The sequence below is a fragment of the Hakea prostrata genome, unplaced genomic scaffold (assembly GCF_041222555.1).
Source record: "Hakea prostrata isolate BN-2017 unplaced genomic scaffold, UWA_Hpros_2 contig_4, whole genome shotgun sequence".
NCBI classification, from domain to species: Eukaryota; Viridiplantae; Streptophyta; class Magnoliopsida; order Proteales; family Proteaceae; genus Hakea; species Hakea prostrata.
In genome coordinates, this window is record NW_028291123.1 from 857,078 (window position 1) to 1,001,256 (window position 144,179).

The 144,179-nt window shown below is 39.0% G+C and overlaps 5 protein-coding genes across 5 annotated transcripts; 3 read left to right on the plus strand and 2 right to left on the minus strand.

Moving 5' to 3' along the window:
* Positions 1–12,430: 12,430 nt before the first annotated feature.
* On the plus strand, positions 12,431–17,535 carry LOC148999464 (disease resistance protein ADR1-like). The gene is made up of 5 exons (XM_089141136.1): positions 12,431–13,714; positions 14,656–15,065; positions 15,170–15,519; positions 15,685–15,872; positions 15,959–17,535. The coding sequence occupies exons 1-5, from the start codon at positions 13,087–13,089 to the stop codon at positions 16,807–16,809; spliced, it is 2,427 nt and encodes an 808-aa protein (XP_088997262.1). The 5' UTR covers positions 12,431–13,086; the 3' UTR covers positions 16,810–17,535.
* A 28,789-nt stretch (positions 17,536–46,324) lies between these two features.
* LOC148999465 (uncharacterized) lies at positions 46,325–46,741 on the plus strand. Its single transcript, XM_089141133.1, has one exon. It carries the CDS (start codon positions 46,325–46,327, stop codon positions 46,739–46,741), a length of 417 nt encoding a protein of 138 aa, XP_088997259.1.
* A 1,429-nt stretch (positions 46,742–48,170) lies between these two features.
* On the plus strand, positions 48,171–104,895 carry LOC148999466 (alpha/beta-Hydrolases superfamily protein). Its single transcript, XM_089141125.1, has 13 exons — positions 48,171–48,639; positions 51,970–52,110; positions 59,816–59,842; positions 75,076–75,166; positions 89,225–89,268; positions 91,467–91,565; positions 91,870–91,927; positions 92,055–92,107; positions 92,282–92,383; positions 94,278–94,343; positions 102,607–102,725; positions 102,832–103,003; positions 104,168–104,895. Exons 1-13 carry the CDS (start codon positions 48,505–48,507, stop codon positions 104,234–104,236), a joined length of 1,176 nt encoding a protein of 391 aa, XP_088997251.1. The 5' UTR covers positions 48,171–48,504; the 3' UTR covers positions 104,237–104,895.
* A 4,348-nt stretch (positions 104,896–109,243) lies between these two features.
* Positions 109,244–116,436, minus strand: LOC148999467 (Rieske (2Fe-2S) domain-containing protein). The gene is made up of 3 exons (XM_089141120.1): positions 115,887–116,436; positions 110,286–110,543; positions 109,244–110,173 (listed from the first exon to the last, which is right to left on the minus strand). The coding sequence occupies exons 1-3, from the start codon at positions 116,304–116,306 to the stop codon at positions 109,985–109,987; spliced, it is 867 nt and encodes a 288-aa protein (XP_088997246.1). The 5' UTR covers positions 116,307–116,436; the 3' UTR covers positions 109,244–109,984.
* Positions 116,437–126,396: 9,960 nt separating this feature from the next.
* On the minus strand, positions 126,397–131,407 carry LOC148999468 (11-beta-hydroxysteroid dehydrogenase B-like). The gene is made up of 6 exons (XM_089141134.1): positions 131,225–131,407; positions 128,482–128,674; positions 128,243–128,328; positions 127,936–128,067; positions 127,456–127,620; positions 126,397–126,729 (listed from the first exon to the last, which is right to left on the minus strand). Exons 1-6 carry the CDS (start codon positions 131,405–131,407, stop codon positions 126,397–126,399), a joined length of 1,092 nt encoding a protein of 363 aa, XP_088997260.1.
* Between the last annotated feature and the right edge of the window lie 12,772 nt (positions 131,408–144,179).

A 144,179-nucleotide genomic window follows, 5' to 3' on the forward strand; every position in this document is an offset into this window, starting at 1 on the left:
TTTCTATGTTGAGAGAAGCCGTTTTGAATCATAGGAATGAGCTTTTTCAACTTAAAATGTTAAAGGATGATGCCCTTGACGGGGCCAAAATTGCCACGGGTGAAAGAGAAGATTTTAAAGGAAAGGCGACCCGAGCCTTGGTCCGGTCACAAAGCATTGAGAAGGAAAAGAATGAACTCCGGGAGAAGTTTGATGAGATTGAGAAGCTGAATACTTGCTTTAGAGTTGGCACAAGAATATCATGTGAAAGCCTTCGAGTTCAATTCTGTTGGAGAAGTCTACTTTGGAAGATAAGAATAATGGTTTGGAGTCAAGGCTCAATGAGATGACAGTGGAAAAGGATAATCTCAATGCTTCCTTTAATTTGGTTTCTAAGGAGAAAGAAAACCTTCATGCACTCCTGGATGAAACTTTAAAATTCAAAACTTTGCTTGCATGAAGACTTAGAGCGAGAGAGGAAACAGTTTTGAAGTTGAAAAGAAAAGAATACAAAATGAGAGCCGGATAGTTTTAAACTCGGTTACCTCCTCTATAAAGGAAGTTGGAGATAATCCGACTTTCCTAGGGTTTTGCAAAAATATGGTAAAGGACTGCTCGACCAAATTTTTTTGAGAGATCCTTAAGACTCACCCTGGTTTAGATTTCAAGTTGTTACCTCCAGAGTTTCTCCCTTCTAGAACCTTTTTTGATCTTAGGAATTTGAAGCATCCCAATTCTGATTGTTCATCAGAAGATGATTCTGATAATGATATGAGTGACTCCTCCGGCTCTGGCCCGATCATTACGCCGTGGTTGAGATGATAATGATGATGATAATTTACTGCTCAAGGAGATGAAGATATTGCTGCTAATGATCTTGTTGATGTTGATCCGTCGATAATGCTACGAGATGTTGATCCATCTACAAAATCACACATATGAAGAAAGCACTCTTTTTGCTTTATGGACTTACCTTTTTCTTTCTTGCCTACCTCTTTTGCATATGAGGGTTTTTCTTTTTTTTTTACTTGTCCAACTTTTATGTGAATGAAATTTTCTTCCCTCCTTCTATTGTGATTATTTTTATATTATATATATCTTTGCTGAAATACCTCACGATGAAAAAGTATTTAAAATGATTTTTAATACCTGATCGGATAGCTTGAGATGTTGATTTAATACGATCGACCTTTGAGCTTTAATTAACGAGACTTCGATTAACTTTGATCCTTGAGTTATTTCTTGATTAATTCCGTCGTACTCGATCCAAATGATGCCTTAGAAAGATGGCTACTGGAGTCGACTTTGGAAAGTCGGGATCACCCTCGGTGCGGAATGATCCATGATCGGCTTCGGAAAGCATAACCTGGCCTCGGAAGGCTGACCACTTGGGTCTGACTTCGGAAAGTCGGGATCATTCCTCGGAAGGAACAATCCGGGATCACCCTCGCGAAAGGAATGATCCGTGATTAGCTTAGCGTGACCTGGCTACACGAGCCTAACTCACGAAGAGTCGGGATCATCCTCGGTGCGGAATGATCCGTGATCGGCTCGGAAAGCATGACCAGGCCTCGGAAGGCTGGCTACTTGAGCCTAACTCACGAAGAGTCGGGATCATCCTCGGTGCGGAATGATCCGTGATCAGCTCGGAAAGCATGACCCGGGCCTCGGAAGGCTGGCTACTTGAGCCTAACTCACGAAGAGTCGGGATCATCCTCGGTGCGGAATGATCCGGATCAGCTAGCATAATCACGCCTCGGAAGGCTGGCTACTTGAGCCTAACTCACGAAGAGTCGGGATCATCCTCGGTGCGGAATGATCCGTGATCGGCTCGGAAAGCATGACCGGGCCTCGGAAGGCTGGCCACTTGGGCCTGACTTCGGAAAGTCGGGATCATCCTCGGAAGGAATGACCCTGGATCAGCGTTGATATGGCTTGATCAGAAGAAACTGGTTCGCATTGATGTTTCTTGGTTTAATAACGAGAAAGAAACTTTGGATGACCCCGTTTAATAAAATGCATTCTCCAAGAATACAAGAAAATTCTTTCTCTTGATAATATTTCTTAAGGTGAACTACATTCCACGGTCGTTTCAAACAACTTCCATGAGAGTCCTTCAGCCGGTATGTGTTTTTGCTCACGAGTTTTTGTTACCACATATGGTCCTTCCCGGTTTGCGAAAAGCTTTCCACAATTCCTTGGATCGACGCTGATTTTTTCCTCAAAACCAAATCTCCTACTCGAAAGATTTATGTTTGATTCGAGCATTATAATACGTTCTTTGTTCTCCTTTGATATTCCATATTACGGTATAAGGCCTTTTCTCGACTTCATCTAAAAATTCGAGGTTTGCCCGTAGTCCCTCTTCATTAGTTATTGGATCAAATCCTTCATATCTATTTGATCCCACCATAACTTCCACTGGAGCCAATGCTTCGATCCATACGCCCGATCTGAAAGGTGTTTCACTGTTGGGGTCTCGACCGTAGTCCTATATGCCCATAATACATGAGGTAGTTCATCAATCCACAAACTATGCGCTTCATCCGGTCTCTTTTTTATCCCCCAAAAGTGTTACATTTGTTACCTCAATTTGGCCATTGCATTGAGGATACGCTACGAGATGAGTGTTTGCACTCAATATGATAATCCTGCAGAATTCCTTGAATCTCTCATTGTCAAATTGTGGTCCGTGATCGATCAGTAGAATCTTTGGTAGGCCATATCTGAATATGACATGATTTACGAAGAACTTTTCAATTTGACTCGTGGTAGTTGTTGCCAAGGCTTACGCTTCTACCCATTTCGTAAAATAATCGATTGCGACCACTACAAACTTTTTCCCTCCAGCTGCAACGGGAAAAGGTCCCAACAAATCCATACCCCACATAGCAAATGGGAGAGGATTAAGAATTGATGTTAGCTGCTTCTCTGTGCTGGCTCTGAATTGGTGCATGAATCGGCATTGATGACACCTTTTTACATACTCAATTGCCTCAGATTGCATTAGTGGCCAATAAAATCCTTGTCTTAAAATTTTATATGCCAAAAGCTTTCCCACCTAAGTGGTTTCCACAAATTCCTTCATGAACTTCAGATAAGGCATAAAGAGCATCGAGAGGGTCCCAAACATTTCAACGGTGGCCGAAACTGTTCTTTTATATAATAACTCATTTTTTAGAATAAACTTGGCAGCTCTTCTTTTTACGGTTCGGCCTTTTCTCTATCTTCGGGAAGAATACCATCTTTTAGATATTGCATAATAGGATCCATCCAAGATATCTACTGCATCAATTTCCATTATCTACGGCTCTGAATATGCCGGAATATCTAGCTCCTCATAATATACGGTTTGTGGAATAGAAAGCAGACTTTGCGGATGCCAATTTTGCCGGAGAATGCGCTTCATTGTTTTGATTTCGAGATATCCTTGTGGTGAGAATTGTGCGAACCACTCCTTACATTGTGATACTTTTTTAAGATAGCTGACCATTCGATCATCTTTCGCACCATACGCTCCCGTGACTTGGTGACCACCGATTCTGAATCACTTTTTACTTCGATGCTTTGAACACGGAGAGATCTAGCTAGTCGTAATCCTGCAATAAGAGCTTCATATTCGCTTCATTGTTTGAAGCATGAAAATTAAACCGAAGTGCATTTTGAATTACAAATCCGAACGGACTTTGTAAAATCACTCCCGCTCCCGATCCTGCGAATGACTTGACCCATCTACATGCAAGGTCCATATAGAAGATACCTTACTAGAATCTTTTTCCTCCTCTGGTGATGAAATACTTTCAGCAATAAAATCGGCCAAAACTTGTGCCTTTATTGCGTTCTAGGTCTATAATCTATATCATGTTACTGTTAACTCTCTGCCCATGATACCATTCTTCTGCTGCGATCAGGTTTATGCGGTATTTTCTTTAAAGGCCGTTAGTAAGAACGATAATTGGATGAGCTTGAAAATAGGGCCGGAGCTTCTGTCTGCTATTATTAAGGCGAAAGCTTTGTTTCTCAAATTCCGGATATCTAGATTCTGCATCTAACAATGTATGGCTTACAAAGTAGATAGGATTTTGGACAGTACCTTCCTCCCGGATTAACACCGCGCTTACCGCCGCCTTTGAAGAAGATAGATATATCTGCAAGCTTTCTCCGGGCTTTGGTCGAGATAAAGCTGGTGGGTGGTCAACCTCCTCTTGACTCTTCAAATGAATTTTGGCAGTCCTCGACCATTTGAATTCGTTGAGTGCATTTAGATTCTTCAAAGCCTTGAAGAATGGTGCACACTTATCTCCTGATCTGGATATAAATCTACTTAATGCTTGCAACTCTTCTGTTAAGCTTTGAATTTCCTTCATCTTCTTCTTGGGAGCCGTCATATTTAAGATAGCCACGATTTTTTCTGGATTTGCTTCAATGCCCCTCTGTGTGACCATGAAACCTAGGAATTTACCGAGATGAAACTCCAAATGCACACTTCTCGGGATTGAGTCTCATTCCATTTCTCCTCAATACATCAAAGCATTCTCTCGGATCAGCGAGATGATCAGATTTAAATTGACTTTTTACAAGAAGATCATCTACATAAACCTCCATATTTCTTCCAATTTGATCAGTGAGCGACTTGTTCATTGCCCTTTGGTATGTTGCACCAGCATTTTTTAACCCAAAAGGCATAACTTTATAACAATAGCTTTCCCGATTGGTCATGAATGCCGTGTGAGGTTGATCCTCCTTTTTCATAAGAATTTGATTATAACTTTGAATAAGCATCCATAAAACTCAACATCTGCTTGACTTGATGTGGCATCGATTAGCTGATCAATTCGTGGCAAAGGATAGCAATCCTTGGGACATGCCTTGTTCAAATCAGTGTAATCTACACACATTCGCCATTTTCCATTATGCTTTTTCACCATTACCACATTTGCTAACCACCTTGGGCACTCGATTTGCTCAATGAACTCGGATTTCTTAAGTTTGTCCACTTCAACCTTAATTGCATCATGCTTTTACGATGAGAAATTCCTTCGTCTCTGTTTCTTGGTTTGATAGATTTATCTATCCATAAACAATGCTCTGCTACCTCCACAACTTAAACCTGGCATGTCTTGTCTTGACCAGGCAAAGACATCTGCGTTTTCTTGAAGAAATTCTTTCAATTGTTCCTTATCATTGACTGTTACGGTCAGCTCCTATCATGGTCCCTTTTTCGGATTCTCCAAACCAAAACAAATTTTTTCTAGCTTTTCTCTTGGTTCACCTCTTTGAATTTTTTCCTCATCTCTATTATCTGTAACTTCAACGATAAAGGCAAGTGCCTTACCTTGTGCTTTCGAATCCTTCAAAAAAGTTGTGTAGCTTTGCCTTGAAGTTTTCCGATCTGATTTGCATTCTCCAATGCCACCTTACATTGGAAATTTGACTTTCAAATGTCTTGTCGAAATTATTGCACCAATAGTATTCAACGTTGGTCTCCCCGAAATTATATTGTATGCTTGATAGACTTTTTATTAACAAAAATTTGGTAAGCTGTAGTTACCATTTGTGGATGTGTTCCAAGTGTTATCGTTAGTTCCACGAGTTCCCTCTACCGAAGTAGACTCTCCGGGGAAAATCCAAATAGTCTTGTCTTGCAAGGTTTTATCTTGACCGTATCCAACTTCAATCGTTGAAAAGCTTCGTAAGACATGATGTCTACGAGATGATCCTGTGTCTACGAACTCTATGAATATCTCTGTTTGCCACCTCGATGACTATCACAAGTGGCGTCATCGTGTGGTTCTTGAATTCCTTCCATTTCTTCCTCCGTGAAGACTATTTCCTTCATCATTTTGATTCTTCTAGGAATAACATGAGATTCAACGAATTCACATACACGGCATGAGCCTTAGATTTTGAAATTGAATTTAAGTCCAAACTTCCCAGGATGGTCATGACGGGGGGCTATGTCGTTGAATCTGCCGATTTTCCTGCTTGTTTAGTATTTTCCTCTGGAGAGTTATCTTGAAAATCTCCCTTGGCTTGTTCTTCTCTAGCTGGTGTTCGATTGTTCCACCTTCTCGGCTGATCAGCAACATTTCTTGTTTCCCCCATTTCTTTTTTGAACATCTTGATCTAATCTTCCTTGGTTGATCAGTCGTTCAATTTCATGTTTTAGAATTCTGCAGTCATCGGTATCATGACCATGATCTTTGTGATATCTACTGAGAATCTATTCGGATTCCTTTCATCCGCCTTTGCTATCATAGGTAATGGCCATTTCATAAATCCACTGTGCTGAATTTGCATCAGAATTTCCGATCTTCTTGCGTTGAGAGGAGTATAGTTTTCTTGGAATGGTTTGGGAATGTCCCTTACTATGTGACGATCGGGAATATTTCTTGAAAAGCTCCTGCTGTTCCTTCGTTCTCTCCGATCTCTCTGATCAGATTTCACAACTCCATCATCTTTTCTTTTAACTCCTTTGCTATCGGTTTCTTTTCTTGCTTGGAGAATGTCTTTCATATTTGCATCATGCGATTCTGATGAGTCGTCAATTCTGCTATGTTTGCTTTGGCTTATTCATGATCGGGAATTCCGAGAAGATGTTCATCTGTTAGGCCTCCCGAACATAGCGTCATATGCCACCGCCTCATTCAAATTTTTAATTTGAATTGACTCTCGATTGAATCTCTTCATATAATTTCGAACTGATTCTCCCGATTTTTGGCGGATTGCGGCCAAGTTATCAACGATTTCTTTGCTTTTCATGCTACTTTGGAATCTTGACAAGAATACTTTCGTCAAATCCTTAAAATCCTTAATGGAATCGGCAATAAGTGAAGAACCAGGTCGTTGCGGATCCTTTCGGGGAAGATGGAAATGAGCGACACTTTAAAATATCGAGTTACTGCTAGCATCATAACGAGTTGAAGCCCAGCCGGGTGTTCCATTGGATCTGTACTTCCATCGTACATCGTGAATGTCGGAAGTTTAAAATTGCGCGGCAATGGTGCTGACATAATATCTTTAGCAAATGGATTACGGTTCATTATTTCCTCGGCATTTTCTCCACCATCTTTATTCACCAATCGTTGGATCTGATCATCGAGGACGCGAAATCTTTTTCTTGATTTCCGATCCATAAACTTCAGATCTGCAATCTCCCGATCTTCTGTTTCTCTCTTATCTCTCCAATTCCCAATGCTCCTGCTTTTTTTGCTCCGAGATATGACTCAATTGATCATCTCCGGACGATTCTCGATCTTCGATCTCTAGTGGAATATAGTTTGGATCTGCACTTTCTCCTGATCCTTCCTTCAGAAATGATCTCCTTCGACTTCCTCCTGATTTTTGAACCTGAGAGTTTGGGACAGAAGTCGCTTTTGCTCGGGAAAGAGTTCGAGATCTTCCAACTGACAAAACCGGAACTCTCTCCTCGGGATGTACTCCGATCTGCTTGATGAAGGTTCTCATTAGATTTTGCGTCTCCAGGTATTTGATCTTTGCATGCTCTCAAACCGCTCGGCAATTAGATTTGGATCTAACTACGGACGAGATGTCGCCAATGTATCTCGCTAATTGTTTCTCTTGCCTTTCAAACTGATCAGTTGGACGAGATGGAGAATGATCTTCCAGCATTCTCTGCCTTTGTCGAGTTTGCATCACTGGAATTTGCGGCATCGGAACCACTTCTCTCGCTCTTCTTTTTGGATTTACTCTCCTTGGCTCCCTCTAGCTTGTTTCCGCCATTTCTATCGGTAATTCCTCCTCTCGCTCAGGTGATTGAGCCATAGCTTCTGTTCTGACTTGAGTTTCCCACAGACGGCGCCAAATGTTGGTGCTACTTTTGCCGATCGCCTTGAACCGAAGTTTCTCGCACCGAACTCCTCAGATCTGATTCGATCTGGTTTGCTCCTTGATCAATCAACCTCTCACTCCTGAAAGAAAACAGAATCACAGTAAGAAACGGAGCCGATCGTCTTGATCGGCGTCTCATCTCCGACGATCTAGTCAGTATGGTGTCGATGGTGTTCACAGAGCTCTCTCTGGAGCTTCTGGAATGCTAGTAATGGAGTTCAATCAGAGTGAGCTTAGAGTTTTGGTTGATTCCAGAGACTTACCTTCTCACGGATCTTCCCTCGCTTTTATACTAGCTTTCCCGCTTATAATACTCTTTAAATCATGGCCATCAGATCATTGCTCCTCTTTGGACGTCTTCGATCATCTTAGCTTTATCTCTCAATTGAACCCGATTGAGATTGGTTTGACCGGTACAAACCGGCAATGGATATATTAGTACCACCCCAAACACAACCCCAACCCACCCCCCCCCCCACCACCAAACCAAAACCCAACCCATTTGACCCCCCCCCCCTTCCCCCCCCCCCCCCCCACTCCCCCCACTCTTTATTTATACCCCCCCCCCCCCCCCCCCCCCTCCCCACCCCCCCCCCCCCCCCCCCCCCCCCTCCCACCTCCCCCCCCCCCCTTCCCCCCTCCCCCCCTTTCCCCACTTCCCCCCCCCCCTCCTCCCCTCCCCCCCCCCCCCCCCCCCCCCCCCCCCCCCCCCCCCCCCCCCCCCCCCCCCCCCCCCCCCCCCCCCCTCTCCCCCCCCCCCCCCCCCACATAAAAACCGTGTCCGGTGCTTCCTCCTCTCAGCATAATCCTTCAGACTGGAAACCTGTTCCGTATGCTCTCGATGAAGCCATTCTTATTTATACTCCAGTCAATATGTCCAGAGAAAAAATGGACCCAAAGTATGCTGGTCCCAAGTGGTATCCCACCAAAATAAAGAAGTCCCATCTAGATTCTTATTTGGAAAGTTACCATTTTCCTTCCAATGCTAGAATATGGGTTCCTGACTCCTCCGACCGTCCCTACTCAGTTGATCCAGGTGTTATCACCATCTACCTTGATCACCTTGATTCAGGTTTTAGAATCCCCTTGATTCCCGTAGTTCAATCTTTATTGGACTATTATCATGTCTGCCCTTCTCAACTTACTCCAAATAGTTGGAGACTAGTTTACTTTTTTTTGCGTTTATTCTCCAGATGAATTGTGTCCCATCTGTTGACCTTTTCAGAAATTATTACACCTTGAAAGTATCCAGCGAACGCGGATACCTTCATTTTGCCGAAGAACTCGCATTGTGAGTGAACCGGGAAGAGAATCCAAAATTTCATTGATTCTTCCATTCCCCATGACAACAAGCAATGGCGGGAAAAGTACTTCTTCTGTGCCATTCCAAATCCAAACTTCCGGTCTCGATGGTGCTTACATTCCTTGGAATCCTTATCTCCTCTGAAAGTACGTCCTGAACTTACTGAATATGACCGAATAACCTGGAGTATGATTCCCACTGGAACTCCCATAGATGCGGCCAAGTTGAAGACAGATGCAGGTCTCATTAGTCACGGCCTTTTTCCAGGTAAAGATAATAACAACTGTATACCTTTCTTTCTTTTTGTAATCCTTACTCATTGTCATATATTTTTATCATCAGAAGTAATTGCTCGTCCAATCCCTAATGTTGCTGATCTCCGAAGAATTGCTTCAGAGGAAAAGAAATCCGATTCTAGGGTTACCAAACCCTCCAAGAAAAGGAAACACACTGCCCGTCATCCTTCAAAAAGAAAAACTGTTGAAAAAGATTCCCCTGACCAGGAGAAAACCATCCCGGCTCCAGAAGGTGCCATCAGAGAAGATACCGATGTGCAAATTGTGAAAACAGTTGCAAGTAAGACCCCTGGTCCCAAGATGAGGACCTTTAGAACCTCCAATACACTGAGATGCAGACTTAGGTCTACAGGTCCAGTTTCCGACCAGGGCTCGTCTGGTTCAAAGAAGAAGAAGAGAAGAAAAGAAATTCATACTGCTCCCACAGAAGTTCCCACTGTTGAAGATAGTCCACATGAAGAAATTCCTGCTGCCATCGAGGCTGATGTTGAGAAAAATAGAGAAATTTTACTGTCACACACATTAGCCAGTTTACCTCACGATACTTCCATCTTCCCAGAAAAAATGGTTGAGGATGAAGATCAAGGTAAGGATTTATTTGACTATTCTTTTGACCATCTGAAGAGAATTGCTGAAGACATATTAATACATGCTGCAAGTGGTATTATTGAGGAAATAGCTGACCAATTATGTGATGAAAATGCTGATGTTCTTGTCTCTCCCTTGGATGTTGTTGCCGAGGACCATGTGAATGAAATTTCCGTTTCCATTTTACCTTTATCCATACCTGTGTTGGATGTTGCTGCCCCAGATACTGATGTTCCCCCTTTTGAGAAAAGTGATCAAGATGCTCCTCCTTTGGAGGAAAATAACCAGAATATTTTCCAGGAAATTCATGAAGTAGCTCCACCAGAGAATAATCCTGCCCCACCTGAAGCTCTCATGGTAATTGACCCTCAAAATGGTTATGAAATCAAGAAAATATCATCATGCAGACTGGTTCAAATGATGCTGCTGTAAATGTTAATCCTGAGAATATTCTTGAGATAGCTGACCTCCAACCAGCCCCTGACCAGGTTGATGATACCATGAGCAATGCTGATTCCTAGAATCCTTTCCACCCTGAGTGGTTTTTAAAAGAAAATCATACGGCCAGCCGTAATTGGGAGGTTGCTAGAGAGTGGGGCACAAAAGGCAGAATCCCCCGCGACAAGAGGAATACTGCACGAATGTCTGATTCTGACCTTTATTCTCATGGGTGGGGGTAAGAATTAGACCTTTTTCCCTTTCTTTTATTTAGAATTAATTTACTATTGATCTGATTACTTATATTGTTTTTAATGTATATATATATATTGATTGATCAACAGATGTTTTGGGGCTGCCTTCAATGCATTTTCTGAAGTATTGGAGAGAGAAAAAACTTTGTCTCAGGAAAATGATGAACTGATAAAAAAAAAACTTCGAATTGGTCAATGAGGTACAAGATCTTCGAAGAAAATTGGGATCTTTAGAGAGAAAATTAACAGCCGCTGAGTTCAGAGAGATTGATTTGATGAATGATCTTGATAGCTTGCATACTGATTATGAAATTTGCTCTGACCATTGTGCTGAATTGCGGAAGAAGTTTCTATGTTGAGAGAAGCCGTTTTGAATTATAGGAATGAGCTTTTTCAGCTTGAAATGTTAAAGAATGATGCCCTTGACAGGGCCAGGATTGCCACAGATGAAAGAGAAGATTTTAAAGGAAAGCTAACCGAGCCTTGGTTCTGGTCACAAAGTATTGAGAAAGAAAAGAATGAACTCCAGGAAAAGTTCAATGAGATTGAAAAGCTAAATACAACTTTAGAGTTGGCTCAAGAATATCATGTGAAAGCTTTCAGTTCAATTTTGCTGGAGAAGTCTGCTTTAGAGGATAAAAATAATGATTTGGGGTTAAGACTCAATGAAATAACAGCAGAAAAGGATAATCTCGATGCTTCCTTTAGTTTGATTTCTAAAGAGAAAGAAAGTCTTCATGCTCTCCTGGATGAAACTTTAAAATTCAAAACTTTACTGCATGAAGATTTAGAAGCAGAGAGGAAACAGTTTGAAGTTGAGAAGAAAAGAATACAAAGTGAAAACCAGATAGTCTTAAATTCAGTTACCTCCTCGATACTTCGGGAAACCGCTTCCGATGAGGAACGATGTCTCTTCTCTTCCTTTTTCTTTAGCGAATCACAACAATAAATTGTTGATTTCAACAAAACTTCATAGTAACCATTCAAATCGAGAAAACGAAACAAATTTTAGAAGAAAAACTTGATCGCAGAACCAAAAAAAAATCCGAACAAAAAGATCGCAGAAGAATGATCAGTGAATCATCATGCTCTTCCGGTAGTTGAGCCATAGCTTCTTGCTCAGATTCCCACAGACGGCACCAAATGTTGGTGCTAAAATTGCCGGAGGTTTTGAACCGTAATCTTCGCACCAATCCATTTAGATCTGGATCGATCTGGCTTGCTCAATCGTCAATCAACCTCTCGCTCCTGAAATATAGAACACCAGTGAGAAACGAAGCCGATTGTCTTGATCGGCCCGTCTCCGACGATCTAGTTAGTAGATGATCAGAAGTGAGCTCTCAGAGAGCTTTAATGGAAAATAAGCGAGAAGTGTGTGAATATTCGAATGAGCTTACCTTTCATGAGAATCTTGGCTCCTATTTATAGGCTTGAATATGTTGTCTCTTATCATTGATGACCGTCGGATAGAAAGTATAGATTGGATGGCTATGATTAAGCCTTTGTTTAACCTTTGGGTGGTCCCTTAAATTCATTCGTCTCATCAACTGAATCCGGTTGAACATGGTTAGACCGGTATAAACCGGAAGTGGATATTTTAGTCACAACAGGGTGGTTTTTCTTTTGTTAAAGAACACATTAATATGAAGGTCCCATACAAAATATAAAGCACCCATTAAGGAGAAAGTTTATCCAGTGAAGATCTACGGAAAAGGAGCTGCAAAGTTGTAGCAAAAGAGCTTTTGAGGGAGAGACTTTATTCTTAAGCCCAAGGGCCCGCCAGCCAAATCTTCCTAGTCTAGTGACCAGAAATACAATATGCTAAACTTTGAATGTCAAAATGATTCTGCGATCATCGCAAAACATCCGAAGTAGATTCGACTGGTTCTCCATTGTTTCAATGGTTTTCTTCATTACCAAAAAAAAAAGTTTCAATGGTTTTCTTCTAACTTGCTTTTATCGAGCTTTCTCTAGCATATCGAACATTCCAAGTTCTTTCCTTGAAGTTTCCTTCAACGTGTTCCACCGCGTAATCGTTTCAAGTACGCTACAGGACTGGTTAGTATTCCTTCTCCCATTATTTTATATAGTATTTGGTAAGTTTCTACTAGAAGGTGGTAACTGGGCAGGCAGAGAAAGAGGGGTAACTGGGAGGAGTTAAAAAAATAAATCTTCCGCAAGTCACAACGATGCAAGGAAGGAAGCTTCCCTCAAGAATTGAAGAAGCATAAGCTGAGATTAATCAATCCACTGGAGCTTCGTCTTTCCTTCTTGAAGATCTGCTACCACGAAGATGTTCAATGGAAAGAGGGAAGCAATTCTGATTGTGGGTGAAAGTTAGTTTGCTTGAAAAGAGGAAGAGAGAGGGAAAGCAAAGATGGAAGTTTTGGGAGGACTTTTTCTAGGGCAAGCAGCACAAGATTTAATGGCTGCGGTTGTAGAAACCAAAAATAGAGTTCATTATTTCAAAGATAATCTGGAGAAACTCGAGTCCACCCTCCAAACCATAATTCCCCTTATCCAAAAAGGTGATCTTTTAAACGCTCAGCTAGAAACAACAGATCTTCATCGTCAAAATCTACTTCCAAGAACCCATATCGAGAGAATAAAGGTAGAGTTGGAGAAAGGGATAGAGCTTATGACATTTTGTTCGAGTATCTCAACCTGGAATGGAGTCCTCAAGTTAAAATACTCGCAACAAATAGTCGAACTGAACAACAGTTTGCGTGAATGTTTCCGTACGGAGATTTTAGCAGATTCTTGGCTGCTTAATCAACAAATCCTTGTTGAACTCAGAGATGGGAGAAAGGCGATAGGTTCGAGACCTGAGGTGTCATGCTGTGCTCCAGTCCCAGATACTGTCTTTGGATTGGATTTGCCACTGATGGAACTGAAGAAGCTGTTATTGGTTAGAAATGATGTTAGGGTTTTAGGGTTGTGTGGCCCTCCAGGTTGTGGGAAGACAACTTTAGCTGCCATGCTTTGCAGAGATACAGATGTGAAAGGTGTGTAATTTTCTAGTCTAAACCACTTTGTACTACTTGTCTTCTTACTCATTTTTCTTGTTAGAGCATATTTAGTGAATTCAAAGTTAATCTTGTTCGAATAATAAGAAAAAGGCACTTCTTTTAGAATCCAGCAGCAAAAAGAGCTTCCATTAACAACCATATCAAAGATAATCTTTCTCATTCATGTTCGTTTTAATGCCTTCCAATGGGTTTTCATCTTCTCTTAGTTAATCGTTCTCATTCATGTTAGTTTTGATGCCTTCCAATGGGTTTTCATCTTCTCTTAGTCCTTTTAGGGGAAATGCAATTAGCGGCTTCGTAGAGAAATCGATATATTCATTTCGGAGTTACATATTCATGTTTGCTCTATGCAATCAATAAGTTCCATCTCCATTTATAGCCCTTTTATTAGTGACTTCATTGAGAAATCGATATATTTATGTCAGAGTTGCATATTTGTGATAGCTTTGATGCCATCAGTAAGTTTTCATCTCCTCTGATAACCCTTTTAGGGGGGAATCATGCAATTTTTGACTTCACACAGTGAATTGATATATTCATGTCAGAGTTGCCAGACTAGTCATTCACAAGAAATAAACCACCATAATTACGAAGAATTCATGACATATTTTCTATTTGATGGTTATAAGATCTCCTGTATCCTAAGCTTTGGGAATATACACTTTGATTCTTCGAAGCTCAATTGCGAGGACTAAGGTTTATGTTCTCAATGGTTGAGTTTCCCTTAATACTTGGATAAATCACTGATTTGTTCAAATTACTTTTAGCACTTCTTCGTCTTGTAAAATAGCCGAATATTTTTGTTACTTACAAGCTCAAATCATGCCTTCCTGATTGTTTTAGGCTTTGTAGGCTTTCTGTTTCTAAATGAAGAACTTATGGCAAATGACAATTGACTAACACACTGATTTAAACAGATCGTTTCAAGAACAACATATTCTTCCTTAGAGTTTCAAGCACACCTAACTTGAAGGAGATGGTAGAGAGAGTGTTCCAATCAATGGTAAAAAGAACACATATGTTCATAGATGATGAAGATGCAGTAATGCAGCTGGCAAACATGCTGGAGAGTGAACAACGGACCACATTGTTAGTTCTAGATGATGTTTGGGATGACTCAGTTGTTCAGAAGTTTGCCTCCAGGATAGAAGGATATAAGGTCCTGGTTACTTCAAGAACTGAATGGCCAACTTTTGATGAAACATATTCTTTGAAATTGCTGACTGAACCATATGCCAGGGAACTCTTTCTTCATTCAGCATTACTTCCTCTGAATGGGTATGAAACTGAAAACTGCGAGATGCCTGATTGGAATCTTCTAAATAAGGTGCTTCATCTATCTTCTATCATATACATATCACTGTTACTGTATTCTGCATATGTTTCTTGCCAAACTATAACTGATTATAATGGATTTTGTTAAAATTGTAGATAGTAAGTGGTTGCAAGGGACTACCACTAGCTCTTACGGTGATTGGTCATTCATTGCGTAGGCAACCTCCAAGGGTGTGGCAATACACTGAGAGGAAGCTCTCTAGTTGCTCTATTTTTGAGTCCCACAAAGTTCTGATGAATACACTCGGAACAAGCATAGACATTTTGGATAAGAATGTTCAAGAATGTTTTATGGACTTGAGTTCTTTCCCTGAAGACCAATGGATCCCTGCTTCATCTTTGATTGATATTTGGGTCGAACTCCATGGAATAAATGAAGATGATGCTTATTTCAACCTTCGTGAACTTTCCACTAAAAATCTTATTAATCTGGTTGAAATCTCAAGGTCTCTCTCTCTCTCTGTTTGGGTGTGTGTGCCAATATGGTCTTTCCTTTAATTTTTTGGCGCCTTCTGTGTGATGTTTATAATTCATTTTGAAGTATATGCGTACCTTCATGCCCACTTATAAAATCACTCTCTGAAAGCAAAATTCCCCTTGTAAATCTGCAGAGATGCAGGGGAGATTGATGGTAACATGAGCAAGCTATTTGTAACCCAGCATGATTTACTTAGAGAATTGGCTATCTATCGAAGCCGGCTGCAGGGTACAAGGTTAATCATGGAAAGAGCAGAAGATGGCCATCTCAAGAGGAAGAGGGAACAAGAGTTCGGTGCACGCCTCGTGTCCGTGCATACAGGTTTCTTCACCTGTAGTCTTGTGCACCAAATAGCAGTTTTGCTTTATTATCTTTCTTTGATATGATTTAGGTTTTATTGTTTGCAGGTGAAAAGTTCTTGTCAAACTGGTGTGACATGCAATTTCCTGAAGCTGAGGTTTTGATCCTCGATTTTTCTGCGAATGAGTACACTTTACCACCATTCATGGACAAAATGGAAAAGCTGAAGGTTCTAATTGTTGTAAATCATGGGCGTTGGTATACCCAATTGAATTGTTTGACAACACCAACCTATTTCTCCAATTTAAGAAGAGTGAGGTTGGAAAAGGTTTTGATTCCTTCCCTCAGTGAAATTTCAATGCAGTTGAAGAACTTGCAGAAGATATCATTGTTCATGTGTCAGTTTGGTCAAGCATCTACCTGTGATATTGACTTCTCCTACATGTTTCCAAATCTTGTTGAGATGGATATTGAGTATTGCAATGATCTTGTGGAATTGCCTCAAGGGATTTGCCATCTTCTCCACCTGCAGATTCTCAGCATAACTAACTCTCATCAATTATCTGCACTGCCCGAGGAAATTGGACGCATGAAAGATTTAAAAGTGCTAAGGCTCCATGCTTGTACGAAATTGTCTGAACTACCCAACTCTTTAAGAGAACTACAAGAGCTAAGGGTTCTAGATATATCTGACTGCATCAATTTGGAACTGCCTGAATGGATTAGTGAGCTGCATAGTTTGAGAAAGGTCAACATGGGAGGGTGCTCAGAAATGAGTGAGTTGCCTTCTTCTGTCATTAATCTTGTGCATCTAAGTAATGTGATCTGTGATGAAGGGGCAGCGAGTCTTTGGAAACATCTTAAATGTCATTTACCCAAACTGAACATTACAGTGCGCAAAGACGACAACAACTTATTCTGGCTTGGTGATCTCAAGAATCTCAAACTAAGTTCTTGAGGTAGGATTAACTTACCTCTCCCCTATCTTTTCCATAATCATGTGAAAATCTTAACTGATGCTACTGATGATAGAATTATTTACTTTTACATGCTGTAAATAGCTCAATTGTTAAGATTAGCTGTTCTACAATGGTAATAATATTTGAGCACCTAGAATAACCTGATATTGTATAGATGTTGTATAAGAATGTATTTAATGCAGTGTAAAACTTCTCTTTGAAGAAAATAAATCTGTTATATAGCAGTGTGGAAATCTTGATTGGTAGATGATGTTTCAATGTCTTCTTCTGAAGTATAGCAAGAATCTGGAACAAAACAAGATTGATGAGTCATCTTGGATTCCCACCTTGAGGTGTTTAAGCACCCCCATAATTTGCAATGCAGCTTAGTCCAGACTTATCTCTCCAAGAGAAAACAATCCTTAAAATTACTGAGGTAGGCACTCTTAAATGTGATTACACGAGGAGTCAGCAAACTATATGCAGAAATTTGACAGAAGACTGACCAGAAAAGAATAGTCTCACAGAAGTGATCATGAACAGAAATATTCACAGGAAAAAAAAAACAGTTAAAAAGAAAACCATTTTTTAATTTTTTTGAAAAATGAAAATCAGGGGTTGACTTGTCATGGTTGATTCATGTTAGTACCATTTCAGTATTGTATCTATTTTACAGGTAATCAATTCCTTATCCAATACAGGTGAGCTCTATATTCAGATATGGGTATGGTGACATTGGAACTGAAATTCTTTTAAGATCCCCAATATGAGAACATAAAACTACAAGACAAGGAGGTTTGAAATTTGTTTTATATCTCCTACAAAATACTTATTTGATCCTTAAGTCTGCCATACTGATGCAGTGCAAGAATAGAATAAACTTCCAAATCTTAAAATCTAAATAAAAGCAACCTTTCAACCTTGTCTGCCTCTGTTCTTTATTTATTTTTATTATTATTTCTCCTTTTTTTTTTTTTTCTAAACTTCGTGAAAAAAATAATTATTCATCTGAACCCTTCTAAAACAAGTGTGGTAAAAAGATATTTCGGAACGTACTAAAACCCTAGGAAGGTTTGTGAACCCTTCACTATTGTTTTTACACCAATTATGTTTATTTCCTTATCATAATCTGCGAATAAAATAATAGTTCTGTTTTCTACTCTTGAAATTAAGGTATAGTTGCACTCTGATCTTACATTTTCTGTGTCAGTTAATTCCACCAATTAGGTTTATTTCCTTTTCATTAATCTGTGAAAGGATAACAGATCGAGCTTTGGTTTCTACTTCGGCAAGGCATTCCATTTTTATCTAGATATTCCACATATCATTCTCAGATAAAGAACAGAACACTCTGAGAAAAACTCATAGAATGAGAAAAGACTGGGAGGAACGGTTGTTGGTTGGGAAGAACGCAGATCATTCTCAACATTTGGAAAAAAAAAAATTTCAACCCAAAGTTTCTCTGCGGATCTTTTAGTATGATCGAGGAAGTATGAATTAATATAAATTAAGAATACTTGTAATTCTTATCCTAACAAGAAAAATTTTATTTGATCGAACAAATAAGAATTAAGAATAAAGAATACTTGTAATTTCTAATCTGACGATCGATCCAAGTTGGAACTTAAAAGAATATAGCCCAATCTAAAACAGAACGTTAACCCAAACAAATCTCAAACAGAAGATTATAGACATAAATTTCTGAGTAGGTGCTGTCAGAATTCTGCTCAGGTGGTAACGCACCATACTGCATCTTTGCCATGTTCGGTGGTGGTGATGACTCGGCCTTCATCTCCATTATTGATTCTCCTCCGGCGAGCATCTTTTGTCCAGGAGCTGCTCTTTTAAGCCTCTTTTTTCCATCAGTTCTTTGACCTTCCTTCAATGCTAACATCCAATTAATCATGGTTCGTTTTTTGTGGAAGGAACACGGAATGGAAAACAAACGAAGAAAGCTTTTGATCGGTGACCGTAGGTCGAGAAGCTCTGATTAAAGATAGAAAAAAGGGTGAGGGAGAGGGAGATCTAAGACTTTGAATGGTGAAATCTCCGAGTCTTGGACTCTGGGTGTTGCATGCAACCCCACGTATGTGCATGGTTCTGTTGATATAAATGTGGATCTGAAAATGGAGAAGAAAATGTAGAAAACGATTGTGAATGGTTTCTGTAGAGATAAAAGAGAATATAAAAATGTGGAAAAATGTAAAAATAGCTAAGGAAGAACATATGTGAAGATACAAGAGGATCTGGTAGGGATAGAATTTCGGCGGACATCTGCCCTCTTTTCTTCATGATAATTTTTTTTTTATTGAAATTTTTTTTTTTTTTTTTTTTTTAATTTTTTTTTTTTTTTTTTTTTTTTTCTTTTGATTTTTTTTTTTCCCCCCACCACCCCCCCCTCCCCCTTCTCTTAACCCTATTGGTCATCCACATATAATGGGTGGGAAGTTTTCATGTCCCTTTATGGGTTGGCTACCACTCTTTAGCGCCCATGAGCCCAAGCCTATTATTATATGTAGCCCTATTAATGAATGGCCTCCACGATGTGATTGTATCCTTTTACTGGCTTTGAGCGCCCACCACCCCACACTGCTGCCATGGGTCACTCGGCATCAATACCCCATCGATAGGGTAATGACATGACAGTGTGCCTAACCATGTTTCAGCTAGACAACCTAGAGATGCCACCTAAGCTATATGTTCATTCTAAGGTTCCTAGGGCAATGGTTACTCCACAACCCCAGATCAAGTCCACTTTTATTTCGACTCTACAATAACATTTATAATTTAGTAAACAATTATAATTCTACAATTTCAGAACAATGCATGAATATGAAAGTCTATAAACAGTAGCATACAATTCAATATGCAAGTCTAATATCATATTAAGAATTAAAGATAAGCATATATAAATGGATGTCCTCACCTTGCAAGTAAATTGTACTTCTTCAAAAGAATCAATCGATGATCTAATGTATCCGAAACAATCATATTTAAATGATGGTTAAAGTTAGAAACAACCCTAGAAGTCCTACATCAAAAATAGAAACAAAAGCCAAAATAGTAGGGTAGTGGTTGCTTGAAGGGGTTTCCTGAGGAGCCCCTTGTCAATCAACCCTAGGGGATAGGGTTGGTTGAACAGTGACTAGTAGGGGTCGGTTGAGGAGACCCCTACCGAGTCCGGGTAGAATTTGATCCGACACTCAATTGGCTACAAGATTGGGTTCTATACTACTTTCAAAACAAATAGAAAATTCTAAAAACACCTAAGAATAAGATCTATCAATGGAAAACATTCCAATACTCAAATCTAAACAAAACCCTAATGGATCATAAATACGTCTTCTCCAAAATCTATCTGAGGGAAAAAAGAAAAAGAAAAAAAAAAAAAAAAAAAAAAAAAAAGCAGAATAGAGGGATTGGGGAGTCACTCTAGAGCACAATAAAAATAGGGTTTAGGTCCCCCATAATTAAGGATCTCTCCACAAGGATTTTCTAATGGCAAAGAATGAAACAGAGATATGAGCTTTACAAATGGAAAACTAAACTAACTTTAAAAAACTTAGTTGGTGCATGGAAAGCTCTTCAAACGATTTCCACAATGTTTTCCCTCTTTGTAACGAACTCTCTAACATTCTCTGACAACTAAGGTGTGAAATAATACAATTTAGGTCAAAAAAACTCATTAAATAGAGGTCCGAAACTCAAAATCTTGATTTTTCCCTTAACTTACTCGTGGGCACCAGGAGGGGTCGCCTAGGGAGAACCCACCCCAACCGACCCTACCCCTGGAACTTCATCCAAGAGCAGGTTTCAAGGGTGGTTTTTGTCACACCCCACCCAACCGGATCCAATCAATACCCAAATACCCGTGGGGGTTATCACCGCAAGACCTAGGTTCAATGACAAATCCATACAACATATGACATACCAAAATTAAAAGGACAAGAATAAATCAAGTTCAAGTATTAAATTCTAGAACTTGAATATCGGTTACAATCATCCCACAACTAAAGTTAAAGTTAACTAGAGTAATCAAATAGACATCAGAGTTGAAAAGAAAAGTAAATCTTTTGTAGTGGAATATCTCTAAGGAAAACTCTAATGGAAGGTGACTCCATAAGAACAATCTTGACACGAGCATGAAGCATCATGTGCGTCCACATCTTCGCCGATCATGCCCTCATGGTAGTCTCCCGACAATGGATCCTCCATGGGAGTGGGGTCCTCATAACCTGAAGAGAAGTCTAAAGAATATACACAAAAATAAAGGAGTGAGCTCATAGAACTCAATAAGGATAACTAACATTCATGTCATGCATTCAACCATAATTTCCATAAAAACAAATGACAAAATCTAATAATGCATGGTTATGATGATGTGTGCCTAACTCTACTATGAAGTCTCTAGGGTAGAAATGCATTAAGAAAAACATCAATCTCCTTTGGGTGGTCTCAATCACTCTCCCTCAATAAGAAGTCTATTGGGTTCTCTGTGGTTGTTGGGTAAGGTCCGTCAAACCATGGTTGGGGTTATAAGTCACCACTCTCTCACATCACCATTTGGTATGAGACTTAGCACGTGTCAAGGTTATATTTAGGCCCAATGCAATGTCCTATAGTCTTGTACTACATATGGTTCAAATATCTGCCCTCATGCCTAGTGCCATTTTGGTTCGATACCTTCCCAACTATGAATGGAATCCTCAACGGGAGGCATTTGTTGGATCACATTCCTTAACCCAATGGTCATTCACATATAATGGACAAGATGCTCTCCATGTCCTCTCACGGGTTGGTTACCATTCTTGAGCGCCCATGAGCCCTTATCTATTATATGCAATTCTCCCAAACTATGATGACAATGGGCTTGCTTGACACACGACCTAGCCATTGGCATCATGGGTTAACCGGCTTCAATACCTCTTACCGGAAGGGTAGTAGTACTCATAAGGATTCCTAGCCCAACACTTCTAGACACCTATAATTCATGTAGTTGGTCTAGATGCAATCACATAAGGTCACTAGGGTAATGGGTGAACCCACAACCCTAGTTGATAAAATAAGAAAAGAAGAATAATCTCATTCAACATCATTCATCTCATACATTCTCATATAAATAATATAAGATTTAAAAATAAGGAGTAAAACTCAATCATTCCAACCTTACCTTCCGTTCACGCAAAGTCACACACAAGTATATCATAGTAGACATCAATTTAAAACAATTTATATCATCAATAGAATTTAAAATAGCAACACTTAATAATACAAAACATGGTTAGTCATTCCTCACCTTCTAACTTGATTTTGTTCTTCAAAGTCACAAATTTGCTCACAATTGTCGGCGATTAAACTCACAAAACCCCTAATCATGCAAGAAGATTAATAGACATTAGTTAGAATTCATTTGGGTTCCAAAAGACTTCCCAAAATCACCCAACAAAACCCCAATCTGACAGCTAGGTTCAAACCCGCCATTCTCAATCTAGTTTCGGCAAAATTCAATATTTCGCCACCAATTCGAAGTCAAATTGAAACGAAACTTTGGGAATGTCTAATTGGAAACAATAGGGTCTTAAAGGTACCTTCATTTTATCCAATTCATTCTAGATAAAAAAAAAAAAAAAAAGGCCCAAATTTGGCTCTCTAAATCACCCGCGGGCGTCTCAGAGAGTCAAAACGTGAAATCTTTCGCAATGAATCGCACAAACCACTTCTAAACTATCAGGAAGCATAAATAAAACTAAATTCAAGCATTCAATGTACCTAACATGCATCAACTACCCAAATCTAACATTTATTGTGAAGAAAACCTCACAAAATCATGCTTAAAGAAGAGGGTTTAAGGATTCTCACATTTTCTAATGATTTCGCTATGATTTGGGTGTCGACACGCTTTTGAATGGTTAGAATCCACTCCGCCCCTTGGTTTCTCCTCCTCCTTTAGCCTCAGCCTCGCACTAGCATTATAAAATGCGAGTGTGAGAGAATAGGAACATAAAATAGAGTTGTAAATAGTAAAAACCCGATTCTGCCCCGGAACTGGGCGGGGGCAGTTGACCGGCCTTGATTGAGGGGCTAACCAAGGTTTGATTATGGTATTTTTGGCTTGGAGGAAAGGTATTTCAATGATCTACGCTTGGGGCAATATACCTCGTCATTTGGATTCTCCATCATCGATTTACGGACATGCCAATATCGCTTTTTGAATCCTTCGTGACTAATCTTCTCTCACCTCTTAAATCTTTCGAGTCATCCACTTGCATTGGGTCCACTTCCAAACCTTCGGCCTCAACTCGAATGACCCACAGTTGTCGCTGACTCAAGGTCCGACTTCGCGGTCCTAAAAACATGGGTTAACTGGTTAGAAATTCAAGGGATTTCGCATTTTCCCTTGGCTCTGCTTTAGCACTTACCCACACCCAGGGGGTTCTTACCTGATCTTTGAAACCTTCCAAATGTACCGCCATTGAACTCTTGATCCACTTTTCAAATCCGTCAGTGTTCGAGTTAGATCCTCTTCTGAACATCAACAAAACTCCAATTTCACCATCCACTTCCATTGGTTCAGGTTCCAATCCCACGGTGTCTATCTCGATGGCCCATAATTGCCTTCTATTCGTGTTCCAGGTTCTCGAACCTACAATATAGGTTGGGTTTGGATCATGGGGGATTTCACAAGGCCAATTTTCTTCTCTTTCTAGCCATTTAGAGGACCAAATGCAACTCATAAGTGCCCTAAGGTCACCAAACCCTTAAAGGCAAAATAAGTAGAATACAAAGGGGGTAAAATGCCCCAAATCCCAGAAGCAAATGAAGAACTTTTTGCAAGATGATAAGTAACCTAACAGGAAGAAACAGGAAGAAACAGGAACGAAAGGAAGAAATAAAATGAAGGAAAAAAAAAAAAAACAAGAAATTGGGCAATTAGGCTTACTATTTGAGGTTGGTTGCAGAAAACGAGGGGATGAAGATGACAAAGCAACCAAGCTTGAGAACTAGAGCGAGGACACTACTCTCACAAGCTCAAAATGGAAAAATGAAATGGCCATCACATATTTATAGAGTAAAAGATATGAATCCAATGACACATATTAAAAGGCATTGGACATCTTGGATTGCTCGTTGCATAAATGAAGCCCATAATGGCACTCAAGGATCGTAGCCATGTGGGCAAGCTGAACATGCTTGGGATAAATACTACAGTTCACGTGTGCAACCATCTAGTTGCTTACTGTCTAGTTCATGTGTGCAACCGTCTAGATCAAGTGCAGTATCTCCGTTAATTTTCTCCCTAGGTAATGGGTCGATTTTCTAGGATCGGAGAAGCAGGAGGCCTTTCTTGGTGGACGAAATTAAATACGTGGTTTTTGCGATAGACGAGGACAACTTTCCAAGGAAGACGGATCCAATGCTATTGTTTTCAAGGGGTGTAGGTAGTAATATGGTGAAAAATTACCTTGAGTTTTAAGTCCCAACGGCTCTTAAAAGTCATATTTTAGGACAAATTAACGGCTAGTTGTTTAAGCAATATGACTTTTGAAATATAGCCATTGGACTCAAATGGCTAGCTTTCTTCAAATGGCTCACCTTTTTTTCTAAATGGATTGCCTTCCGTTTGTTTCTGCGGTGAAAAAACTTTTCAAAGAATTTTCGTTATATGTTGAATAGTTCACTATTTGTGGATAAACAGCTAGCCGTTTAGTTCAAGAAGTGTTTCCACTTACTTAGACTTAGCCCTCTTGGGTTTTTGGTCTCCCTAACCAATTCCGAGTCCATTTTAACCCTACTTGACAGGTACTAGGTCAATCTTTGATGATAATGCATGAGTGTGTGCAATGTGTGCATAGTGTTCTAGTTTCTATGTGCACTAGATCCACTTGAGCTTGGTTTTCGAATTGCATTCCATGGTCAATAACAAGAACCTTTGGGATCCCGAACCTATGGATAATTGATTCCAACACGAACTTTTCCACCCTCTTCTCAATGATTGTTACCAATGGAATTGCTTCGACCCATTTGGTGAAGTAATCGATTGCCACAATCAAGTATTCCCAACCGCCAGATGCCTTGGTGAACTTTCCCATGATGTCAATACCCCACATTGCAGACCGGATCGGGTCAAGGATTGATGTTAGGGTTTCTTCTAGCTTCTTCGACACAGTCGAATGGATTTGACAATTTTTGCAGTGTCGCACGTACTCCATAGAGTCTTCTTGAACCTTTGGCCAATATAACCCAAGCCTTAATATTTTATGCGCTAATGCCCGACCGCCCATATGTGCTCCATAGATTCCTTTGTGTACTTTTGCTAAGGCACTTTTCAATCCTTCGAACATCTGAGTAGTGGTCCAGCATAGGATCTTTATACAATCTTCCATTCTGCATTGTGAACCTTGCCGCTCGAACTCGGATGATTCTTGCCTCTTTGAATCTTCGGGTAATTTGTCATCCCGGATATATTCAACGATCGGGTCCATCCAACATTGTTCGTCCTCTATGTAGGATATCCCTTCCACTTTGGTGCTCGGGGAACTCAATTCTTCAATATAAACCGAAGGTTCAAGATTTTTTCCCTTTCTATTACCTAGCTTTGAGAGTTCGTCCACCATAGTATTTTCCTTTTATCGGGATCTGACAGACTTTGACGTCTTTGAAATCTTTTCTCAACATTTGTACCGTCTCTTGATACCTTTGCAACCTAGGCTCTTTCGTCCCGAACTCTTCCTGTATTTGACTAACAATAAGCTGAGAATCACTATAAATAATTATCTCAAATATTGCTAAAGCTTTTGCTAACCGTAGTCCGGCAATGAAGGCTTCATACTTGGCCTCATTATTGCTTGCTTCGAACTCGAACCTTAGAGCATAGCGTATGATGAAGCCTCTTCCTGGACTTCTTAATAGAACTCCTGCACCAACTCCCTATTTGTTGCTCGAACAATCTACATAGATGTCTGATGAGCACATTTATGTGTGAAATCTTAGGGCATAAAGCATGCATTTTACACACTTAGAGTGGAGCTACCTTGGGCTTTATGTTGTTTTTGCAGATTTGAGGACTTTTCAATATTTAAGCAAATATTCGGAGTTTTGGGTATGAATCATGCAATTTTACACGTCAAGAGGTCCATTCAAATTCTCAAATGTGAAAATGGGCCTGATATGGAGCATGATGGGCTAGAGATGTGATTATGGGCCAACTCGGAAATATTTAAGAGATAAAGAAGGCAAATTTGATCTACGGCTGAGATTATAAATTATCAATCAAATCTACAGAGATATTATTGAGAGAGTCCAAATGGAGAAAAGAGTCCTTGCAGACCTCAATATCTTATTTCCTATTTGTGATTTGATTAAAGAAAGAAAAAGAGGAAAAAAGAATTATATTCAGATAAGGAAGAAAGAAAAATCCCGTTTTTGAATGTCTCTGTTCAATTTCGATCAAGCCTTAATCGAACGATCATCTGGTGTTTGATCTAGCTGATTTTTGGAGGAGAGCTTCACGACTTCTTGATCCTCAAATCCAACGGTGGAATTGTGCATTTGATCTCTCTAAGTCAGTCCGATTAGTATGTCAAAACCCTAATTGGTTGAGTCAGATAGAAACCCTGAGTTTGATTCAAATTCTGTCAAGATTCATGTCCCATGTAAACTCTGTAAAAGGAGAGCATACTCCATCAAGGGAGAGGTTTTTAGAGCTTAGTAGAAGCACTCTTTCTTCTCTCTTCAGTTTATTTAGGCTTTCTCAAGTTGTCTTTGCTTGCATTTGTGAGATTTAAATTTCTAGATTGAATGTTTAGGTTTAATTTTTCTATGTAATGCAATTCAAGTTCAAGTTTCAAGTCTTAAGATTCGTTTTTCTCTGGGTCTAGATTTGGTTGTTAGGGTTGGTTGAGATTCGAATCGTTTGTTCAATTCGCAAGTAAGTAACCTTCTTCAATAATTTTCTCTCCTCCCTCCATTCCCGCTTCTATCTACCCCTCCATATTCTTAATTTAGGATTTACTTTCAGCATTTATTTATTGTTCTCCCTTCCCTTGGGTCCTTGATCAGAGATGCCTACAATCGTGCCTCTCTTGGTTAAGGTTTCCCTTTCCTTTTATTACTCTGTTATTTACTTTCTGCAATTTATTTTCAGCATTTATTTATTGTTCTCCCTTCCCCTGGGTCCTTGATCAGAAATGCCTACAGTCGTGCCTCTCTTTGGTTAAGGTTTCCCTTTCCTTTTATTACTTGATTATTTCTTTTTCTCTAATATTCGTTCCCCCGATCGATGGACTGTAAGCTACGGAAAAGGGTCCACGGTCAAAGTCATTATTATTATACTCCCCTTCCCTAGATCCAGAGCTGACACTCAGATCACTTCCCTTTTATTTTTATTTATTATTCACATTTTTTTCTACCTTTATTAATTATGCGTTGATTATGTTTGCTTTAATTTTCGTTTCAATTCGATTGCATTAGATGTATGGATTAGGACCGTTCTTTTAGTTTAATTAAGTAATTAACAAATTTTAATCATTGCACTCTCGCATTATCATTAAGAAGTTCATTCTAAAGTAGCATATCTCCTTGAGATCGACCCATTAGCTACACGATACCGTGCGCTTGTGGTTACTTTTAATTTCACAAACAATGTCCCACATGGTCGGGATGTTGGGGTCAGTAATTTCTTTCATTGGAGTTGTAGTTTCCACCACAAAATCCGCCAAAGCCTGGGCCTTTATGGTTGTTCGCGGTTTAAAATCTACCTGGAACTCTCTAGGCTCTATCGACCATGCAACCATTCTTCCAGATAAATCAGGCTTGTAAAGGACTTTTTTCAAGGGAAAAGTGGTTAATACCTCGATCGGGTGTGCTTGAAAATAAGGCCTTAGCTTTCGGCCCGCCATCATCAGAGCTAATGCTTGTTTCTCAATCTCAAAATATCTAGTTTAGGCATCCAGGAGCACATGGTTGACATAGTAGATGGGCCATTGGTTCTTCTCCTTCTCCCAAACAAGAACTGCACTGATGACCGAAAGTGAAGTTGCTAAATAGACTTGTAAAGTCTCACCTTTCTCTGGTTGGGACAGTAGAGGAGACTTCCTGAGCATGGTCTTCAAGTTCTCGAATGCTTTCTGGCACTTCTCCGTCCATCGTGCCTCTTTGCTTCCTTTTAAATCCTTCAAAGCTTTAAAAAATGGTAGACACCTTTCTCCCGATTGTGCTATGAACCGATTCAAAGCTACAACCCTACCTGTTAAACATTGTACGTCCCGAACAGTCTTTGGAGGCTTCATGTCAATTAAGGCATGTATCTTGACTGGATTAGCTTCTATTCCCCTCTAGGAAACCATGAAACCTAGGAATTTTCCTGAGGACACCCCGAATGCGCATTTTTTTGGTTTCAACTTCATCCTTTTTTTTTTACACCCCAAAACCCTTTCACATTAACACACACCCCCCCCCCCCCCCCCCCTCTCCCCCCCCCCACCCCCCCCCCCCCCCCCCCCCTTTTCCCCCCAAAAACCTCCAAAAATTTTTTCCCCCCCCCCTTTATAAAGTGCCCCCCCCCTTCTTCAACCCGAATGGCATGACTTTATAATAAAAGCTTTCGCGATTAGTCATGAAAGTCATAAACTTTTCGTCCACTTCGTTCATCAAGATCTGGTTGTAGCCCAAGTAGGCGTCCATGAAATTCAGAGTTTCATAACCAGCTGTTGCATCGATCAGGAGATCTATTCGGGGTAGTGGGTAGCAATCCTTTGGGCATGCCTTGTTAAGATTCGTGTAATCAGTACACATTCTCCATTTCCCATTTGATTTCTTGACCATTACAACATTGGCTAACTGATAACTCTATGAAATAGAGTTAAGATTGGTAACTTTATACTTGAGATGGCTTGATTTAGGAGTATTTTGTCTTTGTTTTAGTGATAGTATTCATTAAATGTTGTCTTATATAGTCTTAACATGTTGCATCTTGTTTAGTTCATTATTGTCACTCTTACTTGAATTTCTCTTCAGATTTGTGGATGAATTTGATTGTTTCTTTCTCTTGAAAAAATGTAGGTAAAGAGCCATAATAGGAGAAGAAACTGTCCTCTAACTTTGCTGCAGCATTGCCACAGCAACAGAGCAATGAAGAATATTCTCAGATCCAATTCAAATGGAAATGACCAAAAAGGGCTAACTTATGTGGACAATATTCTTGTAAATACATGATGGTTCTCAGCCCTTGATCTCAGGAGGAATGTTCTAATCCTATGGCTAGGTTATACCCTAATGATTGAATACATTTATAGAGGAAAGAGAGACAAAAGAGGAGAATGAGGCAAAAGAGAATACACGGCTGAGAGGAGAGAAGATAGAACCAAGGCTGGTCTCATGTGGAAGCAAGGAGAGCTGCTGGAGTTGTTGATTTGCTGGAGAAGAAGGCTGGAGCTCGTGTGGAAGCATTGAAGCTTTAGTTTATTTTCATTCTTATAAACTTATCTTCTCATCTTCTAGTTTTATGTTAACAATAACTATTGATGTGTTTTTAATGTCTTTTATGGGCTAAACTCGTGTTGTGTTGGGATGATAATAGTACCTAACCTGAATTTTGAGATGCATTTATTATGTGTTCTTTAGTTTTATTACAATACAACTTGTTGTCAAGGAATTCAGCATGATATATATTGATTAATATCGGTTCTTGAAGAATCTTTCATGAACGATTGATATGATTGAGTTAGCTGGAAAGTTAATGTAGTCTAGATGTTTATTGAATTGTGTGAGTTAGCATAACCTTTAATTAGTTTGTGTTAATTAGTAGGTTGGGTAGGAATACCCAATTACCTCACATTACCATTGATTGGATTGGGTTTAAATTGCATTCATATTTCAATTCTTCATAGGAATATGCGGATGTTGATTTATGATACTAGCTTATGTGTATTGGACAATACCATATTGCCATTCATTCCAAATTCTTGATATATTTTGGGGTTGTAGTATTACTTTAGTATTTGCATTATACAATTCAGGGGAGGGGAAACTTGATTCCTAACACTCTTTTCACTCACTAAGTTCCCTCTATTGCTTAATCTCCATTTTAGTTCCTTAGTTTTATTACCTGTCATTTGGTTATTTAGTTAGTCAATCACAAATCAACCTTGTTAATCTCGTTTAAATCAATTTTACTTTTACATTGAAAGTTAATGATATAATTCTCCGTGGGATCGATACTCTACTTATCATTTATTACTTGATTGCTACACGTGCACTTGCGTAACATCTTGGTACACAAGCAAACCACAAAAAAAAAAAAAAAAAAAAAATTTTTTTAATTAAAAAAAAACCAACCAAAACTTTTACATATATAAAATTTTTTCTTTTCTTCTTATTCATGCTTGGCTTTCGGATCTATCCAAAGTTTATGCTCTACAATTGATCGGTCTATGCCAGGCATGTCAGCGGCTGACCATGCGAACACATCAATGTTTTCTTGAAGAAAACTTTCAGCTCTTCTTTGAAGTCTCCTGTTTGTTTGGACCCGATAAACGTTGTTCTTCCTTCGTCCTCAAAATCCAATTGGATTCGTTCCAGCTTTTCTACAGGTTCAGGCCTCTGCATCTCATCTTTGTCTCGATCATCATGAACTTTTATTGATAGAGCAGTGGCCTTTCTAGGACCAGCCTTATCCTTCAAGTATGAAACATAACACTATCGGGAGGTTTTTTTTAATCAGAAGTTACCTCTCCAATCCCCTGATCAATCGGGAAATTGATCTTCATATGCTTGGTCGAAACCATTGCACCCAGCTTTGTAAGGGATGGCCTTCCAAGTATGGCGTTGTAGGCTAGAAACTCCTGAACAACCAAGAAGTTTACCCAAATAGTGGTTTCTTTAGGGAAATTTCCCATTGTGAGGTCCGGTTGTACTGATCCCTCCGCAATTGCTGACAATCCAGCAAATCCATATTAATGAGTAGAGGATGGCTTCAGCAAATCCTCCTCCATCTTTAGCTTCAAGTAGGCATCATATGATAAGAGATCTGTGGACGATCTTGTGTCTATCAGTACTTTGTGTACCTCCCGAAGTCCAATCTCGACCTTGATTACAATCGCATTGTCATGGGGTGTGCATACACCTCATTCGTCTTCTTCACTGAATGTGATATTCTCCTCCACATTTGGTATTATTCTCTTTTTTACCTCTCCCGAACCCACGAATTTAGATTTAGCTTTCAATTTTCTAAGAGATTCAGGCTCCGGGCCCCCAAATATGGTAAGCATTGGGGATCGGCTGGCTCCTACAATTTCCTTACCTTTCTTTGACTAAGGAGCTTCGACCCAACGATCTCCGCTTTCCAAACGCTCCCTTCTTTTTTCGACAGTCGTTCTTCTTTCTCGATCATTGGCTCGTCCTTTTACAAAATTGGACAAGTGCCCCTGAGATATCAACCTTTCAATGTCCGCCTTCAGATGTCGGCATTCATTTGTGTAATGTCTGTAATCCTTGTGGAAATGACAATACTTTTCCATATTCCTCTCTCCTGGTTTGGTAATCATCTTTGGTGGCAATTTCAGGATATCCCGATCTTTGATTTGCATCAAGATTTCTGATCGTGGAGTATTCAACAGTGTATACTTTGAGAGATCGGGCGAACATTGCCTCCATCCCGATCAAGCTTTTCGGCCTCGATCATTGTTTGGCACCTTCAATCCCTGGCCTTTGTCAGATGCATTTTGTTCTTTATCGATTGACTTCATCTCTCCTTGGTGAGCATCAAGGATCTTTGTCACCTCAACCTATTTTTGACACCTCTGTACGAGTTTGTGATAGGTGGCAGGCATGTCTTGCAATAGCAATTCTAAGAGTCGTTTGTTGGTAAGGCCTGTGAAAAGGGCAATTTTGGCCACTTGTTTGTCCAAGTTCTCGATCTCCATTGTAGCTTTGTTGAACCTCTGCAAGTAGTCCCGAATAGACTCATTCCTTCTTTGCTTGACGGTGAACAATGTTTCGTCGGTCTTTTTGGTCTGAATTCCACTTTGGAATCGACCTATAAATCTTCGGGCCAATTCTTCCTGAAGGTAGGTTTAAGAACCACTTCTGGGCTACCCTTGTAAGGGATGACCCAAACACTCTACATATAATTTTGTCTGAGTTACCAGCAGCTACCATGGTCTGCTAGTAGTAGCTTATATGGGCGATAGGATCTCCCGAACCGTCAAACGGGGAGAATGTTGGGAGTTTGAAATTATGAGGGAACTCATACCTGGCAATGATATCCACGAATGGAGTTTTTTTTAATGATGGAGTATATATCATCAGTCCTCCTTCCTCTTGTAAGTTGCCCCAATTTCTGGTTAATGTTTGCCAGTTCCCGATTGATATGTACTGCTTGAGTACCATCTGACCAAACATTATCTCTACCAAAACGTTGGGATGTTGGCGTATGTGTACTCACCCCTCATTCTAGTCTGGTAAGAGTCCCAGTCTAACTCCTCTATGCCTGATCTAGATCATGTTGCTCATCTCTTTTGGGTAAATGTGAAATCCAGCCCAAACCCTAACCCGGAAACCCATTTGTTTGTAGGTCCGAAGACCCGAAGTGAAGGTAGAAGGCAATCTCAGTGGAAGACATGGTGTTTGACCCAAAACCCATGGAGATTGATGATGCAGTTTCCTACTTGGAAACCTTGTCTGAATTGGAGAAAAAACTACATCTTGGTGTTAAAGAGCTTGGTTGATGGATTTGAGGCCTAGTTGGACATGTTTTAGGAGGTCCCTCAATGCTAGGTAAGTCACTTGTTGAGTTGGGAGAAGCCCCATTGAAAATTTTGAGGTTTGGAGCTTGAATTCCCTGTTTTTGGGCTTGTTGTCAGTGCTAGTCAATCACCTGGGTTGATCAAATTGAGCGACCCACAGAGACAGGGGCTAATGCGTAAATTGCTGAATTTTAGGTTTTTGATGCTCTATTTAATAGAACTTCGTGGTAATCAGCCCCGTATTGTTCCTAAGCCTCCAGAGAACGTGGGAAGCCTCTCTCAAGCATTCACATTGGAGTTTTGGAAGATCCTCATCGAATCCTCAAAGCTTTTCGGCGATTCTCCTTCTTTAAGGTTGGTATTCACTACTAACCACACTTCATCTTCTATTTCTTTTGGTTTCTTCTATTCTCTTTGATTAGGAGGATCCCATGACTGATCCTCTAATCCCTATTGTTCTAGAATGGATCTCCATACACTCTATAACTTTGTGAATCTCCACATAATGATTTCGAAGGAAAATCAAGTGTGATCTTCATGATTGAATATCCCTTCTATGTTTTTGATTCCTAAAGCATGCTAGAATCATTCCCATGATTATTTCTATCTAAGATCTACTGTTCTTTTGTTTCTGGAGTGAATTGTCATTCTCTTTAACCTCTCCATAGAATTCACGGATTGATTTCGGTAAAACCTAGCTTTTGATTAATTTAGAATTCTACTCTAATGATCATTGTTGATGCCTAATCAATGCTAGATAGTTTTAGTCTACTATTCTAGAGTTTCCCTTAAAATTTTGGAGTGTTTCGAATCCCGGAAGTTGAGTTTCAAATAAAAATTTAGGGTTTTTGCCCATACAGAACACTGGTGGTCGATCACCTGGGTCGATCACATGACAGACCCAGCTGAGCAACCCACAGTGTCAATGACAGTAGGTTTGGTCTGTTTTGGTCCATTTCACTTCCAATCTTTGAGGGTTTGTTCCTAATGCTCAACCTGTGTTTGTTTAGAGTTTAATTGCTAACTTTGGACCTGTCCTCATTCTTTTCTCCGGAATTCTTCAAAGTTAAATAAGGTAAGGACATTTGTTCCCTGTTAACATAAAATACATGTTTACTTGTATTTGATTCGGATTGCATGATCATACTACTGCTCTTATAATTTTCTTATAGTTATATTGCTACTGTAATTACTTTAACTATAGTAGTTCTTGCTCATGTAATTCAATTGTTATTTTGATCATGTATGATTGGTTGTTTCCCTATGTATTGATTCACCAGTTGTGTTTATGAATGACTAATTTGGAATGTGATTGCCTAAGTATAAATAGGGAATGTCCTTTTGACATTTCTGTCTTTGGACATCAATGGAGGTGGTATGGGACACTTTCCTATGGTGCCCCTTGACTCTTTCTCTGATTATTGGTTGACATACCTAGGGCTTGTCTAGTAGTGTTTGGTTAGGATTACCTTGTTATATCAGACCCGATTCGAAAGGGAATTAAGACTAAGTAACCCGTGGCAACAATGGGAATTTGTGGGCGCTCAAGACCAATAACCAACCTATGAGAGGACATGAATCACATTGTGGGGGCCATTCATTGGTAGGGTTACAGTAGTAGACTTGGGCTCATGGGCGCTTAAGACCAGTAACCAACCCATGATAACCAACCCATGAGAGGACATGAGAGCTTCTCGTTTACTATTTGTGGATGACCAATAGGGTTGATGAGTCCGTAGTCCGAGTTGGTTGTAGCCATAGGATACGTTGACTCTAGTGGGAAGGATACCGAAAAGATCGCGAGAGGCGAGGAATGGAAGTACCTAACCCTGACTTGATATAAGTAAGTAGAAGACTTGCATTGGGCTAAGTTTAACCCTGACATGCGCCAATACTCAAACCAATGGTAATGTGAGAGAGTGGTGACCTAAACCCCAGCCATAGAATATCCGAAAGGGATGCAGGACCCAAGTACCATTGCAGAACCCAAGATACCGAGATGATTGAGGGAGAGTGGTTTCAAACCTACCCGGAGGAGTATGGTGCTATGACTTAAAGCATGTTTGCCACTAGAGACCAACATATATAGAGTAAGAAACATACTTGCATGACTGTCTCATATCATATTTCATCTTCCGTGTTTTGCTATCATGTTATATGTGTTATTGTGGAATAAACTGTGTTGCTGAGTTCTTTTGAACTCACTCCTTTTTGCAACAACTTTGTTAGATCAATCTACAGGTACAGATGACTATGATGGCCAATACTATAAAGCCCAAGCGGATGACTCATACGGTACCCAAAGTACTGGCTACTGTGACTACGACTGTGAAGACTACCAGTACGAAGCTGGAGCTTATCAAGATTAGTCCTGTCACACCCCAACCGCCGGTCTCGGTTACCCGCCTAACAACCCATGGGTGGGATCTGTCACAGGATCCACAATCTTACCCATCAATAATGATCAATGCAAAAAATAGATAATCAAGAGCAAGAACAAGTTCAAATAATTAATCAAAAGGATTACAGGAGTCCAAATACTCCAATACAAGAATCAAAGAAAGAATCAAATGAATCAAAAGAAACATCGAGTTCAGCAGAAGCAATCAAAATGAATTAAATAAGTTTCTTTCCCATTTCCTTCTATAAAGCTAAATAGTGCTTTTCATGAATAGCAAGAAAGGGGGTTCTCCATTTCTTCTCCATACGATCCTCAAAATGTTTGGCAATCTGCCTCCTTTGGCCATCAATGGGTGTTATAAGCGCATTCTAAGCATCCGCAGGAGGTTTTATGCAAGCTATCTCCATCTACCACTGACAGTGCCACATCTTCTTCATACAAAAGGGTTTGATCATACTGTCACATCCACCCAGCCGGTACCCCATTTGGAATACCCGGGATGTGATCCACAGTCCAAGGATCAATGATCTGAGGTCCATGCCTCCCACATACACGTTAACACAATCTTGAACAGTAATAATCAATGGTAAAAACAGCTAATACTAAGTATCATGAATAAGATAAGATTAACTAAACCAGAGTGCGGAATATAGATAATAATAAAGTGTGATCAAAATCATAAAGGGTGAGAAGGTGTGGTAGCCACCCTCTCAGAGCAGCGGAAAAGAAGTAAATCAAGTTAGTTACATATCCAAGTGTCACCAGAATAATTCAAAAACAAGTTAATTACAAGATCCAAGGTTCCACAAATACACCAGGGGAATGGGGCACTATGCTAGGGTTTCTTCTATACTAATGGTAGTCTCCTCAACAGTACGGATGAAGTAAACCCAACGCTGCCGCTCCCCAGCACAACCGTGGGGCTAACCACAGGTGCGGATAGTAATCCTCCTCGGCTCCAATATACGGATCCTCACCGACGCCACTACCCGGAGGGTAGTATGTGGAATCATAGTCCGCCTCATAGGAGGTGCCATCGTAATCTTCGGTACACTGGAATGTAATCTAAAACATTTGCACAAAAAGGAATGAGTTCGAAGAACTCAAGAAGGAAGTTATTCCATAATTAGAAATCATACACATTCGTAACATATAATAATGCAATGTGATATGGAACATATGATGCGAGATATGAGCCTAACGCTATGAATGCTGGTCTCTAAGGTAGACATGCTTTAAGTCATAGCACCGTACTTCTCTGGGTCGTCAGTCACTCTCCCATTTCCATATCTTGGGAATGCCCGGGGAAGATCGGTAAAGTCATCAAAAAGCTGTGGTAAGGGGATCGGTCACCACTCTCTCACATCACCATTTGGTCAAGTACTGGCGCATGTCACAGTAAAGCCTATCCCAATGCAAGTCATCTACTCGGTCGGTCAAGTCGATTCAGATACGTCCATTCCTCGCCCCCGCGATCCTTTCTGTATCCTTCACACTAGAGTCAGCGAAATCCTGGATTTCGGACTCATCAACCCTATTGGTCATCCACATATAGTAAACGGGAAGCTCTCACGTCCTCTCACGGATTGGTTACCGGTCTTGAGCGCCCGTGAGCCCAAGTCTATCCATATGCAACTCTACCAATAAATGGCTCCTTTCAGGTATCCGTAGCATGGTTTATGTCCCCTACCGGATTGGTTACCGGCCTAGAGCGCCCATCCAACCATACACTACCACGGGTTGTTCGGTCTCAATGCTCTTCCGATTCGGGTCTGACACGACAAGAATGAACCTAGCCACACAACTAGACAATCCTATGTATGTCATCCAATAACTCGGGAGAGTGTCGATAGGCACCATCGGAGAACATCCCATACTATTCCCTCCGATGCCCAAGGACAGAAGTGTCAGTAGGACACCCTCCAATCCCAAGTCATACGTAAGCAATCACACATCAAATCTCATCATTTCTCATGCATCCAATGCATATTAATAATAGTAATCAAATCATGATATTGAAACAAATCATTATAAACATAAGCAAATCAAAATGATAAAGTAACACAACGAAAGTATAAAGATTTAAATGTTACTGTTCTAACACATATGTAACAGTATCATAATGATTGAAAGAAATTTAGAGATTTCATTCTTTGGATAAAGCACAGTTCAATATTTGATGACTTATATGTTTATGGATATAACCATCCTTACCTTGGATGAGTTGATGATGAATTGAGAATACCAAGAATAGTCCAATAGAATTGTTAAGGCCCTAAACAAACATCAATAATAAGTTAGAAAAGAAGTCGGGAAGATCGGATGTCATTTGGTTCAAAACTGACTAAGGTTGCTGTCAGCAACAACTTTGGTCGATGGTATCGACCAAAAGTATCGACCAAAATTGTCCTCGGGCAGAATAGTGGATTTTGGGGATTTTGGTCCCAAATGAGTCTTCCGGTGTTCGGATCAATCTGAAACTTGGAGGCATAGTTAACAACAGTAGTAGGACACTATAAATCAAGGAATTAACCCAATCCAATGGTCTAATTAAAAAGCCCCAATTTGAGCTATCAAGTTCAAGTGATAAACATCATGGCATGAGTTGGAATTGATTGCATTAATGAGGAATAGCATGCAATAGCTAGAGGAACTAATAGAAATTCGATTGGAATCATATGGTAATGTTAAACATGAACATAATACACTCTATAGCTCAGTTTGATATCAAATGGTATGATGTTAATAGGTAAATCATGGAATACATATGCTAGGCATGAGATATAAGCATTAGCATCAATGAATGGCTAAGGGAATCATGGATTGAGCATGAGTAGGCACTTGGAGTGCTGGTTGCAAGGTTGCAGCACCATTCCAAATGTCCCATCAGCAAGATGACAATAGAAAAGAGTAGAAAAGGGTAGGGTAGAGAGTGGAATGAAGAGTCATAACTTAGTGTGGAAGATGAAGACAAGAATCAATGATAAACTAAGTGTCTTTGATGAGATACCCTTCACACTAACCAAGGAGCTGCTTTGGGAAGCTCTCCCCACGTTCCCAGGTGAGAAAAATGATTGCAAAAGGCTCAAGGCTCGAGGTCATATTAAATAGAAAAGGAATATTCCATGGAATCATTAACTTGGCAGACTGGGATATTTTGGTCGATAGTCCTTGGTCGATGGTATCGACCAAAATGATCGACCAAAATATTTTCAGCAGAAAACTCAGGTTTAGAACAACTTCAAGTAGGGATTTGAAAGGCTATACAAGGTCAAATTGAGTGAGGTTTTCTTCCACAATTCAATCAAGAAGTCTAGTTTCGAGGAGTACCTTCGGATTGTGCATAGGAGGTCATTTGGTACATCAACCATATTAATCTCCTCCGATGCGCAGACTTTCCTTAAACACCGACAATGCATTTAAGCAAGGGGTATCATTGTCAATGTCCATGGGCTCGGTCTCCGAATCATGATCATCAATTATAATGGTCCATAGATCTCTTCTTCCACCTCTTCGGGTCCTCGGACCTGAATACAACAGTGGATCCGGGTCAGGGTCAAGGTTAGAATAGGGCTGGATATTACACATACGAATTCTTTCCAATTTCCAAGGACGTGTAACCATTTGTACAATTTAATATAACATACAAAAAAAGGAATGAGTTCTGACGAACTCAGTAATGATAACACATTTCTCATCCATATGTCAACACAATCAGCAATGCATATGATATGAATGATATGCAATAATATGAATGCTACTAAGATCTAACTATGCAAGTATCTAGATAGTTGACATGCTTTAAGATATAACACCAGCCCTCCTCTATGTAGGTCTAGTCACTGTGATCCCTCATGGACTGATTACCTCTATTGGGATCTTGGGTAAAGGGGTAAAGTCCTCATCAGGCATCTATGGCTAGGGATTAAGTCAACATGCTCTTACCACGATCATTGGCAATGAGTACTGGCGAATGTCGAGGTTTCTAATCCAATGCAAGGTCATACTCCTAACATACTATATGGAGTCCAGATACTTCCCCTATGGCACCAACCAGTTCGGTTCCGTATCCTTCGCAACCTAGGAATGATAACCCTCACAGACTGGCTACCATTGTTGGACTCCATTCCCTAACCATATGGTCATCCACATATTATTGGGGCGGAATGCTCTCATGACTTCTCACGACACCCGGGCCGCTCCTTGGACGTCCATGAACCCAACCCTAACATATGCAACCCTACCATTGCATGATCAACAATGGACCACTGAGTCTCCGCACGGACTGGTTATCACTATAGGATGAAATATAGTCACGCCACTATGGTCACGGGTCATTTGGCTTCAATTCCTCTACCGAAAGGGTAATAGCATGTAGGGTACCTAGCCATGCAATTCTAGACTCCCTAGGTATGTCTTCCAACAGTCATGATAGTGCTGGAGGCATCAGTGAGTATGTGTCCCATACCATAGCCCTCTGATATCTCAAGCAAAGATACCCAATTGGATACCCTTTCCATCACAACTACACTACATCAATCAAGATAATATCATAACCATTCATTCAATATCATGAAGCGATTCAAGTATATAAATATAACACAAACAACAAGTATATAACAGTATTAAAGTGAATTAAACAACTATAGCAAGGTACATAATTAATTAATAATATTGAAAATGATGGATTCATCATATACATGTCATTGCATATAAACAAGATAGTGTGTCCTTAACTGTAATTAAGTAAAAGCTTAATAGAATGCAATCAAACCACAATTACAAGACTTGCAATAGACTCAAAGAACACCTAAACATAGGGTTACAAGAATGTATTAAGGACATGAGTCAAATCAAAGCAAACACAATTCTCAAATAGCCACTGTGACCTAGCTGGTTGCTTGTGCAACCGCCTCAAGCCACCACCCTAGTTACAGACAATCTTCCAACTCCGAAATTCAGACTTTTGATCATCTAATTTCAATCCGGTTTTGGGATGATCTTAGTCCGAATTTCAATCTTAACAAGTCTATAACAAAGGTGCAAATCAATAACCTAAAATAGACAGACATCTATCACCCAAATCACCTCTCTTGATTAGATCCATCCTTTATTCGAATGCAGGGATTTGTTTTTGGACAAGATCTCCTCAAGAACATTGAATAGGGAATAGAATTAAACACAACTAGGTTACCCCAACATAAAGGAGATGGATCTACACCATTCCAAAGTTGAAGGAAGAGAATGGAGGGAAGGGGATTCACTTACCTCAACCAGATTTGCAAACAAACGAGGGGAAAAGATCCAGATCGCAATCCACGCTTTCCTCACCTTCCAATGACATGTCTTTTACCTCCTAACTATCCACAACAATAATCCTGAATATAATAATGAGTTAAAAACATGAGATTTTCTATTTATAGAGGACATGGGGCAAATTAGGGCAAAATCTCGCAAGCAGACCATGGCGGTCGCTTGGGGTGGTTGATTGGCCCAATCAACCGCCTTAAGCAACCGCCCCCTAGTACTTTGCAGTACATGGGTGCTTTGTTCAAGGGGTTGACTCCCAACCTCAACCTAACCCTAAACAACACATGGGAGAAGTCTTACCTTCATTCTGGACATCTCCAAACACCTCTTGACTTCCATTGGGGATCCAACTTCCCAGTAAGGTAGGTTCTTCATCAAGAGAATCCAGATCTATGGATCATGGACTTCAATCCGGATACTCCACAACTTAATCCAACTTGACCTTTGGGTTATTGAACATGCAATACGGATTTCGGGTTAGATTTACGAGGGTTGTTACAAGTTGGACTCTAGTGCTTGTGTGTTGGCGATGGGACATTGAAGCTTTTACTTATGGATACATTATTTATAGATTTGAAGAGACATTTGTTTAGAATTTGTTTACTTCTTCCTTTCCATTTTTGGGAATCGGTTGTAATCTTCTTTTTAGTTTGAGCTACTTTTCCGCTGCTATTGTAGAGTGATTTTCCACTACACTCTACATTTGATTTATTCCATTGGTATCATTTTTTTCCACTCTCTGATTATATTGTAAACTCTCTTTGAATCTTCTATTGATTATTCAGTTATAATAGTCAAACATTGATTTTATCTTGTTCTTGATTGTATTATTGTAAATGTGGGAGGTTGATTTCCTCGAACTTATCTTTAGGGTTGTGGATCACACACTCGAGTATGCCATATAGGATACTGATTGGGTGGATGTGATAGTAATTCCACAGTTCTTCTTGCTCCCGGTCGACCTTCTCGATCTCCCCTAAGATCTTGCCTAAAGTTCTTGCCTTCAGTTTGTTGTCTGTTTCTTTGAAGAGAATGCCCTTGGACTGAGGAAAGTCGTATCCCAGTCCTTCGCGCTCGCCCTTGGGCTTCCTCTCGATCATGGAGATTAGGATCCTTGGGAGCTCCCAAACGTCTAGCCACCATTCAGAGCATTTGCTGCATCTATAGAAATTCGATCTGCATCTGACTCATTTGCTCCTGGAGATTATTCGGGTTGTTCATGTGTTCCCCTTCGGCCAATCCTTCGTTCTCGTGAATTTCTCCATCAGGAACATGACTCCCTTTAGGAAGATCTTCTCCTGTCGGAGGGAGATTTCCTCCCGAAGGAGGAGGAGGATGAATACCCTGGTTCCTTAGAGCTACTAATCTGGTAACTGTGGCTTTTTGAAGCGTACGTGGCTTTTTGAAGCGTTTCCCATAGACGGCGCCAAATGATGCTTCCAAAATCTGCTCAGCCTTTAGATCCTTGGGGAATGACCTGCAAAATAGTGTTAGATGTGGCCCGACCGTGTGGTCGAGAGGCCACCTCCAAAGGCTAAGTCAATTATGGAACTGATCACAAAGCTCTAGCTAGGTGCAGAGCCAAAATGAATAAAGTAATAAAGGGAAACGATTCATATACCTTCACTGTGCATAGGTTTCTCATTTATATAGAGTTTACCTTTAATTCCCGACTGTCGGAATTCGTTTGTGCCTTCTACTGATGGCTATTCGATCTTAGGGTTTTACCCCTTTTTCGGAGATGAAGGCAGTTAGTTACCTTCCTTGGCATGATCCCCCATCCTGCATTAGTGGTAGTTAGCTGTTATAACTCGACCACGTATCCCGAAATCTTCGGATCATGCTTATCTCTATAATTGTAGAGTTCATTCATCCTCGCGTAACAGCTTGGTTCGAATTTTAGAACGATTCCGATCGGGTTTCTTGACCCGACCGCGGTTGAGCCGTTCTCGAACCTAGTTCATGGCCAGACCGACACCGAACCCGGTTCAATGTTAATTTCCCCTCATCATGGAGTCAATAGCTTTTATAAAGTGAGATTGATGAAACCCAATTCTGAACACCAGCTAAGTTCTAACATCTATCATCTATCATTCTATCTTTATGGTTTTTAATCTTTCTCTTCTGTCTCCCTTCCCCACTGAGTCATCGTCATGGCTTTTCTGCCAAACCTATTGCTGGCTGCACCAGTTGGATGTCTTCTGTTTAGTATGGCATAAAAGATACATTAGAACAGCACCAAATCGGAGGAAATTGGTTGAAACATGGAACTTACTCATCTCACAATTGATTTTTGGGTATTCAGATCTCCACCTTTTTTTTCTTGTTTGTAGCTCAGCTGGTATTTATGGGCAACATATCGCAGGATTTTTGGCCAAAACATGCTTGATTGATATGAAGTAGTTTATTGCATTTGAGTTAGTCGAAAGGTTATTCCGAGAGTTCACTTCAAAGAGGATCGGACGGCTGTCTGGGGATAAACTCATTGATAGCAATGATTCACTTACAATTTAGTATTAATTTTTGCATTCACGGTTTCTTTAATGTAATTATTTCTTGGTGAAATCTGATGTATTGGGGTTGCAAAACTATTATTATTCCTAACCATCTATTTATTAAGTGCAGCGAATTTGAATGTGAAGTTATTATGTTTTAGCTTCTGTTTTTTGAGTATGAACTGGGATTGTTCATTTTTGCTACTTTTTCCATTTTAGAGTTTGGAATTTTGTCTTCTTCTTTTTCGGGTAAACAATTTGGTATTTGATCATGTCTACTTCTACACGTTTTTAGATGGGCTGATTGACGAAATACTAATTAATTTATCATTTTTTCAGATCATTTGGGAATTCCACTGTTGATATTCTTCTTCATCAATCATGCGTGGTTACCATTGTGAAGAGCAGACTTCCTCCGCACAATGGAACAACAGCCTCCATTGTGCTACTGTGAGCAAGGAAGGATGATGCTGCTTACTTCAGGAACAAAAAAAAAAAAAAAATCCAGGTCGAAGATTTTATAGGTGCCCAAATGGTGGTAAGCATTCAGATTTTTTTTATCTAGCTAGATAAGATGTGTAGGAGTCAAACAATGTACTTAGATTCTACAGCTTCAGCATCATATGACAGCATAAATAGTCAAAAGGAGCTGAGAGAGCATCATATAAATGACGCGTCCTTAATCAACCATAATAATTTGGGTATTGCATGGCGAGCCCCTACTGAACAAGTGTACACTCAAATACTGTTGGACCAAATTACAATGTTATATCATGGATTCTTGTTATGTATTTTTGTATGCAACAAAGATGTAAACATTTCTCTTTTCATGATGTGTTGTTTGTATTATTAGTTTGTAAAGTAAATATATGATGTAAACATTTTATTTAAGATTTATTGTTCATTGTGATTATTGTAATTATGCTTATAGTAAGAGTTCTCCAAGTTTTGCTTCTACTGACAATGTATTTGTCTCTTTTGTTTGTTTTGTGCATTGTTCACTAAATATCAACTTTTATTTTGTTTATTTTTCTTTCGAAATGTTCTTTAATAATTATTCTCTTTAGAGGGATTAGGATGCACATCCTTTTTTGGGCAATTTATAATTGGTTTTCTGGGATTGTTATTACTCAAAAAAAAAAGTGTTTTCTGGGATTGTTAATTATAATCATTTGTGTGCCCTCATTGGAACATGCAAGGAAAGCTTTGTGAGTTAGAGCATATATTACCTTCAGTGTATTTTGTGGGAGAAAAAAGGGGTCCAACTTATGCATATGTCTAGATCCAACGTTACTAGAGTAGTAAGTACCAAAAAAAAAGACAATTAGTCATAAATGTATGTAAAGCATAACTAACATGCTTAGGCACAAAAAACACCTTTATGATTTAAAAATTATTTATCGTGTCCCATGCAAAAATGGAACTTCAAAAAATGATTCATCTATTTATCACCATCTCTCTTTCCTCTGATCTTATAAAACCCATTAATTGCATGGAGCAGGAAAGTATGAACTACTAGGCATCTACCTCCAAAGGGCAACCATCATACTCATGGCAGCTTGTATTCTGTTAACAATCGTCTACATCTTCTCTGAGCACATCTTGATCTTCCTTGGCCAATCATCCACCCCCCCCCCCGCCCCATGGTATAATATTCATGGGCCACACATGGCTCCACTTAGAATAAACTATGGGTCCTTCCCCTTTAGAGGGGGGGTTGTTCTTTATAAGTATCTTGTCTCTAGAAATATCCCTAAAAATATCTGACCCACTGATTTCCTACCATTGATTCTCCTTGTACAATCACACCATTCATTGTATCCTACCTCACCTATAATAGGGGAGGTTCTTTGTCAACATCAACAAGTGTCTACTTCTCTAGTTCTCTTTGGCTCTAAGCTTTCTTCTCTCTCTTGCTGGGTTTTAGGCTGCTTGTCGTGTGCTTCCCTTCTGTCATAACTAGCCGTGCTTTGTGGTTGAGCTTCTTGGGTGTGTCGCGTGTGGACCTGCTCCGTTCATGGTGCACAGGGAGCTAAACGTGGGGAGCTCACCCACCAGGATAGGTGGGCGTCTTTTTATTGGCCCTCTGCGGGTGGGTTGCGATGGGACCCTTGCGTTGGGGCGACCTGCTCTGGGTGCTCGATTCTTTGTGCTCTCACACCATGGAGCCACACAACCGCTTTGCTCTTCCCAGTGGTGGAGGATCGGTGGCTCGTGTGCTGGTTGGTGAGGGTGCACTGCGCCCGTTGGTGGGGTGTGTGGCGTGGCAGGTGGGTGCCAAACCTAGGCATTCGAGCGGTGTGGGAGGTTGACAACTTCTTGGACTGGGCGGTTTTGAGCTCTGTGGAGCGTCTACATCACCGTGCACTCTACCTCACCCCGCTCTATGGTGGAGCGGGTCACGCATGCTCGTGCCCATAGCACTGGGACTTTAGGAGCTTGAAACAATTTTATCCGGAGAATCTGCATTCTTGGCCCGAGAACATCAAGAGGCTAAGCACACGGGTCGTTCAGACTACGTGAAGGAGTTCTCAACACTCATGTTGGAGGTCCGTTGCCAGGGAACTTCTCTTCGACTTCATGGATGGGCTCCAATTGGGCCTCAAGGCTCCGTCGAGGTGTCAAGATCTTGCTACGGCTATGCGCGGGTCCTTGTGTTTAGGGGCAGTGTGGCCAGGGCATATGGGTGGGGGAGAGAGGTCAAACCGACCACACAGGGAAGGCACAAACAAGTTCTCTTCGAACAAGGAGGGTGGCAAGCAAAAAAAAAAAAATTCCAGCCCAAAGACAAGTGCTTCCTTTGTGATGGACCACATTGGGCTAGGGATTGCCCAAACGGAAGGCCCTAGTGCACTCTCAAGCACGGATGGGGAGGTCACTGGGATCATTCGCGGCTTGGTGCTATCAAGGCCAAGGAGACGCCCCTACATCAACAAAGGGGTTGATGTACGTAGAGGTGCGTATCAACGCAAAATGGCAAGGGCCATAGTTGATACGGGGCAACACACACTTTGTCTCAACGGAGGAGGGCGTTGGGGCTCAAACGAGCAAGGAAAAGGGAGCCTTAAGCGTCAACTGAGGCACGCCCTATCGGGAGTTGCCAAGGGAGTCGAGATGACAATTGGGGCTTGGAAAGGCACCGTGGACTTGTCGGTCGTGACAATGGCGACTTCGACTTGGTGCTTGGCATGGAATTCTTGACACGGGTCAAGGTCGTACCCATGCCATTCTTAAACAAGGTGTGCATTATGGAGGAAGGAGCACCTTGTATGGTCCCAACGATACAAGGGACTAAGGAGGGGCCGCTTCTTTCGGCCATGCACGGAAGGAGCCGAAGAGGGGCAGTCACACATTTGGCAGCACTCTTGGAAGACAAGGAGGATGTCCCAGGCCCGGCCGGGGTCAGAGAACTCTAGAGGAGTTCAAGGCGTGATGCCCCCGAGTTGCCCAAAGCCTACAACCAAGGCGGGTTGGACGTGGCTAAGTCATCTTAGACAAAGCCACAAAGAGATGAAGAAGTGGCCACAAGGATAGATGACCCACAAACTTGAACTGGGATATGGTCATGGTGAGTTACTACCCCAACAATTCAAGTCCTTGCGAAGGTGCACAAAGGCCGGTTCGTCGGTATGAAGGCCCGTTCAAGATCATGAAGAAGGTGGGTAAGGTTTCTTACCAACTAGACCTCCCACCAAAGCTCAAGATCCATCCTGTCTTCCATGCAAGTATGTTGAAGCCTTACCAAGAAGATGCGGAGGATCCTAGTCGTGGGACTTCTACAAGGGCACCTACGAGCGTAACGACATCCTATGATAAGGAGGCAGAACATATAATGGCGGATCGAATAATGCGCAAACGTGGAGTGCCTCCGAGTCGAGAGTATTTGGTGAAGTGGAAGGGATTGCCTGAGAGCGAAGCAAGTTGGGAACCAAAAAAACGCATTGTGGCAGTTCCAAGAACATATAAGGAGGTTCCACGATGAAAACACGACGAGGACGTCGACGGAATAGGTGGGGGAGAATGACACAGCCCAATTTATCATAGGCCCAATGGTATAATATTCATGGGCCACACATGGGCTAGCCCAACTTAGAAATAACACTAATGGGCTACACTTAGCCCACATTCTAGAAGGGAGGGAGATTCTAGAGGAATCTACATTTATAAAGTATCTTGTCTCTAGAAATATCCCTAAAAATATCTAGACCCACTAGAATATTCCTAACCATTAGATTCTAGACACTTGTACAAATCACAACCATTCATTGTATCCTACCTCACCTATAAATAGGGGAGGGATTCATTTGTACAAAACATCAAACAAGTGATCAATACAAGTTCTCTCAAGGTTCTCTTTGAGCTCTAAGCTTTCTTCTACTCTCTCTAGCTGGGTTTTAGGCTGACTTAGTGCAAGTAAGTGCTAAGTGCCGGCACGGTTGGCTTAGTCAATAACTAAGGCCGTGACAGGGGGGGTGTGTTGGTTTGTGGGTTTTTTTTTTTGTTTTGTTTGTGGGGGGGGGGGGGGGGGGGGGCGGGGGGGCCGGGGGGGGGGGGGGGTGGGGGGGGGGAAAAATTATGGGTGAGTTTTTTTTTTTTGGGGGGGAGGGTATATTCCACTATGGGGTGGAATCCTTTCACGAGATAATCAAATGATTTTTCAAGTGATTCAGGTTGAATCTACTACAGAATTAAGATAGCCAAACAATTTTTTAAACAGATTCATTTGTTAGAATCAAGATAACTAAACAATTTTTCAAACAGATTCATTTATCAAAATCAGGAGAACAAAACAAGGAATTGTTGATTCTTTAGAAATATGATTCTGCAGCCGATTCCAAGGAATTATGGAACCAAACGCTACCTAAATGTAATACCCACTTTTGCCTTTTCCAAAAAAAAAAAAATAATAATAAATAAAATAGTTGGACAAATATTTTTCATGGCACTCGGTAGTATTAGCTTGGTTGGCCTAAACCTACGGCAAAATTCTGAAAGAAAAAAAAACCGAAAGCAAAATACTAAGACTAAAGTTTAAAGTATCGGTATTGAGTATTGCATCGGTCAAGTGATTTTAAGAGACGTATCGTCTCTGTATCGAGTATTGTATTGCTCTAACTAATGTATTTTATTATAATTCAATGGAGAGGCGTATCGAGATGTATTGTATCGGTTGGGTCAAATATGGATACGTATCGGTTAGTATCGTATGGTATCGTGGGATATTTTAAAGTTTAAACCTTGACCATGATAAGTACTTTCACCCTACCAGCGTCCCTGAGCAATCAAGGTGTCTACTTGTTAATGTGGGTCCTACAGAACCACGAGGTCCCACGGACCGTGTGAGATGCGCGTGGCAGCTAAGAGAAACCAGCGCGGCATTTCGTAGCTTTTAATTTTTCGCTGGAATCATTTTTTTGTTTGCGTGATGGAAAACTGCTGCCCACCAAAGAAGAACCAGACAACCACAGGAACGCCAACGTCGGGGGACACCTCCCTGCTTTGGTGTCTCCGCCTCATTGACCAGACCCAGCTTCTTGGTCGCCTAGAACCCAAACTTTGCCGCTCCATGCTACTATATTGACAACAAGATCCCGCATTTGCCTTCACAATCGACTCCCGTACATCGTCGCAGGCTGAAAGCTCCTTCTTCTCCCTCCTCACAAATCCAACTCAGATTTTTGTGGGGAGGATTTTTTTGTATCATTGCAATTCTGTTATCGGAATATCTCTTCATGAGTTGTTGAAATGGCAGGAATTTTGAATTTTCCCTCGTGCGGGCGAGTGGAAAATTCAATAACTTTTGCAGGGAGGGGTTTGGGGTTTTGTTCTAGCATCAGCATCAAATCGAGGGTGACAGAGAGGGTTTCAATCTCTTTCGGGGTACGTTTGCTGATTTCCATTAAAGCTCTAATTTTGATCCATAAGCTGGCGGTTCTCTTCTTTTCCCAGTCTGTTGACATAATTACTGATTGAAACACTCCAATCTTTAGTTCGAATTGTCGTTTACTTTGGGCATTATTGTCTTCTGTCTTTTAGTTTGTATGTTGATCTTGCTCTATAAACTCTGTGCCTAAGGACTTTTATGCTTTTCAAAATTTTTATTATTAAATAATAACCACTGAAATCTCTAATATGTAAATTGCATAAATGAGGTAAACTTTAGAGTACGCAGTTTTGAGTAGTCAAAGCAGTTCCTGGAGATTAATTTGTTTGGAATCTTTGATTTAGAATCTGTTTCTTTATTTTGATATTCTTTGTAAAGGAACCCTGGGAAAATATCTTCTTCTTCTTCTCCACTCTCTCTCTCTCTCTCTTTCTTTTTCTTTTTATTTTTTAAATTAAAAAAGAAAGTATGCGGTAGGCATTTAGCATAGCCCTCGCCCAGATAAAAGGCTTTGCAGAATGACCAACGTACATGTAGTTGTCATTTTGATTAACACTCTGCCTCATTGTGTAGCCACACACGCATGCAACCAGCTAGCACTCTTTCTCACATTGAGAGTTGTACTGATCATTTTTGCACCCACCATGAGTCTTGGCATGTTGTTTAGTGAACTGGTGATATATGTGCACTGGAGAAGCTAAGAAGAATAGGCCTGTTCATTTTCGAACCAACCATTTGGGCCATAGCCTATGCCCAACCAAGGTCAAGGGGTACTCCTGACTGGACTCCTAAAAGGGCCAAAAGAGGCCAAAAGACTGTTGCATTACTATTCACATGAACAGTATTATACCCAGTTTTTTGTCTTTTTTGGGGAGTGCTTTTTGAAGATTTGTTGGGTCTACTTGCACTTGCATCTGCAGCTTTGGAGGAGTGGAGACTTATTAGATTTTATTTAGTTTTTATTTTAGTTGTTCCCAAGTTGCTTTAAAGGTACTTCTATCTTTAGAGTCGAGAAACAGTTTATTTCTTGGGGTATCTACATAACATTTTGAAGTACGAGCAATTTCTAATTCCTTCATGACTTGCTATGCAAGTGTTTGAGATATGATATACTAGGATGTTCTAATGGGAACATGTGAAGCTTTTGCTCTGCTGAGTATTATTGTCTTGTCCAAGTGCGTCACAAGAAGGGTCTAGGGAATCATCCTGTTAATTCTAGAATCCTGGGGCTGAACCCATCCATCTTCACCTCCTATTCCCCTTTTCCGAAATTCGTTGGAGTTGCTATTGGGCTGCTGCTGTTGCTAGGACTGTCAAGTTGAAGTTACTGCACTTTTAAGCTAATTGTGTTGGACTGTTGCTGCTCATCTACTAAAACCAGGTTGGTGACCAAATTTTAGTTGATTGAAACCATCTTCTTCTCCACCTAGATCTTACAAACCCTATTGATTTAGTGGCCTTTCATCCACTTCATCCCCCTCATGTGGTCCACCTTTTATCCATTCATTCACATCACATTCCTTTATAATGTATTTACTTCTCTAAGACTTGAACAAGAAAAATATAAACTGAATCATCCAGTGTTTTAAAGTAGATAATCAGAAGCTGAATTAGGTCCATCTGAATCCAATCTGATTATGTTTTGGATTGACTGTCAGTCAGATTCTGCCTGAAACCTCGAAACAACCTCCATGCATGCTAACGCTGGAATTGTCTGAATCAGGATATTGTCTGAATTAGGTCCATCTGAATCCAATCTGATTATGTTTTTTGAAACTTTGGAAACTTCTGGACTGCCTTAAAAAAATTACCAAACGTGCAAGCTAATTTACTCAGTCTACAAAAGCATATTGAATGACTAAATTTTTGAATCCAAGTACAGTTTCAGTAAGTCAGTTACACTTTTAGCAGATCTGATTCCATTTGTTTCACCAGAATTGTCCTAAAGAGAACGAAAAATGTATGAGATTAAGAAAAGCAAAACATATTTTCTGACACATATACAAAGTTGGAATAACAGCTTCCAATATGCTTTTTGGATCTTGTATTCTGGAAAAAGTGACCATATCTTTTTGTCACTCATACAATTTCTGAATATGTAGGACAAAATTATTCTCCATATGGTTGGATTCTTTCAACCAAACAATTGCCTAACAATGCTTTGTTATCATAGATATAATACATATCAGGTAATATAAAGCTAAGATCAAGTATGACATACCCCAATTAACCCACAAAGCAGAAAATTAGAAATAAGGGCAGAAATTAGTAATCTAGGGTCTGAAACAGACCAGCCGCCAAATGTTGATCAGGCTATGCTAGAATGAACCTAGTGTGGTGGTGAACAACTGCTGTAAGTTTCGTTCGGTTCCAATGGTTGGATTAAAAGATATGGCTGAAATCACCAACATAGAAACTAGGTCCAGTAAATAGAAAATCTGAGCTGTGCATGGTTTTTACTTTTATTGAATTGAGGTTCAGTTGAGTCTGTCTTTAATTTCCACGATGTGGTATTGCGTACAGGGAGCCTTAGGACAGTTAAAATATCTTGATCTAAAAACCTATAGAAATCCTAACTAAAACATAACTTTTCCTTGCATTGGAAGGTGTGATCCCTAAATACAAATCAAATATGGAAAGATAGTAAAGACATAAAATGACTTCTGTGCCCTAATGTAAATTGAGACAAACTGCTAACTTAAATTGGCCCATAATGCTACCATTGGCACTGCTAACATAAATTGGACCATAATCCTACCATTGGTTCAACTGATTTGACTAAAAATTTTAAGCAAACTATGGCAAATTTTGTCATGTCTTAGCTCCTTGAAGTTAACCAATTAGATTAAAAAACCCATCAAGTGAAGGCTCAATCTATACATATATTAAAGTGAGGCTGTTTTGTAAGAGAAGAAGTCCTCTTTGGGGCTGGATCTGCATCACGTGCCCTCAGTAATTTTTATCCTCAGTTTATTGATCCCTAGCCCTATATCAACTTTAGTTATGATATGTCTCAGAAGGAAAAAAAAAAAAAAAAGTTTTGGGTGTTGGAATGTTAATAAAAGGTTACAGTTCATCAAGTAGAATGCAGTTCCTGTTGTAGCAATAATATCTCCTCTTGCTCTGTTTGTGTTACAACTAAGAGTAGATTTTCTGCCAAAAAATATTCCTGGTCTACTTGATTTATGGTGTTGAACATGGTACTGTTATGCAGTTATTCTTATGGAAAATAGTTATATATTTTTATGAAAACCTCACAAAGGACCTTTCTCATATCACATTACAAATAATTTTTGGTTGTGTTCCATGATCTCCTTTTTGTGTAGGATGATATTTTCCATTCCTGTCAATTGGCTCTAAGTCGTTCAAGGAAACTTTCTAAGATCAAGAGGCCAAGTATTCAGATGGCTTTGGTGGAAGAGAGACGTTCTTGTGGTCAAAAAGTGGCAAAGACTTCTGAAATCTTGGTAATTCAAATTTCCACCAAATTTGTATCAAACATTCTTTGGTTAAATTCTGCAAATGGTGAAGACTGTGTGGAGTGGTTTGGAAGAATAAATTTATAAAATTACTAGGCTGAAACTGTTTTGGACCAGGATCAAAATTTAGGAATTTTGAAGATCTGTGCTGAGATAATGCACTTTCAGAGAAACAGATTAATCATGTATCTAACAAACACTACCTGTGGCTGCATTATGAGTCAATAATTTCCAAATCAAAATTACCAGAAGAATATATTTTTGACTAGAAAAATGAGTTAGGAGCTGTAACTGATGCAGTAGCACTTAATGCCGGGAAAAGCCAATACAAAGGAATCTGTTCAGAGTGCAAAAGGAGAGAGAGAGATTCAATTGCCTTGCATTTGCTGACTATGGATGGTATCAAGGGGGCTAAGCCCTTTTGTGATGGCCATATGTATGATTGTATGTGGTTCTCCAATGAAGTCGACTGAATTTAATTTGCATAATAGCTCAGTCTCTACCCCCTGTTCAACCTTGACTTCGTACTTGCGCTGGTTAAATGTCTGTGACAGGGAGCTTGTAGCATCCAGTGCTTGCTCAAAGGAAGATAAATGGTTCTGTTTGCCTACCACTAGGGAATAGCACAGGTTTGACTCCAGTGGTTGTCTGTCTAAACTGCCCATGGTGAATTGCTTCCTGTGTAGCTACAACTGCTTGCCTTTCCTTGCCCGTCAAGTCTACACAATTCGTTTCCTAGTTGAGTTCAATCTTTGTTTTAGAGAGTAAGGAATTTCATCTTATTTATATGCATATAGTCTTACCAATGTAGGTAGATTTAATGAATTGGGGAACTAGTTTGAGGTTGCTGTAGTGTTGCTTGGGCTTGCCATTGTCTTCTTTGTCTTTTTCCTTCCTGCTTCTACTTCCCTCAATGGCGAGTCTTTTTCCTGCTTGTTTTTCTTGCTTTTATTTTATTTATTACCTTCATTTCTTTTTCTGAACCTATACCGGTTCCCCCTTTCATTCTTTTTTTCTTTCTTTTCTTCCTGTTCCAGTGATCCTACACACTCTCCCACAATTGGGTATTGATCTCTCTTCCTTCCCTTTCTCTTTCTGTCTGACCTAGAAACTTCAACCCTACAGTCCCTTTTTTCGACGAACTTTTCTGTTGAGAGTTGAGAGACAACTGGCTGAAACATGACCTGTTCTGATGCTACTGCTTCCCTTGTTTTCAGCAAGCTACTAGTAGAATAGTTTATCGGATTGGGTCTCTGTGGTTTGAGATCTAAGAGGTGTTTGATAATCAACCTTTTCCTGGAGTATTGATGCAACCTTGGATTACAGGGCTAGTAGTCAGATCTTTTTTAAGAACCAGCAGGCAACGTAGGGTTCAATACCTTGCTGTTTTAGGTTGAAAATTCAGTGGAAAATAGCTAATAATACACTAAATACCCTGCTGTAGGATTGAATTGAGTTTCAAACCTTGGGGTTATGATTATGGAAGTCTAGGGCTAATTTTTTTTTTTTTGGGGGGGGGGGGGGTTCGGCATTCTGCCAGGCTAGGTTTAGGTCTGGAATTGAGGAAAAATATTCTGTTTAAACTGAATTCTAATTTGCAGAAGTTATTCGTCAAGCTAGATTAAGTTTTGCAATTCTAGGGTTTCTAGGGTTGGAGTTAGGGTTAGGTGAGGGATGAATGTAAGGCGTGGGAAGGGGATGCTATTCCTAAAGCAATATGTAAAGGGGAAGGGGTTTAGGGATGTAAATATGTAAAGCAATACTTAGGGTTTTAACAGAAATTTAAGACTTGTGGATTTCCAGTTCTGACACAAGAGGAAAGAATAAGAAGAAGAAGAATGGGGGCTGGGGAATGGGGGAAGGGTCTAGATTCGAGGGGGGTAACAACTGTGGGTCCTAGGGGAGGGGGAAAGGGGCTGCGATGGGGTAGGGGCTGGGGATGGTTGGAACTAGGGTTGGGGGATGGGGGAGGGTGCCGCAAGTTAGAAGGGAAAGGGGGAAGGTTGTGTGGGGTGTAGGACAGGGAAATAGGGTAGGTAAAGGGCTGGGGTTTGAACTCACTGGAAGGGAGAGTGGACTGGTTCGCTCAAGTTGCTGTAGATGCTGTCTAAAGGCTGTTGCAGGCTAAGAAGAAGAAGTAAATTGCAGGAAAACTTGAAGCACTCAGTTGTGGAGTTCCTCCTTGGAACCTTAGACTCCAAATTCTCCTTCAAACAGTATTTTTATTAATTCAGTCTACGCTGTTACAAGAGTGGAGGACTATATTAATAGCCTCTTACAAGAAGGTATTTTAAATTAGGACTCAACAAAACAAAAGAAGATTAGTTAGGACTTAATTAGGTATTCAATTTGTAACAGACTTCCTTCTAAATCTAAAACTCTACTTAGCCACTAGAAGAGAAGTCCTAATTAGAACTCCTAACAAGAGATTTGTACAAGTAAACTTCCTACTTAAACAAGGAATCCAATTGGGAATGAAATTCCTACTTGGACTCCTAAACACATCAGGACTCTTAACTACTAACTCAATTGATAAAACTAAAATAGACTCTAACTCCTGACAGCTTTGGGAAAACTAATTAGACCACTTTGGCCTCATGGTGGGGTGGTAAAATTACCAAAATACCCTATAGGTAGTACTGCCAGCTCTTTGGTGCTGTATGATTGTTGGCTGATTTTGGGCCTAAAATATGCATTGCCCTATGGTTGCCCATTCTGGTTACATCAAGTGTCCTTGGTCCTGCGTATGGCCGTATGGGGCTTGAGGGAATAGCCTTGATTGCCTTTTCTGAGTTTGAGTTTCTCTTCCTTCTATCTTGAGGAAGAAGATTGGTGATGTAACACAAGGTCCGGGTTAGACTTCCAGGATCCTCTCAATTAGAACCAGTAGCAAATTAGGGTTTAAACCTTGCTGTTTGGGTTGAAACCCCAGTGGACAGCAGCTGTTTTTACTCAAAATACCGTGGGGATAAGGCTAACTCCTTGCTGTACTTCAGTTTCAGATCTGGGAATGGGTTTCGGTTTAGGTATAAGGGGGTTTAGGGCTTGAGAGGGGAATACCAAGGTTCGGCTGCTGCTGTTTTGGAATTCCAGAGCTGAATTATTAGTGAGGGCTTGAAGAATGCTGCTGCAGGGTTTCAATTGGGTTGGGAAGGGGCTGTTGATAGATGTTTTATAATTTTGGGTAAAGTCAAATAAGTTTAGGTCAGTCCTAGATGGGTTAGGATGTGTTTGAAGAGTCCTAAAGGGTTTGGGATTCGTGGATTTGATTGGGACTGGGATCGAGTGTAGGAGAAGGGGTGGGGGTGTTAATCCTACAAGGGTTTAGGGTTTGGTTGAGGGGTTTGGGAGTTGTCAGAGTTTCAATGGAACTAAGGTCAGGGTTAGACTGGGATTTTGGTTGGTCTAATCGGGCTGAAACTATGAGGGAAGGTCGCTAGGGATTGGGGAATGATGTTCCTAAAGTTTGGGACAGATCTAATGATTAGACTGCTGTAGATCACAGAAAAATTACAGAAAAATAGAAAAGGGGTGATAAGGGCATTAGGGTTATGGTTTTAGAGTTTGGGATGGTGGCTAAGGGTAGGGAAGGGGCTGAGGTTTTACTTCCTTGATGGGGAAGAAGAATATTTGAAGGCTGCTGGAATTTTGAAAGTTCATGGACTGGGGCAAACTTGAAGAAGATGAAGAATAATTGCAGAAAAGTCTCAAATTCCACCATGGCCCTCCCGAGAAGACCATGATTCCATTCCCTCAAATTCAGATTCTTTATTCGTACCCAATAATGGGGGAGGGGTGGGGTTTTATAGCCTACCTAAGCAGTTTGACAAAGACTCAACTTGGGAACCTTATCCATAAAGGATTCCCTTTACAAAGGACTCAACTAATTAATAGCAGAAAGGACTCAACTACTTAATAACAGAAGGACTTTTAAAGAAACCCTAGTTGAATTCTTACATAAGATACCTTTGAAGGAGAGTCAAATTTCTAACTCTGAGGAGGAGTCCTTTTTGAAAGTTGGACTCAATCTCAGAGTCTCATAGGGGATTGAGACTCTGTTATAACTCACAAAATACGAACCCAAATAAAAAAGAAGATAGATCCATGACCCTTGGATCGAGGGGGTTCCAACTAGAGTACTAGAACTCTCTTGAGTGCTATAAAGGCTGGGAGGATGACCAAAATGCCGCTAATGTATTTGGCCAGCTGTAAAGTGGGCCTTTTGGGTCTGGTTTTTGGGGCCCAATTATAGAGGGGGGCTTGACCTTGTTCACGTCAATTGTATTATTTCTACTACTAAGCCCATTCACTACAATTACATAAATGTTCCTTCTTTTGTTGTCTGTTTTTGCTTTTTTATTGTTCCCAAGTTAAATTGTATTACTCTTAATGGCGTGTAATTTGCCTTTAAAAATGCAGAACATTGTTAGGGCCTTAGGATGACGCCATGTGGAGGAAAGAGAGAGTATTAGGGTTAGTTGAGGGGTAATAAATAGAGGGGAAATTGAATAGAGAGGGCATCGAATGTTATATTAGTGTTTCTTGGGCAGCCGTAGGCTGAGGGGCATCGTGAGGTGTTGGGGGTGACTGGCACCATTAAAACCAGCTTATCCTTGTAAATTTCTACTGTTTTATCATTGAATTCCATAGTGAATAGTAGGTTTTTATCAACTGGTATCAGAGTAGTTCGATCCTAGGGAAGCGATGGTATTGCCATTATTTTCAGGCAAAGAGGATGTGTAGAGTTGGCTATTGCAGATCTTGTTGTTTTACTGGGAACACCACATCTAGGATGACCAATGGCTGGGCATAGCTCTCCAACACTTGGAAGGAGACACATTGAATTGGGTATTAGCAAGGTCTTGGCCGGTGTTTGATTGGGTGAGTTTCAGAGAAGCCCCGCAAACTGAGTTAGGCGATGGCCACACGACGGAGGTGAGCATGATTTTGGACGGCAACCAGGAAGAAATTATGGATGCTAATGGACTGGTGGAAATGGGAGACCAAGCAAAACTGATGGAAAGATCGCTGAGTGAAATCGCCAGAAGAGATTGATCGATTAATACTGTGGTCCCATGCCATACTTGGAGGAGAGAAGAAGAGAATGAGAATTTTGGACGTCGGTGCCTACAGGAGTGAAATTGCAGCAGCAGAAAATCACGCCATTAAATTGAACGGCAATGAAGAACAAAAGCATAGAGGGAGGCCAGGTGCAATCGGCAGAGACCAGCAGGCAGCGGTTAGGGTGTTTGCTTGTAGAAAATGGGGAAGAAGACGCTAGAGTTCGATGGTTTATGGGGTTAGTTTGGCTCACCTCAAACCGGTTCGTGGGTTTGGTCCACACCCTAAGGGCCAAAGATTGTTTTATTTGGGCCAAATTCAGGTACGCTTATTCTCAAACATAGGGCCCAAGCGAACCAAATTCAGAGATTGGGCTGCTAGGTTCCCAAAGAAACCTCCTTGGGTCCATTCCATTCTCATGAACCAAAGCCCAAATCATTCCATCAAACCAACGCCCAACCCATTTCTCTTTACCCATGCTTTGTATTTGGACACCACCCATTTAAAAGACCCACCTTGGGCCCATCCTATTTCATTAACCCCAGGCCCATCCTATCTCATTAGCCCAATCCCCGATCCATTTTTCTTAGCCCATAGTTTTAAGTGGTTAGGCTTAACCGATTCAAAAGCAAGATTATGGGTCTGACCCATTTTGCTTCCCCGAAAGCCACTTTTTCTTATCATTACTTTGGGCCTAAATAACTCAAACGGACCAAGACCCAAACCCAAAACCAGTTTGAATCAAGCACTTACCAGAAAAGTGGTCCAACTGAACTAGAATATTGGGGAGCCATCGTCTTCAACCTCTGAAAATCAAGACGGAAAGGGAGGCGGTGATATTGGGGCTGCGGCGATTGAGGTATGACGTAACCAACAGGGGAAACCATCAACTTCTACCTCCCTCTTGAGTTTCGCCTTCGCATCTGATGCAAAACCCCAAGGCAGAGACGCAGCAGTCGACACCGATGAGGGAACACACCTCCTCCGCAACAACATTTGAACTGGAAATTCTGCCGGAGAAAACCACTGTTCGGCATCGTTCTGCTTGGGGGTCTGTCTTCCAGTGGATTCCATTCACTTTTTCTTCTTTGTGGTATGGTGCTTGAATTAGAGGACTTGCACTCCATCACTACCTGTACCATGAAATCGACAACCAAAATAGCTTACCTCTACGCTGGTTTCAAGCGGATATAACTTGTGAAGTGTTGCTTCTTGGTTTTCTCTGCGTCCCCATTTTGGTAACAGCAGCATTGCACCTCTTGGGCTCCCACCTACCCCTCTCTAGTGTTTGGCATACTGTTCGAGAGGAGCTGAAGTGCAGCAACTCTGATTTTTCTTTTGAGGTGTCATTGGAGAATGCACAACATTGAATGTTGCATGCCATTGGTCAATTCGCTTGGCTGTGTAGCAAGCATGTGAAGACTAAGCTTCAATTTTTCCTTCACCTTGAGGACAAGGTGAATTTCAAGGGGCCGGTAGTGTTAGGGCCCTAGGATGACGCCATGTGGAGGAGAGAGAGTATTAGGGTTAGTTGAGGGGTAATAAATAGAGGGGAAATTGAATAGAGAGGGCGTCAAATGTTATAGGAGTGTTTCTTGGGCAGCCATAGGCTGAGGGGCACCGTGAAGTGCTGGGGGTGACTGGCACCATTAAAACCAGCTTATCCTTGTAAATTTCTACTGTTTTATCATTGAATTCCATAGTGAATAGTAGGTTCTTATCAAACATCCATTACTTTTATTGTTGAACTGTTTAGTGCTTAAACAAAGGGTTTGCAATCACGGACTCAAGGCCAGCTTCTACTGAAACTCGGTTGAAACCTATTGTGCTTGCCATCTAACTTGGAACCTCAAGGCCTAGAAACAGTTTTGTTGTTGTTGTTACCAAAAAGTTCAAATTTTAGACCTAATCCTTAATCATTTTCACAAATTGCATACTGGAAAAATGATACTCGTGGTTTTGACCCAAGTTTGATAGCAGTGTAGCATACACTGAATGATGCTGTCCATAAGCTTAAAACAATCAACTTACATTACAATGGAAATGAAGCCTGCATGATAAATGATACAAAACTCACCATGAATTTAGTGGGGAGTTTTCTAGGGTCTAATCTATGAGCTGCATACATAATTCTTAGAAACTGTCCTTGGCAGGGGTTACATTTATGAAGGATGGATTAAACTTGTTAATAGGATTCCTTCTTAAACTAACACAAAGACTAACTGAAACTGGAACAATTAGTCAGCAACTTTCTCTAGCTAAAATTCCCGAAATAATTCTCGTTTTACAAAATAACCCCGTCAAATTACTTACGGACTCTATTACTTCTCTTGGATCCAATAGGCAGGATTTCTTCAGTCTTGGTTTCCAGTCTATATTTTTCTTTATCTAGCCAAGACTTTCTTGCTTCAGATAGATAGGCCCAAGGAGAATTGAACTCATGTCCTCTTAATTGTGGGCTGTTTGTCTTTTGACATGTAAGCCCTACCACCATGAAACTTTTTTCATTGCATCAATGTGACTTGTTTTTTATAAAGAATTTTTTAATATATGTTAACTTTAGTATTCAGATATTTTTGTTATTGGGTTACTCTTGCTTGATAGACATTGATGTATTTTATGTGCTTTTCAGGCCTATGATCTTGTTCAAGGAGCTTTAGTAAGTCTATATATTTTTCAATCTTTTTATGTTACTGAATCTTAATTCCATCATATTTGCAAGTCTTTTCTTGTTGATTTGAAAGTGTAGTGTGTATCCATGACACAACTTCTTTCTTCTATCTTTTAGTGTCACTTTAGTTGTTTTTCTTGTTTGTCTCATTTACATGTACTTGCCATGGACATGCCTAAGTTTGAGAGCTTTTATTGATTGAAAATACATGTGATATGGATCCTTTTATTCATTGTTTACATAAATCATATGGTTATGGATGCATAAATTTTTGATGCTCCCCTGTGCCCTTTTTCTTCTTGACTTTCACTTGATTAACTAGAATCAAATGAATTAATTATAATATTTAGCCTCAATGAAGGACATTATGTAGCTTAAAGGCCTATGGATCATGATTGTCAAAGTGTCCGCCTAGGCGGCAAGGCGATATTTCAACCGCCTTGTTTTGAACCGCTTTGTTAACATGTAGTTTTTTAACTATTTTTTCACCTAATTGCTACCACTTTGTTGCCTTGTGTGCATGGTTATTAAAGCGGCAAAGCGACTAAAGCGATTAGGGCACTATCTTGGCGTTTAGGCGACTAAGCGGCGCTTAGGCGGCAATAAAGTGACCAAAGAGGTTTAGTCAATATTTTTAATACAACTACTTTTTAATACAAATACTTTTTATAAACTAAAGTATTAAACAAACATTCAACAATCACATTCATAAAAATAAAAATAAAAAAAAACATTCAAGAATCACAATTATGAATAATAATATTATTCATATATAGTTTAGTCAAATTATTTTTAACGTGCTTTTTTTGTTAAAACATGAATAATATTTGAATTGGAATCATAATTGATGTATCCATTTTTTCCTTTTTTTAACCAAACAGTGTTGACATGATAAATTAATAGATCTCATTATTCCGATTTCCAAGTTATTGTTTATTTAATGTTTCATTGATTATCAATGTTGAATATGGCTCATGCTTCACATTCAGTTGCCGACAAGAACTTTGGGCCTCGAAGTTCATTTGAAAATTGGGCCTCGATTCTGAAATGGCTCACATATTTAAATTTATATACGGCATTGTAAAATAAATGATGATTAAAAAAAAGGAAAAATAATATGCACAAATTAAAAAATGTAAAAAAAGCGGCTGCTTTAGCATCTAGGCGGCAATATGGCGCAAAAAGCAGCAAAGCGGTAGTGCCTAAGCAAAAAAGCGGCAAGAAATCAGCCCGCTAGTTAAGCGGTCACAATTTAAGCGGTTCAAAAACCGCTTTGCCGCCTAGGCAGCTGCTTAGGCGGACGCTTTAATAACCATGCTTGTGTGCCTTATTGCCGCCTAGACGCCAAAACAGTCACCCTTTTGACATTTTGTATGATAATATTTTTTCTTGATTTTTTATAAAAATCAAATTTTATTCTACAAAGCCGTATACAAACTTAATAGGTAGTCATTTTGGAATTGGGAATCAATGAATCATTAAATGGATAAGGCACTTATTTGGCATCACACTATCATAGAGGTAAGTAAAAATGTAAAATTACTATTGTTATTTTCATACTTATTAATTCATATAGTTTACAGTCATATGTTATGATGCTTGATGAGATGAACTTATGCTTGTGTTATTTTTTGAATAATCTTTCATAATTATGATTTTTGAATTTTTTTTTCTTCAGATGAATGTGATTCTTGAATGTTTCTTTAGCTTATAATATAAATTTCTTAGCATAAAAGTAGTCATTGAAAAAACTTGACCCAACCACTTTGGTTGCCTTATTGCCGCCAAGGCGCTACTTTGTCACCTAATCACTAAGGCGGAGCCCCAACCGCTTTGGTCGCCTTGCCGCCTTGACAACCTTGCTATGGATGATAAACCAAGTGTTACGGCTCTTATAGAACATGCAAGAGTAAACTAGGGAATGAGGAGAAGAAGTTTAAATCAAAATGGGGTGCTGGGTTTCTAGAATCTTAGGGGATGAGGTTCCGAAACTTGATTGAAGCCAGAATCACAGTGTAGAAAAAGAAACTCTGGATATTTGATATCTTTCTCTTTGAATGAGATCTTAATTCCAGCTATGGTTTCATTAGCTATCGTACAACTAGAATACCTCTTTGTTTTGATCCAGTTCCTCCACGGCGTTTTATTTAGACCCAATCTTTGTTTTTTTCCCGTATCATTGAAGAAATTTCAGGGTTGCAAAAGTTATCTAGTTGAACCCATAGCTGATCTCAAATTCTTATTTTACTATGTTCAACTCTATGTATTTGTCTATCTGTAGAGTACAATGTATGTACAAAAATGGCTACAACAGAGTTTCTATTATTCATATTATGAGCTATTACACTCACTTTCAATGGTCCTCTAGGCAAGCCTCTTGGCTGTCTCTGCACCCCTTCCTCCTTTATCACTGATTGGTCATTTAGGGGCCATAGCTGGTGATCTGGGCCCCAAGACCAATTTTTTTTGCTATGCTCCATTTTTTTTTTTTATTTCAAATCGTTTGATGTCTTTTGCTAAATATTCAATGTAGTCATTATATTACTCTGATATTTTGTATCAATATCACTAACATGATTCAAGAATAATATTAGCTGGTGGAACGGTAGGGATAAGTCTGGAGAGCCAAGCCACTTGTGGAGAGAGGGGGAATCATTGGTATCCTGCAACCATATATGTTGTATAATTGGTGACTTGACAGCATAAGCTATAAGAAATCCAAAATGGAATAAAATTTCCAATTTCCAGTTGAAATTACGGGATCCCTCTTAATTGATTCTTTTGTCACATTGTGATACTTCAAACCGTTGAAGGGACCCATTTGATAAGGCCTGAAAGTAGAGAATTAAACATTTGACTGTCAGCAACTTAGGTTAGAGAGAAACCTTGGTTGAAGTTTGATTTCTGGTGGGAACTAATGTAAAGCTATGACATAACCATTCTAACCCCGGACAGGATCCCAATACAATCCAATAGCTGTACTGATTTTAGACTTGATAGCAACATGTAACTATGAAATCAATAGCAGTAACAGAGGTTATGACTGGCCTTTGACTCCCAACATTTCCCAGTTTGGATGATGAATATCTCCATCGAAATAGGCAAATTGGCAGCAGCCTTTAAATCCCTGTCACAGAATACTTCTAGTGGTTCTAAATTAGGAAGTAAACCTGAAATTAGTTGCATCAGAAAGATACGGAGAAACTTGAGAGATAATGCTGTTAAGAATTGCAGCAGCCTTGGTGGATAACTTTTTATTTTGGAGAAGTTTCTATTTAAAAAATCAGGGTTTCTATTTTGGTTACTTTCTATTTTAGTGACTTTCTATTTTGGTTACTTTCTAATTTCTTATTGCTTGGTTGCAAGTAATCTCCCTAGGATAGTTTCCTTTTTAGTAAATTTGGGTCTATGCAATATGTAATTTTCCCTTTTGCTGCAACTCAGTTTAGGAAACTTTCTTAAACTAAGACTTGATTTTACATTATAAATAAAGTACCATGGGAGAGCCATACATGGATGCAAGCTCTCTCCCTTTTTCTTCTCTTCATCTTCAGTCCTCTTCTATTCTTCTTTTTCTTTCTGAATTTCTTTTCAGTTTCTAGGCTGATTACACGTGCTGAAATTCTAGCATGATATTAGAGCAGGTTTAATCAACTTAGGGACTGCTTTTTCTCTCTTGACTACTAAGTTTTTTTTTTCCTTTCTTTTTTTTCTTATCTGGTGAGCAGCCACCTATTGCCGCTTTATGCATGCTTTAGATCCTTCTTCAAATAAAGGCATGATGTGATCTTGTTTCTGCTACGATCAAAGACCCCAAAGGAGCCATAAAATTACCTATTATCACCACTGCACAACCTATATACTGAATATGATTAATTTGGAAGGAAAAAAAATATGATTACAATATTCATTGGATTGCTTGCTTAAAGATCTGTTTGGATGCCTGATTTATTGTCATTATTACTGCTGTCCTATTACTACCTCTGCTGCCCTAGATGGATACTTCCCTATTTACCGGAATCGACCTCAGCCCCTTATTCTTCTGGTAAATAGAGGTTTGAATTGGGTCTTGTTTGCTGCTCCCCGTTGTTACATAATTATTAAAATCGGCTGCATAGTTTTATCTTCTGGTGACAACTTCTTGGGATGTTTTTTTACATGGTATTGTTGTCCTACTTACTTTGATCGATTGCAGCCTGTTTTTCCCTGCTTCTCTGTCAACCAGAATCTACTTCAATGTTGTTATTCTTCTGGCAGATGGGATATTATATTAATGACCATTAGTTCTGCATCAATTTCCTCTGAGTTAATTTGGTACTTTTTGGATCTCTGGGACATACTACCGGTTATTGCTCTTCCTCTAATATTCATTGGTGCTTCCCTTAGTGCTAAGTGGTCTACTACTTTTGCTATTGCCCCGTTTGAGTTGATTGGTGGTTCAAATTTCTAGTGTAATAATTGGAAGTTCTTGTACTTGGATTCTTTAAGTGACATGGTTCTTTCAAGTACCTAAGTGGTTCTTCAGTTTAGACTTTGAAATATTGGTAATTTGCCTTCATTATTTCTCCACGTGTAATGCTACACATGAGGGGGAGATTGGAGCTTTTGTCTATATCTACTCACGTCTTTTGAAGAGTATTATTTGTAAAGATCTTTTATCCTTCTAAGATGATATTCTACAGAAAGCCTATCAACTTGATTACTTTTTATCTATCTACTTGGTACGTAGTAACCCGTACCACCTTTGTCTATTTGCTTGATCCGTAGTAACCCATATTACCTATACCTACCTGCTTGGTCTGTAATAACCTATGCTACCGTAATCTACCTAGTTGGTCCGTAGTAACCTATACTACCTTTTACCTATTTATTTGGTCTGCAATAACACACACTGTCATTTGTCTACCTACTTAGTTTATAATAACCCATACTGTTACTTGTCTACCTACTTGGTCTGTAGTAACTCATATTGCCTTTTACCTATTTACATAGTCTGTAGAAATCTATACTGCCTTTTACCTATCTATACCTTTGCAGGAGATTATGTGTGGACATTGGAGTTTCAATTTTTATTTGTAAGTGTGGAGATTCCCCTCCTACTACTGACATTATTTGGATAGTGCCTTTGATTTGTTATACTAGTGGATTTTGTTCGTCTTCAATACAAGGTAAAAAATTCGATCGAAATGAACATTTCGACCGAAACTGGATACTTTTTTCCTAATTCTTGAAAACTCAATTTCAAGCCTTAAATGCACTCAAATTGATTTGGATTTTTGCATACTAGCTATTTAAAGCATAATAAACACTATAATAACTACTAGTTTACTAAAAAACTACAGAAAATGTAACATTCAACATTCCAAGTATATAGTACATGAATCAGAGAAGAAGTTGGAATGTTATTACTTACAAGTTACAAGTTACAACTTACAAGTCTATTCTATTCAAGCCTCAAGGTCTCCCTCTTCCGTCTGCACCCCATACAAATGACAATATAACTCCCATGATGTTTGCCCCCGCCCCATATAGTTTTGGACATAGTCAACAACTGCACCTCTGTATATGGCCTCATCCACATGCATAAGATTCCCTAACGGTGGGAAGTTGTGAATCTCCAAAGGAACTGGTGGTGGTGGGCCTTGTGGCTGTGGAATAGTGTGGAAGATCTGCTCAACAAATGAAAGAGCACCCTGCCCTTGGCTCTCAGGACTAGGAGAAGGATAAGGATACTGATAAGGTCCCAGTGGCCGACTCCAATAATCGACAGTGGGAGGGACACCATAAGCTCCATAGGCCGCTCCATAACCATAAGGCTCTAGTCGTGGCTGACTGGCCTGACCCTGAATCTGATAGCCAGGAGGGACACCATATGGTCCATAAGGACCATAACCATAAGTTGACTCGGTAGAACCAATACTCTCCACAGCTTTAAAATAGAGTGCTTGATACAAGAAACACACACTAAGTATCTTGAAAAGCTCCACAATATGCTCCAAAAATGACATACATGCTTCTAATAATAACCTCCTATTTTTAAATATATAAAAAAAAAAGTATAACTATATAAGTATTTTTTAATATATAAATAATTTTAAAATATATAAAATATGCACTAACTATCTTAAAAATATCCACAACATGCTAAAAAAACTGCATACATGCTTCCACTATTACTCTCCTATTTTTAAATTTAAAACAGAAATTAATTATTTTTTTAATTATTTAAATATATATTAAATACAGTAAAATTACATAATTAACAGAAAAAAAAATTAATTCAACACCATCACAGCAATAAGGTGTCTCAACTCTCACATACATTCATTTGAAGCTTATACATGTACTATACATAAACATTTTTAACAATATACATAATTTAGTAAATAATTTTTAATAACAGAAAAATAAAAAAATAGTAGGAAGAATCAAAAAATAATTTTGACACTACAAATTCATAGATCATCATTCTAAAGTAAACATATATAAATTTGGAAGCAATCTAACATGATTTAAGGCACAAATGAAACAAAAATCAAAAAAAATGAGGAAGTTGGTTACTCACCTTGCAAGATTTGAGAAAATGCACAAATGGAGGAGCAAATCAAGTGTTTGAAGGAAATGGAATACTAGAAATTAGGTGTAGAATGGGATGAAAGCAAGAGAAATCAGCAAATTGCAAAATGAGGTCGAAATAGCTCTGGCGATATGGCTCGAAATGTTGAAACAACGTCGAAATGGCGAAACTGGGTCAATTTTGGGTATTTTATAAGCTGCGCAAGTGTCGTTTCGGCCCGATATGGTATCTGGTTGGAATATCGACTCGTATCGACCGAAATTTCGGTCGATACGAAATGATATAGATACATTTCGTGCCTACTACTATATTTCGTTTCTAGTTGGATTTTTGCAGGTATTTCGATCGAAATTTCGACCATTTCGATCGAATTTTCTTCCATGCTTCAATATCGCCGATTGCTTTCATTATTGGATGGTTTGTTCGACATGAAAAATTAAAATTTTATTTTTATTTATTTATTTTTATGTTGATTATCTCCCAAGTGAAGTTCTCTCAGTGTTTATCAGCGTTTGCTATTGCTACATGATTCAAGATGGGTGTTGCTTTTTAAGTTTATTCTTATTGTCCAAGCTAGAGTTTTCTTTGTATATACTCCATCTTGAGGGGGAGTGTTGAGAATCACAGCAGCCTTGGTGCACAAGTTTCTATTTTGGAGAAATTTTTGAAAAACCAGGGTTTCTTTGGTTACTTTCTATTTTAGTTACTTTCTAATTTTCTTATTACATGGTTGACAAGTAATCTCCCTAGGATAGTTTCATTTTTAGTAGATTTGGGAGATTCTATGCAATATATAATTTTCCTTTTTGCTATAACTTAGTTTAAGAAATTTTCCTAAATGAAGACGTGATTTAACTTTATAAGTAAAGTACTGGGGAGAGCCAGACACGGATGCAAGCTCTCTCCCATTTTCTTCTCTTCTTCTCTTCGTCTTCAGTCTTCTTCTATTCTTCTTTTTCTTTTTGAATTTCCTTTCAGTCCCTAGGCTGCTTAGACGTGCTGAAATTCTAGCAAATGCCAATGACCACAAGAGTATACAGATGTGGCACACCCTGCCTGAATTGCATAGGTTTAGGGGCATGACTAGTATGCTACACCAGAAAACCATGCAAACCAGGATTGCATGGTTTAAGAGCCACATCTGACATCCTCACCATAGATCTCAATATCAATGGTATAAAAAGAATCCATTGATCATTAGCAGCAGAAGAGCTAAACTATATTAGTTCAAATGATTAAGGTTCTCATAGATTAATTATAAGAGTGTCATTTACTTTTCTTGTTACATCTGAAGCAATTAAATAAATTTAAACAAAGGTATCTTGGAGAAAAGCTATAATGACCATAAGCACAATCCACACAAAATAAGCGTCATGTATCTTTATCTCCTGCACCAATCAATTGTACTCTTCTAATGCTGGAACATCACCTGTCAGGCTCTCATAGTATCTAAAAGAAACATTATTGAGGGGCAAGCTTTCCAATTCATGCTTAGGGAGGGGAAGTGCTAGTCTAATGCGACCTGACACATCACATCTCTTCATGTAGCATTCAAAATCATCATGACAAATAATTATGCAGGCAATCTATTAAACAAAACCACATAGTCTATGCAATGCAAGCTCCATTTTTAAAAAATAAACCTAGCAATCCATCTCTAAGTCTTAACTGATATAATACTACTATGACAGTTTAGGTGAGACTTCTAGCCTCCGTGGTGCTACGAGTGCAAGGAAATACAAACCCTAATCACCCAAAAAGCAATTGTGGCTTATACTACTTGACAATCCCTGATATAATCATGTTCTATTGCCCTTTACCGAGAAGTCCTCATGCTAAGCTGCCTATTTTTGATAGAATTCAACATCATATTTCAGGTTGGTTAGCTTGGCAATTATCATCATTAGCTCTACCCATGTATTGGATTAGCCGGACCTATTTGCCTGTTGGCAAGGGTCCTAGTACTGGGCATGTTTGCTCAACCATATGCACACACAACTTATAATGATGTCATGACCTATTACATTAATACATGCATCCCATACCTCATGAACTTATGCAATAGATGAAGCACATAAGCATGCCATTCCATCCCTCTCTTATATATATAGCATAATTCTCTGCATGTAGAAGGAACCCTAGTAAACCTTAAGATGAGCCTGCTTTTTTAATTTTCCTTTCTTAATTTATGGTGGGAGGATTTGGAAGGCATGCCTACGGTTGCGCCTCTATCTCTCCTTAGGCCTGCCCAATCAAGGTTTTCCACCCAAAAAAATAAAATAAAAAAACACTCGAGGGTCAAGAAAACTTGCAGTCCATGCCATTGTATAATCCTTCTGCCTTACATGCAAGACAAAACCTTGCAAGGCTCTGGTTTGTTTTTTATTTCTTTATTTTTTTCTTTTTAAGATCATGATAAAATGTAATGTATGTGGAGAATTATGCTATATGCAAGGAAAACCTTGATGGGGCCTAAGGAGAAGTAGAGACATGACTGTAGTTATGCCTTCCAAATCCTCCCACTAGAAATTAAGGAGAGAAAATTAAAAGAGCAGCCTTATCTTAAGGTATACTAGGGTTCCCTTTTGGGTCCCCGAAATTTAACTAAAGGAAAGAAGATAGAAGGACCTTACAATTTATTTATTTTTTAAGAATTCTTCGAGATAATATCGACCAATGTGATAGTTTCCACATTATGCATCATTGTTATTGATTATATATACATATGTGTCTATATATATAATTGCTATCCACCTCATCACATAATCAATAAACAACCCCATAACCCAATACTATATGATCAACAAATGAGGATAAGAATGATGCATGATGTGGAAACTACAGTCAATTTGTGAAACAAATTTATCCCACTCTCCAGAATGATGATCAATGTGGATTAGGTTTCAAGCATCCGATATTGCCTCACATCAAGAGCCTTTGGAGTTTGGACCTACTAAACCATTACCAAGTATACAAGAAGTACCTTGGGCCTGAGGAATAAAACCTTAAAAGCACAAGACCTTGTCCCCACACTTTATGGTAGAAATCTATCTTACAGTATTGGTTCTGAAATTTTGCCTGATTCTGTGCATTGAAACTGTAAAATATGGGATAAATATATCCTAAACTCTATCTAATCTAATTTGAATTTAGTTAAACTATACTTCTATAACTAATGTTCCTGAAAAGGCCAGAGTCAGATTTGACTCTTAGATTGGGTATCAGGTTCCCTAAACTACAATATCCTGAATCATTCTGTTTCTGTGCCAGGTGTAAGGACCACTACAGAACCTATACTTAAATGATTTATAATATTTTTTATAGATCAACTATGCAATATGGACTTAATATCAAATATATTCTAACATTGTTAGATTAAAATGTGGTATATAACTCCAGATAACCATTGAACTACATATTAATTATGATGAAATTCTAATATGGTAAATACATTATCCTCTTTGGCATCGTATTTATAATCATACATCAATATTTAAGATCTTTGATTAGACAGTGCTTGGAAGTTTACAATCAGCAACCAAAGTCCAAACTTCCCCTGCACTTAAGGCATGGGTAATACAGGATGAATTCAGACCTCCAAGTTTCATGCAATTCTGTCTACATATTAGGCGATACATCAAATCTTAATGCTGCGCAAAGTGGAGAATTTTTATATCTAAAAAAAACTGAACTCAGAAAAGGCCAAAAGCCTGGTTGAATGGTGCCTGAGAGGTGCTGATTTGGTCCTTCAAATACTAGCCTTGTCTGGTTATTAATGAATTTGTATCAGAAACCTTAAAAAAACAATCCGCAAGTACTGTTTTAGGAGAGTTCTGAGATCACACTTATAAGGCCTTAGATCATTTTGAGTGCGGGTCATTGGATGAAGAATCGAGGCCCAAAATATTAGTCCCAATGGCGTCTGGTTTCTGAGGTCTAAGGACTCAAAGTTGCAGCAGAACCAAGGATAAAATACTCTGAACTGTAGGGGATCATAACCTACTCTGATGAACAATTAATAACACCAACAACTTGAGGCTTCAAGGGGATCTTCAATTTTCAACAGATCAGCTTCTGGTAGTGCTCAAGTAGTCTTAGATGATGAGAGAGTAATACTCAGAACTGGGAAAATAAAGTTACCAGAGGGGAATAGAAGAGAAGAAGGGGATGGCTATCCCAGCAACCATCTCACACCCAAAAGTCTCTCACACATTAGGTCTCACAGCAGTGTATTGAGCAAAGCCCCATTAATCAGCTTCATTAAATTCATGTGTAGGATTTTTAGTGGTCTGATACATTTATAGGGGTGTTGCTATTAAACAAAGGAAATAAAGCAAAGGAGGAACTCTTGAGCAACAAGCAACTTTGACCCTAGCTAATAAATTAAATGAATGGTCTCTTCTCCAACTGCTGAAAATCAAAGCTAGTGTAAGACTGTAAACTCAAGAGTGACTAATGTAACCCAACGTCTGGGTTAGATCTTTAGGATCTTCTTGGATAAGAACCAGCACAAAACTAGGGGTTTTGGGCGTTTCGGATAGGGAAGAATAGGGCCTGAGCTTGCTGCCTTTGAATATTTAGGTCTTATTCTAAGGATTCTGGAGTGTGGGAAAGGTCTGAATTAGGTTTCAGACTTCAAAGGTGTAAAACAGCAGAAATTCGTGGAATTTTCTGTTTCTCAGAATTCTGCCCCAAAACAGGGAACCGAATAGGAAAAGGGGAATTAAGGGGTGGCTCATAAGGCTGGACAGGCAGGGAAAAGGGACTGGTAGGGTCGTAGGAAGGTGGGAGGTGCCTAAGGATCTGAAACAGCAAAGGAAGGGGTTCCTAGGGGTTGCGGGGGCGTGGGAGCTGCTGGTTTGATGCAGCAGCAGGGATAGGGGCAGGGGAAGGTATGCACAGGAGAGCGAAGGGGTGGGGGAAGGTTTGCACCTACTTGGGACTGCTGGGAAGGTGAAGGCCGCTGGTTGAATGCTTGAAGACTTCTGTACTTCAGTGCTGTGACTGGATGTTTGATTACTTGAAGAAGATGAAGACTGCTGTACTTGAATGCTGTGACCAGATGTTTGATTACTTTAAGAAGATGAAGTTGTTTGCTGGAATTTTTAAAGTTTGAAAATTACTCTCTAGCCCAGGCCGTAATGGTTTCCTTCCCCACGGCCCAAGCCTCTGTTTAACTCAAAATCTCTAACTTGCTTTATTTAGAATAAAGAGGCATAGCCAATTATAGGACACTTGGGCTCAACTATTCCCTATCTATTAGGGATCCAACAACCTCTAACTTGGACTTTAAGTTAACAAATTCTTACTAAATATGGACTCAAACTTTGTAAAATAACTACCTTGAAGAGATAAAAGACTCAATAAGTGACTTGTAAATAGAACTAAACTCTAAAAGATAAGATCCCCTTTAGATTAAGAATCTTTTCTTATCAGCAATTAACTAACTCAACATAATTTTAAGAGGACTATCTCATAAACTACTGACTCAAAGCGAAAAAACCAAGATCCATGACCTTGGATTGAGGGGATTCTATCAAGACCCATGTTGACCCCTACAAAGGGGCTGGAAAATGACCAAAATACACATGGAGTATTTCGGCCAGCTTTAGGAAGCTTCTTTGGGTCTGGATTTTTGGGCCCAATTTTGGGGGTGTCCAACCTAGGTTAAATCAGCTCTCGTCTTCTTGGAAACATTCATCTCTTGATGAATGTGCTTGTCATGTGCTTTTGGTCAATTCTTTGGAGGGCTTGCAAGTGGCCTCGTCCTCTCATCTTGCAATGGGAAGGGAGTAGAATGTGTGTTGCTGCTTGTATCTTTCCTTGACAGTACCTTGTTGTGATTGTGTTGGTGGTAATGAATTCTTCAATCCTAGGGGGCTGAGTGTTAGGAGCCCTAAGAGGAAGGATGGAGTCATTGGACTTTCCTTTGGGGGCTTCTTGTGTCACCACCTTTATCATGATTTTTGCTATTGCCCTTGGAATGTTTATGGTATCTTCTCCCAGAAAGAAATTGAGTCCCAAAAGGGCCAATGTTGCATGGAATTGGTGCTGGCACGCCCTCCAATGTCTGTGGCCAAAAGCAGTACAGGACCCTCTGGTGTAGTGGGGACCTTATTGACGGGATCTTCTTCTCCTAGGTTAAGTCTTGTCAATCTCTTCTATCACCTCCCTTTGTAGGAAACTATTAGATTGGTGAAGAGGGTTCACCATCTGGTTGTGGATCTTTGGCATTGGAGTTGGTGGTGGTGTCTTGGTTGATCTCTTGACTGGGTCCTTTAGTTTCTGGATCCCCCAAGTGGTACATTTTGGTATTGGAGTCCTTTTGAGTTGCTCTGAGGGCCTGTTTCTTCCTGATCTCTATTGGTGGGTCCAAGGGTAAGAGTACAATTCTCAAGCTTTTGTGTGTGAACTTACACTTGTTTTTCCTCCCTATGATAGTTTATCATTATTATACAACCAGGGACTCTCTAAAATAATATCAGACAACCTCATAGGTATTACATTACACCAAACCTCCTCAGAGTAAGAGTAGAGACTGATGGGAACTAGACACCTGTGGGTAACTTCTAATCCTTCCTTGTTTACAAGGGAGACTCTATGAGGTTGGGGATGCCTCTTAAATTTAAAATTGGCCCTCTTTACAAATTCTTTAGACACTACATTGGAGTAGCTCTGATACCATTAATGTAACCCAGGGTCTGGGTTAGATTTTCAGGATCTTCTTAGATAAGAACCAGCACAAAATTAGGGTTTCTGGGCATTTCTGCTAGGGTAGAATAGGGGCTCAGCTTTCTGCCTTTGAAGATGTAGGTCTTATTTTAAGGATTCTCGAGTGTGGGAAAGGTCTGAATTAGTTTTGAGGCTTCAAAGGTTTAAAACAGCAAAAATTCTGGAATTTTCTCTTTCTCAGAATTCTGCCCCAAAACAGGGAACTGAATTGGAAAAGGGGAATTAGGGGGTGACTCACAAGGCTGAACAGGCCTGTAGCATGGTTGTGTTATAATATTCATTGGGCTAGTGTAGCTCATTCCCCCTTACCATGTACTGATAAATGGACATAGGACAAGGGTAAGGATATAGTCGCCTAAGAACATGATTGAAAGCTCATGTTCCTTTCTGGTTTCAATAGTTCATTTTATCTCAGTTTGATGGTTATGTTTATATCCTTGATATTTGTATAAGATAGTAGGGATATTCAGTTAAGTCAATATTGTACTTTGAAGACTAACTTTTGTGCAATAATATCTAGATAGTGTTGGTTTCCATTAGATAATCAGAGTTTGTACTTGGCCTCTCTTTCTATATAGACGTTTCCGTTGTTACATCATGATATCGATCTCAGTTGTTTTCGAGGTAAGGATGAAGGAGTTAACTGCCATGTCTCCCAGTTGGGTTTGTTGGGTGTCATGGGCCCCACCTGACCCTAGCAAATGGGGGCATGACAAAAGTTGGTTGTGATGTAGAACTGAACTCCTACTTCTGCAAGGAGGACAAGCAGTTGTCCAAGTGTCTAGGTAGTTTAGTGGAGAGGCCTAGAGGCCTATGGATAGTAGACTCCATGTATTTTTTATGTAATAAGTTGAACTGGTGATGCTGGCCTTCTAGGTAGTCTGCTTTGGTGGGCTTCTACAGAGGGAAAGTTAGAAGAATGGGGGTGGACAAATCCCATATTGCAAAATGAAAAATAAAGGTTTTTTTTCTTTTCCACGGGGGGGGGGGGGAGTGCACATGCACAAAGCCCCACAGTTTTTAAACCCAGTAGCTCAATTGATATTCAATCTGAAATTTTCATTCTAATACAAGCTATTTAAAAGAAGAAAATCCAACTGACAAAAGGAACTAGTAAACTAAGTAACAAAATTTAACAAGTAGATAATCTCCTAAGTATCCTACTAACCAACTCACTCTAACAACTGGCAGATGTATCTCACTTTCTCATATTAAAAGAATAATATATTCACCAAAGCTCCAAAAGAAGGGAAAAAAAAAAAATCCTAATATTCTTCTAAATCCATGATTCAAAGTGGACTTGGTTCATCACCATGGTCTACCTGTTCATAGAAAAATCCTGGAACTTGGCGTCTAGGTGGTCCCTTATCAATCTAGAGTTACACTAATGTGGATACTTGAGTGAACTTCAAACACTTAAGACAAACTGACAGGGTTAAATAACCACTAAGCAATGTAATGAACTATAATGATAACTGGACTAATTAAGTAAGACTTACAAATAGATAATCCCAGGGCTTGTTAATGACCCCAGATAAAATCAAAGTTACAATAATGCCCGTCTAATTTGAGTGAGTAGAAGAATGCCCCAGCTATCTAAGAAAGACAAAGAACTATCTGATTATAATCGACTATTTTTTGTTAGAAAAATCTCTAATTCTAGAATTTTAATGATCATTTAGACTTTCAAAGTCCTAGTGCAATTTGGAAAAGAATTAAATATCCGTTTCAACCCTGTTAGACTTTTTTGACTATATAATTGTGCCTGTAACTACAATACAAAACATTTGATAAGATTAAATGTACGGGGGTCATCTTTTACCAAAACTGGGCATATCTTTGTCTTTATTAACTAACAATGTCTCTTAGAATATAACTTCTTTTTTTTAAATAGTATTTCTGTCTGTTGCAGGTTAATTCGACTTCTATCATGGGCAAGTCAATCCCTGAACCACCAACTGCTGTTCTTCTGCACGGTATTCTTGGGGGCAGGAAGAACTGGGGTAGGTTTATGTATTTTTGTTTACTTTTTCCATTTGGAATTACTATCAAAGCAGTCTTAACTTTTTATTTTCTTCATTTAGTTTGATGTATTGTGTTCTATATTGGTTAGAAGAATTCCAATATAGCTTGGGTACTTGAAGAAATATATCCAGTAAAATATAGTTTTGTGTTGCTCTAGCAGTAGTGTTATTAATTACCACCAGTAGTGGTTGCCACTGGGTATCAGTTTTTCCTTTTTTTTTTTTGGGGGGGGGGGGTGTGAAATTCTTCCTTTATTTTTATTCTTGTTAATGGAGTTTGTAGAATGGGATTGGCTTTTGATTTAAAATCCATCTTAATTTATGGAGTTTTAATAGATTTAGTATTTCTCAGGAGTCTTTATGTTGCCAAGTAGTACCCTTGGCAGGCAGATTTGATTCGAATGAGAATTTCATTGGTGTTGCTGCTATTTCTCACCTACTCTTCTCTTTTTAGGTGTGATTCATCTGCTTCCTCCTTTACTCCAGCTGTTTTTCTTCCTTTGTCTATTCCTTCCTTATCTCTTGCTGTCCTTGTTTTTGTTACTCTGTTTCAGCTCTAATTGAGATCCACCTCAGAGGCATTCAATCTCTCTGTCATTATTCTCTCAGCCTCATATTTATGGGTCTACAACATCATCGTAGCCTCTAGGGTGACTCAGATTCTAGCGTTTTGAGGTTGAAATACCATTCCTACGCAGGTTTCAAATCTGGTTCATGTTTCTCTGTCAGGACCAGTAGCAGAATAAATTAATACATTTTCCTGTAATTTGCATGGCTCCATGCTACTTGTATTATTAGTCTTTTTTCGAGGCAGCTGTCCGGTTTGGTGGGTTGATACCTTAAACTTACAGCTGGTGTGGATAAAGTGTCTTGTAAGCACTGAGCTTTTGTTGAACCCTGCTTCCAGTAATTTCTTATAGAGTTGTGGATTGTCGGTGGTCCAATGAAGAGTTCTATTGATCCATACCACTTCTACCACCTTGTTTATGCAGTCGTGAGGTAGGGAATGAATCCGTTTGTTAAGTAGGACTAAGTACAGCCACTGATAATTACATAAAAGTCCTTTGTTTCTGATATTGTCTTACAGAATTCCATATTCTGTATCCCAGGAAAGTCTGTTTTAAAATTTTTATTCTGATTTGGTTCTGTTGCTTGATTGATTCACTCTTTGGGACTTGAAATTGTTCCAGAAATCACAAAAATTTCATCCACCTTTCCATTTAGAAATTTTGTCACCCTACTGAGCTCGTAGAAACCCATAATTAGGGCTGTTGAACTTTGGGATTGGACTAAATGGGTTTATGTACTTGGAACAAAGTTGATTTCTATGAAGAGTTTGAGATGAATATTATTATTTCACCCGTTTGAGTTTAATGTAAACATAGTTGTCGCAGCGATATGTTGGGAAATGGCAGTCTTGAGCCCTACCATAGCCCTTAATCCAGGGGAAAAACTAACACCTTATGCTTTTTTCTTAGTGGTTTTCTTTGATAAGTCATTGACCTCTCCGTGTTTTATATATATTGCTATTTGCTACAACATGGGCTAGTTTTCACAGCTACGTTTAGAAATGCAAATGTGCAATGTGTATTAATAATTTTGTAGGGTTTTATTGAGTACCTTTTATTTGTGGTACAGCAAGAAACTTAAGTAGGGAAACATTTCTATATTTAAGATGGATGAATGGCAAAACTAGGAAGGACAAGGTAAGGAATGATAATATCAGAGCTGGTCTGGGAGTTGCTTTTTTTTTTTTTGGATGAATAAATAATCTATTAAAGAGACAAAGCAAAAACAAAATCACAGGCTCGAGTAAGCTAGCGGTGGAGATTTGGGAGTTGATCCCCCAGGAGACAACAATAAGCCTGTTCCTTGGGGAATCAACAACCGGGGGGAGGGGAGAGGAAGAAATCCTAGCTGAAACATCAAAATAAATAGCATTCCAAATGGAATCGATAGAGCGGGATTTGGAGTTCCAGCGCCTGAGATTACGCTCCCACCATAGATGGTGGACTGTGGCACCAAAGACGAGCTTGCCAATACGATCACAAATAGAGGTACCTGCGAATTTGCTCATAATCCAATACCAGTCACGGGTAAACCCAAATGAGCGACGGGAACGGGGCCAAATAGAACTCAGGGCTTTCCTCCACAGGGCACTAGATAAAGGGCAAGTAAAGAACAAATGCTCAGTGTCCTCAATACCATTCCAACAAAGGATACACTTTGGGTTCACGGGGATGTGGCGGGAAATAAGGAAAGACTGGGTTGGTAGGGCTAGGTTTAAGGCTCTCCAAAGAGTGAGAGAATGTTTGGGAATGTGGCCTTTAAACCATACTAGGGGTGGCCATGGAGGGGGGGAGGGGAGGGGGAGCGAAGGAGGTTCCAGGCCGAAGCCGAGGTAAAGGATTTGGTAGTGGGGGACCAAATGATAGTATCATGAAGGAGGGGGTAAATAGGGGGGAGGGAACTCCAAACTTGCGTGAGACTATGATGCGGGGAAGTAACCCAAGAACCATTGGAGATAAACTCCGAAAGCAAGGTGGATTAATTCGGGTTTCATAGACTATGCGGGGGGGAAAGAGCGAGAGGAGAATACCCATCGGATGCCACGGATCTTGCCAGAAAGAGGTGGAGGAGCCAGAGGAGATGTGGGTGGTGATGGCGGAAAGAGCCTGGGGACGGAGAAGGAGGAGCTTCCTCCAAGTCCAAGAGGGATAAGAGGGGCAAGAGATAGTCCAGAATGAGTTGGATTTGAGAAGGTATGAGTGAACCCAATTGACCCAAATAGAATTATCCTTGGTGATGATTTTCCAAATGAGTTTAAGCAAAGCAACGGCGTTGACATCTTGAATCCTACGAATTCCTAGGCCCCCTTCAGATTTGGGCCGACAAACCTTGGACCAGCTTATGGGGCGAAGGAAGCGGGATGAATCCTGGCCCTTCCAGAGGAAAGCACAGAAGAGAGATCATAGCAGATGAGATGGCTTTAGGGATCGGGAAAATGCCACACCAGTAAAGGTAAGAAGATTGGAGCACAGATCGGATGAGCTCAACCCTACCAGCAAAGGAGAGAAGCCGGCTTTTCCAAAGTTGGAGACTTTTGCGGATGTTATCCAACATAGGGGAGCAGTGATGACGAGTAAGCCTACCCGGGATGAGAGGGAGACCAAGGTAGATAACAGGGAAGGAACTTGGCTTGAACCTAGAAATATTCAGGAGGGTCGAACGATGGGGCTCTAAGACTCCAGACAGAAAGAGAGAAGATTTATCAATGTTGACTTTTAGGCCAGATAAAGACTCAAAGAAGGAGAGAGTAGAGGTGATAGTGGAGATGGATCTGGGGTCAGCTTTAGAGAAGATCATGAGATCATCGGCGAAAGCAAGATGAGTCAAATTGATGGCTTTACACTTAGGAATGGGAGAAATCAGGAGTTGATTAGTCTTGGCTTGAAGAAGACGGGATAGAACCTCCAAAGCCAGGGAGAAGAGAAAGGGAGAGAGGGGACAGCCTTGGCGGATACCAACACTAGAGGGAAAAAATCCCGCTGGCGAGCCATTAGTAATGATAGAAAAGAAAGGGGTGGAAATGCAAATCTCGATCCAGTGGATAAAAGAAGGGGGGAATCTCATGGCTAACAGAACATCACTAATAAAATTCCAGCGAATAGAGTCAAAAGCTTTGTGGAGATCAACTTTGAGGAGAGCTGCAGGGGAGTGGGATGCTCTGTCAAACCCCCTGACAATCTCAGCACAAAGAAGGATATTGTCCGCGATGCTAAGACCGGAAATGAAAGCGGACTGGTTTGAAATAACCAGGTTAGGCATAATCTTTTTGAGCCGATTCACTAGGATTTTAGAGATGAACTTGTATAAGAGATTACAGAGGGAGATGGGGCGAAAATCAAGAAGGGAGGAGGCGCCAGCCATTTTGGGGATGAGACAAAGAAAAGTTTGGTTGACAGAAGAGAGCTGAGAGGGATTGAGGAAGAAACTGCGGATAGCCATAATAAGATCATCCTCAATGAGGTTCCAAGCACTGGAGTAAAACCCCATACTAAAACCATCAGGGCCAGGGGCACGATTTGGTTTGTGGGAATGAATGGCTTGAAGAATTTCATCATGGGATGGAATGGAGAAGAGAGAGGGGAGAGCTTGATGGCTAACAAATTTGTTAATCAAGCCAGGGGGCAGAGGGGGCGCGGAGGGAGAGAAGAGCGAGGAGGAGAAAGGAGATTGGAGAAGAAGGAGACAACCTCAGCTTTGATCTCCGGAGGGTCGAGAATCCAAGATCCATTGCTAGAGAGGAGAGCTGGAATAGAATTATAGTTATTTCTTGCTTTGAGGGAACGGTGGAAGAAAGCCGAATTGGAGTCTCCGAGTTGGAGCCATTTAATCCTAGCCTTTTGGCGGAGAAAGTTCTCTTCAATAGAGACCAATGAGGAAAGTTCAGAAGAGAGAAGTCTCTCACTATCCACAAGCGAAGGATTGAGGGGGTCAATTTGGAGATTGGCCTGGATTTGCAAGAGATGAGAGTGGCAATCAAAAACCCTAGAGGGGATGTTTCCAAACGTGGAGAGGTTCCAACAACGGAGAGCATCCTTGGTATTCCTAAGCCGACGGGCAAAGCTAATGAGGGGAAGGGAGTGGCAATGAACGGGCTTCTCCCAAGCTTCCTTGACCGTGTCGAGGAAAGATGGGTTGGAGGTCCACATATCAAAGAATTTGAATGGTTTGGGACCGAAGGAAGAGAGGGAGAAGATATGGACTAGGCAGGGAGAATGATTTGAGAGGCCCGTAGGGGAGAAGGAAGCGTGGGAGTCAGGGAAGGAGGAGAGCCATTGATGGTTGACAAGGAAGCGGTCAAGCTTCGAAGCAATCCTATCCATACCAATCCTATGGTTATGCCAAGAAAGAGAGTGGCCCGATCATCGGAGATCAGTGATACAAGAATCATCAAGACAGGAATTGAAATCCTCAACCGCTAAAGGGTTAGGCCGGCGACCATCCACTCGCTCATGAGAGTAATGAACAATATTAAAATCCCCCGCCACACCCCAAGAGTGATTTACGAGAGCGGAGGAAAGAGAACGAATGGAGTCCCATAGAGGGGCACGCTCAGCAGCCCGATTGAACCCGTAGACAATGGTGAGGAAGAGGTTGGAATTGAAATTAGGATGGGACAAGGAGAGATGCATGAATTGGGGAGAAGAGTCGATGAGGGTTATATTGAGAGAGGAGGGGTTCCAGAGAATCCAGATTCTACCATTGGAACAATGGGAATAGTTGGAGAGGAAGGACCAGGAAGGGGCTAAGAAACTGGCAATCCGATAGGAGTTCTCAACTTGGACATGAGTTGCTTTGATAAATGATAAGCTATGTGAAAGTTGATTGCGGTGGTACGGCCACATTCAATGGAGGCCTTTAAATGCCCCTATATGGAGAAGTGATTTAATTCAGAACAAGGAATTAGAAGAACTAGGGGCAGACCTAAGATAACCTTAGGAGAAGTGGTGAGAAAGGATAGCTTAGGCCTTGTATACTTGTATCTACCATGGCCTCAAATAGAGCTGATTGGAGGGTAAGGATCCATTTGGTTGACCCATTTATTTAGGAAAAGGCCTGTTGATGTTGCTGGTTTATATATTTCTAAATCATGGACTATAGTTTTGGAAGAAGAATATATTATTTTCCCTGTTGGAATTCTCGCTTTGGTGTACTGTATCTTCTTTTGCTGTTTATTTTCAACTTCTTTGTGGCTGCTTGCATTTTTTTTAGTTACTCACACTTCAAAAGGTAGGACAAAGTTAACAAAGATCAGTGAGTGAAGCTGACAATAATGCTAATGAAACCTGGTTTTAGCATTTGGGTAGATTGGTTACACTCTGGCTTATAGTTGTCAAGGCATTGCCAAGGTGCCGCTTAGCATCCAGGATGATTTGTAGTAACCTAGGTAGCTACCACCTTATTGTAGGGCACCTTGTGCTGGTTTGATTGGTATTTTGCCAAGTTATGGTACTTACTAATGCCGAATATTATTCAAATAAATGGTTTTACTTAGGATATTGTTCACTTCATTGATAAGAAAATATCCCCTATTTGAAGCAAATAAAAATAGTTTGAAAACATTCAAAAAGGATAAAAACTCAACCCACAACTTTGATTTATGTTAGAAAAGAGAGGGGAGGGGGATGTACACTTAGACCGCGTAGCAGTCTCAACACCGCCTTGGTGGGTGCCTTGGATTTCCTTGGTTCCATGGCAACTATGTTCTGGCTTACATCGAAATGACTCTATGTGAACAGTTTCTGCCTCTTCCGATGCTTCTTGGGCCTGATGCAAGATTTTAGCTTGCTGCTTTCTAGTATGCGATCAAACCCTTTTATTGGAGATAGAACTGGCACCTTCTAGGAGTTATGTTCATTTAGTCAGCCCTAGAACCATTCATAATTTGGGGCTTCCTAAGACTGCTTTGGTGGCAGATACTTTAGACCTAGCTGATTTTAACCCCCCCCCCTCTCCAACCGCTTAGTGCTGAACCAAATATGGAATTATCTAGAAGACCCTTTGGGTGGTAACTGCGTTAGTGGGTTGACAAACTCCTCTGGCACACTGCTAAAGCTGTTTGGAGTCTCATTCAAACATTTCAACCTACTGCTGATGGTAGAGGTATGAAGAAGCTCATCAATAGTGATACTTTTAGTCTTTCTCGAGCGTACACTTGGTCATTTAAATTCTGGAAACTTGTGGCTGAGATTCTGAAAGTCAACCTAGAAGGGTTGGGGGGGGGGGGGGTGAATAGGTTGAAACTTGAGAATAGTGCTTCTCCCTTCAAATAATTAAAAGTTACAGATTTAAAGGAAATTGAGCAAGTAGACAAGACACAAGAATTTATAGTAGTTTGATTCAACTAAATCTATGTTCACTTCCTTCGTGCATCTTAAGAAGGAATTCATTAGTGTTTTCACTTTCAATATAGTGGGTGGGGACACACCTCTTACAAGATCCTTAATTTCATGCAAGAGCACCCTATAGAATTGTTGCTTCTTGGCAAGAGTACCTAGTTACAAATAAATTCAAATAAGAACAAATATCAAATTTCACCACTTACAAAACTTTAAGGGTGGCACCTCCATTGAAATGAATGAGAAAGCCTCTACCAAACGAAGATCAACCTTGAGATCTACACCTTAACCTTTTCTCACTAGGGGGAATGGATCATTAAAAGGATTTGGATATTAGGGAGGCTAAAAGTTTATAAAGACTGCACAACAATGATGGCTTTTTGCTCCTTGGGGTTCGTGCTAAAGGACCTATATATACCCCAAAGGTTGGTCCGAATTGGGTTCCAATAGATATGAAACGGCCATATTTTTTAACAATTGGTGACCTTGGGCATCTCCCAGTCGACCTATACATTCTAACCATTGGGAAATAGTTGTTATAATATAACTGACTCAACCACTCAAATGCCGATCAACCTGTTCCATCAACCTCAAGCTTAGCACTCAAACAGTCGACTAGGAGTTCTAAATGTTCATAGCGTTAGCTCACCGGAATGCAAACAATCGGTTAGGCTTCATAGCCAACTTGTCGACTTGGACACAATCCTTTTGCAATTCAAGGAACAAATTTCGGTCAAAACTGGAATTTTGACTTTGCAAAAAGGCCGAAATTCCTATGTACCGAAACTGGACACTTTTTTCTTGAAAATTGTAACTTCAATTTTGGGTCTCATATGGACTCAAAATGATTTGGATTCTTACATACTACCTATTTTAAGCATAATAAACATTATAGAACTACTAGTTTACCAAAAAAACCAATGAAAATGTAACATCCAAGTAGATACTACATATAAGAAGTGAGAATGTTACCAAATACCAATTACAAGTCTACTTTATTCCATGTCTCCCTCTTTCGTCTGCACTCCATACAAATGACAATATAAGTCCCATGATGTTTGCCCCATATAGTTGTCGATGTAGTCAGCAATTGCTGCTCTGTACGTGGCCTCATCCACATGCCTAAGATTTCCTAACGGTGGGAAGTTGTGAATTTTCGAATAAGGAACTAGCTCAATTGCATATGGAAAGGTTGGTGGTGGCTATGGTATATAGAGTGGAAGATCTGCTCAACAAATAAAGGAGCACCTTGGCTGTCAGCATAAAGTCCGTACTAATAATAAGGTTCCAGTGGCTGACTCCGATAGGTGACAGTGGGAGGGACACCATAACCTTCATAAGCTCCATAACCATAAGGCTCCAGTAGTGGCTGACCCTGAGTTTGATAGCCAGGAGGGACACCATATGGTCAATAACGATAAGCTCCATAAGTCGACCCAGTAGAACCAATACTCTCCACAACAATATCATATGAAGACTCTGCACAGCCTATGCCACTGGATCCTCTGGAGGTGGAGTCCCTAGAATCATGAATGCTCATCGATCTCATAGATCCCACCAAACTCTCGGCATCAGCAAAACAGGAGGACCTATATGATGGCGTGTCCTCTATGCTATAGTCGTGTTGTTTCCCCTTCCCCTTCCCCTTCCTCGAATATGTAAAGGAAATATTTTGGCCTAGAGATGCAGCTCTAGTATGGTCTGAATCTTGTGTCGCGTGGGTGAATTGACTCTTGTTTGTGAATCTCAGTGGTTGTCCTCCTCGTTGGCTCTCATTTACTACTGGTGGTGGTTTGTCCCTAGGATCAGCTGAATCCTGATCACAAGGTCCAACACCCTCCTCATCCCCTCCATCATCATCATCGTCATTGTCATCATCATCACCATCGTCGTCATTGCCGAAGGCCTGAGTCACGTCATCCTCAATGTCGGACCAGACAATCAAATCCTCACTCTGGGTGGATGCACTAGGGTTTGGCACGAAGGGACGGGCAGGCGCTGCATGTGCACTCCCCTCCTGGGCCATGAAGTCCTCCACATCAGCCCCCATCTCCTTTGTAATCTTTCATTTTGTCTACTAGGACAACCTCCCTCATCTAGCAATGGCTCTCCACTGTCCTTAATCCAGTCAACTACTGAGTTATCATCATCATCCATCTCAAATATGTCGACCAACTCGATATTGTTACTCTCTCTTCCATCTCCTGTCTAATAATATGATCTTCCTTGAGTTTCATATATAATGTATGTAGACAAGGTCCTCTAGACACTTCACACCCAATCGGTTGCGCTTCTTTGAGTGAATGAGGCTGAAGGTGCTCCAAATTTCGCTTACAACCAGTGGCAGAACATGTCTGGGAGAGCACTTTGCTTGCAATTGCACTCAAGTGGGGTGAGTCATGTCCAAATTGCAACCACCACTCAGCTGCAACAAACATAGACTCCAAGTCATTTCAATCATGGTAGAAGATCTCTCTCTTGAGAGAGATCTTGCCATCTTGAAAAAGAGAGATCTCGATCATCTCGGTGAGATCTCAGTCAAGATATACAATTTTTTGGCGTAAACTCGGTGGCCCATCTCGGTGGGTTTTAGGGTCCCAATTGGGTTGAAACTTGGTATTTAACTTATTTAAGGCCTTTTGAACACGTTGGTGGCCTTGGATTTGTCAGAAACAACCCTATGTATGATTTCTAAGTCTATTCATAGTGTGAAACCGAAATGTAGCAGGATTAGGGAATGCAATGTTATACAACATGTAATATAGAACCTTTAAGGCATATAAATGAAAAGCAAGTATATCAAATGCATCAACTAACTTAAATGTTATCAAAATTCCATCCATATGAGTATCACAATCTCAATTTTCACGAATAAAATAATTATACAACCATTAGAAGTTCTATATAAGTCATTAAATTATAAATTCATAAGACAAGTAGAGAATGATTGATCTTCCTTGTTGTAGATGTGCTAAGAGTAGTTGCAAGTGAAAATTCAGCCAAAATCCACAAAAAAAGGCAAAAATTGAGAGTTTCAGCAAGACACAGATATGGCGAGATATCCTAACTCTTTGCTCTAGACCTCCATCTCGTCTCGCCAAGGTGAAAAAACGAGATATCTCGCGAGATCTCCCACCATGATTTCAATACTTAAATAACTAAATTAAAGATAGAATATAATAATTAAATATATAATGAAATAAATGAATGAACTTACCCCTAGGGGCGGATTCCTGTCTCGATATGGCCATGAAACGACCGAAGCTCCCAGTGGCATCCCTAAATGCCTTTATCTAATATATAAAGAGAAAAAACAATAACTAGTTATTAGGTTAATGACTTAGTATAAAACTATGAATGTGAATATCAAATGATTCAAATCACTATCTCACCTACATAAGGATGATTGCTTGTTTAGATGGATCCGGTTCAAACTTTTGCACTACAGTTTGGACGGCATCCGTCAAATCTTGCCTCATCCCAAGATTGTCCTTGTAATGATACTTGGGATTTAAATAGTATGATGTGTAGGAAAAAGTATGTCATAAAAGGGTATAGTTAATGCTTAGTAGTGTGATAACATAATGAAAATTAAATTGAATACTAGACTTAACAACTCACCGGCCTTATGCAGTGGATGCTACAACATAGACTGCCATCTAACTTGGATGATTTCGAGGACTTTCTTGTTGCCGTGTGGGTGGACCTGAGCATCTTGCTACTTCATCCTCTCTACTGTAGCAAATATGTGTGGTAGAGTAGGTTTTCTCTGCTAATATACCATCTTCAACACATGCACCACATGCTCAAGCATCTTCACCACTATCCTCACATTATGCTAGAAAGCCTCATCAAATATGGTCAACTATTCTCCCCTTCCTCCCAGAGATGAAGAACCCTCCCAACCAAACCATTGCTCTGATGCAAACATGCTCCTAAGGCCAATCTTCCTACTCTCAAAGTTTTGCATCCAATTAGTAGCAAATCTGGTTACGCCTGGCCTCACTAAGTCACCCTGACACTTGTCCCTCATCATCTTTAATGCATATGTGTGGTTATAGATGAAGGTGCTAACTTGTCGGGTTGGCTCCACGGTCTTCTTCACAAGCTTGACCTTTCCGATGTTCTTTAGCATTAAGTCGATGTAGTGAGCAGCAGCATATGGAGTTCAAAAGAGCTTATATCTGTTCATCCATTAAGGCATCATTACAAAGTCATAAAGTGTACATGTAATATAAATATATGTATTTAAAAATGAAAATAATACTATATGTTTTGATACCTGGAGCTTTCCTGCATCTTCAACCCAGCTTTCTTGTAGTTGGAGCCATTATTAGTTACAATTTGGATCACATTTTCCTCTCCAACCTCCTTCACCACTTGTTTTAATAATTTATAAATATATTTTGCATCCTTCTTATCACTGGATGCATCTACTAACTTGAGGAACACTGTCCTCCCATCACAATTCAACATGAAATTGATAATGGACTGTCTAGTGGGACCAATCCAACCATCAGCCATCACAATCACTCCATAATGAGCCCACATGGGCTTTAATCCATTAATATACTCATTTAAGTCCTCCTTATGCTTAGGCAAATAGACATTATATCTCTTATATGGAGTGGGTCACTGTACACCACTCCCAGCCTTACCTATCTCCTCAATCATATCCCTATAGTAGGGCCCTTGGGCTGTATGTGCTGGAATGCTATGGTAATAAGCCCATTTGGAGAAAGCCATCCCCACTTTTTCCTTCACACTCCCCTATAAGTGCTTCAACTTTCTTTACTTATGCTAAGGCCTCACAAATAGGGCCGGATCATTTCGAAGAATCTCCAAATCCGGATCTGTAGGATGTGCTGATGAAACTCGACCCCTTATAGGGGCCCGTGGGATATCCTGGCCTCAACACTCGACTCCTCCTCATAGGGACTTGGGAGCTGCCTGTGCCTCCCATACGTGCTGGCTCTCTAGAGGACCCACAACCCAGAGACCTCTGTTGCCTCCTCATGTCATCAACCCTCTGTTGCTCACTACTCATCATCATCGCCCTCCTGATTTGTTCGGCCTTTGGTTCAGGGTCACATCCATACTCTCCTGGCTCATCTAGACCATAATCCTCGGGATTTGGAAGGTCATCTAAGCATGCATCCTTAGACTCCTCCCTCTGTGTTCTCTTCTCTTTCCTCTTTTGCTTTCTCCCAACTAATATATGAGGCCATTGCCTTCTTGACCTCTACGGACACCTTTTGGCACCCTACTACATCCCTGTTTCCACCAGCTAGATGCACCTTCAGTCTAGTGGCCCCACCTCCTCCTATTTGTTTCTTGCAGTAATTACACCTGCTATTCCTCCTATCAGCTGTCAGTGGCCTCCCGTGTTGCTAAGCTATGTCTGACATCTTTGAAAGAGAGTGTTTGATACAGAAATACATACTAAGTATCTTGAAATGCTCCACAATATGCTCCAAAAATTACATACATGCTTCTAATAATAACCTCCTATTTTTAAATATAAATTTAAATAAATAAATAAATAAATAAATAATTTAAAAATATATAAAATACACACTATCTATCTTAAAAAGCTCCACAACATGCTCCAAAAATTGCGTATATGCATCCACTAATACTCTCCTATTTTTAAATTTAAAATAGAAATTAATTAGTTTTTTTAATCTTTAAATATTTTTTAATTATTTAAATAAATATTAAATACAGTAAAATTAAATAATTAATAGAAAAAAATTGATTCAACACCATCACAGCAATATGGTGTCTTAACTCTCACATACGTTAATTTGAAGCTCATACATCTAGTATACATAGACATTTTTAGCAATATACATAATTTACTAAATAATTTTTAATAACAGAAAAATAAAAAAATAGTAGGAAGAATAAAAATTTAATTTTGATGCTACAAATTCATAGATCAACACTCTAAAGTAGACATACTTAAATTTGGAAGCAATCCAAGAAGATTTAAGGCACAAACAAAACAAAAATAAAAAAATGAGGAAATTGGTTACTTACCTTGCAAGATTTGAGAAAATGCACAAATGGAGGGGCAAATCTAGTGTTTGAATGAGATGGAGTTGTAGAAATTAGGTGAAAGAGGGATGAAAGCAAGAGAAATAAAAAAAAAGTATAAAAGAGGGTTGAAATGTTTGAGGCGATCAAAATGGTCGAAAATGACGATAGGTCGAAAAACAGCCCGATAATGGACATTTTATAACTTACCATTGTGTTGTTTCGGCTTGATACAATATCGGTCGATATTTCGTATTGTATCGACTGAAATTCCGGTCGATACAATACGATATGGGACACTTTTCGTATCTATCCTTGTATTTCGTTTCGATTTGGAAAAGTGCAGACATTTCGACTGAAATTTCGTTAATTTCGGTTGAATTTTGTTCCATGTTGCAATTTAGGGTTTTCCAAAAACATTTGGGAATTCCTTTTATGGCCCTAGGGACTGACCAAATAGTTCTCTTTGCCCATGTGATTGGTTCCCTAAAATGCCTAACTTGAAATTTTCGTTATTTACATGTGCCTCTTTCCAAAATTGTATTCATGGACTTCAAAGAAAGTCTTCACTTCAGTCTTGAGTCATCAGCATGTGTTTACAGTGGGGAAGTCCAATCCTTGATATCTACACCTTGAGTTCTTGAGATCTTTTTATAGCCTTTGGACTACTTTTGTGCAATGTATGCTCTTTCCATGGATTGTGTGTTGTGCATGAGTATGCCTATCTTTGATCACAAAAGTAGATGGTTAGCTCACAGTTCTGTGTGTTTGTTATCATCAAAAAGGGTAGTTGAGTCAATTCCCCAAACAATACCCTAAGAGCAGTTAGGTTGAGTCCTTAACGGTATCTTGCTGCATGAATAAATTTTCTCAAGATTTATGTAGCTCAGGTTTTAAAATAGTCTTCCCAAACATTGTTGCTGATCCATGCCTGAGCTATTGTTTTTTCTGTCTCAAGGATGATAATGATAAAAGAATTTACCTCCTGTTGGTACAGCTAGCTTGTTCTTCGCTTTTTGCAATTTGATTATCTAACTTGATTTTGCTTGGATGACTTTCCAGCTGCTTTATAATATTATGTGCTTAAATGCAGGATCTTTTGCTCGGAGGTTGGCGCAAGAGTTTCCCACATGGCAGGTAGTTGACAGTTAATTTTAGAGGTTTTTCTTTTCTGTCATAAATTTCTTCAGTAATTTTTCTATTCCGTGGATGGAAGTTGCAAAAGTCTGAATGTTGCAATTTTCTCTAAAAGTTTAGGACGATCTTTCACAATTCAAGCATGTCTTAGCTGTTTGCTGGTGACCATATCCTTTGCAATCCTTATGGTCTTTTAACAGTTTCATGACTTTGCAAAGGGATATGGGTGGTTAGGGAATCAACATGGGAGCTTACTTTACAGCCAATAGATATTCACCATCTTACAGAAGGGACAGCCATTTTATTCTAAGGGCGTTGAAAATTTTGACCGTCACTAATATGGTATCATGGAATATGCAATAGATGGCTGGGGGCATTTTGATGTAGAGAGGTGGTGATATGAATCCAATTCTAGGGTTAGGGTTTCTTGAGAAGATACCCTAGAATTTTAGGATTTGCCCAGAATCCAGCAAATAGGGGTAAAAATATTACGGAATGCCTGGGATTGGTAGAAAGAAAGATAACTAATTTTTGGATTGTGGAGAAGATGGATATGGACTGAAGGGAAAAGTATGGGAAGAATCTTGAAAACCCCTCTTGAATTCCTTTTTCTGCTTTGCTTTTCTTTGCTTTGCTTTTCTTCCTATTCTTCTTTCTTCTTCTCCCCCTTTTTTTCCTGAGATCTTTTTTCTTTTTTCCCACCAAAAACAGAGTACAGACAGAGGAGTTTGGGGGACTCGCAGGGGCTGAGATGGTTATGGGAGGGGTCTAGGGGAATTGTAGGAGGTTGGGTAGGGTGGCTAGGGTTCTGAAACAGCAAGGGGGAGTGGCTGTGATGCCTGTGGGGGTTGGGGGAGGGGTGTTCTGACTTGTGCAGAACAGGGAAGGAGCAGTATTAAGTTGCATGGGCTTGGGAAGGGGAGGGGAAGGGGCTACTGCTGATGCAAGGGGATGGGTGGGAGGGGGCTGCGATGGGGTGGGTGTGTTCTCTAGAGGGTATGTGAGAGAGAAAACGGGAAGGGGAAGGTTTCGGCTGAGCGAGGACGCAGAGGAGGCAGGGGTAGGGGATGGGGGCTGCTGTACTTGTGTGCTTGCTGCGCTTAAAGAAGATGACTTAGAATGCCTTGAAACTGCTGTAAATAATGCTAGAAATGTGATCCTTGAACACCCTTAATTTATAACTATGGTACCCTGAACTAGGAAAGTATGATCCTTAATCTATTTTATTCAATGACCGGACTTTAGTGTTACAAAGAAACAATAAACAGGCTTACTTATAGCCTACTAAAAGACTCTTAACACTAAGTGAGATTTCTCAACAAACTAGCATCCCCCCACATAATTTGGACTCTTGAATTGGAATTAAAAAAAGACATGCTTAAAATTGAACTTTAAGTTATCTCAAACTCTAATAAGCAGATGCCTGTATTCTATTTTAATTAAAACTCTACTGGCATGTGTGCTAGAGATTTAAAAAACCCATGGACTCAATAACTGACTCAAAACAAACTCTAATTAAAAGAAAACTCCTAAAAGATAAGAACCCTCCTAAAAGATAGGAACCCTCTTAACCCTCTTAACCCTCTTAACCCTCTTATTTTATCTACAACTTAACAAACTCAAACTGGACTTCCTAACTGATTGAAACTCTTCAGAAAATAAAGATTTGAATTCTGAAAATAAAAGCCACCTGCTACATTAGGGCTAAAGTGACCAAAATACCCCTTGTAGAGGGTTCAGCCAGCTTGCTTGGGTGGACCTTGGGGCCCACTTTATGGTTTGGTCAGGGGGGGATCACTGTGTTCACATCAGGTGGAGCCTTGTAGTCGTCGTTAGAATTTATGCAAGTCATGATTCCATGCGACGAAATTAGGAGGTTTCACCTAACATGATCTTGCTGATTTAGCTTACAAAACCCCCTATTTTTCTTCAGAAGCACAAAAGTAAATGTTGACTGTCTTGTGGATTACGTTTTTTGGCACTTCCTGATTTCTAAGTTGAACTCTTTCTTTTTTTTCTTTTTCCTTTTTAAACACAAGCAACTAGGATTATAGGATCTCTATGCTTTCATTTTTTTATTTATTATTATTTATATATATATTTCTATTACTTTTATGCTTTCAAGTTTGATTTCTTACATTTATTGATTATTATACTTGGAGAAACATAATGTATTTTTCATGGATTCATTAATGCAGTTTCTGTTGGTAGACTTGCGTTGTCATGGTGATTCAACATCCATTAAAAAGAGAGGCCCCCATACTGTTGGCTCAACTGCTCTTGATGTGTTGAAGCTTGTACGTAATTAACTATTAGCAGTAATACCTTGGCATGCATGTTTTTCTGTATGTGCTCTGGATTCTCTTGGGGCAATACACGACTGCAATGATCTCAAACTTAGGAATTGGTTGGTTATACAGAATTTCTTGCCATCTGGGAATTATGGAAGATACTGAATACTCACTGTTTACAAACGGGACCCAGTTTTTATTTTTATGACAAGTTTAGTCTTTGTTGATCCTTTGGGCTCTGAATTTATCTAATTATCATTTCAGTTTGTTTAGATGTGCTGTATGACTTATGTATTTTGGTGTGGAACAGGTTGCTAGTCTTAGAGTAACACCTCGAGTTTTAATCGGCCACAGTTTTGGAGGCAAAGGTATGTACTTACTGCTAGCTGACTTAAATCCAATTTCAGTTAATGGATCAGCAAAATTGATGGTCAATTATCACACTTTTAAGAGATCAGAGAAAGAGTCTTAGGTGCTTGCCGATAATTTATGCAGTTGCGTTAAGCATGGTTGAACAAGCTGCAAAGCCTCTTGCAAGACCAGTCAGGGTAAGTTGAAAGACCCTGCATCACATGGCTATGTCTTGCTTCAAAGAGATAATGATAATGACCATGGGATCATGGATGTTGCATTTTGCTGTTTTATTTGTTTCTTTCTTTTGCTCTTTTTGTTTTGGCTTTTTTTTTGATTTTGATATCTGATGTCTGAACCTTTTCCCAAAGGTCTGGGTGTTAGATGCAACCCCTGGAAAAGTTCGTGCTGGTGGAGATAAGGAAGATCATCCTGCTGAATTAATAGCTTTCCTAAGCAGGTTGCCAAAGCAGGTGAACCTTTTTTCATAAGTTAATTTTTGTTTTCAAACTTCTTAGTAAAACTCTCTTATTATAATGAATCATCTTTTCATATGTGGATATCTCTGCCTCTTTACTTGAAAAAATTAATGTAATAGCTTTTTCCAAGTAACTAATGGTTTCATACCCTTACTCATTGAATTTTTGGTTTCAGTTTATACCTATTGATCTTGAAATACTTTTAGTATCATATCCAAAGCAATATTAATCTACCAGATAGGATATGGATGTTTTGGACTGTAAACAAGGTTTAATATTGCCTTCAGATCTTGAAATACTTCTTATATCAGATGGAAACAAGGTATAAATTGCCTTTTATATCTTGAAATGCTTTTTATACAAGTTCCAAAGCAATAATAATTTACTACATGGGATACGAATGGTTAAACTATTAAAAAAGAATTAAAATTTTGGTGTTGGAATGGCTTTTTCCACCTGAACGGTTAGGTTCAAACATTCTATTTTGTTCTGTTTTCAATTTGGTTCTCCTATTTGTCTCTAGTCTTCGTAGGCTGTCCTTTTAAGTTCTGGTATTACCCAGTGCTGCTAAAATATGAGATGGTGGAAGAAAAACTTATGCTTTGATAAGTGATAACACGTTGTCACACCTCATCCAAACTGCTTGGTTTAGGATATGATTGGTATGCTAGACCAGCATATCACACGGTCCAAGTTCACATAGTTTTGGGCCATAGCTCAGATCCACACCATTGATCTCAAATGTCAATGGCATATTAGAGAGTAGTTAATCTTTAGTGGTGGAAAGAAGAATCATATTATATTAATTAAATAAAATAACAAGTTAACAACCATAATATTTTAAGATGGAAACATAGAGCTGCACAAGAGAAAGAGAATCACATAGCTACACACTCACTTTGAGCAACCCAATCAACTTTCTAATTTCATATCCATCTTTATTGTTGGGTACATGCAAGTGTAATATAGCCATATAGGTTGGCTCTCTATCATGTTTGTACACAGTCTACTCAAAGCAAACCTTGATAATAAAAAAGAAATAGGGAATTGAGTTTTAAAACCTGGATGTAACAACTATTTGAGTGCGAATGCATCAAAAGCAGTCTTGTCAATTACATGTTAGGGCCTGATCTTAAGTTACCATACACATTCACTCCTTTGTTAAGTTTAATTTTTTTTATTCTTTTTCTCTTATTTTAAATTCTAGGAAAGGCACAGTATCTCCAAATATGATTACTAGTCAATCCCTGTTCCTGCTTACCTTTACCAATTGGATCTTAAATTTCCCAATTATAGAATTGCAATTATATTCTTACACTGATTCTTGCATATGACTGGGCCCCGAATTGGGGTTTTGGAACTTAGGGGTTGCTTTAGCTCGCAGGACAACTTTTGCAAGTTTACATATCTCGAGCAAGTTTGTCTGAATTGAGTTTTATCAGTTTTATTTTATTTTATTTTTGGTTGATGATTTAAAAATGAAGCTTGAACTTATTCCAGGAAGCCATTTTGGAATACCATATGTTGACAATATCTAATTAAGTAATTATAGTTGATTTTAATAAGTCTGAGTTGTGCTATTGCAGTTACCCTATTGAGGACAAGTATGGTTAACAGTTATTTAACTTGGATATGTTATTCTGTTGTTGCTATTACTTTGAGTATCCTATAAATGGGTTTACTCTGTCTTGAGTGTCTTCTTTATTATTTAATGTACTACTTGTGCAGCTTCACTTGTAGATCTTCCCTTAACTTTATGTGTTCTCGGATTGCAATATCTGATTTTGTCATTTATTATTTTTAAATAATGTTGTTTGAGCAACTTATTTTTTAAGTTATGTACTTCAGTTTGTTATATGGTTGTCTAATTTGTTCCACTTCGAGGCAGGTTTCATCAAGGCGGGCTATTGTGGATGCCCTTGTTCAGGAGGGTTTCTCTTTAGATGTGGCACAGGTATTTAACCAACTGCTTTCTTTGTTATCTATATCTTAATAACATGCTTTATATCCTCCTAGACGAATCCAAAAACTCATGATCAGATATTGTTTTGAAATTATTTGGGCATTATTTTCTTAGAATCATATGTAGAGTGAAGGGAAAGGCTGCGTACATTTGGACCCTCCCTATATCCATGGTTCAGGAATTCACTGTTGCCAACCATCCCATTGAGCCAAAAAACTGAGATCTTAGTGAGTTAGGAGATTTTTTTCCTCCCAATTCAATGGCTTAGATCAATGAATTATAAGGGTCTTTTGGGGCTAGGACTTTCTGTCCAGCCTATTTTATGCCTTCTAAACATTGTAGTGGCCTCAGATTGATTAAACAACAACTATATACATGAGTTCCATTTTGAACCCGAGTTTGAAGTTGCTATGCTAGAGAAGTCAAGGTGCACACTTACAATGCCTAGTGTAGACATTATATACTTAATATATGAGTACAGTCAAACTATAATATATTATGCTTACATGTGTCATCATCAATGATCAAATTAAGGCATTCACAGAATGGACATAAAATTCCGATTTACTGCGATCTGGTGGAGATATTAGCTAGCTCTTGCCAAGATTTGGTCAAAATATATTGAAGATATGACCAAGGTAGCTAAGATATTATCAAGATATTTGAGTCTTTTGAGATATACTCATATATATGAGATATAACCAAGATCTTAGCCAGATTTGCTAATTTTTCATCTCATCAATTGTCTTGTCTTGCCAAGCTGAAAAAGCGAGATATCTTATGAGATCTTGTGAGTTCTCGAACCATGGACATTCATTACTTAATGTGGGAGTCTTGTGCATTGGGTACTGCTTTTTCCCTCTTTTATTTATTTATTTATTTTTTTGTACTGTATTCCAGTTCATAAAAACGGTCCTATTTGGAATTTTTCACCATCTTAATGGTTTCTCCATTTCAAGAACCATGATAATGAAGCTTTGTTGGACTCCCCATGACACCGTATTTAATCACCCACACATTTACTGTATTCGCTTGTCATAAGAAATCTGGATTCTATAACCAGCTAACAGTAGGAAGATTGAAGAAGAGAAAGCAAGAGAGAAGAGAAGGAAGAAGTGAAGAGAATTGGGAAGACGGAGAGTTGTGCAAGATGTAATAACTCTCCTTGAGTTGCTTTATTTTTAGATCTGGGATAATCTCCTTGAGTTGCGCAAGTAAGGCTTTATTTTGAAGAACTGGTTCCCTGAAGCCCAATCCCCCTCTTTCCTTTGATCGACACAGTCGAGTCCACGATATCCAATGAGTTTTCTTTTTTCCTTCAACCTCCCCCCAAAAGAAGTCAGACATTGAATTTCTCAACTTATCATGGATAGAAGAGGGAATTGAAAAGTGTGCTGCTGTAAATGAAGGTAATGAACTCACCACAGATTTTATAAGTGTTTCTCTACCTGCTTGAGATAAGAAACTGAACTTCCATCCTTGAATCCTTTTAGTTGATTTCTCTGCTAAATCCATAAAGATGTCTTTCTTAGAAGCTCCAAAATCCATAGGAAGCTTGAGATATTTCAATGGGCCAGCGCCATATTTCACTTTCAAGACTCTCGAAAACCACCTCATAATCCAGTTGGGAGAATTAGGACTGAAGGTGAGGCTTGATTTAGCCAAATTAATTTCTTGCCCTGAGGCAGTAGAGGTCCAAACAGTCCTTTAGACAAGTAATTTCAGATAACTTGGCCTCAACAAAAAATAAATAATCGTTAGCAAACAGTAAATGGGAAATAGGAGGTGTCCGATTTTGCACCCTCACACCATGCACCAACCTTTCCCTTTCAGCTGCACCAATTATAGGACTGAGGACCTGTGAACACAAAATGAAAATTAAAGGAGACAGCGGCTCACCCTGGTGAATACCCGGAGAGGGATTAAACTTTCCACTCTCAATACCGTTTACAAGTAAAGTATAGGAAACCGATTTGATGAGGGTCATCACTAAGTTTACCCATTTCCCACAAAAGCCCAACTTTGCAAGAGAAGCCTCTACAAAGGACCATTCCAAGTAATCATAAGCCTTCCTCATATCTAATTTCATTACCAACAGTTTCTTTTTTCCTTCTTTTTGTTTCAGATATAATGAAATAATTCATGGGCAATGAAAAATTGTCAGAAATGAGATGGTTAGGTACAACAACAAATTGGGTAAGTGAGATGATGTTATTGAGATGGGATTTTAGCCTTTCCACCATAATTTTTGAAACAATTTTCACCACCACACTACAAAGGCTTATGGGGCGAAATTGGTCCGATAATTTAGGGCATATATAGGTACAGTTCAGTTCCTCAGATAAAACACCAAACTGGTAGAAATTGGTAACAAACTGGATGATATCATCCTTCACTATAGACCAAGCCTTCTGAAAGAATAATGGAGGATACCCATCGGGGCCAGGTGATTTTAAAAGCCCATAGTTTTCAAGTTGGACAGAATTGCCCCAGGGCTAGGTGTATTACATAAAAAATTGTTTACCTCATTAGTAACAACCGTATGCACTGAGTTCATTGCTTGCCTTAGAGCGGAAGAGCCTCCAAATTAACTCCATGTGAGGTAAGAGCTTCCTTAAAGTTTTCTAGTAGAACTTGTCTCAGCTGCACCTCCGAAGTGGTCCACCTTCCCTCAGAATCTTTAAGTCTATCAAAGTATCAATGCAGTTTCTATGCCTCCTACAGATGGTAGTAGAGTGAAAGAATTTGGAATTTTATCCCCCACTTTGTAACCAGGAAATACTAGATTTTTGATGCCATAGAATTTCTTCCCGTAGGAGCTCTTCCTTCAAAAGACCAATGACTTTCTTTTCTTCTTCCACCGAATATGAAGTATCATCTTTACATTGAATATCTTGTAATTGGTTTTTTTAATTCAGCAATATTCACTTGAATTCTACCAAATACACTAGAATTCCATTGCTTAAGAGCATACTTGCAGTTTTCACCTTTCTGTTTGATGGGATGATAGTTCCGGTCTACCCTTGGTAATTTCCAAGACTCTTCAATAACTTCCAAACATTGTGGGTGTTGGAACCAAGCAGCTTCAAAATGAAAGGGACGTAAGCTAGATGGAGGTTTACCACAGGTTTCAATACATAACGGGTTATGATCTGAATAGGCAATAGATTTTACCACACCCTTGCATTCTCAAAAGCAATTCTCCATTCAACATTAATGAGGGCCCGATCTAATTTAATTTGAATATTGTCCCCGCCACCTTTGCGGTTGTTCCAAGTATAGAAGCAACCTTTAAGTCTCCAATTCCAGAAAACGATAGTTGAAAATCATATCTTTGAAATTCTGAGAGTTCTTCTCACCTTTTTTGACCCCTCCAGATTTTTCATGCCACTTGAGGTAAGAATTTTAGTCCCCTACACATAACCAAGGCAAGTTGCGAGTAGCTCCAATCTAGGTAATTTGATCCCATACTTCCTGGCGTTTCTCCTTCAGAGGATCTCTATATACACATGTTAGGAAAAAATTGTCATTCTGTGATGCGATCTGAAGATCAATAACCCTGTTGTTGGAGCTCAATATCCTCACCTAAATATTATTTTTCCACAAAATAGATAAACCTCCAGAGGCTTCTACTGAATCCACCAAAAAAACTCTATCGTAATTTAACTTCCTCTTGATTTGATCCATCCTAATGCCATTGATCCATCCTAATGCCATTGCTTTTCGTTTCTATTAGAATCATTAAGTCAGGCTTCTCAGACTTGGAGAAATTCTTAAGAGCTCAAATTGCCCCAGGGTTCCCCAGACCATATGACAATTCCAGCTAATGATTTTCATTGTTCCCTGTGGGACGGCTACCCAGTCACCACTGGTCTAGACGCTAAAAAAGGCATCTCGCCATTAAACGTTTCAACAATGCTGTCAACTTTCCCTTGATCCATCAACTTCTTGTTGAGTCTTGGTTTCTTTCCTTTGGGTATAGGCTTTGAAGGACCTGAGATACCGAGGGCCGTTTTGGTTTTGGGAGACTGTCGTTGACGTTGAGAAAGAGAGGTTAAGGGATTGCCAGTGATAGGAGGCTGAGGTTCCATAGGTTGGGTAGGGTTATAAGATATTATGGGCAGGGATAGGTTTGTTATTTGATTGATAGGACAGGATGAATTTGGTTCAGGGTTAAGGGGAGAGGTGCGCGGATTTCCGGTTCGGCCGGAGCTAGATTAATGGTTGAGGGCGTAAAGTCACGTGATGGTTCAAGAGGGGTTGGAGCAATATTATAGTTGGCCATATGTTGGAGGAGGGACAAAACAGCTGGTGAGTGTTCAGGGCAACGGTTTAGGCAGTCCTGAATAGGTGAGGGGAGTGGCATGGACAAAGTGGAACCTGAAGGGACAAGGTCTAGTAACGGATGATTAGGTTCGGACATTGCTGATTTTGTTGGGACAGTAAGTTAGATGAGGTTGAATTCATGGGAGAAAAGACAGGAGCCAAATTGATTCTCAGATCAAGGGAATTAATTGAAAAGGTGGGAATATCATGTACGTCAACCCATAAAGCTGACACTTGCGTACATGCGTTGTTTTTCCTAGCAGCTGTACCCAACATCGTGTTTGTCTACTACACATCTCTGCCATCTGGCCTTTGCCTGCTATTGTTAGACTGCGTACGAGAGTGCATTGTTCCCAGCGGACCTCCTACAGGTGAATGAGATGCCCTAATACTGGAATCTGCAGCGGGGTTAACACTACCAAAGTCGGACTCATAATGGGGAACCGGAATCTTGGTATCCTCAATCAGAGTTGCACACTGTTGTAGATGGATATCAGGAGCGGGACTTCTAATATCTGAAGGACACTTTGGTAACAGTAGCTTTGTACATCTCATGGAACTATTGCAACCATGGTCTCAGTAATGCTGTTGAAACAACTCAAATTTCCTCTTGCATCGCCGATCCTCATGGCCAAGCATGGCACATAAACAACAAAACAAAGGAAGTTTCTCATACTTTATGAACACCATTGCTGGATTTCCCAATTGCCCAACAATGTTAATAGTTGCCCTCAGTGGTTTGAGAATTTTCACCTGAACACTTGCCCTGATATAACACACTCTGTGACCAAATTTTTGGCCCTCAATCATAACAATCTTCAAAGGTTTACCAATTTTTTCACCGCCTTTCCAATAATCGTAGGTTCCTGAAGTTCCACAGGAATTGATGCAGTTGAACCCAAAACTCACATACTGAAAGTCATAGTTTTGGTGTCTATTCCATGGTTGTAGTATCAATAGATTCCCAGTGACAAACCTTGGACCTTCAAGCATAACATTATCCCTATCCATGGCATGGTGAAAGTGTAAAAGGAATTTTCGGTCTTCCAGTTATGAAATTTCAACCTTATGCGTGGGATTCCAAGCCATAAGAAGGCCTTCAGTAACTGCCTATTTTCTGACTGGTCTTCCTTCCAGAACATAACCCACCAAATTGTTTTCCTGAACCTTCTGGATCCTGACCTCATCGGATGCATCAAGAGTGAGGTTATCATTAGATTCATCACTGTCGCTTCCAATAAGGGGAGCTTTGGATGGTGTTGGGGAAGAGGGATTGGGTTGGGATGGGGATTTTGAGCACCAGAGAAAGGAATTAGTTCCTGCATATTCCGGACTGAACCACTTGTAGAGGACATTGAAGAGGGAAGTACCAGGAATAATGGGAGGGGATACCGTAGATAATGGTGAAAGAGAGCAGGGAAAGGTTGGACAGAATAGGGTTAGGTTGGACAGAAAAGGGTTGGGGGAAGGAGGAGAACACACTCAGTGGCGGAAGGAAAACACACTTATGGCAGAAGGAATTGATGTTGGGTTACCCAGTCGACGTAATGCAGAAGATTATGGAACCATCTAATGGGGCCTGAGGAAAAAAAATATATGTATAGAATCCTCAAGGACAACCTGCACAGCTGAGATGCATTCACAGCATTCCAAGGATGTGGGTTGGAATTCTCTTCAATGGCCTATTAAGACAGCACTCAAGACCGAGATACAAGAGGCAAAACTAACGAGAAGATCTCGTGCCATAGTGATAGCTATCTCTTACTCTCTTTTGACTAGTTCCCCTTCTCATGCAACTATTCTGGGTTTCTTCACTCTCAGTAAAGTAAACAATATAAGTTCAAACACTAAGTCGAAAGACAGGTTTACCCCCTTGGTGAATGAAAGATTAAAAGAAAATTTGTGTTATTTTGGGTAGGTGTAAAGAAGCCATCAAGACCTAGAAATCTGAAACTCACAGCAACTTCAACAGAGAAAGAACAGAAAGCTGATGCCTTTTAGAACTGGGGACATGGATCTCTATCTTTGATGTAGGCTTTTTAATGCTGAGTTAACATGTACTTAATTTATTATTACCCTATCATTTTATTGGAGCAAACGTCGTTTGAATTGCATTATAAACGAGTTACAAGCATGGATCTGTCCATGCCATATAAACACCACTTGCTTCTGTCATTCCTAACCATTAGTGATGAAGAGAGATTGGTTGTTATTTGATAGGCAGGTGATGATATGATTGGCTGGGTCTAAAACATTTCTTAAGTTAGCAATTTTGGTAAAGCTTTTCATGGTTTGGAGCTCATAAATGACAATTTTTAGTTTGAACCCTTCAGCTCACATTTCTTTGTGGATGCCTCAGTTACCATGAAATAAACATAAGATGATATGAGTAAAAAAAACTATGTTGCCTCATCAATCCAATTCATTATTAGGCTTCGTACTTGGTAGCATCTTTTCACCCCATCCGTTCGTGTGAGTTAACAAGTTATCGAGCTCATATCAAGTTTTCTATGAAGACACAAGAACTTCTATAGAGTCATTCAGTATTTTCTCATGAGATGATCACATCTATTTTCTAGTAAAAAACTCAATCTGTTACCCATCTTGAGGTCCTTGGTTAACAGAGCCAAACATATTTACTATCAATACCTTGGATTTGGAGTTTGGAGAAAGGTGTAGTGCTCAAGAGCAACCAAGAGATCATCTGGTTCATAGCAAAGATTTACATTTTAAATCAGAGTGAAGAAGAATAGTTATTAAAAAAAATTACTCAGAGAAGAATGGAACAGCCAAAGAGATCAGGCTAGGGTTTCAGTTTGCAACATCTGTAGGAAGAGGGAGATGCTACGCTGAAGGAGTATCGTAAATTCGGTTGGATTTAAACAAGCTTAACAGCAGGCTATGGTTTCATTTAAAATCAGGATTGGTGATTTGTGGTCAAGCATTTCTTCTTTTGGTTGATTTTCTTTGTCTTAAGTTGTCCATGGAACATATCAAAGCCCAAATTCTTCTTGAGACCAAAAAGGCATCTACTTTGTTTTTTGGTATAGAAAACAAAACATTAAACCAAATGCTTTTGCCTGCTTTTTCTTGCCTGCAGAAGGGAAGCACGAAAAAACAAATTATGCAGAATGTTACCAAACACAGCTTTAGCAACTGCTGAAAAGTGAACTTACCCTCAAGCCAAATTTCTGATGGCTTTGGCCTTTATAGACCATTGTACTGCCATTTTTCAATATTTAGTGAAAAAAGAAGTTGGCGAGGCTTGACTGCTGACTGATAACATATATCTATTGTACAACATTGTTGCAGAACTCTTGGTTTAGTTTATTATTTCAATCAATGTGGAATACTTAGTAAATTTTGTTAAAATTAGCGATGTATTTCTACTGCTTTGGAGTGAAATCTACCAAAGTCTTGAGCTGCTATACTTTTAGCAGAACTCGTCAAAATTGGTTAAAAATTCTATCCCTAGGGATTGAAATCACCCTACTAATGGATATTGTGAAGATGGTCTATATATAATATCAATACCATGTAAAGATCCCAATTTTCCGTTGAAGAACCAAGTATCTTGCATGTCAACTTTGCTTTGAAACCTTTTCAGCTTTAACAGGACCCTCAAATTAGTATTGTATTCAGGATGTATTATATTTACTTAACAGGAAGACTTGTTTGGTTGATATTCTCAAATAGTTAGGTAATGTTGGTTTGATACCCTCAAAAAGTAGAAGTCGCCATGTTGTTACATAGTCATGTAATAGCTAAATCATGTTTCGTCTACTCCTTTTCTTTTAGAATTGTAGTGTTGGGATCTAGAGAACATAAAACACGAAGGCAGTATTTGCTTGTTTCCCTTGTCCTTCTGTGACGCATTCAAAATCTAGCAGCCTGTTTAACCTTTTGTGATTTGTATTTTCTTTTCCAGTGGGTGGTAACTAACCTCCGCCAAACTCCACCTGGTTTGTCATCGTCAAGCTTCTCATGGGTCTTTGACCTCAATGGCATTGCTGAGATGTATAAATCCTATGAGGAAACAAACTTATGGTACTTTCTCATCCAATCTCATCTGTTGCTTTTCTACATTTATGTTTATTTCAGAGGTTATTATTTTTATTTGATTTTCCTTTCAAAACGTTTATTTGTTCCACAGGAAAATTGTAGATGATGTACCTCAAGGTGTCCATGTGAATTTCCTGAAAGCAGAGCGTAGCCTGCATAGATGGGCTCTTGAAGATCTCCAGCGGATTCATGCTGCGGAGGAGTTGGCTGCTGATGAGGGAGGTGGAGTTCAGATGCATGTCCTTGAAGATGCTGGGCATTGGGTATGTATCCATCTCATACTGTGGCACCTCTATCTTGTCAGTATTTGCTTTTGTAGTGTGTTCTATGAATCATGTTCAGTAATTACTGAAAACTAGATTTCAAAGCTGAACAGGGTTTCTCTGTTCCCAAATTTGCATGTGATTTCTATAGGTTTGGGATAGTTATTTATCATGTTTTGGTGAGAAATTATGGTTCAGTGTTTCAAATGTTTGTCACCCCTTTTTGCTGCTTTACTGCTAAATAAGAGACTTTGCAAGCATGAGAACAAGAGAAACCACTGAACGAGTGAGAACCTATAACAAAGTCGTTTGGGATAGTTATTTATCATGTTTTTGTGAGAAATTATGGTTCAATGTTTCAAAATTTTGTCAACCCTTTTTGCTGCTTTACTGCTAAAGAAGAGAGTTTGCAAGCATGAGAACAAGAAGAAAAACCACTGAACAAGTGAGAAGCTATAACGAAGCCATATGAGACCATGTATATTATGTTTGGGATGGAGGGAAGGGAGGGAGAGGGTAGGCTAAAATTGTTTCAAATAAAAATGCAGCGGGGGGGAGCATTGAATCAAGTCTCAGTTTTCCTGAAGGCCAAGACCGGATGGTCTGGTAGTCCAACAGAATACTCGGTTTCGACCATGTGTTGCAAGTTTCGACACGAACAGTATAATTTTCACTAACACCGTCGAAACTTGTGGAAACCTAGATCAAAAGCCTCACTTATCCCTACAGGCATGTATTGATGTACTTCTGTCATTTAAGTACATGTATTTTGATTTCATTTACTATATTATTCATAAATTAGTAAATGTCACTATTTGAATCCAATAAAAATAGTTACACTGACCAAATTTCTAAAAGGAAAAAATTGGATTTTTTTTTTGTCGTTGTGTGGTAGGTACTATTTTTAACTATTCTAATGCTACAGAGTTTCTTAAATCTATAAATGTCATAAATCTTACTATTATAAAGCACTGTTTTGATTTATAAAAGTGCTTTTATTCAGAAATCCATGGGTGAGACCGTTAACTACTACTTACTGTTCATTATTATCTGAAGGGTTACTAAGTTATGCTTTACTAAGATACTTTTCCTTTCTATGGTATAGCTATTATTATAGGGAAGAGATTAATTGGGCTGATCATAGTTTTATGAACTTCTCCGCAGGTCCACGCTGATAACCCAGATGGACTTTTCAGAATTCTTTCATCTACATTTCAAGGATTTGGGAATTAGCAATTAGGCAAGGTTTGAGATTCTAGCAGATAACACACTTTGCTCACCTTGTGGAGTAAAATAGAAAGAAAAATGTATCATAATTCCAGGAGTTGCTGTAGGCGTTTTCTTGAGGTTCACACTCTGCTCCACTAATTTGTTTAGTTATTATATATGACTTAAAAGGCATATGGTTATTCTTTATCCATCAATATCTGAATCCAAAAGCGGGAATTGAAACCACATCTATCCTTCATGAGCATGTTGAGGTTTGTGGAAGCATTTATTTATCTGCACGAGGTAAAGCTACAATTCATTGCAAGACATCCAGTCTCTCAAAAGATCAGAACAGACCTTATTCTGATGTGATATTGATAGCAGTGTTGCTTTCATTTTTATCATTTGCAGTTTCACTGTTCATTTTCTCCCATTCAGATTCCTTGTAGAGCTAAAACAGTAGTAGTTTGATATTAGGATGTTCAGGTTCTTTTTTTTTATATATAATATTTTATTATTTATTATTATCTTGATTAAGAAAAAAGAAATGAGAATAGTGAGATTGGTAAACCAGATCTTGAAATTGATGAGCAACAAGTAGTGTAGTGTGACAATTTTAACATTTTAACATATTTGGGTTGGCAAGAGTGTGTTTGAAACTTATCCACTGACCATTGAATGGAACCAGTACACTGGAACCAGCCAATTTCTTAAAGACTTCCTTTGGAAATCTAGTGCATGTTGTCATGTATAAAAAATAAAAATAAAAATAAATAACAAAATGCATTATTGATAATCATGTGCTACTAAAATTTATAAGATGTTCTGATTAGGGGTTCAAATATCATTATTTATTACTATAGGTATGAGGGGAAGTGATTGGTGTAAATGTTATATCGGCACTGGATGTGCTTCTTGCACAGTGGTGACAATCATTTATGTAAAGACACTATGTTCAAGAAAGTTTTGGGCTTGAATTTTTGCCCCTCTAGTGCCCTTCTCTCTGATTCCAACATCGACCCTCATCCGTGTGACTAGTTTGATGTGGTCATACAAAAATGTCATGGTCTAATGTGGAAGGTTTAAAGTTTCAGTATCAGTTATTATATTGGTTAGAAGACTTTAAGAGATGTATCATTTTTTATCCAGCATTGCATCAACTCAATCTATTTTAGTGCAATCCAATAGAGAGGTGCAACGATGTGTATTGTATCGGTTCTATCCAATATGAATACGTCTTGAGTGGGTGGTATTGTATTATATTGTGGGATATTTTAAACATTGCTAACGTGTTATGGTTGGCCATGGGTCAGACGTCAAATTTTTTTGCTCAAAGAAAAGGTAGACATATTTTAGAAACTACAGGTGGATTTATAACTGATTAGAATTACATAAAACCCAAGTTAATATTTAGCACAAGCATTTCAACATTTCTCTTCAAATTAGTGCATAAAATCACAGATGCCCAACTTGAAGTTGACTTGCAATCATGCATGCACTTGCTTGCAACAACGTGAACAATATATCTAGTTTGGTGTAAGAGAGACATATCAATCACCTTACAATGTGTAGATAGGCTCCATTTTCAGCTTGCCCACATTCTCCTTGGTCTCCTTGCTAGAAAACCCCTTGGAAACATCAATATAAATATTCTCTTTCACTTTGCAATAAAGACAAGGCGTTCTTCATATCACGTTGCTAAAAATCCTATCCTCCTTGTTAATAAGACATGAGAGGATAACTTTTGATAGTGTTCAATTTGGCAAGACCTTATAAGGTTTCTCAATAATCTAGTCCATGTTCCTTTTACCTATTCAATGTTTCATTAGCTCTTTGCTTCACATCATTGTGAAGCTCACAAGTTTTCTTTCCCAACAAGAAGACTAACAAACTGCCAAATTCCATCTTTTTTGTAAGTGCTCACCTTCTCTCTATCATAGCTTCCTTTGAGTTTGTATTGCTTCTTGTCAAGTCTTACAAAAGGAGATAGAAAACACAGAATATAAGAAAGCGAGGCATAAGATGCAACATTAGGAATAGGAATTTGTATATATAACCTCTTACCTATCACGGACAACAGCAGGTAATTCCAAATGATCCCTATCAACAAAGAAGGCATTACCTGATCCAGATAGAGAACTCTTCTTGTGCAGTAAGTTTTGAGGAGGTTTTTGTTGTGTAGTAAGGTTTGAGGAGGTTTTGGTTAGTATTGTTGGGTGAGGGTTTAACTAACATTTGTCCGGTCCATATTCATTCAGGGTATTTAGCCAAAGATATTACTGAAGATTTCAAATAAATAAGTAAGAGGTTATGAAAGATTTAAGAGACGAAGGTTGACAACGTGGATTTGCTACAAACGAAGGTTATGGTTTGAAGTACTTATCCGTCAATTGTTATATCTATTATATTCTTATATGGTGATTAGGTGAAACCATTCAAATTAGAATGATAAATAAATATATTTTTTCCTTTCCATGCAACTTTATATTTTTTTCATGTTCTTTCCATAATGATGGGCTTTAAGCATGGAATCAAGCATTTGAAGATTTGAAGTAATTTGCGTTTTATCGGTGATGTATTGGACTTTGCTTCAATGCTGTGAAGCAATTCCAGCCGTCGGATCGAAATCTCGATCAACCATTGATATTCAACTGTCCCAAATTTTGAATTTGACGGTCCGAAATAACGAAAGCAATTTTGGTGTTGTATCTTCCATTTTGGATTCCAAGTTGAGTTAGTGTTTGGTATTTTTCTTTAATGAAATTTTCTGGGAGATTCAAACCCTTGGGCTTGGTGCTGTGAAATTCTCTGTCATGTTCAAAATCAACTTCATGATCGATCAATGCGATTGAATTATTTCCTCTTTATCTCTGCCCAAGAGATTTATTTATTTTTCTTGCTTTTATAACCCCCGGAGATCACTGTTACCCAGAAATCTACCTGATCACTCATCGGATCATTCCCATCTCTTAATTAAACTATTAATGTTTCTTGGAGTTTAGTGTGATTTGAGGCAAACCATAGGTTTCTATGTGAGTGGGACCTGATCTTGAAGGTTTATAGGTTCTTCCTTCCTACCCCGATTAGGATATGACTCAATGCTGCTCTTATTAGAGGTGAATGCCTCCTCTATTTGGGTTCTTATGAAAAATTATACTTTCCAATTCAAAGAAGGAAAAACATTGTTAAATACTGTTACCTGTGTTTTATAGGTTCTTTAATTTGTCTTCGGTGTTAAACGAACTCATGTTTAAAATAACTATCTAATTATCTGCTCAATTTCTCCCTGTTATGAAACGACAAATTAAACATGACTTGCCTTAGAGAGATATCATAGAGATGACATTAGATGAGAACTCTGGCAAATAGAGTACGAAGGTACAACAGCTATAGCAATTCCAAACTTAGAAACAGCTAGGCATTATAGAAAATAATGGTAAGTCAAAAAGAAAGAACGACTTCTGATCTTCTCCTTCAATGAGATTGATTTGCGATTTCAGATTTCCATGGAACTAGAAAAATCACACTTGAATCAGTGATTCCACAAGGGAATGACTAATGTTCTTTCAAGGTTTCCTTTACCATGATCTCATTTCAACTTCTTGTCCTTTTCAAATTGATTTTCTCTAATATCTTAGTCATTAATTTGGAGGTTCATTCTCAGAATTCCTTCTCATGTTCTAGCAACATATATTTTGATTCAGAAAGAGTAGGCTAAGTTAATCTATCAACATTCACTTATTATCATTGTTCATGCCAACAATGCATGATAATTTTCTGTTAGCCCATAATCAAAGCATGCGTGCCTTTTGATAACAATTTCAATGGCCGGATTGTGTTGTGGTAGTATGATGGGCTTCATTAATTTTATATTTGATGGGTCATCAATGGCCCACATTACTATATCAACTGGACTGAGGCTGTATTAAGGGATTCACATCGTTTGTAGGTATAAGCATAGAACTATATTTCGGCGAAATTCGCCTGTTTCGCCCCGGCGAAACAAAACCAGGGGGCGAAACTATATGTACCAGATATCGCCGAGATCTGGCAATATATCGCGAAATATCGCGAGATATTCACGATATTTCACGATATTTCGAAAAAATCCATTTTTTTTATTTTTTGTGTGTGATTTTTATACTATTTCTTGCACTTTTTAGGCGATTTTTCTCGCAATTCTATCACAATCTTACCAATTTTGTCACAATGATTCAAGACTCAAAAGTTAATGTGCTAAATGTACTTAGGAGGAGAATCTACATAGAATAACTTATAAATAGGAAAACTTTTTATAGCAAAATCTTCAAGATTAATGAGCAATCGTACCAACTATATTCTAGTGATCTAGTCCTCAAAAGTCAACATGCCAAATGTGGTTAGGGAAGAGTATATACATGAAATAATTTATGGAAACAATTTAAATTATGAAGAGATTTTGTAATAGAATCGTCGGTTAATCATTCCAACTATGTCTGAATGATTTAGGCCATAGAAGGTAACACGTTAAATGTGGCTAGGCAGGAGATTTAAATGGAAACATTTATTAAGAAATAATTTAAATTTACTATGTATTTGCATCAAATTAGGGCTCAAAATAACAAAAAATACCCCGACTGGTGATCGAAAATTATCAAAGTCAACATGCCAAATGTGATTAGGGAAGCGTGTATACATGAAATAATTTATGGAAACAATTTAAATTACTAATGAATCTTATAAAATAATCTTCAGAGTGATTTGATAATCATTCCAATTATGTCCTAATGATGTAGGCCTCATAAGGTCACATTTTAAATGTGACTAGGTAAGAGAATTTAAATGGAATAATTTTTAAGAAATAATTCAAATTTACCACATATTTGCATCAAATTTACCAAAAATTATTGAGTAAATATACTCAAAAAAATTAGGGGCGAAAATTTCTATATGGGGGGCGAAATATCGCCTAGATATTGGCGATATTTCGCCAGTTTGCCCGATTAGCCGGGTGGCGAACCTGGCAAACCGGGCGAAACTAAGTTCCTTGGGTATAAGGGTGTGAAATTAAATTAAGGTTCAAATCTAAATTTGAAAATTTTAAAATTCAATGGTGTCAAATCAAGTGGGCAATACTTGGCATGACATCCTTGCTTGGCTGAAGAATGAACGATAAAGTCAATGCATGGTTGGTAGAGTGGTAAGATCCATACTTCTCAATGGAGAGGTCATGGGTTCGACCCTTGCGAACGTCAAAGCTCTCTCTGAGGCTGTAATCGAGGTGTACGAAAGCTGGCCCAGATGAACCTCAGACACCAAACAAAAGAAAAAAAATGACTGATAAATTTATAGCTGCATGCAATTTGAATCCTTAAATTAAGTGAGTTTAAATACTATAACAAACTTGGTTAATCAGAATTACTGTTGCCCCCATAATATAGTTAAAATTACAACCTTAAATCCTATATTTTTTGAAATTATTTATCCGACCATGTACTTAGCCTACTTTCTCTTTTTCCTGTCATTAAGGATTGTTTGTCAACTGATCAAATAGCACCTTTCCAGTTTATAAAACTCCTAGAAAAATCTTGAGTTGTGGTTGATACTCATTTGATCTTTAGTTGTGGTTGATACATGTTTTTAATTTTTTTAATATATTATTTCATTTTATAACCCAACTCTTGACAAGGTAAAATTTATGAAGCATTTCAGATTCAAGGAGAAGAACAACTTTCACAGATGAGGCTGTTTCAGCTAGCTCTCTAGTATTCCTGAATAAAGAATGTTAAATGTCTAGCTGAAAGCATTTGAAACAGCATAAATGAAATCCAAGAAGCCTGTTCCCTTGAGAAGACCTTTACCTGTCAAGAGCTCAAAATCTAGCAATAAAAGGAAGCCGATTGTAGCTGCTTTCCCGTTTATCAATTCATTTGTTCTATTAAAACCAAACCCTTGTAATTCTTCATCAACCACCATTCTCACCTGAAGTACATTTGACATGAAAAGAGCAAATTAAGAACAGATGCATTTCTTTTCCATAGAATTGATGTGGTTCAAATCTACAGAATTGACTTATAATCGAGTATGAGTATACCTCCTCCACATTGACATCGGATGCTGTAACACCTGGTTGAGCTTTCCCACTGAAGACAATCTCTGCAGAAGCAGATGATGCACCTCCGCCCATGCTAATATAAATGTTCTCAACATCTGTTTTCACCGGATAAACAAAGAGTGACCTCAAGGAAGGTGTAAGGGCTCTCAGCACAGGATTATTTGGATACCACTCCTTGACGACTCCAGTCCTAAGATCAAATGCACTGTCGGTAGTTGGGCAAACTATACAGCCATCCTGGAGAATATCAGAAGCACTTGCTTAAATTTTCCAAATCATAATTGTTCTTCACTAGTGCATAACTCTAGCAGAGATACTAACCTCCATTAACGATATATTAAATCCATGGTCTATGTTTTCTAAAAGGTAATAAGAAGAATAAAGAAAACGACAAAAAGGCTGGGCATGCTCCCAGGAAGCACAGCTAGGCTTGGCTGTTCAATCCCACCTTTGATGCACTTACCACAGACTTTACTAGTGAAGCACACTACCAACTTCCAGCTTACAATTCAGTCTTTATCCAAATTAAATGGGTTAGGCTACATTGATAATCTTTCTCCAATAAGCTCCATTCAAAGAAATTGTTGTTTCTAGTCCTAATATATGCACGTCTTTCCCCACTTCTTATAGAATCTGATAGGTCCCTAGTAACACAAGTCTACACTCGAAAGGGAAAGTAAATCCCTAAATTCTAGGGAAGGAAACGATTGGCAGATTTGAAGAGTCCTATTGTATTCAGGTTACTTTTTAAGATTAGATTGAAGAGTCATATTACATTCATGTTAGAGTCATATTACATTCAGGTTACTTTTGAAGAGTCCTATTCGAATTCAGGTTACTTTTGAAGAGTCCTATTCGAATTGGGATGATTCTGTTAATTAATACTGTAGGAACGTAATTGCTATAAATAGGGGGAAGGAAGAGTAGAAGAGACATGTTTTTGAGATATAGAGAAGTTTATGTGAGAGCCATTGCTCTTGGGTAGCCGTAGGAATCACCTACTGCTGGTAGAATGTATTGTTTCTTATTCAACTTTTATTCAAAGTCCCTTTTTTCTTCTCGAGTTATTCCACCTTGTTAAGTAGCCTCATTCAGGTACCTAACAATTGGTATCAGAGCATTCACGATCCCAGGGAAGTGAGATGATATTGTCGATCTTTCCAGGCGAAGAACGAGCGGAGGAATGGTTGATTGAAGTCAAGCTCTTCTGCTGGCAACATCAGATTCAGCAAGAACACTGGCTTGGAGTAGCACTCAAACATCTGGAAGATGATGCGTTAGATTGGGTCTACCGGAGACGCCGGCGAAACCGGGATTGGGCGAACTTCACGGAGGCCTTAAGAATGGAGTTCAGAGATGAGAGCGATAAGAAATCCATCTCAGCTTTGGACAACCACAGTATGGTGGTTGAGACAAACGTAGCTGAAGTCGATTTGAAAGTACACGTTGAAAAATCCAAGTCGATTCAAATGAGAGTTTCGGGTGTCAATGCCTACCGGATTAACGTCGGGGCTGCGAGGACTCTTGCCACTGAATCGAAGAAGAAGAGCTCAGTCGCTGCCGCGAGAAAAAACCTCGAAGCGGCAGCTAGGGTTGCAGCAAATCGTCGCAGGAAAGGAAGAAGAAGACGACGATGGAGTATTAGGGTTTTTGGGGTTGGTTCGGTTCACCTCAAACCGGTTAATGGGTTTGGTCCAATCCCTATGAGCCAAAGATTGTGTTATTTGGGCCTCAATCAGTTATGTTTCGCCTCAAACTTAAGGCCCAAACAAACCCAACACAAAGACTGGGCCGCTAGACCCCCAAAGAAACCCCCTTGGGTCAAGCCCACTCCATTAAAACCCAGCAGAAGAGATTTTCAGATTTTCACCTTGAGGACAAGGTGAAATTGTTGGAGGGGAGTATTGATAGGTCCCTAGTAACACAAGTCTACACTCGACAGGGAAAGTAAATCCCTAAATTCTAGGGAAGGAAACGATTGACAGATTTGAAGAGTCCTATTGTATTCAGGTTACTTTTTAAGATTAGATTGAAGAGTCATATTACATTCATGTTAGAGTCATATTACATTCAGGTTACTTTTGAAGAGTCCTATTCGAATTCAGGTTACTTTTGAAGAGTCCTATTCGAATTCAGGTTACTTTTGAAGAGTCCTATTCGAATTGGGATGATTCTGTTAATTAATACTGTAGGAACGTAATTGCTATAAATAGGGGGAAGGAAGAGTAGAAGAGACATGTTTTTGAGATATAGAGAAGTTTATGTGAGAGCCATTGCTCTTGGGTAGCCGTAGGAATCACCTACTGCTGGTAGAATGTATTGTTTCTTATTCAACTTTTATTCAAAGTCCCTTTTTTCTTCTCGAGTTATTCCACCTTGTTAAGTAGCCTCATTCAGGTACCTAACAGAATCAATTTAGGCTTTACCCTGAGCTCCTTGAAGGCTTGAACTCAGAGAAATCTTCATTTAATAAAGCTTTATGACCTCAATCACACCTGTAAAGTGGTCTGGTACAACCGACTAACCCATATACCTGTGATGAATATTTTGTGAACCTTTCAGTAGTATCTCTAAGCGAGAGAAGTTCTTACTTCTGGTGTACTGGTTTCATAGAGGCTTATAAGAATTGATAGCCTAATCATTGAAGCCATACTTCTTAGTTGATCTTGGTTTTGGAAGCTTCCTTGCCTAACTATTCAAGTAGGCCTCACACTGTGCTTCATCCATTCCAAGGTTGTCAAGGTGATAAGGCGATGAGAGGTAATAGAGGGCAATGAAAAACCAAGGCGACAAGGTGAAACCAGATCTCTTTGAGCCAAAAAAGGGTCAGGATGCCACCAGCGCTAAGGCGACACCTTGACAACCTTGATCTATTCAATGATCTACTAAGCTTTTGTTAGTTATCTGTGTCTCACATAAATAAAGAAAGAAAGAAAAAAAGAATCAAAATAATGCGTCATCCAAATTACAATGAAATCCCTAGAGATTTGAAAACTCTCTTACAGTTAAGATAAAGTTTTGTAATCAACACAAGCTGGAAAGTACATCAATCGACCTATTAGTATGGAGAGTGATATGCATGGGAGCAGTGGCATTGACAATCAAATGGATACGGCATGAAGAGCATTGATTCATGTCTTCTGACTATAGTCATTATTCTGGATATGGTCAGTTTAGGCATTGGGTTGTGTTTGCAAATAGCACCTTCATGTACCTGGGTGACTGACAATATATGCCGATTCTAGTTCCATAGGCAGCTAACATTGTCTCATGCTTGAGTTCTACATGATTCAAAGATCCACGACCTAACATGGCCAGAGTCGGATGCTAGTTAGGTAGTGATTTTGATCCAGTCTGGCACACATTTTGATACCTAGGAGTCTTAAGACTCTAGGATGTCCATAAGGGTGACTTTGTTGTTTGTTTTATTGATTCATATACTTTTTTGCTCTTTGTAACAAACAAAGTTGGATGTGTTTATGAAATGCTTTATGTATGTCATTTCATTCCTATGCTTAAGTTGTCTACTTGAGTTACATGTATTCTAATAACAACGATGGCCTGGAATAGCCCATATTAGAGAATCAGATGTATATATATCATGAAACACCAATCTAGGGTCTGAAGTGGAACGACCATATTGATCAGAATTTTGAAATTCAAGGATTCCACTAACTTTGGAGGATTTAGAATAGGCTGTTCTATAACTTTCATGACCTAATTTTGCCCCAGAAATCCGACATAAGAATTCCCAGAAAAAAATATCATTTCTTGGCTGAAGCCTCAAACTTTGGTAATTAAAAGTAGCAGTACTGATAATCCTATTAGTGGTATGGAAATTCTCCTTCTATATAGTCCAACACAGAGAGAAGCCTAGGCTGATGTCAAAATTTCTAACTGTCGGATAGACAAAACACAGTCTGGATTGACCACATGCCAAACTTTAGATTCAGATTCAGTGATATACCTATTTCTTGGCATTCATCCCCATGTACGTCCATACAAGTCAATCATACTACCCAGTACCAAGCACTCTCCCATTATCTGGATTTAATAGCCCTGTTTTGCACTTAGAAACTCTATCGGGTGAAACTTGGTATGTGAAAAAATGATGAAAGGGCCGCCATATCCACAAAATTTAGGCCCTATCCAACCATGCTATATGGCACCTTAGTGCATGTATACTGTATACATGGTAACAAAGCAACAGAAGTTAGATTTGTACCATTTAGCACTGGTGAGTAAAAGCTTTTAGATTTCAGAATCCAAAACCAGCCTAAACCAATACAAGCCAAACCATAATCATGAAAAGTACCAATTCATTTCCCAGAGAATGTGATGCTGAGTCAAGAAGATCTACATCACCAATAAATTATCTTCAAAGATTTACAATTATTTCAATAGTTAGTCATCCTATAATTGATTGGAAATGAGCATACCTTTTCCTTTAAATCTTAGGGAGGTAGGAATGTTCATTAGAAGATTCTCAGTCTAAAGCCATATCATTTATTAATCTTTCAGCAACACAATTTCTCAATCCATCACAGAATCATTTAGGATGGCTTCACAACAAACTCATCAGAGTTGCTTTATAATCTTTGGCGTCAATAAGATGATTGTCAGAAGGCTAATTTTCATAGTTTCATATAAAAAATATTAAACCTTCAACTTCTTTAACTATAATTTCGTTTTCTGCTATCTATGTTTCTTACAACTAAGTTTCCAAGCAATTTGTGGCAACAGAGTACTATTAGGTTAAACTTTATGATCTACAATTGGAATATTGTATTACAGTATTAAAAAGAAGAGAGAACTTCAGGTCTGAGAGGGGCAAAAGTTCACAACTTTGCACTCACTTCTTGCAATCATAGGAGTCTGTTTCCATGTTTCAAAATCTATGGAATTACACTCTGCTTATTCTGATAGATGTCAGCTTATGACGAACAGCAGCAGCTCATATGACCATTCAACAGGTTATAGACATCTTGACCTCTAATTTGGCTAGCTTAGCCTATTAGCGTGGGTTATAACTATAAATAATAGGTCTTTAATCACATAATAAATGGGAGAACAGAAGATAAACAACAAAATTAGCGACAATTTCATCAATCAGCCTAAGAGATTCTAATTACTTGTAGGAGAAAAGAATTCATGTAGCTGAACCCATTTAATTGGGATGACGCTGAATGAAATTGGCTAGGGAAAAAGGGAGAGAATTGGGGATCATTTATACCGATTCTCCTCAGCAGAGAAGGCTAACCTAAAACATTCATGAATTCACAATCCATTTCGTTTCATAGATAAAAGACCGTTTAATAGTGAAAAAACCTAGTTTTTGTAGCACCAAATCCTACTCTGAACTCATTTATTGTCACACTTCCAAACCACAACACATCCAACAAGAGTGTAAAACTCCCAGGGTAATTCTTCCCTAATAGCCACAGATTCTCACTTCTTCTAACTAAAGATTTGAAGGAAAACCGCAATCAACTAACCAACTTTTCAGAGAAACTACATTCTACCATGTTCTAAAACCTTGAAGCAACAAAACTCAGAGAAAGCAAAATCCAACCATCATACCTTAGTGAGCTTAGCATTGAGCAAGCCTTCAGTGTAAGCTCCTTCAGCTGGCGATCGGTTCTCGATAGCGAAAATTTCATCTTTATACCAGAGAAGCAGAATCGTTTCCCCATCTTGAATAATCACACGCCGTTCACCTCTGGGCAATGCTGATAGTGGCACCACCGGGACCCAATTCTTCCCATCATCACCGCCACTGTCCCCAGAAGCCGGAGACTCTTCGGCTACTGAAATGTCAGTTGCTTTGCATACAACCTTACTTGCAGCTTTCAGATTCGAACAAGATACATATAGGGAAGAAGTGGAGAAGCATTTCCCGGTAAAGATAGAGCAGTAAGGTGACGATGGTAACTTCTTTGGGTGCGGTTGAGATGAAATGGAAAGGACTCCAGAGGTGATACTTGATGGGGCTGTAGCCATGGAAAGTATTTGAGAAGGTCTGCAACTGAACTCTGTAAGTGAAACAGAACCTCTACGAGAGAGGGACAAAACAGGGGAGAATTTCCGTAGCCACACAAAGGGGATAAATGAGCAGTGGGTGTGGCATGGCCACACCGCCACAGGTTTTAACTTTGTTTATGAGGCTGCTTTATATAGGATTTTTATTTGCTGCAGGGGGAGCAGCCTGCAGCCAACGGTGAAACTTTGCCACGTATAGAGAAATAATCCAACGGTTGGAAGGAGGAGGGTAGAATGCAAGAATTTCTTTTACATTCAATGGTTCTTTTATAAATTTACAAATAAAGCCCCTGTTTTCTTCCCCCGCGATGTTTGGCTCATTTTCATCCCAAGCGCATATTCCTCTATTGTCGGAGTGTTGAGGGGGTGCTGATATTGCAGAAATAAACTGGTTTATCCCCTCTAATAGATCCTAGGTGTTGGGGTCTGTTGAATTGCGAGAGAATTGATTCCGGCCCTCGCCCTCCGCTCCTCTCCCATAACCCCTCGCTGAGTTGCGGAAATAAACATGGTCTAGCCACCATCAACCCCAATCCGCCGTCCCCTCCCACCCCCACGCTGTTGGTCGTTCCACCTCCGCCCCTCTTCCCGCCCCCCCACCCCCGCTCCCATTATTCCGCTCTCTTGCCACTTTTGGGTTCTCTTGTTCGTCGTTTTCTTTTTCGGGTTCGGCGGTTAGCCGGTGTGGTTGACGGAGCGGTGAGAGGGGGTTCCACATCCGTTCTGTCTTGGTCCCCCTTTGGTGGTGGGGCCCTGGCGCTTTGGTTTGTATTCGCTGCGTTGTTGTATTACTTTTATATTTACTTATATCCATTTTGTTTTCACCTTAGTTTCTTTCCGGGCGTCTTGGCCTTGGCGCGGCGCGCCGCGCCTCCTTTATATAGGTTTGTTTCGGTTCTAGTGGGCTCAAAAGGCGAGTTTCAAAAGCCAAATCAGAGCCGGAATTACCATGAAATTCCATTGGGTTCTTGAGTCCTGACCAATTTTTTTTTTTTTAATTTGCCATTTGAGACCGTCATAAGCGTGGTACAAAATTTTCCCAAAATCTTAGGAAAACCATGTGATATTTTGGTGTTTCGGTAATTGGCGACACAATACTCATGTCGAAAATTCTGGTGAAATTTCAAAAATTTTGCAGAAATCTAGAAAACTCTGGTATAATTTTAAAAAGTTCCAATGGATTGTCTCATATGGGGCCTATGACCATAGATATAGCGAATCACATAGAGGTCCATTTGCAAATTGTAATAGCATTTTTCCATATAAGCATGAGGATAGATGAAGTGTATTCTTTATGACTCCATTTTTGGATATTCATTAAGACCAGCACAACTAGTTATTGTTAGTAACGGTCTATATGGATAACTTTATCTGTATAATATAATGGCATGCTTATATCAAGTATTAAGAGTACTCTTCTATGACACAGGGGAAGGATCAAACCCAATACATATTGGTATATTGAATTCTACTTATTGTATATTTTGTTGCATTTTAATAAAAATCTTAGTGTTGTTTTACATGATATCCATATTAGACCACTTTAGGTAAGGTTTTAGACAAAAATCATACCTCCAGTGTGTTTACTGGCTTCAAATTATACTAAATGCCGAAAACTAGCTCAAAATGACTTCAAATACCCCTAGAATATGGGGGCCAAAACTTCTCCAAATTTCAGCTACATTTTGCCTTAAGTAACCTGGCATTTTGCACTCTCAGTTGGTCTCTAGATCAATTATAACCTTAACCAACATATAGAGAGCTCTTACCTTGTTCACAGACATCCTCCAACTCGACCTTTTCCCTGGTTGATGGATATTTATAAATTTGGACTAATATGCTTCCATTTGCGGTCACAAATACCTTTTGAAATTTGTGTTTTTCTAAACACTCTAAAAAATTCCAAGTCAAGGCATATGTTTGGGGTAGGAGAAACTTTGACCTTCAATGGATGTATCCTCTTAAAGTGCTAGCACTAAAAGTGATCTCCTATTAACGTTCAAAGTAAGTCCCACATTCTTTTTCTTTCTATCCTTCTCAGGTGGAAACTTCAAATTTTGACACTCAAAACTGGAGATCGGTTGTCGACATGTTTGCTAAGTGATACACGAACGCGTGACGAATTAATTTTTTTTTTGTAGCAAAAACCACTTTATTGAGATGACTGAGTCGAGGGTACATAATTACAAAGAGACTGTAACCAAGGAGTGGATATAGGCCATTGAGTCATAGTCAAAACCGATAGGGCCCTCCTTGTTAGGTGGTCTGCAACATAGTTAACCATCCTAGCAACATAAAAGAAAGAACATTCCTCCAATGAGGAACTAAGATATATAATGTTGACTATAATAGGACAAATGTCAAGTGGGGGTGTTGAGTATCTGTTTTGAAATGCCTTCTATGCATCGCCTCTCCAGTTGCAAGTCCTTCTGCTAGAATTCGCCAAGTAAAATGCTTAATTTTAGGCACCACAGGTGCTTTCCAAATGCCTTTCCACCCTACCATTGATGGTCTATGTTGAGGAGATGCTGCTAAAGTGGATGGTTGCTCTTTCTTTTTTTCATCTATTTTCTTGTAGAGTACCATGTATGCTGATTTTACTGAACAAATCCCATTTGGTGACCCCACCCAACATTGTATGTCGGTAGATGGAAAGATGGAAAGCTTGATCCTCATGATAGCCTTTCTGTCATTAACATGGATGTATATATTTAACGAGTCATCTTTCCATCTTCTTGTCTCTTCATCAATTAGTTGGACAATCTGGAGATTTTAGATATATTTGATTGGACAATTTGGAGATTTTAGATAGGCAATTTTGTACCTTGGAGTTGTTGGTAGCCATTGATTGGCCCATACCTCTATTTCATGCCTTGATTCCACCCTCCATATTAGATGTCGTTTCAGGATTTGCTGACCTTCCATAATACTCTTCCATGCCCATGAGTCTTGGGCTTTCACCTTTGTAGCTAGAAAGGGATGTGTTGGGAAATAAATAGCTTTGAAAAAAATAGCCCAAAAGGATGTCGGAGTGTTCCATAATCGGTATGCTAGTTTGGTAAGGAGAGCCTTGTTTTGAAGAAAGGTGTCCTTGTATCCCATTCCCCCTTCGTATTTAAGGCGGCACATCCGTCTATGATATCCAATGAGTTTTAGATTTATCACCCACTTCTCCCCAGAAAAAATTAGCTGAAATCCTTTTGATTTGATCATGATGTGCTTTAGGTAACTTGAAATGAGAACATGCATATTGAGGTAAAGCAAACACCATAGACCGAAGAAGGACTTCTTTCCTTGCATGACACAACAATTTCACCTTCCATCCTTCTAGTTTCTGAGTCACTTTATCCATCACTTCTTTGAAAGTCTGTTTCTTTGATGTACTAATTTCCGTTGGTAAACCCAAGTATCTTGTAGGGCCCTCAGTGCAACACAATATTGACAGATTACTCTTGGTTCATTCATAAAGGAAGGTGTAGAAGAAAACTAACCAGACATACTTGCAGAACCATTACTCATATGATTCATTGAATTAACAACTAGGTTTCGGTTTCGAGAACCATTACTAGAATTGTAGCCACGTCTACCTCCAAAATACTTGCGATTCCATGGTCGTCGATTACCAAAATGACCTCGATAAGAATCTTGCGGAGCTCGTGACGAACCAGTAGTATTTTGAACAACAATATTAGCACTAAGAATGGGACTCACAGAGGCAGAAACAGAAGCTTTCATCCGAACTTGTTGGATTTTTGTTTTAAAATAAAATAATAATATAATATAATATAGGGTAAATATCAATTACCTCCCCTCTTAACTGGACAAATAGCACTTACACCCCCTCTTAGGGATATATCCTTACCTCCCCTCTTACCTAGCAATTATCAACACCTCCCCTCTGCTTTTTCTCGGATTTCTTTCCGTTAATTTTTCTAGTCCTAAACTCCCTTGGCTTTTTTGTATTTTATTTAAATCCTAAATTACCTTATTCGCTACATTCTCTTTTTCCTCAATTAAAATAATTATTAAAAACCAAAATATCATAGTTAACTTATTATTAAAGCCCACTCCCTTTTTAATTATCAAACAATTTTAAACCGTCTACTATCGTAATTAAAAACAATTACTACTATTTTGGGTTTTTTTTTTGTTTGATAAATTTTTATATTTGGGCTTTATATTGTTTTGGGTTTTAACTTGGTTTTTGGTTTTCTTTTTTTTGGGGTTTTTTTTTTGCTGGTGTGGTTTTGGTTTAATAAAATTTTAATCCAGGGTAGTTTGGGGTTTTGTTTTGCGGTGTTAAATTTGGGTTGGGGGGGTGTTTGTTTTTGTTGGTGGGGGGTGTGTTTTCCCTGGGGGTGGGCTTGCCAGGGGGGTAGGATTTTATATCTATTTAGACAAGTTTCTAAACATTAAACTCTATGTCCCTAGTTTTGTTTTAGGACTCTTGTTTATTCTTACTCTATAGGACTCTTTTGGATGTATATTAGGTAATTTAGATTACCATATGTGTTTAGTCTCACATCGGATGGAGCTAATGATTATATGATTTATATATACATATATAGCTCCTAAGTGGGGTGTATGCCGGTAGAGAACTAAGTGTGGATCATGCGCATGCACCGAGCTGGACCGAGTCACGCGTGGTTGCGGTAGTAGTCCGTAGACCCTAGTCTAACCAGGCCATGGGGCACTATAATATTATATAAATAATATTAAGTGTCTATGATGGGACTTGGGACTTGGGGACATGGGTCGTGGATCCATAAAACCCGGTTTGGGTTTTGCAGTAGGGAGGTGACTGATCACACAGTCACAACTCTCTAAAGGTGACCTTACGTACATATGTAGCTCTCTGAAGGTGTCCATACGAGCCTATAAATAGAGGTGAAGCTCTGAACAAAGGGTCACTCGGTTTTTGGTGAAAAACATAAATTCAAATTCTAGAGTTAGAAAAAATCCATTTTGTTTTCTTCATTCCTGTGCTGCGTATTATCTTTGTATCTCCTTTGCAAGTAGACTCTGTTGGAGTGTTGCCTTCAGATCTAGGAGTTGTTGTATCTTGGAGGTGAGAACGTCAAGGTCAAACCCAGTCGGCATAAAAGGGGGCGTTCAAATACCTTAAGGAAAAGTACTGTACGTACACCTCAACTCACCCTGTTCGAGTTCGTGCTGATTTTCCTTCATTTCTTCTACTACATTTGGGTAAGTGATTCCTGACATAAAGTATACTTTAAATATTGGTTTCTCCTTGATTCTGTTATTGGTCTGTCTTTATTGTGCCTTTGGTCTTCTAGTTCTAACAATTCTTGAGCAAGAAGTAATCCCTAAATATCATCAAAAGAGACAAGTTTAGCACGAAGTAAAACAGAGGTTCCAAAATCTTGATACTGATCTCCAAGTCCTCGTAGAGTGATCAACACAAGATCCTCATCTGAAATCGGTGCACGAGCAGCAGCAAGAGTATCAGTAATTCCAAGAATTTCAACCAGATAATCACTGATAGACATAGAACCCCTTTGCATCTGAACTAACTGATTCTTAAGCCCCAAGATTCGACTTCTTGAGCTAGATGCAAACACGCGATGGAGTTTCATCCAAGCTTCCTGAGAGGTTGTTGCTGCAACGATATGTGGAAGTACTCTTTCAAAGATCGAAGCCACGAGCCAACTCAGAATCAACTGATCCTGATGATCCCGAAGAACCATAGATGAAACAGATGAAGCCCCATTTTCAGAAGTAGGAGACGAATCTGATGTAGGTCTTGGTATAGAACCATCCAAATAACCAAAAAGATCATACCCACGAAGTAACGGAGTAAATTGTGCCTTCCAGAGTAGGAAATTTGAAGAAGAAAGTTTGAGAGGTAAGGCGGTAGCAACGTTGATGGGGACGAGAGAAGAAGGAAGAGTAGCATCCATCACAACACTAGAGAAGAAAGCTTGCTAAAGGCAGAAGAATTTGAGATATCACGCATGAAGAGTAGAAGCCATCATGCAGAATCTGAGATTTGAAGAAGAAAGATCAGTAGCCATGGCCAGTGGCGGACCCAGGATGCAAAGTGCGGGGCAAAAAGAAATCGAATAACCTTTCCTTTTGGGGTCACAACTCTAAATTATTTTATTAAATTAAAGAATAGACCATATATATTTTGTGGGCCCCACTATTTGAAAAATGATAAATTATTGATATGATATTTTTCCCGACAAATATGGTACAATTAAAGCATAATATAAAAAAATATACACATGACTTCAATCCTAAGTTAGTGCAAACCAAATTTTCTTTGGTAAGAGATGTAACCAATTTTTTTTTTAGGTAAGGTGCAATCAATGGTGTTAGTTACCTACTAACTATAGATAAAATCAAATTAAAAGAATAACAAAAAAAGAAAAATAAATAAATTGAGAAGGAAGAGACCTAATTGTGGAGTATATTTTTTCAAATTTTCTTAGCACGCTTATAGAAGGGAAGAGAATAAATAGGAAAAGAGGAGAGAGGAGAGAGGAGAGGGAGATAGGAGATAAATAGGGATTGAATAATTAGTTTTTAATTAGAAATAACATTTTGATTTTTAAATACCTAATAAGATTTTTTCAACAATTTCCTTTAACCCACATTTATAGAACAGAGAATAAATAGAAGAAAGATGAGAGAGAGAGGGAGAGAATAATGGGATTAATGAATTAGTTTTTTTATCGGGATTGACATTTATGCCCATCATTTTACCTTTAAAACTGTTCACAATATTGGGGGGGGCAAATAGTGACATTTCACATGTGGGAAGAGAAAAAACCGGAAAATTAAAGGAATTAAGGGAATATACATAAATTTTTTAAAAATCCGGGGGGGGGGCCATGGCCCCCTCCGGCCCCTTCATAGGTCCGCCCCTGGCCATGGCAGCTCTAGAGGCGGAAGCTAACCTAGAAAATTTTAGGGCAAATGCCCGAAATAAAACCTTATACCATATTAGTAAGTAGATGTATTTCAATTAAGGTATTGAAGTATAATGCATAGAGTATTTATAGATGTTATACATTGTAAAAGTGACTGTAGGTAACTAACTATGGTAAACAACTAACTATAGCTGACTGTGTATCCTTAACAAGTAGGATATCTTCAAAACATGTGAGAACCATCTCCAGAATTTTACATGTGTGTTTGGACTAAAAACAAATTTGATTTCTGAAGATTAATTGCTTGACCACACTAGCTTTGCAATATAAGTTTACTCATGCTTTCAAGTTGTATATTGTATTCAATTTTATCTCAAAGAAAAGTAGGCAGTCATCAACAAATAGTAAATGAGATATTGAAGGGCCCCAAGTTTTTACCTTGATACTCTTTACTAATTGTGCTTCTTCTGCCGCATGGATAATTGCACTGAGACCCTGTGCACGTAGGATAAAGAAAGCAGGTGATAGAGGATCCCCTTGTCTGATGCCCCTAGTAGGAGAGATTTGTTGTGTGATATGTCCATGGATAAGTAACTTGTAGGAGACTGAGGTGATTGAGCTTATAACCATTGATACCCACTGGGATGAAAAACCCAACTTCAATAAGATTGCTTTGATGAAGTTCCATTCTACCCGATCGTATGCCTTTTTCATTTCCAGTTTCATGGCCAAAAATTTCTTCTTTTCTTTTTTTTTTATTATTTTTTTTTATGTAGTGGAAGATCTCATGAGCCACTAATATGTTATTCAACATAAGTCTTGTTGGGATGAAAGCTAATTGAAATGGAGATATGAGCTGATCCAACACCCTTTGTAATTTAATAGCAAATATCTTGGAGATTAATTTCACTCCAACGCCTCCTAAGCTGATAGGTTGGTATTGCTCGTCCGTTTTAGGGCAATCATTACATACCATTGTGAAAGAAATCTGTGACAAATTAAATTAAAAAACATGATTGAATAGCTTTAAAAAAAGACTATGATTTGGACATTCACCGACACCATCCTTGGGGAAAAAAATCAAAACAAAAAAGCAAGCCCTTGCATCCTTCAAACCCAAATTTTTATCGGGTTTATTTTTCATAAAAAAACTGACTATTCATTTCCTTTTGTATAGAGGACACATGTCCATTAGTCACATCCAAAGGTTAATATTAAATTAAAAAAAAAATTCTATTTGAATGCTACACATGAATATGTGTCGTTCATCTAGAGGAAAATAGATGGTTCATTTCTATCTGATAAAGTTTTCCTTTGAACCTATCAAACCATAGCTTAGTGGGATTCAAATGATAGATGTTCTTTTAGTATATTGCATGAAGACCTCTTTTTAGAGGCATAAAGTCCAAAGAGGACAGTTGTTCAATTCTCTCCTTCCACACCCACAACTTCACCTTCCCTTTCTCTTATCCCTTTGTCCCTTGGGCCTGTGAGCCCTCAGTCACTATGCCTGGCATCAAACATGGCTCAATTTTTTTTTTAAATGAAATTATTACAAAGGGAGTCTATATGTTATTATTTTTTATTTTTGGTAAGAATCTATATGTTATTTGCCATATAGAGAAAGGTAAAACTAGAAATGTGTTTCAGGAATCATACATGTACACCTCTCTCTATAAAAGCCATAAGTTACAGTCAATAAACCTAATTTACCAAAAAAAAAAACTTTAAATCTAACATTATTACTATTAGATGATTTTATGCATAATTTAAATCCAACAGTATAATAATCCACGTTATCTTCATCCATCTAGAGGATCTAAATCCAATGCTACTTGGCACCTTCAAAGTTCACTAGTCAAAATCCACTTGATCCATTAATTGGGTTGAGATTCTTTCTCTGCTAGAATTATCTTATCTACTTATGCTTAGAGCTGAAAACTCCATTCCAAAACGTGGGAAAACGTTGGTTGCAACAGTTTTCTCCCCTTTGACAAAATCTTCCCACAAATTCCTAAAATAATACCAACCACACAGAATCTAATTTCCGTTTCCATTTAAAGACCCAATACACAATCATAAGCAAATTAATTCGAACTTTATAGAATGACGCATGTGATGACATCATGATCCCAACGCGGTTTACCAATTTTGAACAAGAAAGTTTCAAATTGTGTTTTAAGCCTCGCCTCGCATTGGTTTTCATGCCTTTCTATAACCTTCAAAAGCCAAACTTCAGACCTTCAGTCTTCATATCCATATTGACCTTTGAAGTCTCCATCTCTTGCTTTCTTAATTTGCATTGTCAACTCCCTTCTCTTCTGGACTAAAAGAAACGTCACTAAACAGTTCTGAGTTCTGACTTTCTCATTTCTCAACCTATATATACTCTGATCTTCACTCAATTCTCAAATCACATTTCTAAAGCCATCATGAGTTCATCACAAGGGTGCAGTTCCCACAAAGGTGAGACCAAATTTAGAGGTATTCGTCGCCGGAAATGGGGGAAATGGGTGTCGGAAGTTCGAGTTCCCGGCACTTCCGACCGCCTTTGGTTGGGTTCTTACGCCAATCCGGAGGCGGCAGCCATCGCCTACGACACTGCAATGTTTTGTCTGAGAGGTCCTTCATCAGCAACTCACCTCAACTTCCCCAACTGTCTCCCCAGCTTTCTCCAGACCAACATGTCACCCAAGTCTATACAGAAAACAGCTTCAACTGTTGCCATGTCCATTGATTCTGAGCTCGCGAAAAGGGCTCAGGCAGTAAAAGAAGATGCAATGCAGTTAGTTCTGGAAACCCAGATTTTTGAAGAAGGAAATGATATAACTAGCATGTATGAAGGTGATCAACTGAAAGAATGGGATATCTGGAATGATATTTCTGTCGGTGACATTGAGACTTGTCTTGGGTAGCTCAAGAGAACAGTGGCATAATAGAACTAGTAGAGAAAAGAGAATTAGTAAAGCGTAGCTAGATACCATATTATATAGAAAAGATTATTGGGTGCAAAAGTATTTATTTACATTCGGATGTACTGATAAGTTTATTTATCAAAGAACAGCAGAGTCTTTATTAGTACCTTAACATACAAATCTGATATAAGCGCAGAAACATATGAATCAAAGAGAATGAACATGTTTGTGGTTTCAGAACTACTCAAATTTCACCTGGTGCTGAAAAGCAACAGGGGAAGGAGCAGCAGGTCCAGGAAGAGCCTTCCTTGGAGGTGCTTCTGTGATAAGTCTTACAGTTCTTGGTGGGGTGGTCTCCAGAAAAGATCTTCCAGTACCAACAAGAGAAGTTTTCCTTTGATCATTTGTTGCAAGCAGCAATCGAAATGTCCACCCTAAGACATTTGGTGCAAAGACTCTGTAAACCATGAAAATATCATACCAACTCGAGAATCTCACATATGGATCTCCTCGACAGGCGCCGGCAACGATTAACCTCGCGTAATCTTCCATTGGACCTCCGGCAGCTGGTACCTGCATTACAAAAAGTAAAAAAACAAAATGCTAGAATCACTTTCTGTACTTAACCCAAGTCTGTGAGACAACTGAGCTGAATGTGTGACTTTCCTCCTATGACTTGGACTTCCATAAAAGAGAACTTGCCAGAAATAGGGCGGTAACAAGGTGGGGTTGGGCTGGCATTTTATGAACCCAGCCCCATCTTGCCTTCCCTAGGGCAGTGATGGGCATGGACCCACGCCCGACATGTAGGGCCTACCCCTTTTATCATCTGATCTGTTTGGGTGACTGGCTGAATGCCCCTTAGGGTAGAGCATAGTGCTACTGTCACACCCGTCCTTCACACATTCAAGAAGGGGTCACTTTTGAATACTGACAAGGTGGACCACACCTTAATGTATAGTGATCTCAAGGGTTGAGGGGAACTGGATTTCTAATTAAAGTGTGTGGGGGGGGGGGTCCCCTGGGGGCAGTTGATGCAGCCGGGTAGGGACAACCAGCAACGGTCGAGTGGTTGGGTTCGAGAGGACCAAACTTGCTCCCCTAGGAAGGATAAGTGACTGCGGGCGTGTGGTCATATAAGGCTCTATAGCCTGTCTAAATAAGCAGAATGCCCTGCTCTATGAGCCAGGAAAACTCAACCATTTCAGAATCAGGCAAAATATTTTGGTACTGTTTTGAGACTGCTCTGAGTCTGAAATCATAGCACAAAGAGTCCTTTTATGTCAAGAAATCACTTACTTCTCTCTCTTCCTTCCGTTGCATCTCTGCGCCTTCTTCTACCATGAATCTCCCCCTAGTCATCTCACTTCCTATCCAACCATGTGTTGCCACTGTAATCCCCACATCATCCCTCAATTCAAACCGCAGAGACTCATAAAAGTTGATTAAAGCTGCCTTTGCTGCCTAATCACATAAATCAAGTACAAAATTCAATCATAAAAACAGAGATAAACATGAAAAAGAAACACTAAATCTGTTTCAGGATTTATTCCTTTGTTCTTCTAAAGCAATAGGAGATTCTTACAATGCTATGATAATACTTCCCCTGTTCTTCCCCTGCAATTGCTTAGATTAAATTGCTGATATTACAAACACTTTCCTTCCAAATTTGTCAGAGAACTCAACTATTAGTTGCAGTCAACATACTGTTCTACTCAAGTTATAGATTTCTTTTCTTAAAAATTACAAAACCCTAAAAGTGAATTTGTCCATACTTACAGCATATAAGCTCATTCTTGGCATAGGTAACCAGTTCTCGATCGATGCATTAACAACTATTCTACCATTTGTCTGTCTTAGATATGGAAGAGCAACATATGTAGGATATACATTTCCCCAGAAATTTATGTCCTGAAATTTTTAAAAATTAAAATGAAAAACTGAATTAGTAACAATCTTAAGTATCAAATAACATATAAGCATGGTTCATGGTGTTCAATGCTAAAAATATAATGAAATATTTTTTTGAGATCATTTCTACATTTGAAATATATAATGTTACTAGCATGGCTAAATGGATGCTCACCATCATAAGAGGAAATGAAGAAGTATCCGTAGCTTCTTCAAAGTAGAAAGTGTGTCCCAAGCTGGCTGTGTTCACTAAATGATCAACTGTTCCATTTGGAACCAATGGATGATTAATGAAACCTTGCCATGGATAATTCTTTTGAAAATGGAAAGACATTCTAGAGAAATCAAGCGATGTTTATGAAAATATATATTTTTCAACTAAGCTAGAGATCAATGAGATACAGTGAGGCTTACCACGACCATAAAAGCTAATTGTTTCATCAATGAATCTTCTACAATCATCTTTATTGACAACATCGGCTGCTATGACCATGACGTGCCTTGCACCCATACGCCTTGCATTATCGCTAATCCCCCAAAGTCGGTTTTCTCTTCTAGCGACCAATACAAGATTAGCCCCCCTCCTTGCATATTCATAGGCAATTTGCTGCAATTATAGATTTAGCATTAATAACTAATATCACTAACATAATGAATGTATTCCTACCAAAGTAGAAAAAAAAAAAAAAAAAAAAAAAGAAAAAAAAGAAAAGAACCATATGAATGATCTTCATGATAACATACATACATGCCCATGTGGTTATTTTTGGATGTTAAGAAAATAAAAAATAAGCTGAATCAAAGGATACAATGATTCTCATTATGTTTTTTTCTCTCTTACCTTCTTGGCTTCTTTAAAAAATAAAATGTAACCGATTGAAAAAGTAAAAACAAAGAGCAACTTTGCCATTTTAAAATATCAAAGAACGAGGAGATATAATAGTTCACTTGCTTAGAGGAATAGAGGTGAAACTTTTGAGAAGGGAATAAAAATAAATAGAGAGTAAGTACAGGGAGGTAATCGAAATTTTCTCTTATTTCACCTAATGACTATTAACTAGTCAATATGAAATCCAATGCTTCGTGGAAAAAAAAAAAAAAAAAAAAAAAGAATGGGTCAACTTTGGCTAATCAATTATTATTGTAAGACTGGGTATATGCTCGTAGATCGGTGGTGGCACCCAGCTAGAACTAATAACGAAAAGGTCTTCTGCTTGACTTACTACTTTATTGTTGACATGCAATACATCAAGCATGAACGACACGAGTAGGAGTCGACGATGGAGAAAAAGTTAACACTAGACTTGAAATGACATAATTAGGAAAACAAGCGAAGTTTTGTAAGTTTACAATAAGAAGACCAAGAATGCTTCAACGGGAGTATTATGGTTGTGGATAAGGAATCATTATGAAAGGAATCAAAATCCTAATGATTCTACACGAGTGGGTGAACCTACCATTCTCCACGAGAGAAAGAAGAAAAAAATCTTCATCTTCCCCATATGAAAATGACCCTATATATTTCTAGAGAGATCAACTTGTTGGCAAAGCCATAAGTCAACAACACCCTTACCTAATTGGCCTCAACATGGTGGGCTTGATTTTGTGGACTTCCATGAATAATGTCAAGTTTTGGTTATATTCTACAAGCAGAAATGATAATTTGGACCTACAACCCTTGTATCAGCCAATTAATCAAGTCTGATTTGGAATTTGGGATAAAAACAAGTGGTATATGAAACCAAAAAATAAAGTATCATATAGATTTCGGCTTATCCCAATCTCATCATCCTGAATCCGATGGATTTGCACTAGTTTTGTATTGTTTTACCCTCGATATGTACCGATACACTAGTTTTGTATTATTTTACCCTTGATATTAAGGGTGTCATTTGGTACGGTTTCGGTGTGGTCCCAACTTTGAATACCGAAACCGAACTGTACCGTACCGAATTTATACGGTCGGTTTCGGTATTAAATCGGTAGGAGAAAACATTTTAAACACGGTATTTAGTGCGGTACATTTTTTGTACAAACAAACCCATGCTACATTTGTTATTAGTTCATTAAGATCTTAATAAAATTGTAATCAAACAATCAATAAAAATTGATATTAAGAGAGATAAAACAAGTAAATCTAACTAATAGAGACAAAGCAAGTAAATCTAAGAAGAGGAGTGAAGGACAATCTAAGAAGAGAAGTGAAGGATGAAACAAAAAACTCAAATAGGGAATTATGAATAGGGTAAAGGTAAAGTGTTTTCATTGTGAATTATATTTATCTCCCTAAATTTGGTATGGTACCAATTTGGTACGGTTTCGGTATGTACCGACGGTATGAGTATTTGAAACCGGAACCGTATCAGAATAAATTCGGTTTACGTACGTGCATGCCATTCTAAATGGTTCTAAATGGTACGATACGGTTAAACGGTTTCGCTATGCAATTTACACCGTTACTTAATATGTATTGATCCATTGATATGAAATCATATGCAAATTGCCACCTAAGCAGCTGATCCAACTAGATGCTAATTATAAAAACCATGGTTTGAAAATGTTTTTTGAACATTAATAAGAGACCTTATGCCAAGCATGGCCCTAATTATTTAATGTGACTGGGACCATAATTTGGACCCGTAAAACAAGAGGTTAGTCCAGCCTGCTCTGACCAAACCACACCAGCCAATCTATTTTCAAACAAGATAAAGAAATGCATAAACATCAAACTTCCTATTTAGATTACTTTAGAAGTTAAGAACGAAGTGATAATTTGACCAGCTTCACAACCAAAATGGTCATCCCCAATACAGAAAGGCTCTCTAGTTTAGTAGGCTTGATTTTTTCAAGACTTGAAAACTTGATGAACAAATAAGCAACTGACCAACCCATAAGGCCAACCTTCTATTTGGTATCAAGACTTACAGATTCAAATTGATAACTAAGGAATGCCATAGAATCTCTATTCACTTTTAATTCTTCTTCTTCCAAAGCAAAAACTAGAGTTATTCAAGAATTCTATAAGCTGTTCAAGTCAGAAGAACACATATGTGCATGCATATCATCAAAGAAACTGTTTTATGTTCTAACAGAGGGGAAGGAAAAATTGATGATTTAAACGAAGAATAGAAAATAAAACCACAGTTAAGTTACTTACCTCTCCAATACCAGAAGAAGCTCCGGTGATGATGACTACTTTGTTTTCCATGTCTTCATAGTAGAAAGTATGATAAAGCCATTCAAGAGTATTGATGAAACACAAGGTTGGCCATGCAAATGCTAACATGATCGAGCTTGCAGGAGGAACCACTAAATTTAGCAGAGAATTTAGAAGATCCATTTCTGGGAGGAAAAGAAAGCTTAGCTCTGCTCTGCTCTGCTCAGCCCAGCTCGTAGAGAGAAAAGAAAACCCTGAGAAGCAAGAGAGGAGGAGTTGGTAATCTGTTACTAATAAATATCGTATGTCGATCAGATAAAGAGATAAGAATTAAATGAAAGATCTTCACCGAGCGTCTCTGAGAGAGTATATATGACTTTTTGTGCTCAACGCTCAACACCGAAGGTGTTCATGCATGGACAGTGAGGGCACGTGTTACTTGCATGCTGTGTCTTGTTGACGACTGGAGCATTTGGTAGTTTCTGTATCTTGAACTTTATGTTTTATATCTGAACGGTGAACAAGAACATCCAATAGCTTTTATTTTCCAAAATTTCTTTCTTAGGGTTTTAATTCTTTGAATCACACAAAATCATGTCAATTTCAATAGGTTAGAATATAAAATGTATCAGGCCCAAAATAAATAAAATGCATATAAGATGTATGTTATATAATACAGGAATTATCACTGACTTCCCCAATGCTACAGATTAATTAGTATATTTCTCGTATTTTTTTAAGCACTAATTCAAAATTTGATTTTGGTCGACATTATTAATATTTTTTATAATTAATTTATTTTATGATATGCCATCTTTGTATTTTTTTAAAATTTTAAAATAACTATGAGATTTCTTGTTATTTTGAAGTAGTTTTTTTTTTTTATTTTTTTATTTTTATATACTGGTGCTTTTTCAATATTGGAAATGAAATGTCGACGGATGGGTGCAAACCCAAGACCTCCCCATGAAATCTGTGAAGTTCTCGTGTTGCACCCTTTTTATTTTGGAGTAGTTACTAATGCCCCCAAGCCTTCATACAATGGTTTAATTATTATATAAATCTTACTTTTTATTAAATTATCATTATTTTCCTCACTTTAGATTATTATTTTTTTGCCAACACTTTAGATTAAATGATTGTTAAGCTATGGTGTGCAATACCTATTTTACCTTTGGTTAGAATTGAAAAGTCAAAAAATAACATTACAATATTCATTTAGAAAAACCAATATGGAGTGCATATTTTGCCTTTATATTCTAGTCAATTTGGATTTCAAATGGTAGAATCCTGATGAGATGACATAAAATGTAAATATATAATTAACTTAAGGGTATTTTATGTTGCTGAAAAATACAAATGTATCATGTCATCAATTAACTAGTGAAACTTAACTACACAGGGTGTCACTAATTTGAGGTAAAGTTTTCCGTTGGATTAAAAGTTTCAACAAAAAAAAAGAGGGGTGGGGTGTAATAATTTTATGAACAACAGGATAGTTTGATTAGTAATTAAGTTATAATACAAAAGACAACAATTATCTTTATAATATATGATTAGTTTTAATATACGGTGTACGGATATCATTAACATGAAAATACATATAATATTGGATTTGGTATCGGCAAGCATTGATGATATCATACAATTTTGCAAGAGTTCTTTGATGACAATATGATAAAATAATCAAGACAAAATCAATATCTAAAACTGTTCGTATTTTATTTTCAAAATCAAATGTATAAAAGCTTATAGTGATATTTTAACTTATATTCTTCATATTGATTCTCTTGATATCATCCAGAAAACAATCATATCTACATTTCTTCGTACCACAGGTGCTTTACACGTGGGCTTTTACTAATAATATTAGGTAATTTTCATTTGACCCCCTAAGGGTCTACTATTTTATAGAGAAATATTTTTAATTATTGAAGCTAATCATAATTATTATTTTTTCAACAAAAGGTTGAAAAATATTCTTTCTTCTTACTTTTGTAATATTAATATTGGTAAGTTGGAGAAAGAAAAATTGAAAGAGTATAAATGTATTTTGTTTATAACATAGCCAGACTAATGGAAACCATTTGGTCACTAACGTTGTGTCCTTAATTATTCTTTTTTGGATATCCATAGAGGAGGAAAATGCAAAATGTTGCTCTTTTTTCTTGATGAAAAATGACTTGGGTCAAGCCTCAAGGGCTCCTGGTGAAAATTAATCTCACACTAATTATTAACTGATAAGTGATAACCTCAATCAAAATGTAACAATTAATATTGATTGGTCATATTAACTAAAATACCTCAAATAATTATAATAATTATATTATTGGTTTGTGGCAAGTCTTCCATTGGATCAGTTTATCTTATTTAGCACCTAAAAACCTTCATGTTTGCTACAAGTCTTTAAGGACAATTTGATTCATTTAGTGAATGGATTTGTAGTAGATATTTCATTAGACCAAATTAAATTAAAAAACAAATTTTATTCAACATATTAAATTGAAAACTCTATAATTACTTAAAAGGAAGAAAATACTAACCTAATTCCATTTAAATGTTTTTCAACAAAAGAAACAAGATGTATGAATCCATCTTTGGATGTAATGTACATGAAAAGTGAGTCTTATTGAAAAATAATAATCTATGTCGCTTAGACTAGTATTACAACAACTAGAATTAAAAGATAAAGAACGATTTAAGGAATGGCCCTATAAGATGAGTGATCCGTACGTCAATGTCAAAATTGGAATTGATATGTGGGAATTTCGGGTTGTAGGAAAACAACAAAACAAAAAGGGGAAGCCAGCATTGCGTTGCATAGGATTAGAAGAAATAGCGATTCATTTACTAATTATTGATGAACAGAAGGTTGAAGGTTGGAAGATCTCCTAGAACTTGCTGATTTTCCAGCAAATTGAAGGTCTCCAATGTAAATTGAACTTGACAGCTTTAGGGATAGCTGAAAAGAAGGGGGATTTAGTGTTGGGTTTGAGTGTTTTGTATTCTGTGGGTCAATGTAATTATAATTTTGGTTGTATTTGTAATTGAAACAGGGTTTGGGTCAATTATTAATACTGGGGTAAAATTGTAATTACATTGGGATTATGGTTTTAGGTTTCCTTATAAATAGTCTATGTGGGATAACCTATAGGCATCAATCTCTGTAGGAGATTGGGGAATAAACTCTGTAGGGGATTGGGAAACCCATCCTAAGTGGATAAGGATGGGGGCAAGCAAAGGCTAATACTTTGTGGGTGTGAGAGTGATGTGAGGTTTCCTGGAAATTGTGAGAGTGGTGTGAAGTTTCCTGGAAATAGTGAAACTTCTTTTCTCTCTGGTAGACTTAGGTAGGGTTTTGCCGAACCACGTTAAATCCCTCTTGTGTGCTTTGCTTGTGTTCTTCTTTGTTCGTGGTTGTGCATCAATTATCCCTAACAAGTGGTATTAGAGCGAGGTTCAATGGATCATCAGAGGTGTGCGAAGATCCAGGAAGGAAAGGATAGGTGCCAGGAGAACGGAGAAGGCTTCGATGGATTGATCGAAGGTACGATTCTAGATCTAAAATCGTGAAGTTTTTTCATCTTTTTATTTCTTATGATTTGAGCGGATCGGCTCTAGGATTTAAAAAAAAAAAGAGAGAGAGAGAGAGAGAGAGAAGGCGATCTTGTTTAAGATCGTGGCCAAAAAAAAATATTTGTACGGTCAAGGAGGTTGTTGACAGTAAAAAGAGTAATAAGAAGAGTTTTTTTTTTTTTTTACTTTTTTCTTTGATGCAATGATTATTTTGCTTTGAAAAAAAAAATTTGAGAAATTGAAGGGTGAGTGGAACGTGGGAGAAGAATCGTAAAGGGAGAGGAGAGAGAGAGAGAGAGAGAGAGAGAGAGAGAGAGAGAGAGAGGAGAGAGAGGAGAGAGAGAGAGAGAGAGAGAGAAAAAAGGGGGAGATTCCGTGGGAAAAAGACGGAAAAAAGAAAAAGGGATTTTTTTTTATTATCGGATCATATCGTACAAATAGTTTCCACATGATTTTGTGTGAAGGTTTTTTTGTAAGGAGTTAAGTGTTCCTAAGGTTTTTGAACGTTCTGGATTCAGTGGAAGTGACGGATCGAGGAAATTTCACTTTGTTGGTATTGATTTTGTGAGTTCGTATGGAAATCAATGGTGAGGTTCTTTCAGTTGATTGATGGGTATGAAAGCCATAGATCAGATAAATTGTACATGTAAAACCCCCCTGGTCGCTTTGAACCATAAGTTGATGTATTCTATTTATGCATCTTTGAATCTTTTATGCTTGGGTGCTCTCTTCTTGGTTTGGCTTTCTACCTATTGGTAGTCCTTGCTTGTGTGCAAACCCCTTTAGGTTGGTTTGTCCGGCCTTCTTCCTTTTTGTCTTCTTTCCTTTCTTTTTCCTCATCCTCCTTCTTCTTTCTTTTGTTCTTGCTCTTTTGTCCAATCTTGTCCCTTCTTTTGCTGCCTCCAACTCTCGCCCCCTCTCAGTCATCTCCCTTGCATCCTTGTGTTTTCTTGACGGTCTTCGTCCTCTTCTTTTTGCATCAGGTATGTCTCTCTCTCTTCTTCTCCTCCATCTTTGTTTTTCTTTCCTTTTTGGTTGAGCGTGGATGCTCTTCTCTTTGCCATCTCTAACATGTTCTCATGATCATCCTGGTTTGAGGCTGCTTCTTCCGTCATTCGCTTTTGGGTCTGATCACCATGATCTAATCTTGTTAACATCTGATTTGTTCGATCTCTTTGGTCTTCTATGATTGATCTGTTGTAGTTATTCTTGTTTTTCCTTCCATGTCCATAATCTATCTTTCTAGTTGTTCTCTTCTCCATACTATGTGTTCTTCTGCATGGTGTTCATTTGTGGTTTTATTTCCTTTTTGATTTATGCTTCTGGCCTTGTTCCTTGAAGATCTAAGTATGTTTTCATGATACCATTACCTGAAGCAAAGATCCATCCTCCTATTGTTCTTGTCTTTGATTTCTATTTCAATTCATCAAGATCCATGGTTGATCTAATTATGGTAACTTTTTGTTTCCTAATTTGGATCTTGATATCTTGATTTGATTGGTGTTTTGAGGTCCCCTATATGTTAGAATACTACTGATGTAGTTTACCCCTTGATTAGTACCCTTTTGAACCACCAAATTCGGATTTCATATCTTAAAACTCTGTTTTTTTAGGCTCTTTCTGCATTGGTGGCGTGGCATCGACCAATCCACTCGACCAATGAATACAGCAACTCCGATTGGTCTGTGTTGGATGTTTTGGTATCTTTTCTGTTAGGGATCTTTCCTAATATGTTGTATATACTTGTTTAGGACCTTCTTCTCAAGTTTGCCAAGACCTTACTTGATTTCTTAGGATTCCTTTGCGAGTTATAAAAGGTAAGGATGGTTATTTCCTTAATTACATAGATAGCATGAATCTAGTTTCTATATTTGAATATCATTGATATGATTCCTAAATTAGATTCTTACAATGATATACTACTGTTGCATAACTTTGATTACGGTAGCATTACTTATTCATATTGAATTGATTCATGTATGATTTACTTACCAATGTTATACAAGTGATTGTAATTATTGATTTCTTTCCATATATGAAGTTACCATATATGTGATGATATGAATTGATGCATGTGTATGCTTTAGTATGGTTTGGAAAGGAGAGGTGTCCTTTTGACACTTCTGTCCTTGGACTACTACGGGAATATTATGGGATGTTTCGGAGATGCCCTCTGGACACCTTCCTAAATTGTTGGATGACATATCTAGGATTGTCTAGTAGTGTTTGGCTAGGATGTCCTGTTATGTCGGACCCTAATCGGAGGGGTATTGAGACCGACGACCCGTGGTAGCAATGGGGATTCATGGGCGCTCAAGACCGGTAACCAACCCGTGAGAGGACAGGAATCACATTGTGGGGGCCATTTATTGGTAGGGTTGCATATGGTTAGACTTGGGCTCACGGGCGCTTAAGACCGGTAACCAACCCGTGAGAGGACGTGAGAGCTTCCCGTTTACCATATGTGGATGATCAATAGGGTTGATGAGTCCGTGAGTCGGGGACTATGAGGACTCTAGTGTGAAGGATACCGGAAAGGATCGTCGGGGATGAGGAATGGACGTATCTGGATCCGACTTGATGTAACTAAGTAGAAGACTTGCATTTGGCTAGGTTTTTACCCGACATGCGCCGGTACTTATACCAAATGGTTGTGAGAGGTGTGTTGACTTAACCCCCGCCAAGGTTTGTCCGAGGGATGAAGGACCCATTACCAATCGGCTGCTCAAGACCGGTGAAATGATCCGTGAGAGAATCCAAGATATCTTAAATGGTTGAGGATGTGAGTGGACTTTCCTAAAGAGTACGGTGCTATGACTTAAAGCATGTCCGCCAATAGAGACCAGCATACATAGAGTTAGATTCATTCATTCATTGTTTGTCTCATATCATATTGCTTTTATGATTGTTCGGAATCTCCCATTTATGTTATTATGGATTTTAACGCCTTCTTGAGTTTCTTTGAAACTCATTCCTTTATTGTACAATGTTTGTTAGACTATCCTGCAGTCTGAGTATTATGACGGTCCCTATGAAGAAGCGCAAGGCGAAGAGGCATATCTCCGGAAGGTGATTGCGGTTACCACAATTACTCGAAGATCCCCGAGTGGTTATGCTCCGTACGATGCTTAGTCCGACCATTGAGTGGAAGCGTCCTTGTGCCATTTATGAGATTTACACTTATAAGGATGTTGTCTATAAAGTGGAGAACAATTTAGTTCCCAATGTACTTGCTCGGGATTAGTTGTGTCTAGTTTATTCTTTTAGAGCTACTTTTCCGCTGGTTGTAAAGTGGGATTTTGCCTCACTTTACTTATCTCTGCTGACACTCCGATTATATCTATTATTCGATTCATTTATGATTCATTCTTTCTTTATTGGATCTATGGTTTATCTTCCGCACTTTTATTATGATTGTTCATGATTATGTTATTGTTTATGTGGGAGGTTGATCACTCGATACCTGATCTTCGGGCTGTGGATCACACTCTCGGGTATGCCGGATAGGGTACCGGCTGGGAGGGCGTGACAATACAAGCTTGCAAGTAGTGTTGAAATAGGTGGAGCTCCAATTGACACTTTGACAAGGGGTACAGGTAGACAGAATTTGCAGGTTGTTTAGGCGCAAAACAAGGGCAAATCTTGAAAGAAGCGAGTGACTTTCGCTTTGGATTTGGTGAGTGGCAATGATCACTCGGAGCCGGCTGTGACAAAAGGAGAGATGGAACCACGTCACATCATATAGCAGTGATGAGCTGTATGGAACACCACAGGTGAGGGTGTGTGCCATGCTGGTTTAGTGATGACGGTAACAAAAGCATCCCTAGAGGGGATGTGGGCCATGTGGTAAAGTGTGGTGGATACAAAGAAACTGGTGATTGCAGAGAGACATCATCAACGGTTTTCTTCAAGGTGGTTTGCAGAATTCAAGCCAAGGTGGAGATTGTTGGGTTTGATTGTCTTGTATTCTGTGGGTCAATGTAATTATAGTTTTGGTTGTATTTGTAATTGAAACAGGGCTTGGGTCAATTACTAGTACTGGGGGAAAATTGTAATTACATTGGGATTAGGGTTTTAGGTTTCCCTATAAATAGTATTTGTGGGATAACCTATAGGCATCAATCTCTATAGGAGATTGGGGAATCAATCCCTGTAGGGGATTGGGAAACCCATCCTGAGTGGATAAGGATGGGGGGGGGAAGCAAAGGCTAATACTTTGTGGGTGTGAGAGTGGTGTGAGGTTTCTTGGAAATAGTGAAACTTTTTTTCTCTCTGGTGGACTTAGGCAGGGTTTTGCCGAACCATGTTAAATCCCTCTTGTGTGCTTTGCTTGTGTTCTTCTCTGTTTGTGGTTGTGCATCCATTATCCCTAACATTTAGGAGATGGTGATGGTGATATCTAGCATGAGGGGTGGGGTAGTGGTGGTGATATTTTACTCTTTTTTTTTTTTTTTTTTTTTTTGGGGGGGGGGGGGGCGGTGGGTGGGCGAGTGGGTTGGGTTGGTTTTTAGCAATGCTTCTGGTAGGGTGAAGGGATCCTCCCTTACCCACCTATATGGTTGACAATAGTGAGAGGGACATTTTAATCATATCGTATATATTAAACAACTTGAGGGATATTTTGGTCATTCTAGGTTTGAAATTTGAACTATGTTAACGGTTGGAGATAGTGCTAGTTGCTACAGGTTTGAAAATTTTCATGGAGGTTTTTCCTCCGGTGGTCCATATTTGGGGGGCACCCTAGACAATATTGTATTGACCCCTAGTATCTTCTGGCAATTCGATGTGCATGATATCCTGTTTTTAACATTTGGGTAGGATATCCTATTTTTATAACTTCTGGTTAGGTTTTATCCTACCGATTCTTGCATCCTTCACCTCTCCTAGCACCCCCTTATACCTCCCATTGGTTTCTAACCTTATTCACCTCAATGCCCACTATTTTGAAGTGCCATTCATGTCATGCCACCAACTACTAGGGCTAGGTGGGGCCCATGACACCTAAACCCCACTAGGTGACATCACAGTTACTTCTCTTTAACCATTCCTTCAACGCAATACAATTAAAATATCATCGTAGGAAAGTGGAACCGTTAATTTATCAAGAGAGGGTTACTAAATTCAGAAAACAGATCATCTAATGGCAACTACATACTTCTATTTGTATTTAATAAGTACATACATCTATATCCAAAACCACATCAACTATTGAATTGAACATTTACTGTCTTATACAAACCCTTAAATATTTAAATATAATTGTCCTTTACGATTCGAAATACCTATCAAAATTATAAGGAGTCCTCACGCTCACAATCCTACTCTTGGATTGTATGCCTTTACACTTGTCCTTTGATAGTCTATTTATACATGGTAATTTAGTATGAGTTACTGTGAAACCCAGCCCTAACCCTGACCCGGAAACCCTGTTGTTTGTAGGTCCAGCAACCCGAAGTAAGGCAAGAAGTCAACTTTGGGCCATTTCAGTTGAAGACTTGATGGCTGGAGTGGAATCCTTGAGTATGGATGTCAATGCCCCTTCTATGGAAATTGCACATTGATGAAGATTGGATTAGTTGATGGACTTGGAGTGCTCTCTGTATTGGTTCAAAGGCATTTCTACCTACTAGGTATGTCACTTTAGGTGTGTGCAAAACCCCTTGATGTTTGGACTTGATTTGAGCCTTCAATTCCCTGTTTTGAAGTTGTTGTTCTGATTGGTCGACCCATTGGTCGACTGGACTAGTCGACCAATCAATCGACCAATTGATTCTGTTTTTGAAATTTGAATCATGGCTACTCTATTTAAGTCTAATCTCGGGAATACTCCGCCTCATCTGCCTCCTAAGCCTCTGAAACGAGTTAGAACCCTATTCTAATCGCTTCCCTTGCATCCTTGGTTGATATCTCGCAAGAACTCAAGCAATCTTCATCCTCTTGCATCAAAGGTATGTGTATGATCTCTTTCCTCTCTATCTCTGATTTTCTTTTCTAAAATCTGTTCTTGATTGAGATCAGGAAGATGATGCTGCATTCTTGCAACCATCTATTCCATGATCTCATCATGTTCCTTGAGATCCATGATCATCATCATGATCTCAACCCTTGCCAATTGAATCCTGGAAACCCTAACCCTTGAAACCCTATCTTTGTGTGGTCATCTGGAGAACCTTTGGTAATTCCCCATTAGAGGTAAACCTCTTGGGTAAAAGTTATATGAACCTAAACTTTATCATTGAATGATTCTTCTTGTTATTTTTGACTAACAATTTACCTCCCTTCATCCGGAACTCTCAACCTTTTCATGGGAACCAAAAAGGGTGAAACCCTAATTTCTAGGGTAAGATCAAGAACCCCTATTTTGATCAGGTTAGAAGACTCTCACTTTATTTTCTTTAATAGAATTGTAACCTATTAATTTTATTTCTTTACCCTTGATCATATTATATTTTTCCTTCATAATCTATGTTTAACCTAATTAGGTTAACTTTCTGGTTCCTGAGTTGTGACCTGGGAACTTGATTTGATTATTGGTTTGTTGTCCTTTATAGACTTAGATGTTTCCATTAAAGTTTCCCCCTTATTTTGTACCCTTTTGAACAACCAAATTCGGATTCATATTCTAAAAATTCTGATTTTTGAAGGCTACTGTCTCTGTTGGTCGACTCATTGGTCGATCAAGCGATAGACCAATCGATCGACCAATGGGTACAAAGAACCCCATTCTTGGTCTGTTTTGATTGAATTGTGATCTTTCCTTCTATGTATCTTTCCTAACTCATAGTATACACTTGTTTAAGACTCTTTTCTCAGGTTTAGTCAAGGTCTTACTTGATTCTCTAAGTTCCTTTACGAATTAGAACGTAAGGACAGTTATTTCCTTAACTACATAGATTACTTGTTCTCTGGTTTCTACTTTGTGAAACTATGAGATTACCTACTGTTGTTGTACTTTAATTCTAATCTCCTACTGTGAGAACAGTAGCACTTGTTTATATAATCTTTTTCATTATTCATGTTATACGAATTACTTATTACTGCTTAATCTGATTTTGCTTTTACATTCTCTTTTATATGATGAACTACTGGTTGTGTATGTCATGACTAATTTGAGAATGTGTTTGATCAAGTTTGGTTTGGGATTGGGAGGTGTCCTTTTGACACTTCTGTCCTTGGACATTATCGGAAATAGTATAGGATGTTTCCGGGGTTGCCCATCGACACTTTCTCGAATCATTGGTTGTCATACCTAGGGCTGTCACATCCACCCAGCCGGTACCCCATTTGGAATACCCGGGATGTGATCCACAGTCCAAGGATCAATGATCTGAGGTCCATGCCTCCCACATACACGGTAACACAATCATGAACAGTAATAATCAATGGTAAAAATAGCTAATACTAAGTATCATGAATAAGATAAGATTAACTAAATCAGAGTGCAAAATATAGATAATAATAAAGTGTGATCAAAATCATAAAGGGTGAGAAGGTGTGGTAGCCACCCTCTCAGAGCAGCGGAAAAGAAGTAAATCAAGTTAGTTACATATCCAAATGTCACCAGAATAATTCAAAAACAAGTTAATTACAAGATCCAAGGTTCCACAAATACACTAGGGGAATGGGGCACTATGCTAGGGTTTCTTCTATACTAATGGTAGTCTCCTCAACAGTACGGATGAAGTAAACCCAGCGCTGCCGCTCTCGCACAACTGTGGGGCTAACCCAGGTGCGGATAGTAATCTTCCTCGGCTCCAATATACGAATCCTCACCGACGCCACTACCCGGAGGGTAGTATGTGGAGTCATAGTCCGCCTCATAGGAGGTGCCATCGTAATCTTCAAGCACTGAATGTAATCTAAAACATTTGCACAAAAAGGAATGAGTTCGAAGAACTCAAAGAAGGAAGTTATTCCATAATTAGAAATCATACACATTCAGAACATATAATAATGCAATGTGATATGGAACATATGATGCAGATATGAGCCTAACTCTATGAATGCTAGTCTCTAAGGTAGACATGCTTTAAGTCATAGCACCGTACTTCTCTGGGTTGTCAGTCACTCTCCCATTTCCATATCTTGGGAATGCCCGGGGAAGATCGGTAAAGTCATCAAAAAGCCGTGGTAAGGGGATCGGTCACCACTCTCTCACATCACCATTTGGTCAAGTACGCGGCGCATGTCACAAGTAAAGCCTAGCCCAATGCAAGTCATCTACTCGGTCGGTCAAGTCGGATTCAGATACGTCCATTCCTCGCCCCCGGCGATCCTTTCCGGTATCCTTCACACTAGAGTCAGCGAAATCCTGGATTTCGGACTCATCAACCCTATTGGTCATCCACATATAGTAAACGGGAAGCTCTCACGTCCTCTCACGGATTGGTTACCGGTCTTGAGCGCCCGTGAGCCCAAGTCTATCCGTATGCAACTCTACCAATAAATGGCCCCTTTCAGGTATCCGTAGCATGGTTTATGTCCCCCACCGGATTGGTTACCGGCCTAGAGCGCCCATCCAACCATACACTACCACGGGTTGTTCGGTCTCAATGCCCTTCCGATTCGGGTTTGACACGACAAGGATGAACCTAGCCACACAACTAGACAATCCTATGTATGTCATCCAATAACTCGGGAGAGTGTCGATAGGCACCATCGGAGAACATCCCATACTATTCCCTCCGATGCCCAAGGACAGAAGTGTCAATAGGACACCCTCCAATCCCAAGTCATACGTAAGCAATCACACATCAAATCTCATCATTTCTCATGCATCCAATGCATATTAATAATAGTAATCAAATCATGATATTGAAACGAATCATTATAAACGTAAGCAAATCAAAATGATAAAGTAACACAACAAAAGTATAAAGATTTAAATGTTACTGTACACATATGTAACAGTATCATAATGATTGAAAGAAATTTAGAGATTTCATTCTTTGGATAAAGTACAGTTCAATATTTGATGACTTATATGTTTATGGATATAACCATCCTTACCTTGGATGAGTTGATGATGAATTGAGAATACCAAGAATAGTTCAATAGAATTGTTAAGGCCCTAAACAAACATCAATAATAAGTTAGAAAAGAAGTCGGGAAGATCGGATGTCATTTGGGTCAAAACTGACCAAGGTTGCTGTTAGCAACAACTTTGGTCGATGGTCTTGGTCAATGGTATCGACCAAAAGTATCGACCAAAAATTGTCCTCGAAGCGAGAATAGTGGATTTTGGGGATTTTGGTCCGAAATGAGTCTTCCGGTGTTCGGATCAATCTGAAACTTGGAGGCATACTTAACAACAGTGGTAGGACACTATAACTCAAGGAATTAACCCAATCCAATGGTCTAATTAAAAAGCCCCAATTTG

Coding starts and splice junctions, on each gene's coding strand:
- LOC148999468 (XM_089141134.1), bottom strand. CDS start 131,407: ATGGATCTTCTAAATTCTCTGCTAAATTTAGTGGTTCCTCCTGCAAGC. Junction 128,329..128,481: donor AATTAGCTTTTATGGTCGTG/GTAAGCCTCACT, acceptor CAAATGGAACAG/TTGATCATTTAGTGAACACA. Junction 127,621..127,935: donor CAAGAATGAGCTTATATGCT/GTAAGTATGGAC, acceptor TTATGTGATTAG/GCAGCAAAGGCAGCTTTAAT.
- LOC148999467 (XM_089141120.1), bottom strand. CDS start 116,306: ATGGCTACAGCCCCATCAAGTATCACCTCTGGAGTCCTTTCCATTTCA. Junction 110,544..115,886: donor TCAATGCTAAGCTCACTAAG/GTATGATGGTTG, acceptor GATATTCTCCAG/GATGGCTGTATAGTTTGCCC. Junction 110,174..110,285: donor CCGATGTCAATGTGGAGGAG/GTATACTCATAC, acceptor AATGTACTTCAG/GTGAGAATGGTGGTTGATGA.
- LOC148999465 (XM_089141133.1), top strand. CDS start 46,325: ATGGTGAGTTACTACCCCAACAATTCAAGTCCTTGCGAAGGTGCACAA.
- LOC148999464 (XM_089141136.1), top strand. CDS start 13,087: ATGGAAGTTTTGGGAGGACTTTTTCTAGGGCAAGCAGCACAAGATTTA. Junction 13,715..14,655: donor CAGAGATACAGATGTGAAAG/GTGTGTAATTTT, acceptor TGATTTAAACAG/ATCGTTTCAAGAACAACATA. Junction 15,066..15,169: donor ATTGGAATCTTCTAAATAAG/GTGCTTCATCTA, acceptor TTAAAATTGTAG/ATAGTAAGTGGTTGCAAGGG.
- LOC148999466 (XM_089141125.1), top strand. CDS start 48,505: ATGGCAGGAATTTTGAATTTTCCCTCGTGCGGGCGAGTGGAAAATTCA. Junction 48,640..51,969: donor GGGTTTCAATCTCTTTCGGG/GTACGTTTGCTG, acceptor CTTTTTGTGTAG/GATGATATTTTCCATTCCTG. Junction 94,344..102,606: donor TCTCTTTAGATGTGGCACAG/GTATTTAACCAA, acceptor TTTCTTTTCCAG/TGGGTGGTAACTAACCTCCG.